Here is a 121,896-nt window from a genome sequence, read left to right as displayed (position 1 = left end):
TCATGTAAAGCACTTTGAAATGGTATACTGTACTGTACAAATAAAATATAATTTGAACTGATTTCAATACTGATTTCAATATGTAGAATTAACAAATTCACAACATAATTTCAGTTATCTTTTTTTTTTTTTTTTTTTAAAGCTAACCTGGCTGAGTTGACAGGTTTATGAGTGCCAGTCGTCCCACCCAGGGTTAGATAATCCAGTCTGGGACCAAACTGTGACCTCAGGATGACGTGCCGCTCCGGCCCAGCCCATCCTGCGATGCGCCGCCGCTGTCGCCCTGCAGTCTCACAGACAACAATATTCCCACACGTCAAGGACTAGCTGCCCACCAGCCTGGTTTATCTACAGCTTCTCATGCTTTGTATCGAAAATAGACCTACTGCCGACCATCTGCGGCAAGGTGAGTGTGTTTCATTTTGATTTTAGTCGGGTTATTTGGTCAGAGTTGGATGAGAACAAACGAAATAAAAAGGAGTGGGTTCTTGGCCAGCATCGCGTCGGTGGCTGAAAAAATGATGCCTCGTTCGGCCAAAACCATAACGGGAAAGACGCAACCTCTCCTTTCATATTTTCCCCTCCGAATTGCCATATCGTCTTTAAACAGGCTGACGTTAAATGTTTTAAAGGGAAAAATGTGTTAGCTTGTTGTGGCGTTAGCCTATATATTTTTAACGCAGTGGCACAAAGGCAGCGACATGTAGCTACGGTAACGTTAACGGTTTGGGTTTAACACATCAACGGTGTTTCATCGTTTAAATGCGGGATACATGCCGTGAACGCTGGATGAAAAATTTATAATTAGTTAATAACAAACAGTCAGTATTCGTTTATGATAAACTGGGCTGGTTTAACGTTGCCACACCAGCGGCCTGCACCCCAATGTACGTATCACCATATTGACCCGATATCACTGGAAACAGAAGCAGTACACAACCAGCGTTAAGTTTGACAGAATAAAGCAATATGATTTCCGCTTAGATTTAGTAAAATAAAAGCATGGTGGCTTTGGGTGGGGTTTAATCATAGTTGAGGGTTGAAAAAGACTTATTGGACAACAATATACAAAAAATATGTGCCACTCAACTCAAAATCACTTGGATCAAAACTGAATATTCAAGTAAAGTGTATCATTTATAAATATAAATCTCTAGCAAAACATAGTGTGTATCAAAAACATTAAAAAAGTGAGATGCAAAGTAAAAAATAAAAAAGAACAGGATACAAACAGTCAAAACAATGACATCATACAAATAACGGTCTTTTTTTTCACAGAAAATAAAACAATGTGTATTTACAAAGCGTAAGATGCTAAGAAAATAAGGCATTCCAAAAATAATTAAAATCAACGATAAAGTCATAGGTCTACTATATAAATCAAAGGCAATTACATATCTATTAGTTAATAAGTACATAAATACACATGAATAAGAAATAGAACAAGAGTAACAATAGTATGGTATGTACACTATAAACACCTCTATTACATACAGACAGGTAAAAATAAATACAGACATAGATGAGATAAGGTGATTAATAAGAAATGGTATATTGCACAGTAGGAGGTGACACAGTAAAAATATAGATCAAATGCATAGTGCAGAATATTGTAAAGTGATGGCTCATATTGCAGAAACAGCTAGCAGTGCTACATTATGATGTTGCATTAAAGAGTCTGACTGCTGGAATGAAGGACCTGGGGTAGCGCTCCTTCTTGCACTGAGGGTGCAACAGTCTGCTGCTGAAGGAACTGCTGAGGGAACTCACAGTCTCGTGCAGAGACAATACAGTTCATAACATCTATCTGTAGCCATAGATTCACTTTGTATAGTTACGGATATGAGATAATTTGAACATTTTGAAGTGATTGTTGTTGGCCATACATGTACGAAGCTTGAGAGCCTTTTTTGTTTCATAGTGCACTCTCTGTGCTTTTATTTTGAAGGCAGACCGACTGTACTTCCTGATGTATTCTGGTTGGTGTGTGCAGGTTGGTGTTGTGAGGTGCATTACTGTACATGCAATATGGTGGGGATGCAGAAAAGTCTACTGGCATAAACACACAGTAATAAGATTGTTGTGTCATGTCTACAGCATTACCTGAACGTCTTGCTGCTTAGATGACATGTCATCATGTAGGCTAATGTTTGTTTTGGGACTTGAATTTTTCAGTGGTGATCTCTCAGTGACATATTTTGTGATGTGCTTATAGGGACTTGGTTGTTTCCTTTGATTTCTACTGTATCTTACACATCATTATTACACGACTGCATCAGTTATTGATTTCGGTTTTGCCTAATTGGTATTGTATTTAACATTAGATACAAATAATAATAATAATAATAATAATAATAATAATAATAATAATCATAATAATAATAATAATAATAATAATAATAATAATAATAATAATCATCCATGCTGGTGAAACATGCATTTAGTAGGTGGTGTTTTTACTTAACAACCTGATAGATCATCTCAGGAAACGGTGCATGGTTATGTCTCTCTGGTCTCCAAAACTTGAGTCAGATTTGCTTACAGACTGAATTAGCTAGGCAACAATTTAGCAACCTGCGTAGGTCTGCAGTAAATTCATCATCCAGGTCTTACTTTTTTGCGAATCACTGCCTGCAGATAGATAGGTAGCTGTTGTTATGGGGACATCATGATAAAGAAGCTTTTTGTTATTATCTTTACTATTAATGCACTAACAGTTGCAAGTAAAAGTTGTTGGTATATGTCGCAGCAGCAGTAGTTGTACCAATAGTAGTAGCAGTAGTAGTATGCATAGTCATTTATTTGAGAAAGCACTGTGCCTATGAAGTTCAGAGATTTAAAGGTGCTCTAAGCGATGTTGGGTGACGTCACTTCTTGTTGATGTTCGAAGTATTTTCAAACAAAACAAGGCTAGCTCGCTCCTCCTCATCCCGTCCCCTCCCCCTCCCTTCCGTGCTTCCGCGCACTAACCCTCCCAACCCCAAATCCTTTTTGTCAGTTATTGGATGGAACGCTGAAAAGACTGTTTGTTATGTTTGGTGGTGCAGGTTGGCGTAGTTTGTTTTTGTTGACGTTTGTGGAGCCTGGGCTGTCTACAGAGACCGCGTTTTTTTACAGTGTGTTCAGGGGACAGGCAGCTAGCGGATAGTGAGGAGATGTTTGCTGTATGTGACAAAAAATTGTGTAGCCTAAAAAATGCGTGACATCGCTTAGAGCAGTGGTTCCCATCCTTTTTTCCTTGGCGCCCACCCTACTTATGTCTAAGAAAAGCTGAGCCCCCCCTCCCGAAACTGAAGTGGAGGTAACTCTCGAGATAGAGCCTTACTTTCTTTTTTGATAGAGAGCAGTTATCAGCACTTTTACGTTTCTCCACCATGTTTCATTCATGAAACAGTGATGCTGTGGCGGGATGATAGCAGCTAGCAGATAGCAGCTAGCAGCTAGCAGCTGACCTGATGACAGCAAGGTCCCAGGTTAAGAGGTCCCGGAGGTTTGGCCTACTAAGTAGCCTGCCTACAATTTTAAGCGAGAACAAAAATATATAGTTTTTATACCGACTTTTGTATACATTATATATTCTAGTGTATTATCATAATTTGTTAAACGTGCACATATTTTTTTTTTACCTCAACCTCAAACCAGATAAAGACTTGCGCCCCCCCTGTGATCTTTGCCGCCCCCCTGAGGGGTCCCTGGACCCCAGCTTGGGAACCACTGGCTTAGAGCACCAGAATCATTTTGAAAATGTGCTCTTTTTTTCTGATTTTCCCCCTGTATCGGTTCAGCTAAGTAGTTGGTTGAAAGACAGTACAAATATACTGATATGATTCTACTGCAAAACATTATGATGAAGATTTCCTGCAGGAAGAATGCCTGATAAATGTACGGTAGAGGAATGTTATAATGGCTGGATGCCACTGTTTTATGTAAGTGAAAACCTTAGTTTGTGCAAAATCATTCCTACATTCAATCAAGCAGAAATTAATTAAACTTGCAGATGAATGACTAAAAGAGATCAAAGAAGAGATTTGAAGATCAGCAGGCTTAGAGTGACATTTAAGATCCAATATTACCCTTAACTCAACACCAGCCACCAAAACGGTGTCACTGCGTGTAAGAGTAAACGGTCACACAGATTTAAATCTATAATTTAATGACAAGGATGTGTCAACAGAACTGCAGTTCAGATCAGATGATCAGTATACCTTTTTCTTGTTTGGATTCCTAATGGTTACTAACACCTATGTCACTAAATCTTAAAGGTCAATCTCACCGCAGCATTAGTCTGGTTTACTGGATCCAATGGTGGAAGAAGTATTCAGGTCCTTTACTTAAGTAAAAGTACAAATACCACACTGTAAAAATACTCTTTTAAAAGTAAAAGTCCTGCATTGACAATTTTACTTAGGTAAAAGTATGTAAGTATCATCAGGCAAATGTACTTAAAGTATTAAAAGTACTCAATGCAGAAACATCCTCACATTTTAGAAACTGGAAACAAACAGTTCTGTCAATCAACTCAGTGTTTAATGATCTAATCATTTCAGCTGTACTTGTAGGCCTGTATATTGTTGAGTAGTTTAATTTATAATAAAACATCATATTTTATAAACTACATGTGTTTTGTGTGCAGAAATCTTAATTTGTAATGTAACTAGTAACTAAAGCTGTCAGATGAATGTAGTGGAGTAAAAAGTACAATATTTCTCTCTGAGATGTAGTTTTTTTGGAGTAGAAATAGAAAGTGGCATGAAAAGAAAAGACCAGTACCTCAAATTTGTACTTAAGTGCAGTACTTGAGTAAATGCGCTTAGCCTACATTCCACGACTGACTGGATCTCACACACCAGATGTACCTCCCTTCCGATGACGATAGAGAAGCGACGGCAAGCAGCTTCTTGTTTACGTTCAACGTGGCGGCCACCGAAGCGCAGCAACCTGTTGATGCCGCTGTCGCTGCTGTTTTAAAATATTTCAAAGTAGGGGTGTAAGAAAAAATCTATACACTTGAGTATCGCGATATTTTATTTTGCAATACTGTATTGATTTTCAAAAAAGGCAATATCGATTTTATTTTTTTAACGTTTAAAAATATTCATGTAAGACAGTGGTTCACGTTTATGTTGTGTTTAAACCCCCTACCGCTAGATGGCTATGCTGAGACGCCACTGGTGTCCTCGCCTAACAGTGCCTAGCAGTGCCTGACTTTTTTCTAGAAGCTAACAATGTAGCTATGGCTGAACTTTGGCCTACTTTAGCATATAAAAATGTGCTCACTAAGAACCTGTGAACCACAATCCCAAACCGGCAGTTTGATTTTCTGTGTACTGAATTGTTTACCTAAAGTAAACTTCTTTGACTTTTATACACATCATGTCTTTTTTTTAAATATTAGTTTTTCTAAAATTATACTTTAAAAAAATCCCAATATATCGCCTTACGCACAGTATCGAAATATATTGCAATATATCGAATCGTGACCCATGTATCGTGATACGTATCGTATCGCCAGATTCTTGCCAATACACAGCCCTATTTCAAAGGCAAGTTTTCTCTGAAAACGGAACAGAAACTTGCCCTGGAACACTTTTGTAGGACAAAAGAAGGATGTGTTTGCCATACTACCGACCAGCTTTGGTAAAAGCCTAATTTACCAGCTACCCCCGCTGGTGGCTAAAAGAATCAAGCTCAGCTCAAACCCCGTTGTTGTGGTCTGATTGATTGAAGGACTATCCAATTGCGTACAGAGTCATTAAACTATGCCCGTTGACCACGCCTCTTGTGCAGTAGAAAATACAGAGCAGACTCCCCAGACTAATGTTCAATCATAAAAGATTGAGCTTGGTCTGGTGATAGCCAGACTACCATGGCTTAGCACTGCCCAGGACAATTGTGATTGGTTTAAAGAAATAATAAACAAGCCAGAACCTTTTTTCCCCTATCCCAGAATGTAACTTGTGCAGCCTGACCATTATCCAGCACTCACACAGCACTGTGGAGATAGATCTGGCTATGCGTTACTAGTTGCAGCTCTACTGTCTACAACTAACCATTATTTTTGTTATCATTCAATATCTTAATTTTTATTTGAATTGTCTAGATCAGTTAGTGTAAAATAATGTAATGTAAATGTAGGCGATTCATAAATTCCCAGAGCTCAAGTTGTCATCTTCAAATTACTTGTTTAGTCCAACTGTTCAAAATCCAGTGTAGCAAATCCTCACAGCTGAGGATTTAGGAACCAGTGAGTAGCTGTCGATGACAAAAAGTAGCTCTATTTACTCGCAGTGAATGTCATTTACAACAGCAGTATCTTATCACAGTTTGAAGCACTTCCATGTTTTCACTTTGTCATGCTTTCTCCAATGCTGGATCTATCTGCGTTGAGAAAGGACCTGTGGGCATTGAGCTAATAATCATGGCACTACAAGTTTAAAGCCTCAACATCGTGGTCATGCACATGTTTTTAAACCACAACAGATAGCGTCATGCCTGTTCTCAGTGTTCAGCTGCTCTTCCCGATCTTGGAATGCATGTCTGTGAATGTGTTATGTAACCAAGGGCCTGCGGAGGCCGGATGTGCATAGTTTCTCTCTGTGTTTGCATGTGTGTTTGATATGTGTGTGCCCTGATTTCATCTATGGTGTGAGTATATCTTATTTGTAAAAGCACCACATTCAGATAACATGCAGTTCCTATTGTGTGTTATCTAGTTTCCCTAAATAGACTTTTTCAACACTCTTGTTATCTGCAGCTGCACTCAGTGAAAAAGTGTTTACTTTTTCCAAGCTTTGCTTGGCTTGTTTTAAAGGTTATCCAATGTTGAAGGATTTTCTTTCATAATTATTTTGTTTTCAAGGCGTGCCAACTTCCCAAAAGCCTTTTTTGTCTAAACTTTATAATTGAGGTCCTTCAAACAGAAACTTGTGCTTGTGTAACTGGGAGTTTAGACCATCCTGTTCCCACTGATGCCATTAATGCAATAAATATCTGTAACCATTGCATTTAATAAAAGTGTTTTACTAAATTGTGTTCACCAAACAACTTGATTAGAACATTACCACTGTACTGCTAATTTTGATATTTAAATACATTCTGCTGTTGATACATTTACTTAATAAATATAGATAACAAATATTTTACTTTGTGGTATCTCAACTTGTACTTGTGTACTATTTGTGACTATTTCTTCCTCTGTTTGCTTTGTGATTCCGAGTCAAAGTACAAGGAATGACCATAATTTGTGTATCTAAATATGTGCATGGTGGATGTGCACCTGCCCTTTTTGAGTCACAAACATTGTCACACACACACACACACACACACACACACACACACACACACACACACACACACACACACACACACACACACACACACACACACAGAGCGTTTGCCCTCTAGCTTGTTATGGTCATTCTGTTCCTTTCATTGCTCTCAGCCTGCAATGCTTCACTGATTTAAAGGCACTCAGAGAGAGAGAGAGAGAGAGAGAGAGAGAGAGGTGACTGGCGCGTAGAAATACGCATCCGGTTTGAATGGCCAGGCGCACGATCAGGCACACGGAGAGAGAGACCGACGAACGGACAGAGAGAGAAAGACACACACAGCCACATATAGGCTACAATTACCACAGTTTTCCCCACTCATCCTGTCTCGTTCTGAGAGAGAGAGAGAGAGAGAGAGAGAGAGAGAGAGAGAGAGAGAGAGAGAGAGAGAGAGAGAGAGAGAGAGGGAGGTGACCGGCGCGTAGAAATACGCGTCCGGTTTGAATGGCCAGGCGCACGATCAGGTGCGTATCTTCGCTACGCGACACTTAACGCGTGCGATGTGTTCCAGCTGTAAGGTGTTCGCAAGCAGCAGCGTTAACATGAACCTGGAGTTGTGTTTCTGTCCAACGGATGAGTGGAAGTCAAACATTTACTATCCTTTTAGCTCAATCAATCAAAATTTTTTATTTGTCACATGTATTCCTAGGTATAATATAGGGTATAATTGCAGTGAAAAGTAATCCCATCAGCTCCTTGAACTTGTGCATGATTCATCATAAAGCAGAATGTGGCTTTTGAATATAGCTCACCAACTCCTGAGGAGGAAAGAAAAGAAAAGAAAAAAAAGCTTCTTAGAGCTACAGAGTGGGATGATGATGACTCACTGTGGGGTCGACACCTTTCAGATTTGTCTGACTGTGAAAGAGAAATTTTAATTGTGCTTTTGGCTGGAATTAAACAACAGTCTTGTAATTATATGATGAGTAGTGGTATTTCAGCTGTTAAATCAGTGTAGAAATATGGAGGGAGAGGCAATACATTTTTTTAAGCAAGTGCAACAAATTCATTAAATGTTCAGAACAAATTTCAATATTCAGGCCTCAAGTTGAACTGAATACATTGCTGGTTTGTCATTATTTGGCTCCACAGACTCTGCTTCTCTGCTGCCTTTGCAGTTAGTCCAGAGTTACTGGCAGAAACATTTAGCGTGATGAAGGTTAATGAGGTTAATATCCTGCTTTAGACAAGTAAACGCAACACTCGCCCAATGATTTGCTTTTTCTACGACAGACACTCAAACCTGGAGTTGAATAATTAATGTGATTACTGCTGCTTTTATTTATTTCACATAATGGTTTTGACAGATTTGAAGATGTAATCTTGTTTGAAGGCATTTTGTCGCTTAAATTACTTATCTGTTGATTTAGAAAAAAAGTCAGCAGATTTACAAATAATGAAAATCACCATTAGTTTTTATTTGTTGTTACACATACAGTATAAAGAGTTTGGGCTCATGCATCAGTGAACCACAGTTTATTTCCTTGAACATCAGTTTGATTAATTTAGCTATCAGTATATATTGATTCCCTTTATTATACACCTTCACTATTTCATATACTTTAAAATAAATTTTACTCGTTTAAAATTCACTCACTCTTAAAAGTATCCCACAAAAATGTTCACCAAATGGCATAAACATTACACATAAGACAGGCAGAATATATTTTACTATAAGTTGGTAAATATCAATAATGCCCACCTGAAATCATTTGTGGGTCAAACTAAGCCTGTGAACAGAAGGTTGGGTTAAAACTCTCCTCCACTTCCTGTGAAAATGTATTTCACCTCAAATTGCTTTTTTGGTTGTAGTAGGATGTCTCCTGCTGTTGGAGTACTTTAAAATTCTCTGTTGGAAGTAACATTAGTTGGCACAATAGTGGCTGTGCTAGTAGGGTATTTGCTACAAACAAACTCTCAAAGGGTTACACTAAAAGTCCTATGAGATTGTGAGGCGATTTGGCTGTTACCATCTGCAGTCCGTCTTTGTTCGATATTTGTGTGTGCACGGGAGGAGAGAGAGGTGAGGGATGGAAGAGGAAGACGATGAGAGAGGCAGAAGTTGGCTAAGGGAAGACGTATTACACTGCAGTGCACACAGTGGATGGAAGAAAAGCAGAAGAGAGTAGGGGAGCAGGGATTTAGTGAAGCTAAGGGGGGGGTGGGAGAAAAGAAGGAAAACCATGATGGATCGAAAGAGGGCTGAAAAGAGAGTGAGATGTGCTTGAGAGAGAGAGAGAGAGAGAGAGAGAGAGAGAGAGAATATTTGCCTCATGATGTTTTGTATTAACGTAGCTTGTGTAAAAAAAAACAAAAAAACTAGCATGCTTTCCCAACACTTGGAAAATGTATAACACATTAGGGGTGTGCAAAAAAATCAATTCACATTCGTATCAGGATTCAAGCTCTACCGATTCAAAATCGATTCATAGAATTCCAAAAATCGATTCATATTTTTTTTTTTTTTTTTTGTTCGTTTTGTAATGGCGTGTATACTATTGTCCTGTAATGAGTTTAGCTCGCCATTCACATAGATGGCACTGCGTCGAATTCACACTGACGCCTGGGCACTCTTGTCATAATCAAAAGAAGAACGAGTGCAGCAGAAGTAGTTTAGTCGGTGCAAACGATGGCAGACCTCACAGAAAGAATTATTCAACCTACTCCATCCTCATTGAAGGCGAGAGTTTGGGCACATTTCGGCTTTTATAACTTCGAGGGGAATACGGAACTTGATAGGAATCATGCTATATGCAGGCTTTGCAAAGCGAAAGTTAAGTATTTTGGAAACGCCACAAACTTGACAACTTACATGGTACGCCATCACCCAGAGATTAACATTGAAGACGTGGACGAACAACAACCTAAAGTATCTTACATGCCAGTCAACCAACGCACTCTCTTTCAATGCTCTAAACTCCCACCGAACTCTGAACGAAAAGCTCTTTTTACTTAACAGTTTTATTTTATACTTGAATTAAATGTATTTGAAAGCTGGCCAAAGCTTGACACTTTGCAGTTTTTAGTTGCAAAAGTTTTTATTTTTGTATGAAGACATATAAAGTAATATCAAACTACATTTAATTTGTTGTGTTTCTTTTCTTTTAAATTGTGTGTCTACTGCAATCACATGGGAAAAGTAGCTACATTTACATACTGTGAATCGTTTTTTTTAATCAAGAATCGTTTTTGAATTGAGCCTAAAAATCGATATTGAATCGATTCTTGAGCCTAAAAATCGATATTGAATTGTGACATCTTCTGAATCGTGCACCCCTATAACACATGCACATAAACCCATACACTGAATGAAGATGAAATACTGTAGCTTGCAAATCTAATACAACTCAGAATCTTTTAACGGAATTCATTTGAAATGGAGGGAAACCAGATTAAGCTTTTAAACTAAAATTCAAACATTTTCGGTTCATAGTATGACATTTGGTTTGTAGCAGGGTTTACAGAAAAACATCATATGTGTACCATGTAGACCAATATTAATAATCATGTTGCTCGCGTGAAATACAAAAGCTTACATGCATAGAATTCTCTTTTGCAAAATTAAGCTAATCTGCTGTAAATGTTCTTATTTGTATTTTAAGTCAACAGCTACTGCCTGCCACATTCCGTCTGCTGTGGCTGGATGTCATCTGACACTAATACTGAAGGGTGACAGCAAGCCGGGAAGCTATTACGCAAGCATATAAGCTTTCAAGTGAGAAAGGGGTGAGGAGGGAAACGTGTCACTAAGCCTTTGAGGAAGCTGGGAATAGGGCCATGCGTTCATCTTTAGCTCGAACACACAGGTAGTTCAAGGGATTGATTTGAGGGTTCACTGTTGTGACTTTGCAAGAAAAGAAACTGAGCTTGTGCCATCGTCTTGTTTTGTACCTTTAGGCAATCAGCACACTTCCCACCAAAGCAAACCCGGAATCTCATGATGTGAAATGCACCAAAGAGGTCAGTGCAAGATAGCGACGGATGGTGCAACTCCACTAATGACTCAACTGTAGTGTGGTCATTTAACGATGTTGATAAAGCACTTTTAAAGAAACCGTTTAAATAAACCGAATCCCTTCCAGCTTCAGCATGATGTTTTGTAGATGGTCCAGACTTTTGACATGCATAAAGGAGGCCAAGGGAGCGTTTTCCTAAAAGGATCAACAAGGCTTCTAATTTCACTGTATCAGCAATCAGTTCACACCAGCATATTCAATGCCACATGTGTTGCTTCAAGGCTTTTAGTTGAACACAAAACTATCACATAAAAATAAAGAAGTAGTATAGAGAGTAGGGTTGCACGATATTGACAAAATGTGACATTGCGATATTGATTATGAATATTGCGATATGATGTTAATTTTGATATTTTTAAACGTGTAAAATTACAAAAGTTACGGGAAAACGCATCAAAATAGATTCATAACAAATTAAACAATTTTTTTTTTTTTTTTTTACAACACAAGGTTTATTTCAACTGACATTGGACTGGTCCAACATGAATAAATAAATAAGGACCATGTCTACAGAACAGGACAAGTTTTACTGGTTGGACAGTATAAAATAAATAAATAAAGAGAACAGGACACAACTTTTCTTTCGCTTTTCTGATTTGTTCCGTTTTGTTGTCTCTATCAATTTCTTCACTTACACTGTCACTCTGTCGAAATATGCACACACGTGGTACGCTCCATAGGGTTTGTCACGTAGTGGACCCGTGCGCTGACGTGTACTAACATGTGCAAGTGGCACGGTAACTGGCCAATGAAATGATGATCATTATAGTGTTTCAAGCGGGCTCTAAATCAAACACAACTAAGCCACACAGCCAACGGATGGGACGCTGCGCTCCACAAAATAAACAAAATATTGAATACTTTGCAACACTTTTGATATAATATTGCGCAACGTGATATCGCGATAACGATATTGAGTCGATATATCATGCACCCCTAATAGAGAGCCATATATAAAACACTTCTGATGCTACTAATCTCTTTTTAGGCATGCTAGCAGCATAGCTTTAAGGGTGGCAATGTTGGTCTGTCTGTAGTTCAGTCCAGAGTGAAATAAAAACTCATGAGAGCCCTGAGTGATGGATTGTCATGCAATTTGGTTCAGACATTCATGGTCCCCAGACAATTCATCATAATGACTTTGGTGATCCTGTGACTCTCCTTTACTGTAATGCTTTGTCCAAGACTTAGTTTGTGAATAGAATACCTCTAAAAATGAGCTGCACTTTAAATGAATGCAAACATAACATGCTGATATGCTAATATGCATGTTAACATCCGCATGTTGCCATTCAGCATAAAGCAAGTATACAGTAGCTGAGGCTGACAGATAGAATGATGAATTCTTAACTAAGTCTGACAATGTTGAGCTGAGCCTGACAAGCAGAGGAGAGGGTCTGAGATGTGCTAAAATGGCTGCCAAAGAAAGGGCAAGCCCTCTTGATTTACTTAAACATCATGACCTTTTCCTCCAGTGCCATCCTTAGTCCAAACATAGCTAAGTTCTGTTCATTATTTTTCATCCATGAACGTTTCTTTCCTACAGGGCTTAAACCCCTAGTTTTGTTATCTATCTACAGCATGACACAAAAACAATATTGTGTTGTTTTACACTTCTATTACAGTAAGAAAAAATGTAATGTGCTAGAAATATGCTAATAAAGAGTTATAAGAGGTTGGATTTCTTAATAGATCAATATCTTTAACAACCTACAGTTGTGTCTAGTTTGACAAACGTGGCTGTTGGTGGGAAATTTGCACCGTGAATACATGGCTCAGTGTACCGTGACATTGGGTCATTTCCAGGATGTTTCCTATTTTTCTCCTCTTACTTATCTGTCTAGATTTTTTGACATACTGTGTCTTCCTTGTTAGATAAAGAATACCTGCTTAACCCGTTGTGATTGGTTGAGCTGTAGGCAGTAATGAGACAAGCCTTTAGGTCCCAAGAAACCTTCAACGTTGTTCAACCAGTTTCAGCGTCCCTCCTGTTTAGCTCTCCCACTCGACTTGCCAGGCTTCATTTGACACTGCTGTGAGATGCTGAATGTGTGCTACAAACAAAAGCTCTTTTCATTCAGTTAGCAGCAACACACACACACACACACACACACACTGAGCCTGTAATTCAACAACCAGACAGCTACAGACAGTACCACTGGTGCAGGAGACGACAAAGAAAAAGAGACTTTCTGAACAGAGGATGCATGAAAAATTAGTTCACAGTGACACTGGCTGTTTGTTTAGGATAGGTAACCACCTATACACAACGATACACAAATTATTTTTCACTTCATTCGTTAACTCGTTGGCCTTGGTGGAGGACTGTGCTCGCCAACTGCCCTTCTAGTTTTAGACGTGTTTGGGTTACAGTAACTGTTTTAACAGCATTTAAAATGTAATTGCAGTGTGTCCTAACAGATAACAGAAAACATCCACTTTTCAGCCAAATTTTAGCTTAGTTTTAACCTGGATTCCAAGAAGCCTTTTGACCTAAAAATGTTTTACTGGGCATGTCAGGTCACATCTGCACTGTATTTTAAAGATGGTAGAAAGTTGATCTCGCTTGTTAAAATGTTGTGCTGCATCCATAGCAGCGCCAAGGTTTTCAGCTTACTTTTTTTTTGCTTTTAAGAGATAGGAAATGAGGATGCAAAGATGATTTTTTGTTCATTTTACTCTTTTACTTCAGGGTTATCTCCAGCATATGGACATTGTACACTTTTTAAGAACATACATTAGGTAATGTATGACCTACTACAGTGACACAGTCACATTAAACATGACTGTTCACTCACTGAATTAGGATGAGGGAGCAATCAAGATAAGATCTAACAGACACGTCAAATAGACGGGTTATACTGTATCATTATGTAAAATATTGGTACGATTTGATTAGTCAAAATGTTTGTGCTTCATTTCGGATTAATGGGGTATGATGATAAGAGAATATGAGTTTGTGAGTGTGAGTTATGATGGTAGAAATCTCAGGACAAACATTTGTTTAGTCAACAACCTTATCCACCCTCCGCAGATGAATCGCATTAATTTCCTGCTATAGGGCAATAAAAATGGACTTACTGCTCCTAGTGTGTTTTGGAATGTATTAACTATTGTGGCTTCTACACAAAAAGGTTGTCTTCTTTCCTATTGTATTATACAAATAGTCACAAGACCCACTGTGAGTGTGATTTATCCATCGTCGTAATTTCCATCTCCTTGGCGGTGTCGTCTGTCTCTCCCCAGCTAGGGTGTGCCTCCACTCGGATACCCTCCTCCCTCCCAGGCTCAGTCTTATTCCTGGAAGTGCAGCCCTGATGATATAAGCAGGAGGATGTCCTTTGTTACAGCTTTGCTTTCCTTTTCTTGTGTGTAGGTGTGTGTGTGTGTGTGTGTGTGTGTGTGTGTGTGTGTGTGTGTGTGTGTGTGTGTGTGTGTTAGTTTCATAAATAGGTCAATTTCTCTAGCCTGGATGCCAGCCGAACTTAGCCCCGCCCACAACATTTGAGGTTGGGAAGTTCGGCCTGGACTTGATCCGTTGTGGAGCAACTATGCTCGAACCGAGCTGTTTGGACCAATCAAATTGTCAGGGCGGGCTTTATACGATGATGGACAGATGATCAACAGTAACGTAATTAACCACGTCACCAAAGAGCGCTTGGGTTTAATTCGTTTACAACAAAGATGGCTGCCGCTGGAGAATTGAGATGTGTAGATTCCGCCATCGTGTCTGTTATAGAAGATATCGACAGTGCATTAATTTTAAAAGAGGAACAGAACCATGATCACTTAGGTATACACATTGCTACACCCGTCCGCACGACACGGAAACTGCCGCCTCTGCCTTTGCTCTGTCAAAGCCTGCCTTTGACTTGGAGCTTCTGTGACGTTTGTCTACGTTGCTCTGATTGGTTGTAGGTTTATCCATTTGAGTGCAGAGGCATTTTCTTTCCTGGTTTGGTTGAAACACGCCCCATAATCACAGCCCAATGGAGCAGTATCAGACTCATATTCTGACTAGAATCTGAGTATGATGACGTCAGGCTACAATTTCCCACCCTTCTCTCCAAAATGATCATACAATCAGGTGGGATTTCCAAATAACTCATTAAGGACGAGTTAGTGGAGAAAAATCAAAGCTAATTGGCTCTTAAAATAATCCTTAATGAATTCCTCGTAATTAAGAGTATTGACATGGACAGAAAACCCTGTTGGTATTTCTCTCTATGTAGAGGAATTTGTCGTGGCGGCATTGATGAGATGTGGTGTCAAGTGCAAGTCGTATTTTTGTCTGTCTTATGTTCAGATATTTTTGATAAATTCCTACACGTTTATGTGCGTGTTTAGCATGAAAAAGCCCCATTATTGAGTTGTGTCCTTGGAAGATGAATGGTTTCTCTGGCTGTGGTGTTCAAAACAAGTGAGCATAATGGCCGAGTCTATTCAATGGTCCCATTCACAAGTTTCTCTGTTTCAGTTTCTGTGTGTGTCTTGAATACTTGAACAGTCTGGTAGCCCATATGCATCTGTCCTCTTGTAAGGGACAGCATTGAGGCCAGCATCACACCACAGCAGCTGTGATTTAATGAATTACATAATGTATCAGGATAATGTTTCCTGTAGGAAAGTGACACATTTCTGAGATCATATTTTTGCTCAAATTTACCATTACTTGTTTTTTAGGAATGCCTTACAATATAATACAACTTGGTCCCTAACTAGAACAAAAAAAAAAAATCCGATTGAATTAACACATGAAAGAGTGCACCGTGCTGATCATAAAATGAAATGGCGGAGAACACAGTTTGATTCCCTCTTTAACATAGTGATCTGCCAAATGTTTAAACTGCTATCTGAAAATGATTTTCTTAAAAACAGGCCCAAAAAGAACAGTTTTATCGAAATTGTTTTTGTTTGCCAACTAAGGTCTTTAGATTATTGTAGTCCAACCCAGTTACTGAGAACAGTGTCGTGTGAGGACTTGTGGTACCAAGGTAACAGGAGAAGACTCCATTGTGTTGTCAAGTTTAAGTAAAGTAAAAAATCTAAATCTTTACAAATATTTTTTCCCTTATGATAATATATTGAAGAAAAAGCAAGGTGCCTTTTGCACTCATATCAGTTTAAAATGAATGTCTGATGTGCAGTCAGAGCTTTTGTAGAAGTCCCACTCGGCACTGAATTAACTAAACTTACCTTCATTAAATATAGGATTTTTTTGGGATGAAATCAAGTTTTCCTCTGTCAGTAAATACAAGATATGGTGAAGTAACATACTGCTGTGAAGATCTAGTATTGATAATGTTGTCTTCCCGGTAACGTTCTTGAAAGCATCCCTCGGCACACTGTACATAAACAAATAAAATGATGGAGGCATACTACACAGTATTGTGTTAAAGTGAAATTTCCTTGTGGCTGAACTCGGTTGCTCGTGTCACTGACCCGGAAACTCTTTGGAGAGTCAGACTGGTTTGGGCTGCCTCTTCATAAAACCATGGCAGATTAGATGGGACTGCTATTTTGTACAGACAGAGAATGAAAGGTGTGTGTGTGTGTGTGTGTGTGTGTGTGTGTGTGTGTGTGTGTGTCTGTGTGTGTGTGTGTGTGTGTGTGTGTGTGCGGACTGTGTTTCCCTACGTATTTTGTCTGCAGCAGTCTTGCTTGCAAAGCTCTCTGCTAGCAAATAATAGAGCAAATAGTTTCATCCTCTGTGGAAAACACACATACATTCACTTTAAAATCCTTTTGATTAAAACCAAAATACTTAAGCCAATGTCCATGACATTTGCTTTAATGTAGTCCTATACCGTATTAATGTGTCAAAACTCATTGAAGTCATGTACTAACATTACGTTCTCCCTACAAGGATATCCACAAGAACAGTTAATAAAAAATGAATAAAGCCAAAGAAAGTGAGACAAAAGAAACCTCAGACAGTTGTGATAGCTGCCTATGTTAAAGGAGAACTCCGGACAATTTTTACGTTAATCTTGATCGCTATAAGTATGTGAGTACTGTCGATAGCAAAAAAAAGGAGCCGAATCGGTGCTAGCTAACTGGAGCTGCTGCAGCTAATGCCGAGAGCGCCCACTTAGCTAAAACGGTTTTGGGGGCATATCATAAAGAGTGCCTTTGTGCCTCTTAACAGACACAAAATGCAATTAAGATGTCTGTGCAACATGAACAGGGCCCTTACATGACAACAAGATGCGTTTTCAACTCAGACATTGTTTAAATTCACATACCCTGTTAGCTGATAGCTGCCGTCTGGGATGAGTGAGTGTTCAGCCAGGCTTCGGTAATAATCATCAAGCAGCAGTTCCCTGTGTATTTGTAGCATATATATCCATTTTGTGTGCGATCCATCTGGCGTTGGTGAATAGTAGTCTCTGCAGTGGCGACCTGTGTGTTAGTTCCCTTAGCCAGGCTAGCAGGCCCGACCGGCATCTTTCTAATTCCTCCCTGCCTTCCTCACCTGCCGCGGCCGACAACAATCCACGGGCGCCCGCTGGTCTGGTAACGCTATTACTGTACAAGAAACAGGCATCATTTGGCCCGTTTCCATGTAGTTACATAGTCACTAATATGATCATAACCATTACAGTGCTCAATTACCTATTCTTGAGGGGGAAATAAACTTTTTGCCGCAAAAATTTCGCCGCGAAAGCATGAACTGTCCTCTGGAGGACATCTACTAGACCAGCGGGCGCCCGTGGATTGTTGTCGGCCGCGGCAGGTGAGGAAGGCGGGGAGGAATTAGAAGGATGCCGGTCGGTCCTGCTAGCCTGGCTAAGGCAACTAACACACAGGTCGCCACTGCAGAGACTACTATTCACCAACGCCAGATGGATCGCACACAAAATGGATATATATGCTACAAATACACAGGGAACTGCTGCTTGATGATTATTACCGAAGCCTGGCTGAACACTCACTCATCCCAGACGGCAGCTCGCAGCTAACAGGGTAGGTGAATTTAAACAATGTCTGAGTTGAAAACGCATCTTGTTGTCATGTAAGGGCCCTGTTCATGTTGCACAGACATTTTAATTGCATTTTGTGTCTGTTAAGAGGCACAAAGGCACTCTTTATGATATGCCCCCAAAACTGCCGTTTTAGCTAAGTGGGAGCTCTCGGCATTAGCTGCAGCAGCTCCAGTTAGCTAGCACCGATTCGGCTCCTTTTTTTTTGCTATCGACAGTACTCACATACGTATAGCGATCAAGATTAAGGTAAAAATTGCCCGGAGTTCTCCTTTAATGTCCTCCCAACACCAACTGTCTAGTCTGAACTCACATTACACAACCGAGCCTGCCTGACCGTGCAGCTAATACCTTAAACCAATTTTAGTCCCCCTTGTTCTAGTCTCTGGTGTTAACATTACCTGCACTCTTCATCAGAACCATTAAGCTAATCTTAATAATGTCACTTTCCCTTGACAGGAGCCATCAGACTTCAGATTTTTTTGGGATGTGATTTAAGGGAATACATGTCTGAAAATATATCTACTACTGGCTTTCGGCTGTTAATTGCAGTCGTGTACTTTGTTGTTATGTAACAAAAAGATCTCTTACTCCCTCCGTGATGTCAGCTCACTAGAGCAGTAATAGTAGAATATCAGGCTTTTTCTGGCTGTTACTACATAATCAATACAAAATGGACCTGTTTATAGTAACTTCATAGAGTAATAATAATAATAATAATTGTATTTGTACAGCACCTTTTTAAAACAAAGTTACAAAGTGCTTTACATGATTAACACAGTTTTACACAGCATTTCAAGACTACAGATTATAACAAAGTGAATATGTGTAGTTTCAGCAATATTTTAATTACTCCTACGGTCTGTGTGTCAGAGAAGGAAAGTTGTTTAGCAATGTCATTTGTGATTCAGATCATAATATTCTTGACACCTAAAATAGTTGTCGATCCCCAAAGTCATTCTGGTCTTATCAATGATATGCGTTCTGTGATTTTCATGCAAAGCGTAGGAGTGATACTGTATCTGAGCAGCAGGAGATAAGGACTATCTCAGAGTAAAAAAAATCTGCATGTTGAATATGAATTTAAAAATGCTATCCCAGTCCTCAACAGCTATCATGAGGTGCCACTGAACAAGGCAGCTGCTCCAGTGAAGCATGAAATATACATTTTATTAGAAGTTCTTTCATATCATGACGAATGAAAATAATAGCTGTTTTGTTTCTATAATTTATCAATCCAAAATACTAAAAAAAAGTAAATATCTGTGAAAGTTCATACATGTCTGCCTGCAGCAGGGGGTTGCGGGCAGCTGTGAGATAAAAAGGTTGAGCTCCACCTCTGTGTAGGTGAAGCTGAAGCCTCCCAGTCAGCAAAAGCACTTCCAGTCCCCCATTTAAAAAGGTCATTTGTCAAGAGTGGCATCTCAGTTATTACCCTGCTCCTAAGCAAACCTGTCCTACCCTGCTAACATTTAGACCGGCAGTCTGCAGCCTTAGCTAGCCTTACTCTTCTCTTTATTTAGCAATAAAAATGATGAAGCAGGGCTCACTGTGCACCTTGTTATTGTGCTCGTAAAGGTCTCATCAGCATTTGCACTCGCACATTATTATCCATGTGAATCTGTATTTGTACATTATTATAATGTATTGTAATGTCACTTTTTGGCTCGGCTCATGCCTTCTACTGATTTTTTCTTTCTTTTTTTAACTCTCCTCCCAAAATTTAATTTCAAATTTGCTTTTAATCGATCTACTGTATCTGGGTTTCTGGTATCTGTTTTACTAAGCAGATATAATAGAGGGATTACTCTAAGTCTTAGTTAGCACTAGTCTGGTCCAGGTCATCATCCGATTGAGAGCTAATTTTTATTCCTAATCCGACTCATAATCTACTTTATAATATATTACTGGAGAAAAGACAGTAAAGAAGTATGAAATAACTTTGCAACAGAGATATCCATCCATCTAAGAACAGTTGCACTGACAACGGATATTTATTTCCACATTCATTTTAGAAACCACCATTAACACATGGTGAAGAAGATTGTCAGTGTGTCCCAGCTGTTAAAATGCATGTCATACTGCATGTAACATTGTGTGACACCTAACATTGTCTACTGCAAAACAAAGCTTTAAGAGTTCTGTGTCATTTTAGATAAGGGAGCGAGGGAAAGGCTGATGGAAAAAATGACTTTCAACATAGTCATTAGTCAACATCTGCATCTTGTAACAATGCAGAAAGCATTTTGGAAAAGCATGAGATAGAAGCTATTATTTTCCTGGCCTAATGGCTGTAATTGCACCAAAGTACTACACCTAATCTTTATATTGACATTTAAAACCACTACATGTCACACCTCAACAGCAGCCAGCGTATCATTATCTGTGTTATTTTTATTTTCGTTTAAGGTGCAACAGATGATTGTGAGGGAAACCGTTGCTGTGCCCTGTGTGTATCGGTATGTGTGTATCATTTAGGGTATAATATGCCAATGGGGATGAGTTCATAGCCCTGTTTAAGAGTCAGCTGCTTGGTGTGTGTATGTGGATCTCACTGTTTCCACTTCACGTGGTGCTGACTCACCCTGCTCAGTGCACAGATGAGACTAGAAGGATATAGTTCTGTACTGTTACTTTAGCTATTTTAGATCATCTTATTTTGGTGAACTTCACTTAACATTTTTTTTATTCGCTCATGGAAACAGACAAATATTATTATCGAGCCATGAATGATTTTCTATATCACATTACATATCCATGATCGGAAAAGGTGGATGGATGAAGAGAAAAATCTTATTTTACCAGCCCCTTTCTCAAACATAATATCTTGTGTCTCATTATTTATTTTTTCTTCTGTGTTTAATGTCTTTTGACACAAGTAATTAATGAGATGACAAGAAGGGACTCATTTGCCATTAAAAACACAATGAGGAATGTAATAGAAACAAAAGTCTTGGCTGTGTTTATTTGTCTCAACTGAGGTTAAAACGTAAAAATTATATTTGTGAGCATATGTCGTCTTATTGATCATTCTCTCACTCTATTTTCCGCACTGTCTCTACGTGATTTTATAAGACCGTGTTGCCTCGAACCTGTGTGTGTGCTTTGGTGCCTGTATTGGCCTACTCCTATAACGTCTCTCCTCTCTCTGTTTCTTCGTATTTTCCAGATGTACCACTCTGACCACGGTGTTGACTTCCCCAACCTCTCCTTTCAAATCCCTGGCAGCCCTGCAGAGCTGGGCCCAGCAAACACAGAGTGAACCCAACCTTCAACAAATCACACATCTACCTTCCCCTTCACCCACACAGGGCCTCCCTCTGCTCCAGTCCCACCCCCCTCCTCCTTCTGGACCATGGACAGCCCTCCTAAGCTGTCAGGCGAGACCCTGATCGTGCATCACATCCCCCTGGTGCACTGCCAGGTGTCTGGCGGGCGGAAGGGTGACTGCGGGAGCTCGTTGAAGAGGAGCAACCCGTTTATCCCACCGGAGAACCTGGGCTTGAGTCGCACCACTTCCCTTCCCGAGAGAGATGTTCTTCAGAGAGAGGCACTCCTCTACAGCAGCCTGATCCAGACCTCAAGTGGCTCCTGGGACTCCCGCAAAGGGGGAAAAGAGAGGAAAGTTGGCGGGAGAGGAAGCAGCACAGCAAGTGATGATTCATCGTTTACCTCGAGCAATTCAGAGGACCAGCTGATCACGGCTCACACTTTACCCAGAGCCAAACCGAGGAACAGGAATCCGTTGCGTCATAATCCATTCCTGCTGAATACCGAAGACGAGGATGAAGAAGAAGAGGAGGAGGATGGTGATAACCTCAGTGGTTACTTTGAAGACTCCTCTTTTCACCTCCACAGTGACACTAACTCTGTCCACGATAACGGGATGACTCCTTTCCACTTACACGGCCTTGGCTTTGCTTCTGAGCCCTTTATGTTGCACAGGTCAGTGGGTGGAAGCAGTAGGGAGTCCCTAAGGGCAGTAGCCTCGGATTTCTCCACCCACCTGGAGGACCTGGACATTCTGGGACTGGACAGCCAGCTGCGCCACGGCAGCAGCGGTTCCAACATGTCCATGGATTGTGGAGAGCAAGACTGGGGCGATTACGATGGAGAAGATAAGGATGATCCTATGAAGTGTGGGCGAAGCTCCTCCAGCTCCTCCACACAGCACTGCTCCTGCTGTGCACTCTCCCAGAACTACCCTCAGCAGTTTCCTGAAGCCTTCACGGAGCCTTTCTCAGAATGCCAGCAAGGCTACGGCAGCGACTCCTCTTGCAACAGCTCAGACGGCGTGCTCGTGAACTTCAGCGCCATTTACAACAAGTTGAACAACAGTATTCCGGAGAAGCCACCGGTCTCTGGGCACACCAATCTCAACAGCTCTACTGACCACTCCCGCACCTCGTCTGTTTCTGATCCACCAGGAAACAAGCGAGACTCAACTGGAGGGGCTTTCTATTTGGACCTTCACACATCCCCAACTGAACCTCCCTTATCACAACAGCAACCCTCCTGCCTGGGCAGCACCTTCCCTCTCATCCGTGAATCGCACCTGTCCACCTCCTCCACCTGTTCCTGCGCCGTGGAGCACCAGGGGGCTCTTGACCTCGACGCCAACTGCAACTCCTACCACCCTCCACATTCTGGATCGTCCGGAGACCTTGCTTCCTGTGTGCAGAGTCAGGCACGCCTGGTTGTCGCCACCCAGAACTACTACAAATTGGTCACCTGCGACCTGTCGTCCCAGTCGTCCCCAAGTCCCGCAGGCTCCTCGGTCAACAGCTGCTCCGATGAGCACAGCAAAGGCAGCCCCACTCCGACCCAGCCCAACGAGTACTTTCTGTTCAGGCAGAGAGCTGATGAGCTGGGCGTGGAAGAAGAACAAGATGAAGACGATGAAGAGTCATCTAGGGTGAGTGGAGAATCCTACCACACTACTAGTTTTAACAATTTGTATTCCATCTGACAGGATGCTTTATTGGCTCCACAGCGGAACGTTCATGAAAATGGCTAATACCATATGCACAGGTCCACACTTAGTTAATTTACCATACATATTTATTTTAATTAAAATGTTGTATTTCATGCATTTGATTGATCAAATATCACCCCTAAATTACGCAGGTTGGAGTGGACAGCGGAGGAAAGACGCCCGATACATTGCATGATAAAGATAAAATAAAATTAAAAGCAAAATAAGTGATGTTGTTGTTGTATGCAACTGTACTTGTATTGTTTTGCTTTTTCAAATAAAGAAAGAATTAAAAAAAAATAAATAAATAAAAAATAAATAAAATTACCGACACCAAAATTCAGGTATCATATTGGCATTGTAAAACATTTCAAACAATATCTAGCGCTAATAATGACATAATATATCATGAAATCATATATGTCTATTTATGTGTTTATAAGATTACACAAAAAATACTCAAATTGATGTTCACCTTTGATCACAACAAACCCATCACAATTTTTATTCAAGACTTTAACTCTCCTGTTGTCCTCGGGTCAAATTTGACCCATTTTCAAAAAGTTTCTATATCAGAAATTTGGATTTCTTTCAACCAAATTGTCGAAGAAAATAACGTGGATGGTTTCCATACAACTATTACTCTTCACAAGTAAAATAAATGATCAGTTCACTACTTTCATTGAATTTGGGTGTTTTATTCAATTCTATAGCATTTGAAAAAAAAATGAAAAAAAGAGCATTGAAAAAAGTGACAAAAATGTCGGAAAAAGCATCAAAAACGCCCGAAGAAAATCGACAACAACGTCGGGAAAAGTGAGTGCGTCGAAAAAAGAACAACAAAATGTTGAAAAGTTTGAATTTAAAATGTTGACCCAGAAAAACAAAAAGTTGCATGGGTGACGGGAAGACAACACAAGGGTTAATTACAATTTGCTTGGCAATTTGAAAAATGTTAACGTTTCATATCATCATAATACATAAAATCATAATACAATTCAACTTAAAGTCCACTTAAAGTCAATGTACAACAAAATTGAATTAATGGCCCCTCCTAGCTGCACACAGCCTTGCTTTATTATATTTGCCTGATCAAATAGTTGTAGAGGTAAAAAAGTTTTCCACTTTATCTCTAACACGCTCTAGTTGTCAATGTGCTTAATGTTAATGATCAGAAACTCACAGAAAACTTGGCCTTCCTTTGGTGCAGTTAAACTGTGTGCAAAATAGTGCCAGCTAATTGTCTGTAAAACAGGACACAGAAAAACATAGAGCACAATAATCCTTGGAAATTAACAGATTTTGCTTGTTAAGTGCAGCATTTGTTGCAAGGTAGAACTGAATAGTTTTCATTTAAAGAAGTCAGATGATTATATAATGTCATGAAAATCAAAATAATAATACATTTTCTCTCTCACTCAATTTCTACTTCAGTTATTTTGTATCTTAAAAAGCACAGCTTGCTGCGGGCGGTATGCATAATTAATCAAGTTAAGGCAGTACATCAAGTTAATTTACACCATCAAGTAATTGTTTCTTAGTTAAGTAATACAAATACAGTCTGAGTAGGGAAGGCAAGTAAAACAACAAAATAGCAAGCATAGATAAAGCATACTGTAGCTAAAAGTTATTTGGTCAAATTACATCAGACTCAACAAAGAAGGGAGTAATCATAGAATATATCTATGATCATAGGAAATAAAATAATGCACAAACAACATGTAGCATAAATAGAAACTAAATGGAATAAATTATTTATTTAGCTGGCGCTAAATAATAATAGGAGAAAGAGTTACAGAGTTTTTTTAATTTAATGTTTATATTTTATGGGCCAAGGTGCAGTATGAACAGATGAGTTTTCAGTCTGTGACGGAAGATGTGCTATATGAGTTTCTGCTGTCCTGATGTCAATGGGGAGTTCGTTCCACCATTGTGGAGCCAGGACAGCAAACAGTCAAGACTTTGTTGAGCGGTAGCCAAGCACCCTTTGTATTGAGGGAGTAGCAAGCTGATTGTTAGTAGCAGAGCGTAATGGACAGGCTGGGATGTATGGTTTAACCGTTTCCTGGATGTAGGATGGGCCCGAGCCCTTTACATCACGATAGGCAAGCACCAGTTAAACTGCCAACTAAACTGCAGGCTCTGTGACAATGACAATTACCCTGAGCCTAAAATAGCCATGGCACTGGTATTAGTCTGGCACTGGCTCACTTTAGAACACAGCCACTGTCTGGGGTTATCTGATATCATGTCGGAGGATTATTTTAGTTATATGCAGAGCTGAAGGATATTAGTCAGTAACAGTGGCACTGTGTCAAAGCAAAACTGCCATAAAGGCAGTTCAGGACATTGGTTTGCTGTGGATTTGTTGTCCTAAAGATTATTTAAGAACCTAAAGAACGTAAAGAATTTCACCTCTAAACCATGGTTTGGTAATGTGATTTATCTGATAAACTATTTTTGACTGTTGTGTTCTTTCTTTCCTTATTTCTCCTCATTCAGCGAGATGATGATGATGATGAGGATGAAGAGGACGAGGAGGAGAAGAAGAAGAATCAGCAGGCAGCTGGTGGAGCTGAAGCTGCTCCTGCCGTGATTGAAGGCCAGGTGTACGTCAACATCTCCCCCCCTCTGGTTGGCCAGGGTGTTATTGGAGCCTCCTCAGGAAGCCGTCCCCGTTCTCGCAGCTACGACCGCAACCTGGACAAGTCTCCATCTCCTCGGCTCGGATCTCTGGAGCGTATGTTGAGCTGCCCAGTCCGGCTCAGCGAGGGCGCCGCCCCGACCCCGACCGCGCCTCCTCCTCCACGAGTCACCTCCTTCGCAGAGATCGCGAGAAGCAAACGGAAAAATGGAGGTTCGCCGTCGCTGAAGGCAGCTGCAGACCCTTTCTCCTCCACTTACTCCACCCACTCCCACTCCTCTGTGGATTTCTCTCCGATCCTAGAGCAGCATGTGGAGGTTGACAGTCACAGACTGTCACCTGTACCCTTTACCAGATGTTACAGTCAAGGCAGCATTGAGCGACACCTGGAGGGGACAAGGGAGACCAGGGCCAAGGCTGAAGGTACGTCACCTCTTACTAGATGTATTTATTTATTGGTTTATTTAACAGGGAGAGTGCATTGCTGTAAGTGCACCAGAGGTAGCTAAGAGGCTATTTTTTAATCCCTGGACAGATGATATGAAGTCACCCTTTATACAAAATGGAGTGAAGGTAGCGCCACAGATACACCCACAGGCCTAAAGCCCCACAAATGGGCAGGGGAACTCCAAAATAAGATGTCAGAGACACGGCCCTGACATATTTATAGCTTCAGACAATCGTTAAGTCTAACAGCTGGAACACACCGCACGCGTAAGCGTCTCGTATAGCAGCTATTTTTATTTCGGCGCCCATGTCAACGACTCTGTCCTGCCACAACAGGCGCGTAGGCCCGCACGCTGCAGCGATAGTTTTGGCGTCTCCTCTATTTCTTGCGCGATACGCGAGGGTATGTGTCAAGCCAGGCAGGTAATCACATTACACAGAACACAGTGCAGAACACAGATATTTCACCAAAATAAACACATTTCAAAATAAAACAGCCAGGTTTATGGTGATTTGGGCTGTCTTGACTTCTCACAGTGAGACACCCGATCAGGCACACGGAGAGAGAGACCGAAGAACAGACAGAGAGAGAGACACACACAGCCGCATATAGGCTACAATTACAACAGTTTTCCCCACTCATCCTGTCTCGTTCCTAGAGAGAGAGAGAGAGAGAGAGAGAGAGAGAGAGGTGACCGGCGCGTAGAAATACGCTTCCGGTTTGAATGGCCAGGCGCACGATCAGGTGCGTATCTTCGCTACGCGACACTTAACGCGTGTGATGTGTTCCAGCTGTAAGGTGTTCGCAAGCAGCAGCGTTAACATGAACCTGGAGTTGTGTTTCTGTCCAACGGATGAGTGGAAGTCAAACATTTACTATCCTTTTAGCTCAATCAATCCATTTTTTATTTGTCACATGTATTCCTAGGTATAATATAGGGTATAATTGCAGTGAAAAGTAATCCCATCAGCTCCTTGAACTTGTGCATGATTCATCATAAAGCAGAATGTGGCTTTTGATTATAGCTCACCAACTCCTGAGGAGGAAAGAAAAGAAAAGAAAAAAAAGCTTCTTAGAGCTACAGAGTGGGATGATGATGACTCACTGTCAATTACAAACTGTACAGTCTGTTAGAGACCATTAATATTTGTCGATCAGTGCATTCACCACAGTCTGCTTTGCTTGCTTCATCTATTTCTGCTTCAATTACAAATTAGTAATTGACTTTAATTGGCCTTATTTGAAAATATGACCTGCCATGTGGCTGCACTGATGATTGTTCATGGAAAAATAAGTCACTCACCTATTCGCTGAATTTATCTACGTACAATACAGTATTGTTGTTTAATATTGTTGTTTTGGTGTTGGTTGAATAAAAGAATATTGATTCTCAAGAACATACTGCAGAGTGTAGGGCCACAGGAATTGTATAGGTGATTAATGCATCAAAATAGATATAGAAAGGCAATGTGTTATTCATTTAACAAAGTTTAACAAAAACGTCTATTATTACTGTAACATTCTGCATTGCCTTACTTTGTACATGCAACAGATCATAGAGTAATACACAAAAAGAAAAGAACACCCAGTATGTCAAATTAAATTCTTCATTGCATCATTCAGACTTACACAAACATCTCCATAATAAATGTATTTGTGGGAGCGTTACTTCACTTTTTGGACATTTTGTATGCTGTGTCTATGGTTGTATGATATGTGTATGGGTTTTTTTTTCTGTATGTTAAGAAACGCTTTATCTGTGTGAGAAAATACCTTTGTGGTAGCATGTATGGATGTGTAGAGCAGAGTGATGCAGAGTGTGTATCCTCAGCTTTAGAGGGAATGAACGGTTAAAGTGGGCCAAACGTGCTCTGAATAACAATCTGGTGAGAGAGGAGATAAAGGTGCAGAGAAACCCCCCGCTGAGCTCTCCATCAGCATACTGAGCTGCGTGTGCATCTGCTGTGTGTGAATGTATGTGTGTGTGGCTCTGTTTTATTTTTATCTAGAGAACCTGTACGCATAAAAACAAGGGAGGGTCGAAGATGCTAATGGTGTCTTCTCTCTTTGCTGTTGTGTCATTGACAGGTGCTTTGACTTTTATCATGTTTATGGTTTATGGTGACGAGAGGTGATTAACTTTTACAAGATTGGTAAACAAACAATCCTGCATGACATCATGTTTTTGTTTCCCAAAATGTGACTCAGCAGCCCCGACTGCCAATTGCAGCATGGACACCAGTAGCAGCTGCCATTGTTTGTACATGAGGAAGTAATTAATTTGTGTTAAAATTCTACAAATAACACCTTTTGAAATATCCAGTGGAGTCAGTTAGTGGCAGCAGAACAGCACTCAATAATAACAAAACAAGATGTTATTATGTTTCTGCCACATCCTGACTTCTCTGCAGAGGGAGACAGATGAAAGACTACTTTTCCTAAAACAATATATCTTTATTGTAGTAATCATAGAGTCAAACAAGCTTGAAACAATACCCCTTCATTTATATGCATCCTGTACAATATGCTTTTAATTATTTAAAACACTGAGCACATTTTATTTTTTGACTCAATTTGTGTCTATTTTGTGACTCAGTGTTGTGGCTTTTCGATTAATGAATGCAATGGGCTTTTCTGGAATAAAATAATATGATGAGTGATGCAATTTAGTTTATTTGGAATGAATAGAAGAAGTACTCTGTTGGGTAGTTTGGTGAAATAATAAATCAAAGTACAGAGAAGTAAAATATGTACATCATGAAAAAAAAGTACTGAGTAATTAAACTCCTTGAGTTAATATATAAAGTAGATAAATATATACAGGACTGTGTGCTGTAAACTGCCACGTACAAAACCTTTAGGGAAATCATAAGCCATAATGAAGATCAAGATCACAATCAATGGAAAAAGATGTCACAATGCTGCCTACAAAGGGATCTCTGGGAAGTGCATTGCTGAAACACCACAAATGATTTAGTATCAAAGATGTCACCAACATGAAAATAAAGAACATGTATCCCGAGGAAAAACATTGTAGTTCTTAGGAATAGAATCATGTCCAGGCGAGTGCACGAGGTTTGGGAATACATGAGGAAGACTGTCGGATTGTAACAACAGCGCAAAAAGAAGCAGGGTCATGGTGACTAACACAATATCTGTTAAACCCTAATTCAATTAGATGACAACGTTTTCAGCCCATATGTCGCGCTCTCACCCTTCATCAAGGTTCCAGACACTGATGAAGTCTGGAGGACCTGGAGGGCCCTCAAACTGTCCGTCATATAATTTGATTAAACAGTGGAATGGTTTTCTCTGTAGAGTGCAGAATCATTTTATTGGAAAAGACTTTTTGCACGGAAGCACTACTGTGATCGGTTTGGAACACCACCATCACCTTATGAAGCTCAATCTCAGCTGCCTGCTGTGTGTGTCTGGGTTAGATAAACACACACATATGCAAACAGTGAGTGCTTGGAATTCCATTGGAATAAGACCAGGGACAGTTAAGAGTGAGTGCACCATGAGAGGAATGTCCTTTTATTAGTGTCTTATTACTGTCAGTTAAACGCGTTATTAACAGCGTTAACGCAAACCCATTTTAACGGCATCAATTTTTTGAGATTAACGTTCTTTTTGGCCTAGCAAACTTTGTAGTTTTTTTCACATGCGGTTGCAACAACTAGTAACGTTAGAAAAACTACAACACCACACCGGATCTAGCTAGACTGGAAACAAATCAACGGGCACGCCGCACACACTTGTTTGGGCTTGCGAGCCGGCCAAAGAGTAGTAGGCTAACGTTACGTTTTGAGTGGATGGCGAGCGCGAGACGGCGAAATGGATGCCAATAAGATTCTGAATGGAAGGTTTACTTTTAAAAAGTTGCCAAATGGTTCCATTGACAAGACCAAAGTGATCTGTGTGTTTTTGTCGTTGTGAACTGAGCTATCATCGCAGCACGTCCAGTCTGAAATACCACTTGATGGCCAAGCACACAGCTGATGCCAATTCTCCGCCCCCTCGTCAAAGCCAGGCGACAATGGATGACTTCAGACCATAGACTGTATATTAATATTAACAGTCGATGCTTCAGACAGAAGCACATGGATATCACAACTAAGAACAAACTTAAAAAAAACATTTGCACAAAGCAAGCCGATCCACTTTTTCATGTTGATAAGAGCATTAAAATGAGAAAAAATAATGGGCCAAAAAGAAATCAAGGATTTAGAATAGATAAAAATGTGTGATTAATTGTGATTAAGTGCAAGTTAACTATGACATTAATCGCGATTAAATATTTTGATCGTTTGACAGCACTACCTTTTATACAAATTCAGCATGCTGTTATGGTGAGGTTTATTTAACAAACTATTCCTCCTTGGCTCCTTCAACTGATTGTTTAGACAAATCAGCTTAGAAAAAGAAGAGTTGGTGTCAGCTTTACCTTTTTGTGGGAGGGAACCGGTGTTTGTGAACAGATCCAGACAGAAGTCATAAGTTCTTTGTAAAAAAAACGAGAGAGAGAGAGAGAGAGAGAGAGAGAGAGAGAGAGAGAGAGAGAGAGAGAGAGAGAATAGAATAGATGAGATGAGATGAATACATATTTAAGCACATACTAGAATCTTTGGGTTTTTAAAGAAAATTTTCTAGGAAATTGTGATGGCATTTTCTTTTTTTCTAACATTTTATACCAAGACTTAACGATTAATCTATTAATAATTAACTAATTTACAGAGCTACAAAATAATTGTTGGTCGAGGCCCTAATTATCGTATTCTCTCTCTAGATTTTCAAGAAAAGAAAAACGTAAAGTAGTAAAGTAAAATAGATGCATAACACATATGTAACAGTTGCCTACTGCTGGATGTATAGCTTTTTCTTTTAACAGTGCACCAGTTCAGGCCCTAAAACAAAAGAGCATTTCCCCACTTGCTTTATGTCGTTCAATAGTGGTTTGTTAGTTGACTGGAGCAGTGAGACAGAGGAAACAATGACAATATGGAAGGCAGGGGAAAGATTGATAGAGACATTTGAGGATATAGGTCATCCCTAAGAACAAGGTCTTACACATACCTCAAACATCCTCTTCAGTTCCTAACACTGTATTCATATAGACTGTGATGATTTAAGATTACAATGGGATGCTGTTCAGCATCTCGGTACATATATTATTCATCAGACTTCACTTGAGTCAGCTGCGTTGTTTCACCGCAGCGTGCAGGCCTCTTTAAAAGCCTTTGGGAAGCAGCTCGCTCGCTAATGATGCTAACATGGAGCGCGGCATTGCAAAGGAAAAGCCTCGGCTGTCTAATGGATTCAAATGTGAAAGAGGAGATGAAGAGAAGAGAGGAGGCAGGGAAGAAGCTGATGGAAAAGGGAGAGCGAAGAGGTGGGTGTAGAAAGAAAAAGAGATGAGGAAAAAGGAAAGAAATGGCAATTAGAGGGATGACGGAGCAGATACAAGAAAGACAGAGAAGGTGTGTTTCTATCCTCCATCCCCAGTGGGAGCTCAGGCCTGCTGGGTGGGTAGTGTTCCTCCCTCCTTCCTCCTTCATCATGTTTATACAGCAGCTCAATGTTGCCCTCTGTAGCCGTGAGAAGTCACTGCACCCAGCTCAGGTGGCATCAGTGGGCTGGCCTTACAGTGACAAACAGCTTGCGCAACACCGTCAACGTCACACACGCTTCTGTCTGTCCTACACTGCACTGGATCTAGGAAGACACACACACAGTAAAACCATAGACTGTATATAAAACACACAGTGCTACTGTGTCAGAGAAGAAGTGCAGAAAAAGGTTTCTCTTCGCTGGTGTCTCTCCTGACGCAGTGCCTTCAGGTTTAGTCTTTGTGTGTTTCTCTGAATGTGTGTGTGTGCGTGTGTGTGTCCACATTGGTCTGTCAGAGCAGTGTTGTCTGTGATAAGGGCTGTTGAGCTTTGTGGCTCATGACTGGGCGGTTTTCTGTTTGTCTGTGTTTTTGGTTTCAATTCTAACCATGTTTATACAGTTAAGTGCTGAAAGGACAAAGAACTAATCATAATTATTTGTTTATATCACCGGTTCCAGTTTCTGAAATGTGAGGGTTTGCGTTGTTTCATATTATTGTAAATTGAAAATATCTTTCGGTTTTGGACTCGGTAGATTTAAAAAATGAAAATACTTAGGCCTATCCGTTGTACCTCTAAATTAAAGGTTCAGTTGGCAACATTTTTGAAAATAGCCTTTTGTCATATTTGCTAAAACTGTCACTATATCCTGACAGTAGCACATGAGACAGATCATTTGTGAAAAATGAATGTTCCTCTGCCTACCCCTAGTGTTAATAATGGCATCTGCATGAGATGTTTGTGACCCGGCCGCCATGTTGACAAAAAAAGTCGAACCAAAAGCACCGGCTGACTGGCCGGATTAAACTTTCTAATTTTACAGTCAAACAGTACTCTAAAACATGGAAACATTTGAGATGAGAAATAGGCAATGCAGTAACAGAATCTTGATCCATTTTGATCAGTTTGACCGCAGTTCATGAGCAGTGATTGACACTGTGTTAGAGACTCCTCGGCTCCGGTTGGTTGTTTTCCTTATGCCATTAGCAGCACCAGGAGGAGGCAGAGGAGCGTGCTTTTTTTTTTTTCACAGATTATCTGATTCGTGTAGTATTGTCAGGATATAGTGACAGTTAGTTATATGACAAAATGATTTCGTATAAAAGTTAACAACTGTAGCTTTAACGCCTGAACTGAAATAATATATTACTTATAATCATCTACTGTGGAAAATGTCTGCCAGTTTATTAGGTACATCTACATAAAACTAATGCATTCTGATACAACGGTTGATCCTGCAATAAATCCTACTGTCATGAAGGTTATAATGTTTGGTTTATGGTTAGAGAGGTGATTGTGGCCTTGATTGCCTCTACTCTACATATTACTCTGTTAATTGTTGCTGTCAGAGACACTTTTTTTTTATTTATTTTTTTTTAAAATGCTATTGTACATACAAAAACTAACCAGTTCTTTTCTCCGTGCCTGTGCTAATCCAGGTGGCCTCTCAAGTTCCTCAGACAGCCGCCCCGTGGTGGTCCGCTACAGTAAAGACCAGCGGCCCACCACCCTCCCCATCCAGCCCTTCACCTTCCACCACCAGTTTGCCACCAAACCCTCACAGCCCAAGCCTCTGCTGCCCCTACTCACAGGCTACGTCTCTGGGATGCAGGCCCGCTCCAGCTCTGGTTCTGGCTCTGGTTCTGGCTCTGGCTCTGGAGGTCCGGTGGGGGAGGACAGTGAAGATGCAGCTGAAAATGTGTACAGGTACCAGGGGACTGCAGCAGCCCCTCCACCTGGATCAGTTCGACCCTCACCTCTCGGGAGCTACTCCCCCGTGCGGCTCCAGGGGGCGCCCAGCTCTGGGACCTGCTCCACCTGCACCCCAAGCCCTCAGCCGCAACACAGTCTCTCCTGCCCGCTTTCGGCTGGCCCCGGCCCCCTGCACACCCCGCCGACAGGAAAGCAGGGAGGGGGTTCAGTGGCGTTACCGTCTACCCCTCCACCTCCATCCCTGGGGGTGAAGAGAGGGATGGTGCCGCCAATGCTGCCAGCTGTGCAGGGACACTGTTTCCATCATGGAGCTCTGCCTAGTTTACCAACACTCAACAGTGACATGCTGAGCCCGCTGGGCTGTCTGGATCCTGGAAAGCATGTGGAGGGAAGCCAAGGACCCGGAGCCAGGACACATAATGGTATGTTCCAAAAGAATTCTAGTATGTGCTTAAATATGTACTCAGAGGATGTTCTCACCAGAAAAAATATTTTTGCTCTGAAAGCAAACTACTTTTTCTTTTAACTTTATGATTTTGGTTTTTCTTTCCTGTTTTGTTCATCTTTATCACTGTACTGCTTTCTTGCAACTATTGGTCTCTTGATGATAGAATCAGCAACATGTTTACATTAAGTCATTTGCAACTACTAGTCTAAGATCAGTGAATTCTTACAGCACAAGTATTTGTACATGGACAATTAATTAAAAACACCTGCTTTGAAATCACTTGTTGTGGTGCACATGAAGGAAAGTTTCAGCCCTCACTCATTCACACCAGTCCAGCCACAAGAATCAAACGCCTCATCTTCACAGTGTCTTGCTGCTTTGATAAGACAACAGATGGCTGCTTGGGATTTCAGTTATATAAAAAGTTATTAAGTTCTGTGTAATTCAGTGTTAATGTAAGAAGCTACGCTCTTGTACATTCTTACTATTGTCTGTTTCTGTTTCTTCTCTCCCTTCATGCATGGACTTAAATCTTCTCCTTCACCTAAACCTTCAACTTTTCCACTTGCCCCTTCTTCATTCTTCTTATCTTCTCATCCTTCTTCACTTATCCTTTCTTTAACCCGACCACCAACCCCTTGATCATAACCCTAACACCTCCCCTCAGCACACCACCTCTCTCCACAGGCTCTCAAATGGAGGGAGTACCGTCGTCGAAACCCTCTGGGATTGGAGAGGGTCTCAGGGGGCCACTCTTCTGCAGGATCAGGCCCCCTCTCTGGTAACCTGGAACCCAGAAAAGGCGGGGGATCTCGACCTGTCAGACGGAATGTGTTCGATTTCCCTTCAGTCTCCTCTGGCCCCACGTTGGGACGGCTCAATGGTGCTCATGATTTTACTGACAGTGTTGGAACGAATGCAGGATTATGAAGATGTTTGAAAAGTAGACTTGGATACTTAGTATCGTAGTATTTTTTTTAAAGAGTTCAAGGTGCAAAGAAAGCATTATCTGAGGGTAAAGTCACAAAAAAAATATTGCTGCAGGGTTCATCCTTGGAGAACAATTAGTAGAGGTTTATAAAAGTGTTGCTACAGTTGGATTCTTAAGGATCCCTAAGGGCTTCTTATGCTTTTAAAATGGTCATGTTTGTTTATATGTGTGTCTGATCATCACACACTTGTTTGTGTGCCTCAGCAGGGGGCCAATCAACTAAGCTGCAGCAGATCTACAGTGACTTCCTGCCGGACTACTTCTCTCTGACCGAGAAGCCTCCGGAGGAGTTTTGCCTCTCCCCAGACGCATCAACTTCCTCCTCCACCTGCTCTTCCTCACAGTCCCACATCTCAGTGGACCTGACGCAGAAGAGAGGTGGGGCTCTGTCTGTCTGTGTGTGTGTGTGTGTGTGTGTGTGTGTGTGTGTGTGTGTGTGTGTGTGTTTCTTAGCACTCATTGCACTGGTTCCCTGCTGTCTGTGACTGTTGATGCAGTGTATTGGTCTCTTTTTTACCACATTAACTTTTCCAGGAACCTTATTAGGAACTCAGAAACTTAATTACTTTATTATATGCATTCAAGTGCAGAAAACTAGTTCCAATTATAGTCCCTGCATTAAAAAACGTTCTGCTTTGTCATCCGTGGTAGTACGTTCTTATGTCCAGGATGGGTTTTACAGAACTGAACTTCACTGGCTGGTCAAACACACGGCGCTAGATTGGTACAACGTGAATACAGCGTTCCTTCAGACTGTAAGCAAGAACTGGTTGTAGAATAATTGGATTTTTTTGAGAATATTTGTAATGTAGTTGATATTAAAACAACAGCATGTAGCTGAGCTCCGTAGTATCAAAAAACAGATACAAAATAAATAGAGATTTAACAAAAACATCTCATCACATCACCTTACATGGTGTTTCTGAGGCATTCAGCCACATCTCGTGGCCTTACTCAGTGGCAGGAGTTGCTCAGTTGTCATGGAGATGATAACAGATGATCGCATGATAACAGGTTATAAAAAGAGATGGTTCCAATGCAGCTACTATATATAGTAAGTTATAATTATAATGGCCAGAAAACCCTCAGCAGATTGGGTAGCCTTTCTGGTGTTTTCACCTCTGTCCAATGTCCATTTCAGACCTTTTCATTTAAGCATCACAGAACCTTTTGCAACAATAAATTATAAACAAGATCACAATGACTTTGAGTTGCTGTCCTGTCCCCTGCAGGACAAGGTTGCATCTCAGGAAAACAAATCAATTAGAGGGAGTTGTTAGTCATGATTTAGTTCCAGACTTCCTGTCTGTCTCTGTTACTGTCTCCATCTCTCTGCATCTTTTTGGGGGGTTTGAATCCAAACTTTAATTCCTTTCTAATATGCTGTTGCATATACCGTATGTCTTATTACATTTGTGTTTAAAAACATAAGTTTTTTTTCGAATACTGCTGCACCGCAGACAGAATCCGATAAAAATCACAGATGGAAAATCACATTTCTGTTGACAAGCAGAAACGGGGGGTAAAATGATGTTGTTGACAGGTGCTTAAATCAAGTGCCTCTCACTGCAGAAAGGCTACTTGACAGTGAGGAGTGTAATTCAAGGTCTCTTGAGGCAGCAGGTTGTCATATAATGAGCAGGTAGATCCTTCAGCTGGATCATCCAGGTTTACCTTCCTGCACGGAACCAACATATCCACACTGCTAAAGTGTACTTGAGCAGGGCCCAGAGGGACAGATTTACACAGCCTTTTTTTACCTTTGCTTCAGATACACTGTGTTATTTATCTAACAGATGCACTAGCCAAGAAGCACAGTTTGGTTGTCATGTATATTAAAAGCTAGCAATTAATTCATGCAGATTGCAAGCACAAAGACAGTGAAGGATACTGATAATGTGTGCTAAATTTGGACCTTAATGCCTCTCATGTCCCTGCAGGGGAGGTTAAAACAGAGAAACCAAATAGTAGAATATTACAAGAAGAAAGGACACTTGCATAAAGTGACATTCATTGCAAAGACACTGTTACTTGTAGCCGAAAATGATAATTCACAAACTCTTTATTCTTTCCTCAGGTTTGGTGAAAGCCGTGAACACAGCAGTGGATCTGATCGTGGCACACTTCGGCACCAGTCGAGACCCAGATGTAAAGGTAAAAGTTTTTGGTGGATCAGATTGATGACTACTAATGACTGATTGACTGCTAATACACCATTTTTCTCAAGATAACATGAGGGGTGATTCTACTGGCTGATTAAAGCTCACACAGCAAGATTTAGAGGCTATACTAGCCTTTGCACAACAATATATGAATACCACTTCAGTGTTGTAAAGTACAAAAGAACATAAAACCTTTCAGATGGTAAGTTACATCAGATGGCGCCGTCCATTTTCTCGCATCACCATTTGTCTTTGTCTTGTCTGGTTCAATTCATGAAACAGCAGCGATTAAGTTAGTGTATAAAATGTTCATTCAGCCTTCTTTAAAAGTATTTCGCCTTTTCCTAGGTGTGTAGTGCATATGCATTCAAACTTAGTGTCAGTCACATCATGTTTAGGACTCATATGTCCTTAAGATTATTTGAGGTATTTGACTTTACAGTTATTTTATTAATTAGACAGCACATAAGCCATGGACCCACCACCACAAACATTTTCAGAAATGTATTTGGCTTCAATCAGGAAACTGAATTACTGGCACATAATGTGTTAATGTACACAGAGCTGATAATTAATTAACTGGGCTGCAGATCAGTCTAATCCAGAGAACTAAAGGGCAGGCAAATGCAGACTTATCACCAGTCATTGATATAAAACTTGTGCACGCATACTATATTTACTTTTCTTTATTATGACTATATGCTCGAAGGCAGGAAAAAAAGACCCACAAGACCCCACATTTTGCCTCACAATTCCCTGATTTGTTTCACTTTCATTTCCTTTATCCCCTAATGTTTCTCTGCAACCCTGCCAGGCTAAGCTGGGGAACAGCTGGGTGAGTCCCAACGTGGGTCACCTCATCCTGAAGTACCTTTGCCCGGCTCTGCATGAGGTGCTGCAGGACGGCCTGAAGGCCTACGTACTGGACCTGATCATCGGACAGCGGCGTTGTCAGCCCTGGAGCCTGGTGGACGCCTCCACACAGCTGGGTGAGAACATCACACTGAGGGCCAGTTAAAATGGCTGCACATCAAAACGTTAGAGAGGCAGTGAGGAGTGCCAGTATCATGCTTAATACATGTTTAAATAACATCACAACCTGCAAAATCCACAGTAGACTCTGCATGTTTTCCATAACACACTGTCTTTAAAAATAAGCCACAACATGGTGTTTGGTTGTTATTTATATGTAGTAATGTTTCCCATCATTGTATTCAGCCTGGTCTCACAGAATTCCGTGAAATGATCACAAACTGTTAACACCGCATTACGTGGTGGTGACACGGAATGTGTGAATATTCTGTGTGGCCACCACGGAAAACAATGCCAATGTAGAGTCAATGAGAAGATGACGTAGCATTAGGAGCGACTACGGTAGCAAGTAGTATGAAAGCCTGAAAATCCGCTTAAGGAGGTTGGTTGGGGTGGTGGATGGGTCAAACAACACAGGACTTTCACCTAGGAGACCGGAGATTGTGTCCCGCGTGTCACGTTTCCTAAACCCAACCGTCCCGTTGTTGTCCCGCGTCCCGTTATTGTTTTCCTAAACCCAACCGTCCCATTGTTGTAAGCCCACTCACGACCTTTTCCTTAACTTAAGGGGCCTTTTTCATTTCATGGAATTTTTCCGTGGGCCCATCACAGAATTTTTTGTGAGATCAGGTTGTTGTATTACATTTAAAAGAGTTTCCTGGTCAGGAAAGGTAACATATTTTCAAAAATGATAGCTGTATCATATTGGAGAAAAACAGTTCAAATGAAGTTACTGCAGATGGATATCTGGTCAAATTTCACTTGTTCAGTAATAGTAACCATATGAGGTAATAGGCTAGAGAACAATTAGCTGCTTATAGGTAACATATAACATAGTGAAGATGTGTTGTATGCTTGTCTCTGTCAGGCCCATCCACACGTGTTCTTCACAGCCTGTTCTCAAAGGTGAGCCAGTACTCTGAGCTCACAAGCCACAGCATGAGACTCAACGCCTTCATCTTCGGCCTACTCAAGTGAGTTATTTCTCTTTGTCCCTGTTTTTACTGTCATTGTCATCCACATATTCTTTCCAGTGATGGTTCTCATCCTAGGGTCAGGATCTTTAAAGCAGCTATAATCAATAGTTTTAAACCAAAAACTAAGCTAAAAGAGAGTAAATATTAGACTTGCAGATTTACTCCCAGTGGAAAATATAATGTGATGTAATGTGATAATATGATTTGCAACGTCACATTCTTCTAGTAACTCGTTGCAAAATGAAAAATAAAACCTGCATGTAGGTGTAAGTGTCTGCTAAGGTTTCCTGTTAAACTGAATGCTTTGTTACATACTATAACTGACTCATATTGTGTGTTTAAAAGGCATCTTGGTTCAGTCATGTTAGCTTATTATATTTTGAGAGACTTTATTCTACCAGATCAATTTCAAACCATGTCATTGCTGAATGATAGACTCAGTTGTGAGTGTAATAATGCCTAATATTCTCCTGTAGGAGAGTGATAGTGCATTTATGCTGCTGCAATTAAAATAATAATAATTTGCTTCTCCTTAAATTTCAGCCTAAAATCTTTGGAATTCTGGTTCAATCACCTCTACACACATGAAGGTAAGACTCAGTTGTTAACTTTTGTACCATTTATCCCGCTTTAGATACCCAGAGAGTTATTTGATGTCCACAGTCTTGCATCTTCTAAATCTTGTTCCTGTTTTGTTTCACTTTCCTCAGATATTATAGCAGCCCACTACAACCCGTGGGGTTTCCTTCCCCTGTCACAGGGGCCGTGCCAGCCGCTCTTTGAGGAGCTCCTCCTCCTGCTGCAGCCACTGTCGCTCCTCCCGTTTGACCTGGACCTGCTGTTTGAACCACATCTTCTCCAAAAGGGCCAGGAGCATCTCCGTCGCAAGGAGCAGCTGTGCTCTGCAGGCCAGAATGTCGACCAATCAACTCGTTCCACCTTCCAGCTCATGAGAGGATGGAGCACCACTGTAAGCGAGATGGTCAGAGACTCAAGTGCAGAGGTGAAGAAAGAGAGGGCGGGGCTGAGACGAGAGGGAACATGGCCGAGGATTGAAGGGGTCGGACCGAGACGAGAGGGAGCAGGAGTGAAACCAAGGTTAAGGAGTGAGGGGGCAACAACTGACAGCATGACAGCCAGGTCTGTTAGCAGACCAGACCAGATGGAAGTAGGGTTTGCCAATCTCTGGAAGGAGAGGGGGATGAGTGGACAGAGAATGAAAGGCGTAGGACAAGAGAGCCAAGGAGAAGGTAAGGACGGACGGGAAAAAGACAGGAGTAGAGAAAAAGAGAAGGATATGGCAGAGGAGGGGCGTCAACGGCAAGAGAGACAGGCGGGCTGGTGGTACCAGCTCATGCAGTCCTCCCAGGTTTACATCGACCAATCCACAGAGGGGTCAAAGTTTGTTAAGACTGAGAAAAGGAAGAAGTCGTCAGAAAGAAGACAGAACCAGCTACCGCCCACCAGAGAAGGAGTGGTGGAGGGGGCTGAGTCAAGCCAAGAAGGGGAGGGGTATAGAAGCAGGAAAAGCAGCAATAGCTCTAGCGGGGAGTCAGCTGGATCCAGGGGAAGGCCTTCATGGATGGGCAGCCCGCCAGACTCCGTTCTCAACCAGGAGAAAGAGACAAAACCTATGGAGGCTACAAGGACTGGAGCTCAAGCTGCAGCCCAAGAGGAGAGCCCCACACATGGACAGAGTCTGCGATGGGGCAGGCTCTTTGGATCTAGTGTTGGTTCTCCTTCGAGGGTGGAGGCAGCTGATCAGAAAGCAAAAGCTCAAAAGACCAGGTAAGTTTTAAGGATAAGTACCATGATATTCAATATTTTTCTTATTGTCAACAAAACCAACAAGTATTGTGTGTGACTCAAAGCCTGTTATATCTTATTCCACTGTGCCATAAAGCTCCACTGTTGTCCAAAAACTATTAAAAATACACTGTTGCACTGAGAGACATGTTCCTTTATTACCATGAACACATAGTCTGGCTATCACCAGACCAAGCTCAATCTTTTAAGATTGAACATTAGTCCGGGGAGTCTGCTCTGTATTTTCTACTGCAAAAGAGGCGTGATCAACGGGCATAGTTCAAATGACTCTGTACACAATTAGATAGTCCTTCAACCAATCAGACCAGCGATCTGGGCGACGTAGCAGCGACAGCGACATCAACGGGTTGCTACGCTTCGGTGGCCGCCATGTTGAATGTAAACAAGAAGCTGCTTGGTCAGTTCTCTATTGTCATCGTGTTAAACCCGCCAATAGGTGGTTAAGCCAGTTTGTGATTGGTCCCCGCAAAATTGTAACGGAAGCAGGATAGATAAACGTACAGGTTTCCAGCCTGATCTGCAGGACGAAATCAATTTGCCGGCAGATCAGGCTGAGTTTACCCAGTCTAATGAACACACACACTTTTGATTTTATCTTACTGCCGTTGTTTTGGTTCTGTAAATAGTTACTAGCGCAATTTAATCTACAATTGAAAATAGTCCTCAATAAATGCACTATTTTCACTTGTAAGAGTAATGTTTGCTAAAACCTACAGTGCCCAGCTGTGTAGGAACTGAGCCTTATTTTAAATGAAACTACCGGTATACATGTGTGAGCTGTTTTACGTCTTCAATTGGAACTATTGGGCTTGGGTTTGCGTCTTTTCGTGGGATTTGTTGCCAATAAGAAAAATATGATAACATCAGCGTCATCTTATAAATTTACAAAATCTACAAAATCTACTTTAGCTATCAGTGCAGTTAATTTCAAATTTTTCCACACTGTGTTTTTCTTTCTCAGGCCACCATCAGGTTGGCTTTCTCTGGATAGCTCTGTTCTTGACTTTGTTGCTCTGACTATTGGAGCGGGGAGTGGGAAGAAGGCAGAGCCTCCAGCCACACCCACTCACACCCACACCACACCTCCACCAACTTCAAGTCAACCAACTGAAGCCAGACAACAGTCTCCATGGTAAGCAGATACTAAAACTCTAGCAAAATTATTCTCAACATCAATTAATCCAATGTTTATACTTCAATAGAGAGCTATAACAATTGTAAACAAAACTACTTTTCAAGAACCAACTAACTCACCGTCCGTTTATTTAATAAAAGGCTCCTAAAATTCAGAGACTTTGTAAATTTTAAAAGAGCACAAATCATGTATAAGGTCAAACACAAAACACTACCTAAAAGTATCCACTATGATTCGATAGAAATATACATCTCAAAAATGTCAAAAATCATTGTATTTCTGTTAAGAGGGTGACTTTCTGGAACCGTGTGTAGCACACTTTGTAATTGAATAGGCAATTGTAAAAATATATGATCAGAATGGCATGTTGACTTTAGTATAAAAAAGAGATTATAAAGTAAGAGAGTATAAAATGGTGTTACTTTTGACGTCAAATTGATTATTTTTGGATTAATGGATGAATCATTTGGTCTTCAAAACGTCAGAAAATAGTGAAAAATATCCACCACAATTTTCGAAATCCCCAGGTGATGTCTTCAGACGTTTTATCAGACCAACAGTCCAAAAAACTAAAGATATTCAGATTTCTATGACATAAGACAAAGAAAAAGCAGGAAATCCTCAGAATAGAGAAGCTGCATCAAGGGAATGTTTGCTTCAAAAAATTACTAAAGCCATCAAATTAGTTGCCTGGAACTGTCTGTCCAATTACTAATCCAGTTTTTTTTCCATGTCCTCTGTCATTCTACAGTGAAGTCCGAGCATTGTGCCACCACATAGCCACCGAACCAGGCCAGCTGAGCTTCAACAAGGGTGATATCCTGCTGGTCCTGAGCAAGGCTGATCCAGACTGGCTGCTGTGCTCCCTGGGCTCCACCCAGGGCTTGGTTCCCATCATCTATGTTACCCTCAATAGAATGGAGGACAGCCAGGATGCCACTGGACTATGAGCTAATGCTGCCCCAAGAGGAATTAATGCAAGATGAAGGGCAATCCGCTTTGGAGACGGAGGGTATCCCTGCCACATACCTACTGAAACAAAAACCTGTTTTTGAGATAACTGTACATTGGGGATGAAAAAAAACATTGTAAATTTGAAGATAATGAAGATGATGTACAGACACATGCAAAGGGAAGCATGCAGGCTCAAACACAAACTAACATCTACTTCAACTGTACATCCAGACAAGTATGCATGCATACATTCAAAAACCAAAAGACCAGACAGGAAACCCAAAGACACTCCAACACACGCATCTCTCTCTGCGTGAAGCTCTGCTTCTAGCTTAACTATGTGATTGTCCAGTCTCTATATCATCTCTACTTGCGACAAAAAAGGAGGGGCTACTTAAAGTTGGTAAACTTCATAATATGATAATAATATAACATGCCAAGCTGCACTTTGCTGTGCTGTCTATACCTTCACCTAGCTGTTTCACACTCTAGACACAGTGCTCAGACGAACGCCAGGGGGCTGTTTGACGTCCTGTTGCTTACTTGGTGCCGATTGATCTTTTTGTGTAGAAACCAGTGAATCCTTGCTTTGTTGGTTAGATTTAATGTGGTTGATGTAAAAGCAAAAACAAAAAAATGTTTTGATCCACGTCGGCTCCAGTTTTTCAGGATTCAGCATATAAATATTAAGACAGTAGAAAACCACACAGGAGTTTGTTTAGATGGCTGTTCAACCCAAGAGAAAAGAAGGCAAAAGGACGAGTTTAAATCTGTTTCCATTCTCCATATATCTTATTTGATCACTTCTTGTCAAAGCCTACTTATATGGAGACAAAGGGATGGATCGACTGACAAGCAAGTTGCCTTTTTTTTCCTTCTATTTTTTCTCACATCACCCGCCACAGCTGGCATGAATCAATGGCTGACATTGTTTAAGTGCATGTAACCTTACAAAAATGTGGTCCTTTTCCCTACAATTCTGTTTCACCTGCGTTTTCAGCTGCTTCCTGACATCTCAGCCCCCCCCCACCCCCCCAATCTCTCATCAAAGGACACTTCACGGATTTTGAAGAGGACACATTCAAGCGAGTGGCTGCAGTCTGAGCTGTACACGTGCATTTTATCTAATGCTACATTCTGTAAATGCATAATATGACTTACACATGTGGTGAGTTCTATTTATTTATGTATTTAGTTCAATAAGCAGAGGGAAGCATCTAAATGGACCGTTGCCGAAAAACAAGGAAGGATGTCCAATGAAAGCATAGCTGAGGAGAGGTATGGAGGCCTTTTTTTGAATGTGTTGGGGATCCAGCCTGGAACATGCTAATTAGTTATATGCATTTAGAGAGTAAATTATTTTATTTATGCCTTAAAGCGCTTGAGGAAACGAAGGGAGAATTGCCCTGTTGGACACTTCAAGGCTAGTGATCTAATATTTTCCCGACATTATATTTTGTATATATGCTATGACGTGTCAAACTTGACATTTCCCCAGATTTATGTCTACAGAGATTCTTGTTGACTTCAAAGAAAAGTATAGAGATGTTACAGAGGTGATATTTTTTTGATGTTTAAAGGGAAACCCCAACACATTTTGTGACGGGGGCTCTGTGGGCATTTCTGTGTTAGTATGTACAGTACATGCTACCTTTCAATGCCCAGATGTAATGTGGCCTTAGGATCAAAATGATTTGACGAAGAACTAAAATTACGGCTAAATACAGAATACCTGGATAGATGTTGAGTGTATACAGATGCACAATCCAAATAATTCACATTATAAAATGGTTAAATCACTGTACATTTATTAAATAAATGAATGCTTGTGTAGTTTTTGAAAAACGTACATAGGATATCATTTTACCATTTCAATTTTCTTTTTCTTTGCATTGTTGTACAGTTTTTACAGCATTTAATTTCAGCATTCACTGAACTGTAAATATATTTAAATCCTTGAATTATTAATTTCCACCATAGAGCTACATGTACGAATGTTATTACTGATTTAATAATGCATTTCATGATAAATACAGGAAGCAAGTATAAGCTTTAGTTTAAGTGCTAACAACCATAATGAAAGTTGGCCTCGGTAGTGACAGGTGGGATGAGTGGTATCATTTTGGGTCCTCCAGGCAGGCAGTTTGCTGTTCATTGACATCCTGTTCAGAGTTCACATGGGGCAGACAAAAACAAACATAGTAGTGATAAAACCAGAGAGACATGGAGGGAGGCGCAGAGACAAGAGGCAAAGACCGATTCTCTTTTCATTTGGGATTTCATTAGCTGAAATGTGTTTTCAAATGCTACACAGAGAGAAAGAAAGAAGCCGTGAGGCCTTCTTTCCTACTCTCTTGTCAGTTTGTATCTGCTTTCTCTCTCCCTGGCTGCCTCCTCGGCCTGTAAATACCTTCAGCATCAGTGACACTGCTCTTCTCTCTGTGTCCAGGCTATATGACGTGTACGTATGAAATTATCAAACTACTATGGATGTTAAATAACAAAGTGCTCATGTGATCACAGACTTAAATGGCTCCTGTGTCTTTTTCTCCTGTTCACTGTTAAAATGTTTCTCCACCCAAAATGAAACAAATTACCTGTGTAAATGAAAGAAAACATCATACTGCATTATGTCTACTGGTGAGGATGCACTTCAGCCACCAGATGGTGCTGATGTTTTAAAGAAATGAGCTGGATCAGATGTGAGTTCACTGAATTTAAAATCTTCAGGCTCTCTTTTGCTCTGTGCCAACTTACAACAGTGCAGGCACACAATGTTAGAAGTACTGTATATTATTTGTCCTTCGTGTAGCCCAGTCATTCCCAAACTGTGGTCCGCGGACCACTAGTTGTCCGTGAGGGGACTGCAGGTGGTCTGTGGAAAAGCAAAATAAAATATAAAATAATAGTTTTTTAACCTTCATTTTACCAGGAAATTCCCATAAACAACTTTTTTATTTTTAACCAGGAGTAGGCCTACTGTGTTTTTATTAAATGTGTATAGGGCCAGAGGCAAAAAATTTTGTCATGATCACATCACACGCATAGCATACGGCCTATATTAAAATGATGTACACATTAATGCTTCCACTAATTATAATCCAATAATATAAATAGACATTGTTCTAAAATGGGACATTCTGCATAATGAGTACTTTTACTTTTTGTACTTTAAGTATATTGTTGTGCCGTCTTCGGTATTGCTCTATACACTGACAGCCAGCTAAACTCTCTCCTAACGTCAAGACTCTGAAGACAGTCGTTCCCACGTCAATGACGTTGCAAGGAAAGTGTGAAATTGTAACATAAAAAGACAGACTAATCAATTCTATGCTAGCTTTTAACATACAATATAGCCTAGTGTTCAGAATGTAATTTCATCAATTCAAATATTTCCTTTCTACCGTTACACCATATAATTCATGACTATTAAACTGATAGTGAGTGTGATTATGCTGTACAAAGACATTTTTACATGTAAACAATATTACATTCATTCATACGAGTGTAGCCTGTCCTATGACTTATAGTTGCCTAGCAACCATGCAACGTTAGGCACAGCACCAACGCCAGCGATCACGGACATTTCTAATATAAACTTAACACAAAATAACACTGACATCAAACTAATGATCTATGAACCTATGTAATTATTTAAATATGAATACATACTAACGATGCTACTCTAGGCATAAATATAGGCAAATGTAACTGTAGTTGGCTTGCTACACTACAACCATAAATCACTGAACCGTTTGTTTGTAGACATAGCGGTTACCAGCTGAGAGTCTTAAAGTGACAGCATCATAAATAGAGAACTCATTAAGACTAGAGGCAAATTAACTTCTTACTTTTAACAGCTTATTTATAACAATTGTATTGCTAATACTTTTGTATTTTTTCTTGAGTAATATTTTGAATGCATGCCTTTTACTTGTAACAGAGTATTTTTACACTGTGATACTGCTACTTTTACTTAAATGAAATATCTCAGTACTTCTTCCACCACTGCTTACGTTTATCTTAAGTACACATTTATGTTGTGTATTTAAGCTGTACCATACACTATGATATACATTATTTATTTTTTGTTTTTCATAAGTAAGTCCACAGTGTAATGTTGGGCTGTTGCTGAGTTATGTTTTATCATTGTTATCACTCATGTAGTTATTATTTCATCAAGATAATTAAGTTTGACAATTATTCCAAAAGTGGAGAACAAAACACATTAATAATCCCAGGCTACATCAATGTCTGAAATACGATGGGATCATCGCTCTCACCTCAATGGCTGGGTGAAGTCCCAGCCGCCTATTTGAGGTGATGGCCAACACTCGCGTTTTACAAGTCCAACCCACTGAGCTTTGTGGTGTGGGCCCAAGGTGCTTTCTTCGGGTCATCAGGTGAGTACCCTCCTTCAAAAGTGTTTCGTCAATTAACCCACAACACCTCCAGAGGGCTTGACATCCCAGACCCTCGGTCCCTTGGGCTCCACAGCCAATGCTCTTTTATGTTCCCTCCCTGTTTGTTTTTTTTAACCTTTATTTATCCAGGTAAGTCAATTGAGAACAATTTCTCGTTTGCAACGACGACCTGTCGACATTCACACAGTCACACATTCATACCTGGAAGCTGCCCGGTACAACCACAGTCTGATCTACTGGCCACTGAGCAGCTCCACTGGAGCGGTTGGGGTTAAGGGCCTTGCTCAAGCGCAACTCAGTGGTGGTAATGAGGGAGGGACAAGCGCTGCTCTTTCACTTTCCCCACCCAGATTTTATCCTGCCGGTCTGGGGATTGAACCGGCGACCTTCTGGTCCCACGCTCGCTTCTGGTCCCACGCTTGCTTCTCTAACCTTTAGGCCACCACTACCCAACCAGTGCCAACCTTGCCTCTGCGTCTGCCACAGCCCTACTTGCTGACCATTTCCGTCCTGTGCAGATGGTGATATCTGCTTGGTGGACCAATTCACTACTGTCACGAAGCATTATCATCTGCCGGGCTTTGGCCACCTTAAACTCTTCAACAACAGATGTTAATGGCAGCTGTAGCTTGCTTTCTGTACAGGCCGATACAGCTCAGGAAGCAAGCTACAGCTGCCATTAACATCATCAATATAAATACTCATTATATTTCTGCATTAAAAATGAACTAAATTAAAAATACAAAACTTTTATCAGCAAAATGTACTTATCAAAAGTACTAATTATGCAGAAGGGCCATTTTCAATAGTGTTATATCATTATATATAATTTAACCTGTAACTGATGCAATAACATTTAAGCAATATTTCAGTGCCATATCAGGCCATGGTTCATCTAATTTATAAACTTTTTAAAACATTTCATTGACTTTGGGGTAGAACTCTATGACAGTGTATCATATTTCATAATCTAAAGATATATTTTCTATGTAAAACAATCTGTAGTAATAATGATCAAATATATGGTTGTAGAGAATAAAGTTTATATCATCCTCTGATGTGGAGTGGAAGTATTAAGTGGCATGAAATGGTACAAGTAGCCTATCCCTCAAAATTGTGCTTAAGTATATAATACAATACTTAAGTAAATGTACTTAGCTACTTTTCATCAATAGAAATCAATATTAGGATCCTACTATTTTTTATAGGCTATTAATACCATACGGCTAGTGTATGCATAAAACAAGTCACAATTTTAAACAGAAATGCATCTAATCAAACTGCATGTGAAATAAGTGCTAATTATTAAATTGCTGCATTATAATAATATAGATAACATGACATGTGGAAGGTAATAGTAATTACTGCTGTATGTCTGTTCATCTCTTACCTCCTACAGTTTTACTTGCATTTAAATTAAATAAAAAAGCTGTGGTAGATAAAAATCGTGCATGAGTCAAACACAAAAAAGGTCAAATGTATCAGATTGAGAAATACAAGTTGGCTAAATTCCATTGAAATGTATCTCACTTACTGTAATAACTAGTTGAGTCAGAATTATGACTTATAATGATTATTAGTGCAGGGGAACAGTGTCATGCAGTTTAAAAATGGCTCACCCAACAACACTTGGGGTTCAACTTCCACTCACAAAGTTTCAAGATTATCTTGAACACAACTGCATCTGGTTTTTGTAACAATACAAACAACTTCTAGTCCGTCTAAGCACCTGTTTGGAGGGAGTTCACATGAAGCTCCAATGTATTTATTTTATTGCAGATATTTTGACCACACTTGGTTCTTTTTCGAGGCAAGAACATCTTTACATACATACACCACCTTGCAGTAATCTATACAGTGGTACAGCACAACATTCAAGAGTCTGATGCTGACAGAGCATCTGCCCGGATGGGTAAAAACAATCCATCACATCAAACTGTGGTTTGGGCCATGCAAAGAGTTCAAAAAAGGTTATTGAGAAGTGGTCTGTATAGAACAGAGGAACACTAGCCAAGCCAACATAGACTTCATAATGTTACCAACATTTTCTCCTCAGACCCAGGCTCTTGGTGGGCAGCCATCTGCTGCTGCCAGGTGGGACACAGAGACGGATACAGATATACAGATAAAGAGAATTAAGATTCATAATAATTATACCAGTTGGTATGATGATGGTGGCAATTATAGTAACAACAAAGATAATGGAACTATGACTAGAAATAATAGTTGTAGCAGTTCAGGGCGTAGCAGGGTGTTGCAGGGCATAGTAGGGCATAGCAGTGTGTTTACATATGGGGGGTTCCCATGTACCGTCTTCCCCTGCCACCCTGCCAAGATCTCTCGCTACCCCTTGCCACCTCATGTAAAATTTTCTAGATCCGCCACTGGCGCTCGGGCCCTAATGAATAAGGCCTATTATTATTTTAATTTCCAGTTAGTTTCTTGATCTCGCGTTTCTGAAATGTTTTGCGGATGTGCTGTTAAGTGGACAATTTCACATAGCCTACTTTTTGAGGACTTGTAAAACTCTGAAGATTAATAATCCCCTAAAATCGCCAAAGGTTTTGAAATTTTGACTATATCCAAGTGTTCTTATTACTGTATAGATTTAATACTTCATTGCTATGGAAATAAGCCTGTTGTTCAAATGAACCTGATTATGCCCGCTCGGGCGCTTGAGTAAATAAATAAATTAAATATGTGGCAGCCGTTGCGTGCAGTAAACTTTCTTTTCTTTAAACTTTTCTTTTAACAAGCCTGTACTGCAATGCAATGACCAGTTATAGTTTTAGTGCTAGTAGGCCTATTAAGAGGTGTGGATTAATTCAGGTAGGACTGTGTGTAGACATATTTTATTATGTGTATTATAAGGTGGTCCGAAAATTTTTGATTACAAATAGTGGTCCACACACACAAAAAGTTTGAAAACCCCTGGTGTAGCCTACTGCCTTTCCACTCGATAGTGTTTAACAGTCTGTATCCACTCCTGTGAAACTCAGGTCTGAATTGCACAGGATCATTCACTCAACATTATGGGTTATGGTAACCAAAAGGTTAACCTCTTGAGCCCTGAGTTCCTTTAGAATGTGTCTTTTAAATTAGAAAGAACCATTTTCCCACAATAAATTAACTATTATATATGCCGTATTGCATTTTATATAACTGGTGATCCTGCTAATGCAGGCAACATGATGATAACTTTCAGTGAACTATTCAAGCCCAAAATACCTCAATTTGCTTGTGGCCACAGCATAACACCAGTTGCACATATTCTCCATGTTTGTGCATAATTTTATACATATTTAATCAAAACTCAGCAGACTGCTTTGTATCTTTGAGAAGTTTGAAACTATTATTAGAGCTAATGGGTTTAAACATTGCTTCAAACACACAATGCAACATGCATTTTATTACGTTAAAGGTATCACCTGTGTATCTGAAAATGTTCAGGTTTTACCACAAATGTTTACTTTGCAAAAACATGCATCATATTGCTGATAATATTTCTAGGAATCCCTCCTGCAGAAACACGTCCAGAGGTAGGCTACACAATCTGCCTTATCTTACACACTGTTCTGCGAATTTCGTTTGCGTCACAGATCATAATTTTTCATGCATTCAAAGGAACAAGGAACTACATGGATTCTTCTGAACAGTGAAGACATATTTTTCCTGGAAATCCATAAGGCAGGTTGCATCATTCATAATCTCGTTTTGCCAGACCTTCCTCCCCCATCGCTGCAGAGGAGGGTCTGACTAGTCCACACAGCGTTCCGAGATGAAAGAAAATCGTGCTCTGGTTTATTGACATTTCTAAGCACCGGGAAAGCCAAGGTACTGCTGCTGAGTTTTGATTAAATATGTATAAAATTATGCACAAACATGGAGAATTGGTGTTATGCTGTGGCCACAAGCAAATTGAGGTATTTTGGGCTTGAATAGTTCACTTAACGTTAGCATCATGTTGCCTGCATTAGCAGGATCACCAGTTATATAAAATGCAATACGGCATATATAATAGTTAATTTATTGTGGGAAAATGGTTCTTTCTAATTTAAAAGATACATTCTAAAGGAACTCAGGGCTGAAGAGGTTACGTATAAGGTATCACCTGTTCATTGACAAAAGGCTCTTACAAAAGCCAAGATGGTAATTTAATGCTAGCTCAGTCTAAGTTTTCATCATTTGGCTGCTGTCAGGTAAGTCTACCTGCTGTTTGGGCAGGTAACCAACTATCATTTCCCCTCCTTAACTTTTAAAGGTGCAGTAGGTAAGCCTTATAAAACTAACTTTCTGTCATATTTGCTGAAACTGACCCTATGTTCAAGTAGAACTACATGAAGCAGGTCATTTAAAAAAAAATCTGGCTCCTCTGGCACCACCTACAGCCTGTAGTGCTATTTGCAAAAATCCACCGCTCCCTGTTCAGATGCACCAATCAGGGCCAGGGGGGGTGTCTAACTGCGTGTCAATCACTGCTCATGCGCACGCATTTCATAGTGTCCTCCCCTCCCCCTTTCCCGTGCACGAGCTACAGATAGGTTTCCTCCCCTTCCCCCCTCTTCACATGCGCTCTATCGTGCACAGCTCTCCCTTGTGGGGGGGGAGGGGCTTAGGAGACCGTTTGGGGCTTTAGCGGAAAGGGGGGAGGGACTGAGAAGTTGTCGATTGTTCAAATTTTTGGTTCAAAGTCCTGGATCTTCATAATCCTACCTGCAGCACCTTTAAGGAACTGCAAAAACACACATTTTAAACTAGATAGAAATGCATTGTGTTTATATTATCCAGTTGGTTGTGTACAAATGTTATTGGTCTAAGATGTAGAACTTTCACAATAGTAGATAATATAATCCTTCAATATACATTATATAGCCAATAATATATGGACACTACTGTCCATATACAGTTTGGGTAAGAACCTTTCCTGATTAAACATGATAATTCCACTGTGCAAAAAGCCAGGTCCATAAAGAAATGGTTTTCTCAGTTTGGTGTGGAAGAACTTGACTTGACCTCAACCCCATCCAACACCTTTGGGATGAACTGAAAAACCGACTGTGAGCCAGACCTTATCAGCAGACCCAAATGGAATCTGCTGATTTGAAAAAAGAATGTTTAATAGTTTTCAGAAGTGATCCAGAATGAAAATCTGCAGAATTTAGTGGACTGTTTTTCTGCCAACGATGCGTCATTAAAATCTACAGAAAATTCTGCGAAATTCTGCGTCCATAGATTCCGTGTGGCCCTGCTTATCAGCCAATATCCGTGTTGGACCTCACGAACGCTTTTGAATGGGAGAAAATCCCTGCAGAAGCCAGAAGAGGGGAGGATGTTGTAGCAGCTTATGGTTTTGGAAAAACATGTTCAACTATCACTTATGGTTCTAACATCTTCATGTGTCCACATACCTTTGGCCATGTAGTGTATCTGAAAATGTTCAGGTTTTACCACAAATGTTTACTTTGCAAAAACATGCATCATATTGCTGATAATATTTCTAGGAATCCCTCCTGCAGAAGCACGTCCAGAGGTAGGCTACACAATCTGCCTTATCTTACACACTGTTCTGCGAATTTTGTTTGAGTCACAGATCATAATTTTTCATGCATTCAAAGGAACAAGGAACTACATGGATTCTTCTGAACAGTGAAGACATATTTTTCCTGGAAATCCATAAGGCAGGTTGCATCTTTCATAATCTCGTTTTGCCAGACCTTCCTCCCCCATCGCTTCCTCCCCCACCGGTCCCTACTCAGTCTGTCTTTCAGCTTAGGGGTCCCTGGCCTAAAAGATGTTGAAGACCGCTGGTCTAGCTGTCTGGATTTACCCTGCAGAGATCTGAGGAGCAGTTAACCATAGTCCTCATAAATCCACCAGAGTTCAAAATTCCAACACAAACCAAACGGAAGGTACCGGACATCCGGCTGAAATGAGTGAAATCCGGTGGAATTTCCGACGGCAGCGGAGCAATCCCAGAAGTGGAACGTTGTGGATATAGACTACATCATTCGTAGGGGTCTGCTACATCAGTTTGTATTATAAGTAAGCCAAGGGGGATTTTGCAATGTGCGGATATTACTGTACTAAGGCAATGTTTACAATAGTGCTGCTATCATCTTGCCATCAAAGAGGTGATAAACAGACAGTCCTTTATTCCTTTACCTTCATATGAACCCCCTCAACATAGTTTCCTGGCGATTTCCATTCGACAGCTTCCTCTAATTTCCTGGCACTTCTTTTTTGGATTTATCTTGTGCACTTCAAATTTGAATAAACAAAGACATTAGACATTCATTTAGGCACATAAACTGTAGACAAGTGACTCTGCCAAACACCCCAAAATGTGAAATGTAATACTTTAAAAGCATTAAAAGGTGAATGAGTGACTGCCTTTTACCTTCTCAGATTAAAGATTTGGTATTAGGTCTGTTGTAACGGTGGGAACCTCGAGGTCATGGAAATCAATCATCGAGAAAAAAACATTATTTTCTTTAACAAACACTGTTGACTTGAACAAGGCATTCAACCCACATTTGCCTTCCTGATGGCACTTCCTCCAAATATAATGTGCATTCTCTAAATTAATCTTACAATCCGAGTATTATTGTCCTTTTCTGTATGTTATGTATACAAAACCTCAACAGAGACACCCACTTAACGTCTCATGCACTTAAGTTTGTAAAGGTTTTCAGTTACTATGAAGAGAGAGTTGTGCAAGCTCACAAAAGATCAACTCAGCAGCTTTTCAAAAGCTCAGACAAACTGGATCTGGCGGATCTTTTATAACAATTTTCATTCATTTATTTAGGCCTATTCATTTATTTGTGATAGAAAATAGCAAGGATCCAAAGTCAAAACACTGCATAAAATTGTAGCTAGGGGTGCCTGGATAGCTCACCTGATAGAGCGCGCACCCACAAGTTAGAGGCTTGCTCCTCGACGCAGCGGCCGCTGGTTCGGCTCCGACCTGCGGCCCTTTGCTGCATGTCATTACCCCTCTCTCTCCCCTTTCATGTCCTCAGCTGTCCTATAAAAATAAAGGCCTAAAATGCCCAAAAAAGAATCTTAAAAAAAAAAAATTGTAGCTAGAACAAGTGTGAGTAAACTGTAGATTATTTCAAAAGTCAGACATTACTGTAAAACAAAAAACTCTAACGGTTATTGGGAGTTCCTCAAAGATTCCAGACAAGGGGGCCAATTTGTATGGAAGCCCATTTCTGCCAGTAAAAGAAAGGAATAAGATAAAAACTTAGCCTTGTGATGAAAAGCGTGATTTATACTCCTGCGTAAAATCTACGCCGTGGCTACGTAGGTAGGTACGTGGGGACACGGACCTACGCCGGACCTTACACCGTAGCCTGACATGCACCTCTCGAAAAATGTAACAACACGTCGCGGCGACGCACGTCGTGTCTTGGCAGCGTTGCATTTCCCCCTACTCATTTCCTGGTTCTCCCTCTCCACACCCCACCTCTGGCTCCTCATGCCACTGTACCTACTCTGCTGTAGCGTCCCTTTTCACTACTGTTTAACTTATTTTACTATTTATTTAAATTTATTTTATCGTTATTAATACGTACTGTGTGTATATGTTTATACTTATATTGTTTATATCTTTTTATCCTTCTTATATTTGTATGTGTGACATGCTCCAACAACACCATGACAAATTCCTCGTATGTGCAACGTACTTGGCAATAAAGCCCTTTCTGATTCTGATTCTGATTCCATAAACAACATGAAATCAAGGAGAATGTTAACTTTTCCTGCTACAGATTTCCCACTGTGGTCACTAAGCACAGGGGAGACACTTTGTTTCTCTCACTATGACTCTAGTCGCTACTCGCTCTGAAGCTAATCACCGTCACTCTCTCACTTCTCCCTCGCTCTACCACACACTCCCCACACACACACACATGCCGGCTCAACGCACACACCAACGCACAAGTATAAACTTCAGGCCACTTACGTAGGCTATGGCAAAAGCTCTGCGTGGAGCCTCCGCATAACCATAAATCAGCTAAAGTCATTATAATGAGAAATCGTTTTGAAATAATGACTTAGTATCGCAAAAATAATAAGGAACTTTCTCAAAATATAATAAATCATTAATTTGAAATGTTAAGTCATTTCAAGAAATGTTCTCATCTTTTTTTCATCACAATAGTGGAAATGGGCTTCCATAAATATCCACCTTGGGCTCCCCTAATAAAACCAGAGTATACAGCCATGTTAGCGAGTCCTATGCTGACATCTGCATGCTTACATGCTCATAATAAAGCTCAGCGCAAATTCTTTCAGGAAGACGTCAATAACCCAATCACTACTCTTTCTTCTTAAATCAAATCAGCTGTTTAGAGGCGCTACTTTTGGTTAAACCAATCAGACTTGGCAATGAAATTCAAGGACCAATCACAGCATTACAACTCTGCTTTAAATCTGTTCTCTCCCTGTGCTGTCAGCTGTCGTTTCAGGTAAAACACTCAACACTCCACCTCCCCTGCCGCCTCCGGTCATCGTTTTTCTTCCGGCTGACCACTCCGTTGCCTCTTCGGTCTGGTCTCCGGACTCCTTCTCTGCCGCCACCAGTGTCTAGACTCCATTGGGGGTTATGTCCTGTTGTCTACCCGTTTTAAAACAGCATTAGTACGATGGAGTCTAATCTCCAAAGACACTGTACATTTTATTATGCAGTTGTACAATAAATCTTTTTTGCATATCTGCAAACAAAGTCTGTCCTGATTGAAATGCACACTTAATGCTGATGCAGGTAATGTTTACCATCCCTATGTTAGTTTAGTGTGTTAGCATGCTTACATCTGCTAATTAGCACTGAACATAAGGGTTTGGTTATAAACCGAAGTATTGGACAAAACATTTCCATCCTTCAAGCCATGCCACATCAGCTCACTCCCACATCCAGCCGCACCCTCCTGCCATGCAATAACCCCTTTCCCTCCAGGCCTTCTCCTGCCCACCTGCTCACCTGTTTCCACTTTCCTAATCAGCCCTGCTGATATTTAGCCGGCCCTTTTCCACTCACTCTTTGCTAGATTGTCAAAGTTGCCATGTGCTTTGTACCTTTGCTTCCAAGCCACCAAAAACCTGAACTTTACCCTGAGTCCGACCCTGTACCTGTACCTACCTGTATATACTGTACCTTCATTGTCACAATAAATCATTGAATGACATGATTGCATTGTCTGCATTTGGGTCCTATCCCTGTTGCCTCTCACTCACCCACCTTTTTTAACAATGTTTTTATTAATTGTTCAATGCAGTTACAAAACTTCCTTCTACTTCTCTCCCTAGTAGCGCGAAACCAAAACATGACGAAGCGAACAACAAAAGCTGACAATTTTGTCTGGACAGACGAGGAGGTGGAGTTATTGCTCCAAACAACCTTAGATTACAAAGCCACAAAGGCACAACATGGCGTGGACTGGGAGTCCTGCCAGTCAAAATATATAGACATATGGACCGAATTTCTTCAGCAGTATCCTGTACTTGGAGGGACGTCATATCCACACGAGAAAGACACTATCTGTAAAAGTCAGATATCATCAAAGCTGAAAGCCAATTGGACCAAGTATAGGCAGGCTGTGGATACCCAACGGCAGAGTGGCCATGATCGAGTAATCACTCTATATTTCGATTTATGTAACGAAATATGGGGTGCCACTGTGAGCAGATCGGAGCAGACTTTTGCGTTTTTACCCTTTAGACGGGAAAGCGACGGTGGAGCGTTTTTAAGATTTCCACTCTGGAGGGTGGTTTCACTTTTTTGCGTTTTTAAGCCCCAAAAACGCCGTCGCCGTCTAAACGAATGGCACATATGATAAAATATTTTGTAAAATATATTTTGTTTCGCGAGCGTTGTTGTGTAAACAGGGCCTCAATTATATATAAAAGCAATAAGGACAGCACTCCAGTTTCATGCTCATTCATGCAAGATGCCCGAAACATCTGTGCGGCATTTAGAAGAATTAATTGGAGTGCTGTCCTAATTGCCTTTACATATTATGGCTCATGTACACAAAACACATGCATGATAATACCCCGCAAAAATCTATAGTTTATGTCATTCAACCTTCAATCCATACATATGTATGTTTGTACTCTATCATGGCACCAGGCAAATTACTGAAACTTTGTCCAATAAACATCATGCTATAGTTTCAGTGTAAACCTAAACAAACCAAACCTAAAATTGAAACCAAAAATGTGCACTGCTGTGGTGGGATTCATAAGAAAACAAAAAGAAAAACATGAATGATAGACATAGACAGATATGCGCAGGATTTGAAAAATCATGGCTTTATTTTGAAAAAGGACAACAATCAAATAAATTCATACAACTAACCAAATGGCCTGAGTATTTGAGTTGTTCAGAGTTAGTTTAGTTAGCTACACACTCTTACAACTTTCACATTTTATACTCTTATATTTCTTCCAGAAATCCCGGGTCTTCTAAAACAGAAATATCATTAAAAAAATATATATAAAAATCCTTCAAAATGTTTTATATTCATTGTGACTCGAACATAATTTTATAAAATATAATGGTACAAAACAGAAAGCGCTCTGTAGTCCTAGGAATCACCATGACTATTTGTTTATTTATTGGTTTGATCCACCCCTTCTCCCCGCTGACTTGCAGTTGTTCACTCCGGCTCTGCTGTTGTTGTTGCTGAAGGGGTCACGTGTTGCTCTCCCTTTACTCTTGTTTCACTCCAGTGCAGAGTTTGCCCTGCAAACACACAAATATTTAGAAACAAATTTTGCCTGAATTTTATTTATTGTTTATTTTATTGATATGTACTGTCATATACCCCCTCTTGGTCACGGGTGGGGATGGGGGGTTATGTTCTGGTTGTTGAAATAGCTCTGCTGCGACCCGGGCCCTGCTACTGCTACATTTTTTATGTTACTCATGTCTTATTTGTTTAATCTGATTGTATCCATTCATGATATTCAGCATCATTGTGCCCAAAATGAATTTCCCCCCGGGGACACTAAAGTGTATCGTATTGTATCGTATTTTGTATACTCTGTGATGTCACTGATTTGAGTATTAAAAAATACAAATTTCAACTCAATAAAAAGAAAAGAAACGTAAGCCAATAATGTCATCAGTACTTTAAACTGAAGTGCCAGCACCAAAGTGATGATGAGTGATACAAGACACAGGCTACTGAGGGTGTCTGTACAACCTGATGACTCAAAGCCAGTGGCAGCATTTGCGGTTTCACTGTTCAATGGCCTGTTACACACTTAATGAGGCTTGAAACAGACTGAAGTTTTGGTAAATTGATTTGTGATATCATATTAGATTTAGATTTCAGTTTGTGACTTTATGGTGAGGTGAAGGTGTGCAGGTTTGGGAGTTGTTTAAAGGCTGAAAGCAATGTAACAAGTAATATAACAGTTAAGGTTTGCAGCTTACTAATTGATAAAGTAATGCACGGAGCCTACGTGGGGGCGCACACTCTACCAGGTGAGCTATAGGCCATAGCAAATCTGTTTTTTAAGTGGAAATTTAGAGTGAGAGCTAGATTTTAGCATTGAGTTTGATACAACAATTATATAAAGACCATGTCCTTTAGGTTGCAGAGCAGCATAACATCTAGAGACAAAGTAGGCTACCTTGTAGTGGTGTTTCTTGCAAATTTTCTTCAAGGTGTCCACATGCTTCACCACCTCTTGGATCCACTGTTTGTCAGCAGGCACACAGAGTTTCTTGCTGCGTCTGGTCACAAAACTGCAAGAACACCAAATCCCCAAGGTCAGAAAGAGAATGTGATAACTTGCAGCGTATCCCATCTACTGATTAAAAAACATCATCCACTTTGCACAACCTAAACTTACATCATGGCATCAATAGAGCAGCCATGTCCGCTGATCTGTCGACGATAGTCTACAACTCTAGCTTTTTCAAATGGTCTGTCGCTGACACTCAAGCAGCAGTCCATGGGTATCTGCGCCAATGTCACTGAAAGACAGAGAAGATCAGATTAGTTAACAACCACCTTTTGATGCCCAGAGAGAGTTTCATACTCAAACGGTGCAATCACTGAGATTATACATTTCAGTTGCAGTTCAACTGAAGCCATAACTTGATTCACTTACATGATTTTACTTTAAAAAAAAAAACATAAAATTAAACACAGGGAATAAAGTGCAAAATAAGTCACCAACAAACACTTAAGTGCAAATCTGCTGCAAAACTTACATGCACAAGTTCTTTTGTTTATAAGGTTATTATGCTGTTCTGGATGTGTCTGGGTGAATGATGGGGTGTGGCAGGATTGCACTTTGAACTGTGAGATTTTATACCAGGAACACAATACTGGCTAAAACTTTAAAATATGTCTCAGGTGACATAGGATTTATATGGAGTGGCTCGCGTGAAACAGGAGGCCGAGATCTCCCAAGATCTACAGAGAGTTTTCTTCATGTGTTCCTTTTGAAAATACCTTATTTTTTTTTGTATTTCAAAATAGTTTGATAAATCATTTTAAAGCAACTGGAAATGTAACTTGTGCACTCTTGCAATGAAGTATAACAAAGATTTCTAGCTCTTTGAATGTTGACATGATAAAAGTGAAAAAAACCGTAGCAGCTATAGTACAATACAATAAAAGTACAATAAAATAAAATAAACATGAGCTAAACTCTTGAAAGTGGAGTCGACTCCCGGGAGGAAAATCATGGAGGAAATCGGATGTAACTACTACTACTACAGGATGTAGTCATGTCCTCTCTGAGTGACAAAATGCAGGACACACACACACACACACACACACACACACACACACACACACACACATCACACCTAAACACTCCCCACACAATGCTGTGTCATCTTTGTTGCAACAAAAGTTGCCTCATTGACTTCACCTGACTGGGATTTCCAGCAGTTAATCGTTAACTTTCACCTATTAATATAAAAGTAGGAGCGGGGAAAACCAGCAGCACGCCCTCACCACAGCCTTACATGTTTACTTTGCTACTTCACACTGATAACTCATATTCAGACATAACAAATGATTTAAAAGACATTTTTAATTTCCCTGTTGTTAAGTGCTGCGCAGATTTCGGTATTAAAGAGGTTAATTTACTTTACTCGACAGTTATTGTACCTAATATTTAATTTATATCATATCTTATACATTATACTTTATCTTTATTTACTCTATAATGCCATTCTGTTTTTTCATATTGTAATTCCACTACTGCTACGGCTACTTTTATGTCATCTGAAAGTTTTTTTTCATGGTATTTCCATATCTGGTTTAAGACTCTAATGATATAGGGTGTCATATGCTGTACAGACAACAAACTATTAACCTCTCTCAGACACAATTGTTATATTTTATACTGGAGAAATAAGAAGAACTCAAAGAAATTGATGAGAGTAAGTTTTAAGGTGAGGTGAATTTCACATACTTTACAAACAACTAAACTCTAAATGCAAACTCAGAAAGATGAATTTTCAAGTCAAGTGAAGGACCGCAGATGTGTATTTAAACCTCAAGTGTAGCCTCATTGAGGAATTTCCTCTTTTTTTCTGCTCACTTTGTAAACCACTGCTTCCTTTTGGAGCTGTTCCATGTGGATTTTAAGAGACAAATGACATCCTTTTGTCTTTTTCAGTTAAAAAAAGATTGGTTCGGAAATGACTTATTTCACAAGATGAAAGATAAAGGCATTACTGTTGCAGTTTAATGATGATCCAGGGAGGATCCCTGGAAAGGAAACTCACCTGTGCAGCAGCAGCAGGTGATGAAGAGGATGCAGAAGAAGAGCTTGGCGTCACCCCACGGAGCCATGTCTGGTTGCTGAGCTGGTGATGTCGTCTCTTTGTCTCTCTGGAGGCTGATTGGCTGAGCCTGTTCTTCCTTTCAGCACCTGCAGTGGCAACTTAGGTGAGGTGACTGACTTGGTCTGGTTTGGCTGCTCTTTTATGCTGTGAGCAGTGTCCACTCAGTTTCACTTTTCATTTTGCCAGCCCCACCTCCTCCTCCTCTGTCCCCCCGGTCATTCCACTCAGAAGTCATCATGAACTGAGAAGCTCAAAGATTTTAAAACTTACTTCCTAACCCCCCTCCCAACAGGAATACAGAAAAAAACCTCTTCTTGTATATATTTAGCAGATCAAATTTTAATTCCCAGCACTTCTTTGACCTTCTTATTCTAAGGTAACAGGAACAGTTTGTCAAGCCACCTCACGGACAAAAGAACACTTCTCTAATTTCTGAACAAATACCAGCAGTTAGGGATTTAACCCTGACACCACTGATCAACTGATCTACACTGATGTTTACTTTATTTTAAGCTGCGAAACGAAAAGATTATCATCATTTTGGCATATGGCTCAGACTCTGTTACTCAAATGTATACTTTGTATTGCAGAAAAGCCTTAAAAATGAATAAAACCATGCATTTTGTTTTTATGTGCTTTTTGGCACATATTTGGCTTCTACTGTAAATATTTGTGAAGACAAAACTGTCAATGTGAGTTTAAATCTTGCATTATATGATAAACAAGTGTTCAATGCTGTTTTATGGAAGTCATATGGAAAAGATTTTACAATCCATGTTCACACTGAAAAAAGCAGAGATATTAAAACAACCACAAATAAGATACTGTATAGTGGACTTTAACTAATTTCAGTAGGAAATAGAAAAATAAAGAATTCCATAGACTTGCAATGTCATTGTGGAATGGATTTCTATTGTTTCATGTAGTCTGTACTGGAAAACCATGAAAAAAAGAAAAAAAGAAGAAGAAAGAATTCCATTTGTTTTACTGCATACTGAACTAAACAATACTGTTCTTTGACTCAGTTGTCAAGAAAATCTGCTTCTTCTTTCAGCTGCAAATGCAATTGACCTCCCTATAGTTTAATGTTGGTATTCTATTAGATATTACACACAGTAAGCTAAATGATTAGACAAAATGGAATGTGGCAATGCTTAATGCTTAAACTCAAGTGTGGTTCCCTTTAAACACCATAGTAAACATTGCACAAAACAAACATCCCCTGAGAAGTAAGTAGTCTACACACTTGTGTCTCCAAATGTCCATGTTTACTATAAAGTCAGACATTTGCAGATAGGGGTTTCCAAAAACCACGCACAATGGAGTCAAGTCTCTTACTGATAACATGAAGACAAAACAGCTCAGAAGACAGGAAATTCAAGACATACTGCTCCACCATTAGCTTTTCGCTGTCACATGATAAACTCACAGGTACTGATAATGCTGCTAATGGGTATCGTAGCTTCCCGGCCCCGGCAAGTTTGAAGAAGGAAACATGGAGGACCACACGTATTCAAAATCCAAATTTCAGGAACAGGAGTCTTCTTCTTCGCCCAGAAAAAGAAAAAGGATATTGAAAAGAGCAAGAGAAAGGCTTTTTGAAGCGTGAAGGCTACCATAGCTGTAATACGTACTTTGAACTGCGTGGCGCGAGAGAGTTGATTGCGATATATGATCTCAACGCTAGATGGGAGAAATTCCCACACATTGGACCTTTAAGTAGTAATGTTTTCTGTGTACAAAGTATGATATTTTTATACTGCATGGAAGTCAAGGGAAGGCCGTTGGTGGACATTGGGTTTACAAAGCGCAGGACCTTGACAGCGAAGACAGCTTTATGCATCCTGAGTCCTGTGTATGGTGAATTTATTTAATTGAATTCATACTTTTTACTGATCCCCAGTGGGGAAATTACAATTTACAATTTAGGTTTAGACAAGAAAAGCAATTGATTAAGGTTCGGGAAAGTTTGTGGTTAAGATTAAATGTAAAAAAAGTAAAGCATTTTGTCTTTTGCTTCAAGTGGCTTCAAGATTTCTTCAGCAGCATTTTGCTGCTACCATAAAGAAAAGTAATCTCAGTTCTTATATAATTAAATTAAAAATTAATTAAATTAAAAAGAACTTTTTTCTTGTATTAACAACATACTTTATGTTCATGCTATATATATATATATTGTAATATATATATATATATATATTACAATTTATATATATATATTACAATTTATATATATATATATTACAATTTACCAGCAATTTTCATTTCCTCAAAAAAGTTTCTCATAATTACAAGATAAGTTGGTTTGTCACTTTCATGTTGTTATAAAGATAAGACACTGCACCCTTAGCAGAAAACGTCACTGAAACTTAATAAGAAAAAGATTATCACACAAATGCCAGTATAATCAAATTACATTAGATTAGATTACATGTTAATCTGTAATCCTATACCCTCTGTTAACAAAAACAGCAAACACATCCAAACCCAAAGTAAGAACAAACACTTGTGTTATTACACAATTTTCCTTTGTTACGTTATTCACATGTGAAAGATGAGTGAAACCATTCTGATAAAACATTGCTTCCAGTGAAGCTAATACCACCACATTTGTCTGTAAAGAGCAACTTTCTCTTCCCACTTACTGAAGAAGTTGACAACTGTGGTATTTTTGTGTTGACATAAAAGTAACCATTGTTTCATGTATGCTGTCAGATTAACTTCTATGACTGACCTTATTGCACCATCAGGCACACACGTTTGTTTGTTCAGTCACACTTTGTCAGTCCCAATGGAGCGTTTACAGAGAAACTTTCATTTTCTTGTAAATCACTAGTTGGATGTTTGCCATATATGTCTGTTGAGTTTACTTTCAGGGATTTTCCCTGCTGAACCAGTTACGGGAAAATGAAAAGAGTTGATGGCCGTAAATTGTTGGCTACAGATGAAAATCCAGACAGCAGTTGTCAAGTGTTTCAGGAGTGAGCCTGTACCCACATACTAGTCTGACAAGAAAAGACATGTTTTACCTTCCCTAAGGTGTCTTTGAATACTGTAATGCAATCTTTTTGTCTATAATAATTGCTGTGCTAACATACCAAATGTGCAGTCTTGTGAACATCGAGGTCAGAGAAGTTCAATGGTCATGCAGCTTAATTAAAGAAATCTATTTTTTTTTTAATGTTTTTTTGATTGAAATACACGTGAAATTAAAGCAATAGTGCGTAGTTTCAGTCACCCCCATGAGGAATTCTAAGTAATGACAACAACACTGTCGGCTCGTTCGTAACGGACGTTCATTAATATCAAAAAGTTACGTACTAAAGCTTTAAATTTAAATAAATTAGTAAACAAGTAGTAAACACAACATTGAGACATCATCTCCTCATACAGTGGATATGGTTGACAAGATAGCAAAGAGTTGCTTAATTACACATCCAGCATCAAAAACAACAACATTGTGTTTCTGGCCAGCTGGCAAATGTAAGCTCCTTCCAACCAGCTGCAACATTCAAATGTTGCTTAATGACATGAAATAAATATATTATACAATAATACTGAAAGGAATCATACACAATGAGTAATTTTACTTTTCATTTTGCTGTGTTGTGCTTAAAAGGGACATCTGCAGCAAATCTGTTCCAGGTAAATAAAGTAATGTAAATAGATACTCAGGGAGTTGTGTCTTATTGCTGGTCTGTGGTGACCTAACGTAGCCCCATGTGCATTGAGAGAAACTCCACAGGATGCTCTTATCCATTGGGAGCCTTGTTCTTTGGCCTTGGCGACAGTTTGTGGCTCTGTGCTCTCTCCTGTCATGAAAAGGTCAATGTCAAATGAAGTTAGAAGGACTTCCTGTTCCTAGCTTTCAATAACAGCTTATTCTCATAATTTTGAATACTAACGGTTACTCATCACTCACAATATTCAGAAATAAGTAAACAACCCCAAATTGTCACGAATCATGTGAGTGTTTGTTTTGTTTGTCTTTATCTGTAGTATGCTTGTTGTTTTCTGTCTAGTCTGTGTGTGTGTGTGTGTGTGTGTGTGTGTGTGTGCGTCTCCCTCTTTCTCTCCCTCCCTACCTCATCTGCTTGTCGAAAGCAGGGGTTCGGGTGGTTCGAAAGACTCCCCTCCCCCCTCACTGCCAAAGGTCCATAGTTTAAATTCGTTCTTTTTATTGTTGTAATAAACAAGTGTCTTTTAAATACATACCTGCAAACTCAGAAGGGCTGAAAAAGGTGACTGTTAAACGACAAAAACAACAACTGGATGGGAAAAGGGTATTTTACAATAACTTTGAATGCACCACGAGGCTGGCGAGGCAATCGGCTGAGTCTGTGTTGTTTTTTAGACAACGGCAGCTACAGACTGTTGTTGGAATCCTCTACAGTGAAATACAGACAAACTTGTACACCGTTTAGCTGTCAGTATTTTAACGATAGGCTAACGTTACCTGCTGCAAAGTGTAATGTTGACTAGCGTGACATGCGGCAATGTTTCAGTTGCCACTAACGTCCATTTTGGAGCATCAGAGAGAAGTGCAGGCATTTAAGTGGCACCAAAATCCGCGTTGCTATTCGGTCCGGTAGATACCGGTCGTTAAGGCACTGGTGCCGTATTAGCATTCACATTGAACTAACATTGTAGGCTAACAACACAATTCGCTGAGTTTAGCTGACAAGCCGACAAGCTTGCTTTTCATTATAACGTTAACATTAAACATGTTAACAACAACATTAGCGAAAACACTTATATTGTTGGCAGATAACAGCACTTACCTCAAAACTAATGTCAGTGATTGTGATTGGCCAAATGACTCGCGTGACGTATTACCAAAGATGTTTTATTGTGAAGAAGACCGCAGTAGGTTTTTGAAATTGTACATACAATTGTACACCTCCACCCCCCCCCCACCCAAATAATTGGGTGACATTGTCACGTGGATGACATTTTCCCATTCTAAATGGCAATTTTCGCCAAAAAGCAAGTAGTTTGCAGGTATGTAAATAACTGCAAACTAAATGGTTAATAATTCAAATCCCCCCCCAAATAAAAATGATCTAAACCAAACCGAAACCCCTATCATGCACCCCTTCTGTGAATGTGTTAACTGGCATGCGACATGTAGCAATCTAACGTCTAATGTATCAACAATCCACGCAACTAACTTTATGCACTCATAGCAAAATCTGTGAGGCCAAGGACATCAAAATGAAGTACCTCATAATTAAATACAAAATGAGGGAAAACTGCAAAAAGGTCCACTTTTTGAAAAGACAAAGAAATGAAGTATAAATACATTCATGTATACCTATATTCCCACACCAGGAGTTGAACCCCGGGACACCTGGGTGAAAACTAGGAATCCTAACCGCTAGACAATATGAGACCATGAACATGCTCCCAGTCAGTCTCTCTGTTTGTCCTCTTCAGCCACGCTCTCTAATCTCCAGACCCTTTCATTGCCATTGTCCATCCATTCACCAGTGCTCTCGGAATTTCCCTCCATACACCTGACTATGCCCCGCCCACCTGTTTACTTGCATCTCATTCCCTTATCACCAGCCTCTCAGTTCCTATTTGTCATGCTGCTTTCTTGCCATTTGATTTTGCTCAGGAGCTTCTGTTACTGTGCCTTTTACCTGGACTTGTGCCTGCCTGTCTGCCTATCTGTACCTGCCAGTAAGCCTACAGTATATTCCTTCAATAAATCACAGAACTGATCCTATCAGCCTGCCTTCATCTGCATTTGGGTCCTATCCCTGTTACTTATTCACAGTATTGTGACAAAGATTAAATATGTATAACTGTATATACTATTTTGGATATTAGAACTAAGAACATGAGTAACATAGTGCTGCTGAAAAAGTGCATGCATCTATTTAAAGGGTCGTAAAATCTGAAAGATTTAACGTTTGTTTTATATTTTCATATAGAAACTGCAGTGGATGCAGTCATGTGTTTCAGTTTAAATGACAGGCGGCAACTAGAGATTACAAAAAATAACACTTTATTTTAGAATCACTCAACATAACATAGATTTGATAAACAAATTATCTCAACATTTTGTACAAATATCACAAAAACAGCAAACTGTAAATGGACTGAAATTTTAGAACATGATCATAAAAAGATAACACAGATTGTCAAACATTTAGTGAAGAATTTCACAAGCACCTTACAGTCTTACGATAACAATAAAAAAGGATGTCACTATTAGTTCACAGCTTTACCCTTCAGGCAAGTCAAGGCAAATCTATTTCTATAGCATATTTTACTCACAGGATAATAAAAGGGAACGCAAAGAGCCACAAATTACAAGAAACACATAGCGGCTAGATTTTCTCAAACAGTTTTTTCTACAGCACAGTGTGACCATTCTGAGACTCTGAACAGGAATGGAAGTGATTCTGACGTCTGTAGCTCTCAGTTTAGTCGGTGCCCCAATCTTTTCCCAGAGTCCTCTCCTCTTTATATCTGCAGAAAGAAAGTGCAGAGATAAGCCAGTGCAATGTTGAACCATTAAAGTGAAGCTTTTTGTGCAATGATTTCCACAGTAAACTGTAAGAAAAATGATAAAGGTGCAAAAAACCTTTTAGGTGTGCAGGTGCACAATCTCTGTTTTTCAACCTCAGCAAAAAAAACATAATTTACCTGATTTTACTGAGATCTTTTCTGATCCAGATGTTTAATGTGACTTCTCACCCACGGTTTATCACGGGGGTGGGAGACGCACAGTATCCTTCCAACCTTTGTAATGAACCTGTAAAAGCAGACGAGAGACAAGAGAAGTGAGACCAGACTGCAGACTACAGAATTGGAAAATAAAACTGTTTTTTTTCCCAATAGGGTCACGGTTGTAACGGAAATAAGAGAAACCAGCTACTGTGACCATTCAGCAAAGGATCTGTAAAAAGAACTTTTCTTTGCCTAGATATATGTCAATATTTTACAGCTTTTACTTACGCAGTAGCACTGATTTCACATCCTTTTCCAGCTTCCTGAATGGTGTAGCTTTGAAGGATTGTGAGCGGCAATGGCTTCTCAGCAACCTTCAGACAACAGTCCATCACAATCTCGGCTGCAGGAAGATGAAGAAACAAATTCATCAGAGAGAGTAGATGAGTCAGAAAATGTAGAACTAAAACACCCCATGCACCTGCACTGAAAGCATTCAGAAATATGAATGTTTCACTTCTAATGCAAATCTTACCTGATGCAAACCCAACACAGATGACACCCAGCAAGAGGAGAACTGCAATTCGAGAAGCCATGTCTCTGTTTCTTCGTAGCTCTTAGTTAAGGTTGGCTGCTTCAGTCACTTCAGGAGTGTGAAGGTGTTGCTGTGAGGAGGAGAGCTGCAGGTGTATTTATACAGCCTTGTAGAGAAAGTGAAAGTGTGATCGGTGCTCATTGACTGGAAATGGGGAAAAAGTTGGCACGAGACTTATGCGTGCCTGGTCAACTGTCTCTTCACTCCTCCTCTCTGTTTTATTTTGTGCCAAAATGTTACTGCTTGTCTTTTCAGATACTTCCCAGAGGTGGATCTTTATCAGGGCATTCATGTTTCGTGAGAAATACCTTTCACACTTCATACAATCCATACATGCATTACAATGAGATCAGTCCATTCATACGCACAAACATAAATCAGTAAATTCTGTTTCTTATGTTCTATCGAGCAAATTGCTTGCTTGCATTCTGGGTTTCTTTCAAACATTTCCACTTTCAGTGAAAATAAATATAATATAATACATAGCCTACAGGGCACAATAAGTATATAGTATGGAATTGGGACACAACACTTGATAAAGTTAGAAAAACCTTGCAGCTGTTAATAACTGTACAATGTCTCAAAAGGTAAAATTGTCCTCATGAAATGCTAGCCTGGTTGACACCAGACCCTTCTCAGTTGTAACTGACTTGCAGAGCAAATCTCAAATTTGCCAGAAGTCTGTCAGGGTTTACCCAGGCTAGTGAAATGCTGCAGGAGAATTACATTTGAAGTTGAAGCACTTACTGAGTCTTGTTTGCTTGTAATACATTTCTGTGCATTGAACTCTTCTGGCAACAGCAGGAAAAAGAGCATAGTTCAAGCAGAGCTTGATTCGCTGCATCCTCTGTGCTCCACCATCAGTGGTTCATATCAGCTGCTTGGTGATGAGTAACATCCAGTCATATTCATACAGATGTAGAGTGCTGCCATTATTATGGTGTTTGGTGTTTTAAGCCCCCAACTTTAAGCCCCCAACTCTGCATGGAAGGCACTAGGGTTAGGGTTAAGGTTAGGGTTAGGTGCCTTGAAGTCGGTGGTCGCAGCGCTGCCCAGTGTTAGGCAAGGGTTAGGGTTAGGGTTAGGTGCCTTGAAGTCGACGGTCGCAGCGCTGCCTTGAAGTCGATGGTAGGGGCTTAAAACATCATCGAGCCATTATTACATGACACTTTTGACTGTTACTCTGTTGATGTTCTCATGTCCAGTTTTTGGTTTGGACTTACTTTATTGTCATTGCACAAAGTACAGCTACTGGGACAAAATCGGTATAAATAAACAGATGTATAACTATGTTCCCATACAGCGAGTTGAATCCAGGCCACCCAGGAGTAAACTTGAAATCCTAATCACTAGACTAGACCATATGGGACCCCTTGTGTAATGCATTTTAAAAGATTCTCAGTCTGTCTCTCCATCCAACCCGCTCTAGCTACATCCCTATTCCCAGAAGCCTTCATTGCCATTTTTTCATCCATCAACCAGGTGCCCTTTGACTTTTCCTCTTTTCACCTGTCTGCCCCACCCATCTACACATCTGCTCCCACTTTCCTCATCAACCCTGCAGTTCAACCCAGTTCCATTCATTTCTTTCCGGCCTAGTTGTTATGCTGCTTTCTTGCCATGTGCTTTTTTTCTTTGGGGCTTCTGTTACTCTGCCCCTTTACCTGGATCAGTACCTGCCTGCTTACCTGGACCTTCCTTCCTATCCACCAGTAAGCCTATAATCTTTCAATAAACTATTTCCAATATTAGAATTAAGAACATGAATAACATAGTGCTGCTGAAAAAGTGTATGCATCTATTTTTAAAAGTTTGAACATTTAGAGAGATTCATGTGTTTTATATTTTCATATTTGCTACAGAAACTCTGTGGATGCAGTCATGTGTTTCAGTTTATATGAAAGGTGGCAACTAGAGGTTACAAAACAAACATTTTGTACAAGTATACGAGAAAATGGCAAACTGTAAACACTCTGAAATGTGTGAACATGATCATAAAAGATAAACACAGATTGCCAAACATTTAGTGAAGTATTTCACAAGCACATTAGTCTTTTGCTTAAAAAACAGAAGGATGTCACTGTAAGTTCCAGGCTTTACCCTTTAGTCAAGTCAAGGCAAATTTTTCTATTTCTATAGTACATTTTACTCCCATGATAATAAAAGGGAAAGGGTTAGTGTTAATGTACATTTAGCTTCTGTTTCATCATCATAAATAAGAAACACTGATTCCCCAATGAGCTTACAGAGCTAGATTTTCTCAAACAGTTTTTTTTCTAAAGCACAGTGTGACCATTCTGAGACTGAATAGGAATGGAAGTGAAGTCGGGCCCCCTTGTTCTTCAGCCATCTTTTCCCAGAGTCCTCTCCTCTTTATACCTGCAAAAAGACAGTGCCATGTTGAAGCATTGAAGTTAAACTCTTTGTGCAATGATTTTCACAGTATACTATAATGAAAATGGAAAGGTGCACAAAGCCATTTAGCTGTACAGGCGTGCAATCTTTGTTTTTAAAGCTCAGCAAAAGAAAACAATTTACCTGATTTTACTGAGATCTTTTCTGATCCAGATGTTTAATGTGACTTCTCACCCACGCTTTATCACGGGGGTGGGAGACGCACAGTATCCTTCCAACCTTTGTAATGAACCTGTAAAAGCAGACGAGAGACAAGAGAAGTGAGATCAGACTGCAGACTACAGAACTGGAAAATAAGTTTAGTTTTGTTTTCAACAGGCTCACTGTTGTAACGAAAATAAGAGATTTTACTTACGCAGTAGCGCTGATTTCACATCCTTTTCCAGCTTCCTGAATGGTGTAGCTTTGAAGGATTGTGAGCGGCAATGGCTTCTCAGCAACCTTCAGACAACAGTCCATCACAATCTCGGCTGCAGGAAGATGGAGAAACAAATTCATCAGAGAGAGTAGATGAGTCAGAAAATGTAGAACTAAAACACCCCATGCACCTGCGCTAAAAGAAATACAGAAAAACATTCAGAAATATGAATGTTTCACTTCTAATGCAAATCTTACCTGATGCAAACCCAACACAGATGACACCCAGCAAGAGGAGAACTGCAATTCGAGAAGCCATGTCTCTGTTTCTTCGTAGCTCTTAGTTAAGGTTGGCTGCTTCAGTCTCTTCAGGAGTGTGAAGGTGTTGCTGTGAGGCGGAGAGCTGCAGGTGTATTTATACAGCTTTGTAGAGAAAGTGAAAGTGTGATCGGTGCTCATTGACTGGAAATGGGGAAAAAAGTTGGCACGAGACTCACGCGTGCCTCGCCAATTACCTCTTTACTCCTCCTCTTTCTTTTGTTTTGTGCTAAAATGTTCCTGCGTGTTCTTTAGATGCTTGCCAGGGCAATTGTGTTTCATGAGAAAGTCCATTTATTCGCACAAGCATAAATCAGCAAATACTGTAATTCTTTTTTTACGTTGTGCTATGCATTAGTTACCACTATTTTGTGCCAGCATTCAAAATCTTTACACCTCATTATTTTAAAATCCAGTGAATTGCTTGCTTGGTTTCTGTGTTTCCCTCAAACATTTCCACTTGTCAGTAAAAATTTATCTTACAGTTGCAGTGACATGTATATAATACATGGCTTACATGGCACAATTAGTATGTAGTATGGAATTGGGACTTGATAAAGTTAGAAGAACTTTGCGGCAGTTTAACTATGTCTCAAATGTTAAATTTAACTTGTGAAATGCTGTATGAGAGTTACTTGAAGTTATTTTGAAGTTGAAGCACCTAATGAGCCAAAGTGGGTAATGAGCCGTTTGTGAGTTTAAGCGAAATCATTGAGAGCAAATTAAGTCTCAATTGAACAGTAAGAGATACAAATAATAAAACTGAAAAAAGTTTTATTTAGAAAAAAGTGGTAGCCCTGGTGTTAATCTGCACTTTAGGCTGTGTAGTGTCAGCTGTAAGAGCTGAAAGCTGTTAGTCGCAGGTTTGAAAAGTACATCTGTGGCTGCTCATCATTTCTATTATTTGAAAATAAAGGCAAATGTTCATTCAGTATATCAATATTAATGCTTTAGTGCGTAACTTTTTGATATTAATGAACGTCCGTTACATTCAAGCCATTGCCAAATGAGTTGCTACAAAGCTAATCAAGATTATCAGCTCCAACAACTCTCTCTGTATTTCTCAGTATGGCTATGTTCAGAAGATTGTGTCGTCCGGTGACTTTCCCGCGCAGAAGCTCGAGTGAAGATAATTACTTCTTCTGAAGAGTCCATCATGTTTTTTTTAATCCTCCGTGTCCTCCTTGGCTACTAGTAACTGCATGGAGGAGGGGTGGGGGCTATGCACGATCACAGAAGGCTTATATTATGTGGACGTGCCGACAGTTTTGTTTTCATTACTTAGAATTCCTCATGGGGGCGACAGAAACTACGCACTATAGCTTTAAACTTATCTGAAGCCTGTTAGTGTAGTTTTGGTCTTTAGTGTCTGAAGACTGTACTATAATCTAGAGAGAGGAACATTTAAAGGGATAGTTCAGATATTTTAAAGCGGGGTATGTTGTACGAGGTACTTATCCATAATCAGTGTGTTACCTACAGTAGATGGTGGTCAGCACTCCCCCAGTTTGGAGAAGCAGACAGGAGTCCCGACACGGAAGCTCAGCAATGTACTGCTGTGGACGGGAGGGCAGCAGCTAAACGTATTTTAGCCACCTAAAAAAAAGGCCCACTTAAAAAAATCTATATGTTTAGGTGGACACTATATTTAGAATAGCCCTTTCCAATGGGAAACTGAAGCTGTTGTTTACATCTATGCTCTCTTCAAAGCCACCAGACTCCTTTTTAACTTGCAGAACACGGAAGTTTCTGGTATTCCGCTGCCTCAGTCAGTTAGTTTGTTTGTGTTATTGTGCAACTTCAGTGTTTTTAAGGGGGTTAGGAACTAACAAACGTAACAAACCGATCGGGGCGGCAGTAGACCAACAACTTCTGTTATTCTGGGGGGTAAAATGACTTGTTTTGTCAATACTCGGGTGGCTTTTGAAGAGAACGATATAACTGCTTCATTTCTCCGTCATAAAGGACTGTTTGACAGCAAGGTAAAGCGGTGAAAATAATGTGAACATAAAGTACGTGTGTGTGTGTGTGTGTGTGTGTGTTTGTGTGTGTGTGTGTGTGTGTGTGTGTGTGTGTATTTTTTAGGTGGTTAAAATAGGTTTAGCTGCTGCCCCCGTCCACAGCAGAACATTGATTTGCTTCTGTGTCGTAACTTCTCCAAACTGCCATCTACTGAAGGTAATACACAGACTGTGGAGAGGTACCTCATACAACAAAAACTATGCCTTTGGCGTGGGAAGTGGAACGTTGTACTGTAAACAATATCTGATCTGGATCTTCTTTCTCCAACGTGGTGCCAGAGTGGTTTGGGGATTTTTCATGGAATGCGAATGAACAACACCACTTACAATAGGTTTATCTGAAGGATGCATGTCTGTGAGAGTTTATTCAGGTGTGTGCATGTATCCAAGTACTAGATTACAATCTACAAGTGTGGGAGCTGTTAAGCAACAGGAAACCGCAAGGGGTTTTGCCAAAGTGATGCAACCGTGAACAACGCTGTGAGGGAGCGGGGCACGTGAGGATCAACTTATTGCACAGGAAATTTGTCTCCTAATTTGGGTTGGGTTGATTTCCTATCAGTATTACAGTTATGGTCTGTTTCCACTGTCTACACAGACAATGTGCAGTGGTCCAAGATGAATTTACATCCTTTTCTTAAAGGAATAGTTTTGGAAATTATACGTATTTGCTTTGAGAAAAGCACATTAGAAGATGCATATGATACATTACAATAGCTACAATCACCATTTAAAAACACCAATGCATCAAAATGACTGTAATATGTAACGGGTTGCACGTAGTGATCAACACACAAAGAATCGCCAACTCTGCAATTCCCTTCATTCAGTTTGGTCTTTCAGTTCATTATTTTTGTTTTCCGGCCCACAACTTCACTGTTTCTCTCTCACTGCTTTATAAGCATTCTTCTTATCAAAGATTATTCAAAAAAGTGAAATTATAGTTCCAATGCGTTTCATTCATTCTGGCCAGCACAATGTTCTCATTAGCAGAAATTTAGCAGCTAAGAACCAGATATTTTCTTAAGGAGTTGGGGGAAACCAAAAATTAAGCTATGTTTGTCATTATATCGAACTATTCCTTTGGCGAACAAAGTGGTGATCCTTTACCACTAATAATAGTCATTTTGTCATGCTGATTAAAAAAAAAAAAAACTTTTACTTCTTGGAATTCTCATGACTGTAATGCTGACCTTCTCTACGGCACTTTCACATATGCTGTACATATCCACATTTACAGTATATACCAGTATGGGTTTATATATCCATTCTGTTCAGGAGGAAGCCACAGTTAAAAGCAAAGTAGAAATGGCAATACAGAGTAATTACTCACGAAAAAGTCAGTTTCATGGCTTCTTTCATGCGTGACTTGAACAATAGAGTTGTTTCATAGTTGAGGAGCCCCCCCCTCACCACCACTGGAAGTTTCATGTTGTAAAAACAACATGAAATGTTGGGACCATCACTACCCATGTCCTTAGGCATTTAGAGATATTACATTACAAAACTAAATCATTACCAGATATGAAGAAGATCTTTTCAGTTTATTTTATGAAAGGGGACAGTGCAAATTAATAAAACACATGATTTCCCATGGGTCAAAAAAGCCAGAATTAGCCAAAAGGCTATTTTTCATCTGTAGTCCCCTTGCCCTCGATGTTAAAAAAAAACTTTGAAACATTACTTCTAAAATACATGTCTGCATGACAGCGATGAGTGCTTATTTAAACATCCATTTATAATTCTGTCATCTAGATACTCAGACAAATTAAAATAAAGACATAGCGGCAGGGTTTGAGGCCTGCCATGCATCCAGCAGCCAGATGCTACCCTGAACAGACAGTTATGTCAACAAACCACATGAGGCGGTGTGATTGTAGATGAAGTGTAACGATGTGAAACTGGATGTTTCAGAGCGAAACTAAGTGAACACTTGGGTTGGTGTACATTAACTTCCTTTACTTTGATGTGCAAAAAGTTCCTTTTTACTGGTCAGCTGTTTTGTTTTTTGACTCTATTACTGATAAAACAGTTCATTCTTTTGTAGAATGAAGGAAATAATTTGCAATTATCCTCATTCCCTCAGAAATCTAGAAACAGGTGGATTTGTTGTGTTTCCACCAAATATGCATGAACCGATATCCACACAACAAATCCTGAATGAATTCGGGTCAGGTTTTGCATTGTCTTTATTCCCTACACCTCTCCATTTGTATATGATATCACACCACCATCTAGCCTTTCCTGTGGCCCTAGCAGCAATAATGAGTACATCTCTGACCTGTAAACTGAGATATTGAATCTGAGATCAAAATCTAAATCTGTGTGAGGAATAAAAGAAAAGATTGTCAAATATCTGCACAAGTCACCCAAAATAGCCTTCCGTGTTCCACCCAGTTTCTAAACTGCACTTCAGAGATCACTCCTCAATTAAAATTCTAGCAGCAACACAGCATTCTTTATCCTGGATTTTAGTTTCAATTGGAGGCGGTGCTGTTTGTCTGTCCAGTCAGTGGTGAAATTCTTTCCATGGGAACTGAACACACTTTATGTGCACTAAAGAATTTCTCCCAAGAATAGGAGAATCCTGTGTTCATTCACCACATGCGCATTACCCATAGTGATTTGATTCATGTTAATATGGAAAATATAGGGAGATTTTAACATATTCAACAATAGTGACCTCTGTCTAAACACAAACATGTATTCACACTATTACCATCCATGCTACCTCATTGTTTTATGTATGCACTGGAGATTGTGGGTATGTGGGGAATGTGGGGGGAGGGAGGGGTGAGGGGGTTGAGAATGGCTGGACACTATATTGCTTTTACATTCTTATTTATTTTATTTTTTTATGTTTTTAAATTCTGTTTTATTTATTTGCAAAGCACCAAGAGGAATGCTATTCAATTTCATTGTATCCTGTACAATGACAATAAAGAATTATAATCTTCTTCATGGCCTTACCCATGAATTCATTTACTATTCACAACCCAAGGACAACCACCCCCGCTGCTGGCACTCCATGAATAATATTCTCATTACATTACATTACATTACATGTCATTTAGCTGACGCTTTTATCCAAAGCGACTTACAATTAAGTGCTTTCAAATGTGAAGGTTCAAACTCCAGACAACAAGTAGTAAGTGCAAATACAGTAGCTTTAAATAGGCAAAGCTACAAAGAGACATATGAAAGTGCAGGTTCGAAAGTGCAAGTTCAAGATTTTTTTTTTTTTTTTATCCGAGGTGTAGTCGGAAGAGATGCGTTTTTAGTCTTCGGCGGAAGGTGTGTAGGCTTTCGGCCATCCTGATATCGATGGGGAGCTCGTTCCACAATTTGGGAGCCAGGACAGTGAACAGTCGGGATTTCGTTGAGTGATTAGTTCTCCCTCGCTGTGAGGGAGCAGCCAGCAGTTTGGCTGATGCAGAACGAAGTGAGCGGGTTGGGGTATATGGTTTGACCATGTTCTGGATGTAAGCGGGTGCTGATCCGTTCGTGGCCCTGTACGTAAGTACTAGTGTCTTGAAGCGGATGCGGGCCGCAATTGGTAGCCAGTGAAGAGAGCGGAGGAGAGGTGTAGTGTGAGAGAACTTGGGGAGGTTGAAGACAAGTCGAGCCGCTGCATTCTGAATGAGCTGCAGGGGTTGGATGGCACATGCAGGCAGGCCAATCAGGAGGGAGTTGCAGTAGTCTAGACGTGAGATGACTAGAGCCTGAACCAGAATTCTCACATTAAGGGAAAGGCAGGAATGGGGAGTGTAAACAAGTCTGGGGAACCACGTGATTTTAAGGAAACGAGAACAGCATTCATATCAGGAGTAAGATTCACTTTTAATTTTTTCGATGAGGGAACAAAAATATATAAATAAAATAAATACCCGCCCAACCATTTCATAAGAAATCAAAACTCAGCTGAGAGGATTACAATCAGTCCTGTTGCAGGGCTGATATGGAAACCAATAAGGGAAATTCATATTTTTAACTTGTGAAATGTTGTTCACAAATAGTTTCACAGCTTTCAGTTGTATTTCACCTTTTGTGTGCATGTGAAAAGAAACATTGCTTGCACGTATTTAAATGTGAAAATATGTGCAAGTGTGAAAGTTTTGTGCACACAGACAATTTGCACGTGTAAAAACTTTTCGTAGCTGTAGAAATGTCTGTAATTAAAATGTGCAGGAATATTTTCAACAGTGAAGTTTTACAAAGTCTAAGAGACAGACACACACACATTTTCTATCTGTGTATGCGATACTAAAGTTACAAGCTGCAAGTTACGAGCATTAAATTGGACCGTTTTTATGCCTGAGCTGACTAGCTAGATTTCAATGCTTGTAGAGAGGCTTTGCCCCTCCCCCTCCGGTGGACCACTGTGACACCTTATTTCATAAGATTTTATGTACGATAGTTAATGACGAGATACAAATGATTTTTATATCCTGTTTGAATTTTGCCATGAATTACAGGTTTGTCAATTGAAATGCTAATTTTGCAAGTCAAGAAAGTCAGTTTGTCATAATACTGTTAAAGTATACTCAGCAAAAAATATTTATATTAAATATTATATAAATATGTATATTTTAAGCAAACTTAACATATGCAAATAGTTGTATGAACGTTAAAAGATTTAACAACTAAGACATAAACTGAACAATTTTCACAGACCTGTGACTAACAGAAATGGAATAATGTGTCCCTGAACAGCATCAAGTACTGCAGTGCATCTCCTCCTCATGTACTGCACCAGACTGGCCAGTTCTTACAGTTGTTTTTGCCATCCTGTACCTGTCCCGCAGGTGTGATATTCGGATGTACCGATCCTATGCAGGTTTTGTTACACGTGGTCTGCCACTGCGAGGACGATCAGCTGTGCTTCCTGTCTCCCTGTAGCGGTCTTAGGCGTCTCACAGTAGGGACATTGCAATGTATTGCCCTGGCCACATCTGCTGTCCTCATGCCTACTTGCACCATGCCTAAGGCACGTTCACACAAATTAGCAGGGACCCCGGGCGTCTTTCTTTTGATGTTTTTCAGAGTCAGTAGCAAGGTCTCTTTACTTTCCTAATTTTCTTATAACTGTGACCTTAATTGCCTACCGCCCTTAAGCTGTTATTGTCTTTTCGACCGTTCAACAGATGCATGTTAATTCATTGTTTATGGTTCATTGAACAAGCATAGAAAACATTGTTTAAACCCTTTACAATGAAGATCTCTAAAGTTATTTTGATTTTTACAAAAGTATCTTTAAAATACAGTGTCCTGAAAAAGGGGCGTTTCTTTTTTTGCTGAGTTTATATGACTGTAAAAATACATAATTAAAAAGGCGACACACCCAAAGGTTGCGTGACATCATAACTTCTTTATTTTAGACTGTCGACATACAGATTATCAAAAAAAGACCATCAGAATCAATCAATGCAGATAAACCATTGAGAAAACAAAACAAAAAGCAGTGCCAAACAGAAAAAAGCCTAACGTAAACTGAAGTGAAAATAAATATGCGAGTGTGTGACAATAGTCATTTATCCTCTGGATTCAGATCTCGGTTAGCAGCACACTGATATGGGGTTTAGTACCAGGATAGACTGATATAAAAGAATTCTTCAGCCTGTTCCGTTTAAATGGAGGGACTCTAAATCGCCTATTGGAGGGCAGAAGTTGGTATTCTCTGTACAAACAGGCAAGAGGTGCTTCTCATGTCGCTTAAATTGCCTCCTCGACTCCTCCACTTGCCTCCCTTCCCAGTCCCTCCCACCAAGGAGGCACGGGAGAGACGCGAGGAAATCATGGGAGGAGAGAGGAACTGAGGAAATATGTTTTAGAGGCATGAGACGTCCTTTCCACTGAAGCGTCGCACAAATACGTCAGCTGATTGGGCTGAGTTAGCAAATCCTTCAGCTGCATGGCTTCCGGGAAGGCTGCTCTCGTGTATCCTCGCTCATGGCTCCTCGATGCTTGCTCCTCGGGGCAGAAATGAGAGCTTTGAGATGGCCTTCACCGAGGAGGAACAGAACAACTTCCGATTCAGCCGAGGACCGAGGAGTCGAGGAGCTATCCAATATGCGACATGAGAAGCACCTAAGGAGTCAGCTGAGATGCTGTTAGCAAGTGTGAGCATGCTTGTGTTGTGAGTTGGTTAAAAAGAGTATGCAACTACGGAGCCCCAGACATGACCTCCAAAAAGAAATTGTGGCCACAAAATACTAATTTGTGCCCACTAAAAATTACATTATGTGCTACATTAAGATGTTGCATTAAAGAGTCTGACTGCTGCTGGAATGAAGGATCTGCGGTAACGCTCCTTCTTGCTACAGATGAACATTTAAAAACCTCATTTATTAACAGTGCATAGAAAATGTTCTAAATTCTTAGTATGTGCTTGAGTACAAAAACAATCTGTATTTAATAAACGTGCGCAAGCCAATCGTACGCACATCAGTAAGTATTGAATCAACCAACAAATATAGTTTGGTTCAATCAGTGCAGGAGGAATTACAAACAAAAGAAAAAATGCTGCATGGGTGAAGGTCACAAATATCACATCACAAATCCAGCAGTACATTTTTGGGGAAGCAGTACCTACTTAGACTCTGTGCCCAAGCAGATCAGAGCGATCTTTGAGCACATTGTTTGCCAAGTCTTCCCATAAGCCATTGCACTATATTTCAAACATTTGTCATAGCACAGTCTTTTATAGGATTTGACACCAATTGGGCAACTTGTCTGTTTAAAACTAGACGAATGATTGAGTGTTTTCTAATAAAAGGAAACACAGGCCATATGTGGATGTTGATTACGTAATGCATACTGTGACACTTAAATGTTTTAATTTGTAGTATCGCTATTCTACCACTAGATTCTGTTCCTAAGCATGGCCAGAGCTGTTCTTATATTTACACACATCCCTAAGTGTAAGTACAAGCTGGTAAATTCCACACTTTGCGCGGCAATGTTGTTATGCATTACATACGCATACATCTGTGCATACGGACGGTTGATAAATGAGGCCCCACAATGTGGCATCATGACTTCGTGTAAACATACACGCCACTTTCCTAAAGCCATGTGGCGTGTTATCTGTACGCATTTTGAGCTATCCGCGTGTATGTCTACGCTGTATACAGCGGACGGCAGTCTGCTGTATCGCAGCGTAAACATACACGCCACTTTCTAAAGCCACGTGGCGTGTTATCGCGAGGCTACGTGTTATCGCGAGGCTACGGTTGGTTTTAACGTCACACGCGGAGGAAAAGAAAAACCGGTTGGGATTAGGAAAAGAAGAACTGGGTTGGGTTTAGGAAAAGAAAAACAAGGAAGGAAGGAAACAACACGCGCGGAAAATGAAGGAAACATCACACGCAGGACGCGATTGCCGATCTCCTGTGTGAAAATCCTGTGTTTTACACATCAACCACCCTACTACTCGCTACAGCGTCAATTCACACGCAAACGCAAGGTAATGTAAGTCAATGGAGGACAAACGGCGTTGATAAACATGCTGAAAAGCGAGTGTGCGTCTTCATAACACGCCAATAACAGCATACAAATTGGCGTGTCATATATACGCCACTTCATGAGATCAGACTGGGCCCCAATAATTCCTCTTAGACACCGTCATTTACTATCCCTGTAACAATTTAACCACAATTAAGCACCATATACTAGGTTTCAACCTAGGAATGTCATTTGAGAAAATCCTTCTCCACGTTATGTGACAGCTCAGTCGTGTGAGTTCAAACAGAAAACTACGTGTCTGCATGCCCTCTTATGTGCCTTTGCAATAGTGCGGGTTCTCACCTGTGTGGGTTCTTCTAATGTGCACATTCAATTTATCGCTACGTCTGAAATTTTCCCCGCATGTTTTACAAGAATACGGCTTCTCACCTGTGTGGATTCTCATGTGTTTTGTCAAGACACTATTACATGTGAAACCTTTCCCACACGTTACACAAATATGCGGCTTCTCGCCTGTGTGGGTTCTTGTATGATACTTCAATGATGACGGCCGATTGAAATCCTTCCCACATGTTTTGCAAGTATAAGGCCTCTCACCCGTGTGGATTCTCGTATGCCGTATCAACGCTGAATTGTCACTGAATCTTTTCCCGCAGGTCTTGCAAAGGTACGGCTTCTCACCTGTGTGGGTTCTCGTGTGGACTTTCAATTCACCATTACATTTGAAACTTTTCCCGCACGTTTTACAAGTATACGGCTTCTCGCCTGTGTGGATTCTCACGTGGACGTTCAAGACACTATTCAATTTGAAACTTTTCCCGCATGTTTTGCAAGTAAACGGCCTCTCACCCGTGTGGATTCTCATATGCCTAATCAATACTGAATTGTCACGGAATATTTTCCCGCAGGTATTGCAAAGGTAAGGCTTCTCCCCTGTGTGGGTTCTCGTGTGGACTTTAAAGTCACTATTATGTTTGAAACATTTCCCGCATGTTTTACAAGTATACGGCTTCTCACCTGTGTGGATTCTCTTGTGGAGTTTCAAGTGACTACTACACGTGAAACCTTTCCCGCATGTTTTGCAAGTATACGGCTTCTCACCAGTGTGGGTTCTCATGTGGATTGTCAAGTGACCAACATTTCTGAAAGCTCTCCCGCATGTTTTGCAAGTATACGACTTCTCCCCTGTGTGGGTTCTCATGTGGACTTTCACTGCTGAAGTGGCTCTGAATCTTTTCCCGCAGGTCTTGCAAAGGTACGGCTTCTCACCTGTGTGGGTTCTCACGTGGACATTCAATTCATAGCTAGTTCCGAAATCTTTCCCACATGTTTTACAAGTATAAGGCTTCTCACCTGTGTGGGTTCTCATGTGTCTTTGCAATCGTGAATGATACTTAAACTCTTTTCCACATACATCACATTTAGAAGATGTTTTACTTGCGTGAGCATCACGGTGAATCTCTGAGAGGTTAGGGTTGTTCACATTGTTACCGTGACCTATGCTTCTGTGATGTCTCTTGTTTGGTTCTGGCTCTGCATTTCTAGTTGATCCTGAGTCTTCTCCTCCTTTCTGATCTTGGCTCTCAGCTTCATGAGAGTTGTGAGAGAGGAGCTGGTGGTCACTGTTTGCTTCTGATACCACAGAGCTTTTAACCCAAATGTAGTTTAGAGGATTTTCCTCCACTGCAATCTGAGTCTCGTCCATACTGAAGTTCAGAGTCTGACCTTCACTGTGGTCACTTTCCTTATAAGTAGGAGTCAACGTAAAGGCATCGGTCTCCTGCTTCAGTACAAGCTGCTCTCCCTCCTGACTGACGCAGAGTTCCTCCTGTTCCTCTTTAATCTGTGGAGGCTCTGGCTCCTCTTGGTCCAGACTGGAGTTCCTCTCCTGAATACAGAGCTGCTGCTGGTCAGCGAGAACCTCCTCCTCCTTACAGACACGTGGCTGTGGGAGCTCTGGAGGGACAGAGAACAAAAGGAATAGGATACTACTGTGATGATAGAAAAAATTGCAGCAGAAAAAAAACCACATATGTCTTTAGACCAGGGGTTTTCATTGTTTTTTAAACCAAGGACCCCTTAACTGAAAGAGAGACAGATCAAGGACCCCCTACTACATATATTGTCTAAAATGAAGTTGCATATTAAACTGGGCCTACAATAACACGTAGGGCGGCCTAAAGCCTTTATACATACCTTTTTTGCTATTCAAATAGCCTAATAATTGTTGGCATGATTTTATAAATCATGTTTTAATGTTACACATACATGTGGCACAGTGAATCCGTACGATGAACTGTATCTGTGGATGGCTACATTAGTGACTACCTTACCTATAGGCCAGTAAGCAGTGGGGATTTATTTTTGCTTATAATATGTTGGATTCATGTTAAGACTTTTTAATTTTTGAAAAAATTAAAAAGTGCATTGACTCTGAGGACCCCCTAGGGGTCCTGGACCCCCTGTTGAAGATCCCTGCTTTAAACCATTTGGATCATATATATTCATGGAAAGGAGCCAGCTGAGGTGGTTCGGACATCTTGTAAGGATGCCCCCTGGGCGCCTCCCTTGGGAGTGTTCCAGGCACGTCCAGCTGGGAGGAGGCCTCGGGGAAGACCCAGTACTAGGTGGAGATACTATATCTGCACCCTGGCCTGGGAACGCCTCGGGATCCCCCAGTCAGAGCTGGTAACAGTTTTCGCCGATTGATTACACCCTGAAAGTGAGCGCTTAGACAAAAGCATCAAAACCTTAACTTTTGTATCCAAGTCTTAAACAAAGAGGCCAAAAGTAAAAACACATTTTCTGTTTTGCACTTTGTTTGTACTTCTGCAACACACTTCTTGCATAACACTACACACCGTTTCTTACATTGGACACTTTGTTTAAGAATGAAAACTCTAGCAATCATTGGGAAAACACTTCTATTAAAAATGCAAAACACTATCTGAAATTGGGGAAATGTCACCTTGTGTGCCGCCATTAGTCTGCAAAGAGTGCTCCATCACCATGCCACTCTAGGTCCCTACTTGACCCCTTACTCCCCATTTCTCAATCCAATTGATGAATTTGGCTTGGCATTGGAAAGTGTACGACCACATGCCTGCATGCCTGTTCTACAAGCAATGGAAGAGGCATGCAGAGACATCGAGGTGGGGTCAGTCAGGGTCAGTCCAGGGTTGGATACAGCATGCAAGGCCATATTTCCCCCGTTGCCTGGCCAGGGATGATATTGCTTGTGATGTGAATGAGGTGATGTGGCCAGACCCAACAGAACGTGGGATCCATAAACCATCCATCCCATGATTTACAAAACATTTTTTGATTACCATTGCACTGTAATTGTACTGCAATTATTTTTTATTGTGTATTGTTTGTTTACAGTAACATATTGTATTGATTACTGTACTGTTATTCTACTTTTCTTAGTTTTTTGTTGTAAAAACCTGCAATGGGAAAAAAATAACTGTGTATATATATATATATATATATATATATATATATATATATAAACATATATAGATATATAGACAATTCACTTCTCTTTTTTTATTGCACTATAATCATCTCAACATAGACAATAATTTTCTCTTTTTATTGCACTATTTGCACATTAACATTAACACTGTACATTTCATATTTTATTTATTACTACTGTATATTTGTTTTTATTATATATGTTAAAAGTCTGGATAATATATGTTGTTTGTATACCTGGAGTGGTAACAAAAATAATTTCCCCCTGGGATTATTAAAGTATTTCTGATTCTGATTCTGATATATATTATTTATTTGTTTTTTCTGATGCCTTTCTATTTGTGCGTTCATTGAAATGTAATTAGATGTTCTGTACTGGAACAATCTTTCACAGAAGCCTGTATGAGAAAATAAGTATACAAAGTGGTAAAGGGAGCAGTGTTTTGTATACATTACATCAGAGTGTTGTCGCTGCTTTGAAAGAGAGTAATTTGTGGGTTGCAAAAATGCCAAAAAAGGATTGTTACGTTTTGATTGCAGTTCTTGAGTGTTGCCTCTTATTTGACTTGTGTGAACTCTTTGACACAACCATCCACATTCCGCAACAAGTGTGTAAGCAATCGGCAAAAACTGTAATGTGGCTGGGGAAAGGGAAGTTTGGGGTCCCCAGCTGGAGCTGTTGCCCCCTTTTTAATGAAAAGACCATGTTTTACACACCTATTCTGAGTACATTCATTTCGGGTTTCCAAACGATATCCAACAGTCTGCGCTGACGACCGATCTCTTCCTCGTACTCGACGATAGTTTTTTCAAAAACTCCGAATATTTCTTCAGCAGCAGCAGTTAGTCGCTCGTTGACAAACCGTCTTAAATGCTGATATGCCGACATTGTTGCTTAATTACAAATGGAATATGTATATTTATAAAATGATACAACTAAAATATCGTTAGCTAAATCAATACGTGCATGCAGCTGAAGGTGCACTTGTATTGTTTACTTCCGCCAAGTGTCACACTGTTAAGTTCCGACAGTGGAATTTCGGCAGCTTTTCGTTCCGCTTCTAACTGATGGCATTTAATCATTTATAATTAAATAATTTATAATTTAATCATAGCCTATATTATTTATCTGCCAAGTACACTTTTGCATATACATGGAATGTAATGCTTCTTTCCACCAGGGAATTGTGTACTATTTAATAAAGTACTGATCTTACTTCACAGATTATGATTACTTAGAAGTATTCAGGTTATTTCACCACCTCTAAATATCGCTAATTAGCCTACATTATAGACATTACATCTCGTTTGTATAATTCGTGCAACACCGAAGTGTAAAAACAACTTGTATGGCAGGTTATGCTACCCCCGGGCCAAAACAAAAGGAGTGGTGTCAATTTTCTCCTCTACCTCTTGTCAAGCATTCACATTTTTCTAAATTTTGACGGTTAGTTAGTATCAGTTTTTAGCTCATGCAGTCTCTTTAGCTGGACTATGACAATTATATGGTTTATGAACCAGTTAAAATGGTAACCAGAATGGTATAAAGGTGCATCTCTCCGATCCTGCTGAAATGTAGCCTTCAGGAATTTTTCAAGGACAGTGGAAGACCCAACAAGTTATGTCATGAAAACTGAACAGCATGCAAGATGTACTTCTGGGATGAAGCAGGCCTGCTGGGCACACACAGAGTGAAAGTACAGTAGATGATATCTAGTTATGCATCTGTGAAGCTCTCACACTATTTTGGGCATTTGATCAGAGGACATGCAAGAATTTAATCTGTGATGGATAATCATCCAACATCAAGGAAGCCGCAATACATATCTCCCTTTGAAAACAAATAGGTTTTATTCTAAAATGCAATATTTCCATTTTAAATGTTCTATACCTTTTTAATCATTTTTTCAAAAACATTTTATACACAGAGGTCTCCATACTCCAGATGACGATGATGGTGAATGTTGTATGTGGAAATGAAACTCTACATGTCTTTTTCGTTGGAAGTGTGATGGACTTTCTCTGATGGGTTTTGTTATTTGTTCAAACTCTGAGTCATTACTGTAGAGGAACTACATTTCTCATAGCGGTTAACCTACACAATTGTTGTCTGCTGCTGAGAAATCCACTGATTACAGACATTCTGCAATTAAACACAGGCCCAACAATTTTTATTATTATTATTATTATTGGCATTGTCACGTGATTGATAAAAGTGCCATGCAAACGTCTAAAGTTTCGTTTTCTGTCATTGTTTATCAATGTTGCACACTTAGAGTAAGCTTCGTGTTTAGACCTGTTTTAGAGGTTGAAGTGCAGCCAGTGGTGCCTGGTGTCATTTACTGGAGTTGTTTTGTGTTTACTCAATCATCTCCAGGGTGGGACATTTCTACCAACCACCAGCTAAATATTGGTCAGTTGTAGCTGTAGCTAGCAGTGCTGAGGCACATTCAGTCCTGACTTGATTTTGTGTCCTTTCTTGAGAACGTGTTGTACTTGTTACATACTGTAAACTTGCCTTGGTCTTGGTCACGACTAAATAATCAAGGCTGCTGCATGCTTTTATCTAACTGTTAAATATAGACCTTTTTCACAGCAGACACGTTGACATGTCATAGTAGGGAAAGCACAGGTGTATTCAAAACCATTAATGATGGCTGCATTCCACTTAGGAGACGCCCTGGTATTGTGCATGCTGACTCACTGAAATAGCTTACTGGGACACTTGATGGAATTGAGCCATCATTAAGGTTATCAATTTCAGCTGTGGTTTTCCTACTATGACAAGTCAAAATATCTGCTGTGAAAAAGGTCCATTGAGGCATTTCCTACTCAACACTCAAAGAATTTGATAAGGGGTAAAATAATAACAGTAATTTTGAAGCGAAAGGAGGTCGGTCTACAGCACTTGTTGATGGTGAAACTACTATCAACAACTCTGGAAGCCCCTGTTCCAGTTTAACAATGCACAAATGTCAACAATCCTGGTGGAAATTGATAGCCTAGAAATCTAGACGCACCCTAATGTAATTTGCAGCCAGGGTCAGTCTAGCAACTCTCCGTTGGCTTGCGAGCTGGAAAAACCAAATTCTGGTCAGGCCAATCGCATCGTGTATAGAGTCGGTGGGCAGGCTTAACATAAGGACGGCAGAGTTGCGACGGTTTTGCTACTTGAAAACAAAGAAGATGGTTGCTGCTGTTGGCGAACAGCGGTCTTTCGAATCGGCTTTAGCCGCGACTCTGGCAGACTTGGAGTTAAGCACTGAAGTCATTCTTAAAAAAGGAAGATGTTTTCGGAGTTTTGCCGACTGGATACGGCAAAAGTTTAATCTATCAACTAGCGTGCTCTGGTTGGCTATTGCGTGCAGAGGGAATTTGAAAGACAACCGTTTATCCCGCCCCTCGGATTGAGCCCTGCCAATGGTGAGTTCCTAGACCCAACATCTTGATGTGGGTCTGGATTGTCAGGCTAGGAAATTGATGCATTCTGTGTCCCTGGGTTAGAGGCATGCATTTCTGTCTGCCAGATGGTCTTTTTTGATACTGCCACTGGATGGAGCCTGTGGCTGCCAGATCCATACTGGAAACCCGCTTTGTTCTATGCATGTGTGTAAACAGTTGACGTTAGGCATTGGCCTTGAATGGTTAGGATCAGGATAGCCCATTGGTCAGGGGATAGGACCAGTCTATGGAGTGGACCTGCACGGATGGGTTTCCGGTAGCCTACGGATCAGGAAGTGACAGGGCCAAAGTCAGACATTTTAAATGCTACGTTAACCTTTAAATTATTATATTTCGATGTAATGCAGACCAGAATCAGAATCATTAAGCAGTTTATTTTTTACAGTAGTGGAACTATGGAATTTGCCTTGGTGATACAAGCATACATGCAAACTGAAAATACTGTTGAATCATTTGTCACCTAAATGTGTAAATACATTTTCACATTTCAATTAAATGTAGCCCACTTTTAACACGTCTAGATGTCTTTTGACATGCAAATATTGAAAACTATGTAAACTGGGATGAGACGTTAAAATGAAATATTGTTAAAATATGAACGTGAATTCTTGTAGCCACTGTGGCTGTTTAATAGGTTTTTCTGTGGTTTAGTTGCCCACTATGTGTGTCTATTTATTGCTATATATAAATATGCTTTATCCAAACCATATTTTGATATTATATTCTTCATGCATAGGAAGTAAGAAATCGAAAGTTAAGAGACTGCATTTCTTTGCTTTTCATTCAGTGAGAAACCTGGACTGTGCAACCATCAATAAACTCTATCCCCATCTGCCAATATAAGGTAGATTTTCAGGTCATGACATGCACTGACATAATTTGATTATTGAGCAATAATAGTATTTCCCACTATGGAAACTTCCCCGGGCCGAACCTTAAAACAACACAATAGATTCATTGTGTAGGCTGGGGTGCACAGAAGATGACAAAAGGTCCAACTGACAAGAGTCACTGCATTTCCACTGGGATGGGTAGAAAATGTAACCACAATGTGTCACTCCTCTTGCTTATTTCAAGACAATAAACCAGTTACAACAAACTTAGAAACTGTTAACTTTTTTGTGATTTACAGTTTTTATTTTTTTATTATTTAAATGAAACACAAAACATACAGCTCACAACTTTACACATCCCCTCCCCGTGAAACCCCCCCCCCACGCGCACACACACACACACACACACACACACACACACACACACACACACACACACTCATCATCACCCCACATGCAGCAGGCCTTGGTCGTCAACTTAGGTAACCATCAAGAGAATACAATAAAATAACGCATAGTAGTAATACAACGTATTTGGCAGACCCAGGCCTCCTCTATTAACAGGTCTTTATCTTTATGTAGCCAGGGTTTTTTACCATTCCAAATAAATGTCTTTGTTATTATAGTGAACCATTTAAAATATAACAGGGGAACCTCCAGAGGAAGAGATTGGATGAGGTAGAAACTGTCTGCTTTTAAAGAAAGATAATCATAAAACTACTAGGGTATGACAACAAAGTATCAGTATCACTGGCTAAGTGCAATGTGGTTTATATTGCTCAAACCAAACCACTGACAAAGGGGCTTTGATTGATGTATGTACTGCTGTCACCTAGTGTCTCATTCTTGATATCACAATGTTATTGAGTCAAATTATTAAGCTCTCTGGTGGAGGTAAATTGCAGGTTATGCTACCCCCGGGCCAAAACAAAAGGAGTGGTGTCAATTTTCTCCTCTATCTCTTGTCAAGCATTCACATTTTTCCAAATTTTGACAGTTAGTTAGTATCAGCTTTCAGCTCATGCAGTCTCAGTTAAAATGGTAACCAGAATGGTATAAAGGTGCATCTCTCCGATCCTGCTGAAATGTAGCCTTCAGGAATTTTTCAAGGACAGTGGAAGACCCAACAAGTTATGTCATGAAAACTGAACCGCATGCAAGATGTACTTCTGGGATGAAGCAGGCCTGCTGGGCACACACAGAGTGAAAGTACAGTAGATGATATCTAGTTATGCATCTGTGAAGCTCTCACACTATTTTGGGCATTTGATCAGAGGACATGCAAGAATTTAATCTGTGATGGATAATCATCCAACATCAAGGAGGCCGCAATACATATCTCCCTTTGAAAACAAATAGGTTTTATTCTAAAATGCAATATTTCCATTTTAAATGTTCTATACCTTTTTAATCATTTTTTCAAAAACATTTTATACACAGAGGTCTCCATACTCCAGATGACGATGATGGTGAATGTTGTATGTGGAAATGAAACTCTACATGTCTTTTTCGTTGGAAGTGTGATGGACTTTCTCTGATGGGTTTTGTTATTTGTTCAAACTCTGAGTCATTACTGTAGAGGAACTACATTTCTCATAGCGGTTAACCTACACGATTGTTGTCTGCTGCTGAGAAATCCACTGATTACAGACATTCTGCAATTAAACACAGGCCCAACATTTTTTATTATTATTATTATTATTATTGGCATTGTCACGTGATTGATAAAAGTGCCATGCAAACGTCTAAAGTTTCGTTTTCTGTCATTGTTTATCAATGTTGCACACTTAGAGTAAGCTTCGTGTTTAGACCTGTTTTAGAGGTTGAAGTGCAGCCAGTGGTGCCTGGTGTCATTTACTGGAGTTGTTTTGTGTTTACTCAATCATCTCCAGGGTGGGACATTTCTACCAACCACCAGCTAAATATTGGTCAGTTGTAGCTGTAGCTAGCAGTGCTGAGGCACATTCAGTCCTGACTTGATTTTATGTCCTTTCTTGAGAACGTGTTGTACTTGTTACATACTGTAAACTTGCTGTAAACATGCACTGACATAATTTGATTATTGAGCATAATAGTATTTCCCACTATGGAAACTTCCCCGGGCCGAACCTTAAAATAACACAATAGATTAATTGTGTAGGCTGGGGTGCACAGAAGATGACAAAAGGTCCAACTGACAAGAGTCACTACATTTCCACTGGGATGGGTAGAAAATGTAACCACAATGTGTCACTCCTCTTGCTTATTTCAAGACAATAAACCAGTTACGACATGCTTAGAAACTTTTTTTTGTGATTTACATTTTTTATTTTTTTATCATTTAAACGAAACACAAAACGTACAGCTCACAACTTTACACATCCCCCCCACACACACACTCATCATCACCCCACATGCAGCAGGCCTTGGTCGTCAACTTAGGTAACCATCAAGAGAATACAATAAAATAATGCATAGTAGTAATACACCGTCTTTGGCAGACCCAGGCCTCCTCTATTAACAGGTCTTTATCTTTATGTAGCCAGGGTTTTTTACCATTCCAAATAAATGTCTTTGTTATTCTATTGAACCATTTAAAATATAACAGGGGAACCTCCAGAGGTTCCAAAAGAGATTGGATGAGGTAGAAACTGTCTGCTTTTAAAGAAAGATAATCATAAAACTACTAGGGTATGACAACAAAGTATCAGTATCACTGGCTAAGTGCAATGTGGTTTATATTGCTCAAACCAAACCACTGACAAAGGGGCTTTGATTGAATGTGTCTTCATGTGAAAAAGGAGTACTGCTGTCACCTAGTGTCTCATTCTTGATATCACAATGTTATTGAGTCAAATTATTAAGATCTCTGGTGGAGGTAAATTTAGCAAGTGCCCCCTTGCTAGGAAACTCCCAGAAACACAATGAAACCTTGTCAAAAATACATTTAAGGTTCAGGTTGAAATGTTATTGTGCAATAAATAAAATGAAAGGTATCTCTGTCATAAGTGTAATCTGGATTAATTAACATATTGAAAATAAACCCAGCAAAATGGAGATAATATATATAGGCTATATAGTAAATTCTAATGGCTTTTATGACTGATCGATGGGTATACTGTAAACTGCCAGAAAAATAGGTGGGTAGCCTATACAACCTCAGCCAATTTAAATATAATTTGCTTAATCTAACGTTTCTGGATTCATGACACTAAGATTTAGCAAATCGGCCGTGGGGTCAAATCCGACCCACAGCCCTTTGCTGCAGGTCGTCACCCCACTCTCCTTCCCCTTTCCTGTCAATAAAGGCTATGAAAGCCCAAAAAAAGACTTTGCAGTATTTCACTATGTATATGTTTATTTCACTGTGTATGTATGTATATATATATATATATATATATATATATATATATATATATATATATATATATATATATATATACACACACACACACACACACACACACACACAGTGTGGGTTCTCGTGTGGACTTTAAAGACACTATTATATATGAAACCTTTCCCACATGTACAAGTATACAGCTTCTCGCCTGTATGGGTTGATATACACATGGTACTTCAGTGATGATATCTGATGGAAATCATTCCCACATGTTCTACAAATATACGGCTTCTCACCTGTGTGGATTCTCATATGGACATTCAAATCAAAGCTACGTTTGAAACTTTCCCGTACGGCTTCTCACTTGTGTGGATTTCTTTTCTTTTTTTCAAATATGTTTATTGATCAAACCTGTGTGGATTTTCATGTGCTTTTTCAATGTTGTACATTATAATTTGATCAACATGACAAAGAAATTGATAATGTAGGAAACAGCAGACATAATCATTTGCATGTTTGTGTAAAAGCATTTGCAATTGGTTCAAAAGAATGACAAATTGCTTTTATGTTGTGCACAAGTGACGAGATCATGTGGTGGTTGAACAAGTAGTTTTGACAATTTTAATTCTGATCTGAGTAGTATACCAAAGCGACTCAGAAAATGTCTTAACAGCCACCTCTGGGCACTCACTGTGGAACTAACATTTTTCATTGATTTGTGAGATTACGATTGTTTCAAAGAAATACTGTTTGCTAACAAAAATACCCGTAATAGTGATATAAAGGGAAACTACTCATCAGTATGCATTCTTGTATGCCTTAGCAAAGTAACGGTTTCTCACCACTGTGGGTTCTCATGTGGGCTTTTAAAACACTATTAGATTTAAATCCTTTTCCACGTTTTACAAATATAATGCTTCTCACCTGTATGGATTCTCATGTGGACATTCAATTCATCACTACGTCTGAAATCTTTCCCACGTTTTACAAGTATGTGGTTTCTCACCTGTATGGATTCTCATATGCCTTATCAATGCTGTAGCATTACATAATTTTTTTCCAAAGGTACGGCTTCTCCCCTGTGTGGACGCTCATGTGGCCTTTCAAGTCACCATTACATTTGAAACCTTCCCCACATGTTTTACAAATATAAGGCTTCTCACCTGTGTGGATTCTCACGTGGACATTCAAATCTGATGTACGTCGGAAATCTTTCCCGCATGTTTTACAAATATACAGCTTCTCATTTGTGTGGATTCTTATATGATCCTTCAATGTTGACATCTGATTGAAATCTTTCCCACGTTTTGCAAGTATAGGGCCTCTCATCTGTGTGGGTTCTCATGTGTCTTTGCAATCGTGAATGATACTTAAACTCTTTTCCACATACATCACATTTAGAAGTCTTTTTAATCATGTGAGTAATACTGTGACTCTCTGACAAGTTAGAGTTGTTCACATTGTTACCGTGACCTATGCTTCTGTGATGTCTCTTGTTTGGTTCTGGCTCTGCATTTCTAGTTGATCCTGAGTCTTCTCCTCCTTTCTGATCTTGGCTCTCAGCTTCATGAGAGTTGTGAGAGAGGAGCTGGTGGTCACTGTTTGCTTCTGATACCACAGAGCTTTTAACCCAAATGTAGTTTAGAGTTTAGAGGTTCCGATGTAAACGGTAGTAACGAGACCAAATAAGAACGAAAATTTCAGTTCTTCATTTCGGTGCCTGACTTTTTTTTTTTTTCAGAAGCATCGCTGCACGGGACTTTACATTGCCGTTAGCTAGGAGCTGGATTAAACACAATGGTTAAAATGCTGACAGCTAACATTAAACGGTGTAAAGTGTGAGTGTATTTCCCTGTAGAGGATTCCAACACCGGGACCTAACAGTCTGACTGCAGCTGCCGCTGTCCGAAAAACAACACAAAGGCGGTGCGTTCACTTTCAACTCGCCAGCCTTGTGGTGCATTTTAAGTTATTGTAAAATACCCTTTACCATCTGGTGCTTGTTTTGTCGTTTACCAGCAATTTACTGGTAAAATAAGTCAGTTATAAGTTATTGTTATTACATTATTAATCAGTCATTTAATTTTGACCATATGGCCTTAGCAATAAACAAGCCGTTCTTTAATGTCACCAACTGCCATTTTGTGCTCCTTTTTTATATTTTATATTATATGCATTATAAATATGTTATAGATATTTCAGTTCAGGCATCATTTAGGCACTGGCACCATTTTAAAAGTAGCGATTTAGCACCGGTATCAGAAAAAAACCAAACGATACCCAACCCTACTTATATGGTAATATAAAACTGTGATGTCAGTCACTCTCAAATGTAAAATCTGACTTCTCGAAAAGATGTCTAGGAGGCTTCATATAAAACTACTCGAGGTACTTAGATATGAAGCCCTTGTTAAACTTTTGAAGTGATTTTAACATACTTAGAAAATGTACATCTACACAAAAAACACCATCAAGCTCACACAATTACTTTAAATCACATATTATTTATGTTCTGGTGCAAGTTATGGCAACAAAATGTGATGACAAAGATTGAAAATGCACAAGACTGCACTTTTTCTGTATGGCATCTATCAATTTCAACAGTACTAAGTTGCACGTTACTGTATGTGGGACAATGATTGCAAAAGATTGGACAACATTCACAATTACAACTTTCCTTTTGTATTTTAATTTGTTGACAGACCACGTCATTGTGATACATAAAAAAAAGACAAGACTGATTTACAGCACTTCCATTGTCAGAATTAGTGTTGTGCTCAGTGTGTGTGTGTCTATATATGCTTGCCAATTGAAGTCTCATGAGATGTACCTTTGAGCCATTTAGGTGAACTTCACAATCCCCTTTTATTAGTGAAAGTCAAGAGAGCAATTCGTCAATTCAGGACACATTTACACAAAAGTGTATAAATGTATATAAAATACGATTGACAGATTATGGCAACTGGTTCAATAATTTTGCATGTAATTACTCAGGCATTACAATAACTCTGAGATGTTGTGTGTGTGTGTGTGTGTGTGTGTGTGTGTGTGTGTGTGTGGTGGGTGGGGGGCTGGGTACCCTATTTGATACTTTTTAGGCACCGAGTGAATTGCCTCCTTAGTATCGAGTATCATAAAATGTCTTGTTATTCAATACCAAATTTCAGTACCTACGGAGTAAATTTCATCAGCGTCGGTGAGCCAATAAGCGTGCCGCATGCTTCTACCAATATCTGATAATGCTGCTGATTGGCTGTCTCACATTACATGTTGTAGAGACACGCAGGAAAAACTATGTTACGCACAGAGACAGGGCTTGTCTAGTAGGAGCTGAAAAATGATAATGAAAAAGATTTGTGCAAAAATGGTTAATGTTGAAATTTCTTTTAATTAAAAAAGTACCGTTCAGGAACCGGTATCAAAGTCACAGTATTGGTATCGGTACAGGTATCGAAGATTCTGAAATCTTTCCCATGTTTGACAAGAATACATACAGCTTCTCACCATGTGTGGGTTCTCAGGTGAGTTTTTAAAGCGCTATTCAGTTTAAATCCTATTCCACAAAATCTACAAGTATACGGCGTCTCACCAGTGTGGATTTTCATGTGGATATTCAAATCACCAATACGTCTGTAATGTTTCCCACAAGTTTCACAAGTATACGGCTTCTCACCTGTGTGGGTTCTCATGTGGATATTTAAATCAGCGCTTTGTCTGAAATCTTTCCCACAAGTTTCACAAGTATACGGCTTCTCACCTGTGTGGATTCTCATGTGGAGTTTTAATTGCTCGCTACGTATGAAATCTTTCCCACATGTTTTACAAATATACGGCTTCTCACCTGTGTGGATTCTCATGTGGCCTTTCAAGGAACTTTTACCTATATATCCTTTCCCACATGTTTTACAAATATACGGCTTCTCACCTGTGTGGGTTTTCATGTGGACATTTAAATAATCGCTATGTAAGAAATCTTTCCCACATGTTTTACAAATATACAGCTTCTCATTTGTGTGGATTATTATATGATCCTTCAATGTTGACATCTGAGTGAAATCTTTCCCACATGTTTTACAAGTATAGGGCCTCTCACCTGTGTGGGTTCTCATGTGTCTCTGCAACATTGAATGATACTTAAACTCTTTTCCACATACATCACATTTAGAAGATGTTTTACTTGCGTGAGCATCACGGTGAATCTCTGAGAAGTTAGGGTTGTTCACATTGTTACTGTGACCTATGCTTCTGTGATGTCTCTTGTTTGGATTTTCCTCCACTGCAATCTGAGTCTCGTCCATACTGAAGTTCAGAGTCTGACCTTCACTGTGGTCGCTTTCCTCATAAGTAGGAGTCAACATAAAGGCATCGGTCTCCTGCTTCAGTAGAAGCTGCTCTCCCTCCTGACTGACGCAGAGTTCCTCCTGTTCCTCTTTAATCTGTGGAGGCTCTGGCTCCTCTTGGTCCAGACTGGAGTTCCTCTCCTGAATACAGAGCTGCTGCTGGTCAGCGAGAACCTCCTCCTCCTTACAGACACGTGGCTGTGGGAGCTCTGGAGGGACAGAGAACAAAAGGAATAGGATACTACTAGAAAAACGGACAACTGGGTAGAAAAATACAACGTCTTTAAACCGTTAGGATCCTATATGCAGCATACTCCTCTGTTTTAAAGACCATTAAGGTTTTACACACCTATTCTGAATACATTTATTTCAGGTTTACAAACGATATCCAACAGTCTGCGCTGACAACCGATCTCTTCCTCGTACTCGACAATAGTTTTTTCAAAAACTCCGAATATTTCTTCAGCAGCAGCAGTTAGTCGCTCGTTGACAAACTGTCTTAAATACTGAACTGAAGACATTGTTGTTTTATTTCAACTGAAATAATTATCTGCGCTACGACTAGGCTTGCACGATTTGGGGAAAAATATGAATCACGATTTTTTAGCTTAGAATTGATATCACGATTCTCTGCCACGATTGTTTTCTCATGAAGTGTGTTTATTGCACACATTAACCATGACAAGACTAAACAAATTGGCAGTACCAACTTATATATGTCACTTAACAAATAATGACATATAACACATTGAACTAAAGATGGCCATGATACAGGTTCTATCTGAACTCCTTGAACATGTCTTAATATAATTAAAACATGTCAATGTCAATTGCTTTCAATAAATTAATTGAAGGAGAAAAAAAAAATCGGTCATTTAAAAATTAAATGAGTAATTTTTTATTTTTATATCCATAAAGTGTAACATAGGGATGGTTACACTTAGAATTGTTGGCATTGGATTATCTAAATAGTCATTAATCGGAAACTAATTTAATAATTAATTAATCATTTATTAAGAAAAAATGCCATACATTTGGCCAGAAAAAAAGAGAAATTTTGACATAAAATAGGATTTCTTATATCTAGGGTTGGGTACCGAAACGCGGTGCCAATAGGGCACCGGGTCCGATGTAAACGGTAGTAACGAGACCGAATAAGAATGAAAATTACGGTTCTTCATTCCGGTGCCTGACTTTTTTTTTTTTTTATTCAGAAGCATCGCTGCACGGGACTTTACGTTACCATTAGCTAGTAGCTGGATTAAACACAATGGTTAAAATGCTGACAGTTTATGTTAAACGGTGTAAAGTGTGACTGTATTTCCCTGTAGAGGATTCCAACACCGGGACCTAACAGTCTGACTGCAGCTGTCGTTGTCGGAAAAACAACACACAGACACTTGTTCACTTTCAACTTGCCAGCCTTGTGGTACATTTTAAGTTATTGTAAAATACCCTTTACCATCTGGTGCTTGTTTTGTCGTTTACCAGCAATTTACTGGTGAAATAAGTCAGTTATAAGTTAGTTATTACATTATTATGTCATTTAATTTTGACCATATGGCCTTAGCAATAAACAAGCCATTCTTTAATGTCACCAACTGTCATTTTGTGCTCCTTTTTTATATTTTATATTATATACATTATAAATATATATATTTCAGTTCAGGCACCATTTTAAAAGTATTGATTAAGCACCGGTATTGGAAAAAAAAAACGGTACCCAACCCTACTTATATGGTAATATAAAACTGTGATGTCAGTCACTCTCAAATGTAAAATCTGACTTCTCGAAAAGATGTCTAGGAGGCTTCATATAAAACTACTCGAGGTACTTAGATTTGAAGCCCTTGTTAAACTTTTAAAGTGATTTTGACTAGGGCTGCAACAACGAATCGATAAAATCGATAAAATTCGATTATTAAAAAAGTTGGCAACGAATTTCATTATCGATTCGTTGTGTCGTGCGACACGCCACTCAGTCGCGGAGATAAAAGCAATTGAGTTGAGTGCCGTGCGGAGCGAAAGAAAAGAAAAAAAGAGTAGAGCGGAGTAGAGGAAATACGGAGAGAGACCGGAGACCCGTAACGTTCTGAAACACATGGCGGAGGCAGAGAAATCAGTACGACATGTCATCCAACGTGTGGGAGCATTTCACACTAAATAAATTGAAAACGTGTTCATTGCAAAATAAGCAAAAGCGACACGGCATGGCACGGGCGCACCACGGTGATGATTCACCACCTAAAACGTAAACATGTTGGAGTCCTTGATGAGGAGGAAGGGAGTTCAACAGCAGGGTAAAGTCACTACAGAGTCCTACTTTTGTTCCGTTTTGAAGTGAGGAACGTAACGTCCCTCTTCTGGTGCTGGTGTGGTGTTTACTCGTTATCCAGCTGACTAGCATGACAAGCTAACGTTAGCTCGTTAATAACAGTATAAAGCAGGACTAAAGACACGTTTTTATTCACTCGCCTTTTTTGGCCCATTCATTTTTCAATCTATTGTCATGTATATATTCTGTGCTTTGTCCCATATCAGTTATTGTTGACAAATATATTTGTGTGTGTTGTACTTTTTAATTTCATTTTAAAGTTCTTTTATATAGCACTTGGTCATCTTAAGCTGTGTTTAAATGCGGTGTACAAATGAACTTAACTTGCAATTACTACAATGATGGTAATAATTTAATGAATAGCTTCAAGTGAACGTGTGTGTGTGTGTGCGCGCGGTCTGTATCTGCTCTTTGGGTTACTTACCTTTACACAACTATTAACTAAAACAACATGTATGTAAGTATGTATTGAATTGATGTAAATGTTTTTTATCCGATTCAACGATTAATCGAAAAAATAATCGGCAGATTAATCGATTATTAAAATAATCGTTAGTTGCAGCCCTAATTTTGACATACTTAGAAAATGTACATTTACACAAAAAAACACCATCAAGCTCACACAATTACTTTAAATCACATAGTATTTATGTTCTGATGCAAGTTATGGCAACAACATGTGATGACAAAGATTGAAAATGCACAAGACTGCACTACTTTCTGTATGGCATCTATCAATTTCAACAGTACTAAGTTGCACGTTACTGTATGTGGGACAATGATTGCAAGAGATTGGACAACATTCACAATTACAACTTTCCTTTTGTATTTTAATTTGTTGACAGACCATGTCATTGTGATACATAAAAAAGAAAAAGACAAGACCGATTTACAGGACTTCCATCGTCAGAATTGGTGTTGTGTGTGTGTGTGTATATATATATATATATATATATATATATATATATATATATAAATGTGTGTGTGTGTATATATACACAAACATACAATAATTGCATGTAATTACTCATGCAATACAATAACTCTGAGATGTTTGTGTGTGTGTGTGTGTGTGTGTGTGTGTGGTGTGGGGGGGGGCTGGGTACCCTATTCGATACTTTTTAGGCACCGAGTGAATTGCCTCCTTAGTATCGAGTATCATAAAATGTCTTGTTATTCAATACCAAATTTCAATACCTACGGAGTAGATTTCATCAGCGTCGGTGAGCCAATAAGCGTGCCGCATGCTTCTACCAATATCTGATAATGCTGCTGATTGGCTGTCTCACATTACATGTTGTAGAGACACGCAGGAAAAACTATGTTACGCACAGAGACAGGGCTTGTCTAGTAGGAGCTGAAAAAATAATGAAAAAGATTTGTGCAAAAATGGTTAATGTTGTAATTTCTTTTCATTAAAAAAAGTACCGTTCAGGAACCGGTATCAAAGTCACAGTATTGGTATCGGTACAGGTATCGAAGATTCTGAAATCTTTCCCATGTTTGACAAGCATACAGCTTCTCACCATGTGTGGGTTCTCAGGTGGGTTTTTAAAGCGCTATTCAGTTTAAATCCTATTCCACAAAATCTACAAGTATACGGCGTCTCACCAGTGTGGATTTTCATGTGGATATTCAAATCACCAATACGTCTGTAATGTTTCCCACAAGTTTCACAAGTATACGGCTTCTCACCTGTGTGGATGTTCATGTGGAGTTTTAATTGCTCGCTACGTATGAAATCTTTCCCACATGTTTTACAAATATACGGCTTCTCACCTGTGTGGATTCTCATGTGGCCTTTCAAGGAACTGTTACTTATAAATCCTTTCCCACATGTTTTACAAATATACGGCTTCTCACCTGTGTGGGTTTTCATGTGGACATTTAAATAATCGCTACGTAAGAAATCTTTCCCACATGTTTTACAAATATACAGCTTCTCATTTGTGTGGATTATTATATGATCCTTCAATGTTGACATCTGAGTGAAATCTTTCCCACATGTTTTACAAGTATAGGGCCTCTCACCTGTGTGGGTTCTCATGTGTCTCTGCAACATTGAATGATACTTAAACTCTTTTCCACATACATCACATTTAGAAGATGTTTTACTTGCGTGAGCATCACGGTGAATCTCTGAGAGGTTAGGGTTGTTCACATTGTTACCGTGACCTATGCTTCTGTGATGTCTCTTGTTTGGTTCTGGCTCTGCATTTCTAGTTGATCCTGAGTCTTCTCCTCCTTTCTGATCTTGGCTCTCAGCTTCATGAGAGTTGTGAGAGAGGAGCTGGTGGTCACTGTTTGCTTCTGATACCACAGAGCTTTTAACCCAAATGTAGTTTAGAGGATTTTCCTCCACTGCAATCTGAGTCTTGTCCATACTGAAGTTCAGAGTCTGACCTTCACTGTGGTCACTTTTCTTATAAGTAGGAGTCAACGTAAAGGCATCGGTCTCCTGCTTCAGTACAAGCTGCTCTCCCTCCTGACTGACGCAGAGTTCCTCCTGTTCCTCTTTAATCTGTGGAGGCTCTGGCTCCTCTTGGTCCAGACTGGAGTTCCTCTCCTGAATACAGAGCTGCTGCTGGTCAGCGAGAACCTCCTCCTCCTTACAGACACGTGGCTGTGGGAGCTCTGGAGGGACAGAGAACAAAAGGAATAGGATACTAACGTTACTGTGTGATGATAGATAAACAGGACAGAAAAACACATCAAATAGGCCTATATGTCTTTAAACCATAAGGGTCCTATATGAGTCAAAACACCATATGTTAGTTTTTAAAGACCGTTGAGGTTTTACACACCTATCCTGAGTAATGTTATTTCAGGTTTACAAACGATATCCAACAGTCTGCGCTGACGACCGATCTCTTCCTCGTACTCAACGATAGTTTTTTCAAAAACTCCGAATATTTCTTCAGCAGCAGCAGTTAGTCGCTCGTTGACGAACTGTTTTAAATGCTGAACGGAAGACATTGTTGGTGTACTACACGCATGGGACTACACCTGAAATAATTTTCAGCGCTACGACTTCAATATCGTCTATGAGCTGATTTACTCTTACTACGTGCATGCAGCTAAAGCGGCTACATACATCCATGGGCTACATGTGCTTGTTTTGTTTACTTCCGCCGGATGTCACACTGGCAGTTGCGACAGTGGAAGTGCGGGAGCTTTTCGTTCCGCTTTCAACTGATTGAAATTTGATTTGGAAATTCTCATCAGACTTATTCAAGACTCATTTGAAAGTATTAGCAAGGACGTGCATCTATTTTGCTTAATTTCACAAGGACATTTGGTACTATTTATTAAACTACTAATCTTAACTAAAAGCCATCTTTTTTGTTGATTCGCAGATAATGGTTTTGTGTAAAAAAAAAAAAAAATAAATAATAATAAACTATATATATCAAAAGACATACCAGTGTATTCACAATGTTCGTCAAGTGAGAGTAAGAGTAAGCAAGTAAGCAAAAATATATATATGCCATAAAATTATGTATTATATATTTAATGTTGGGACAGATTAACAATGCATCTTCCTTTATAAGTTCATTCTATTTTCTTTATTTGTATCTTAACCTGCAAAGTAATTATTGTAACTAACACTTCTCATTCCTCTTTATCTGTGAAAGTCAATTAGAGCAATTCATCAATTCAGGACACGTTTACAAAAAAGTGTAATAGAAATTTTAATAAAATACCGTTGACAGATTATGACAACTGGTTCAATAATTTTGCATGTAATGACTCATGCAATGCAATAATGCAGAGATGTTTTGGGCGGTTAGATTGTACAAAAGACAGAGAACCAGTATAATACATTTTGATCAACATGACAAAGAAATTGATGATGTAGGAAACAGTAGACAATTGTACATAATCATTTGCATGTATGTACCAAAGCATTTGTTCTAAAGAATGAGACATTAATTGCTTTTATTGTGTGTGCAAGTCCCTAGATGATGTGGAAGTTAAACAAGTTGTTTACATTTTTTAATTCTGATCTAAGAAATGTGCCAAAGCGACTGAGGAAAAACTCTTTACAGTCGTTTCTGTGCACTCTCTGTGGAAGTAAAATGTTCCTTGATTTGGGAGATTATGATTGTTTCAAAGAAATACTGATTGCTAAACGAAATATCAGTAATAATGATATAAAGGGTAACTTTACACTGAGATGATGACTTCTCATCTTTGTGAAAAGTATTTTACATTCAGTTAAAGAGATGTAGCTACAGCAAAAGTGCATTTCATTCAGTTAGTGAACACGTCTCCACAAGAATTTGAGCTCGTTGGTTTTTCCTGTGACTATTGATCCTCAGGTGCTTTTTTCAAGTATGTGATTTGATAAAAAACATTTTTTTCACAAGTGCTGCCATTTTGTGCCTCCTCACTGTGTTAGTCATCATTGAAAACGGTTATCTGTATGCACTCTTATAGGCATTTTCAAAGGTACAGCTTCTCACAAGTGTGGGTTCTTCTCATGTGAGCATTCAATTCATTGTTGCATCTGAAATCTTTCCCACGTTTTACAAGTATACGGCTTCTCACCTGTGTGGATTCTCATGTGCCTCATCAATGCTGAGGGGTCAGAGAATCTTCTCTCACAGGTCATGCAAAGGTACGGCTTCTCGCCTGTGTGGGTTCTCATGTGGAATTTCAAGACACTTATCATGTAGGAAACCTTTTCCACATGTTTTGCAAGAATATGGCTTCTCGCCTGTATGGATTTTCATGTGGGCTTTCAAGACACAATCATATACAAAACCTTTTCCATGTTTGGCAAGAATATAACTTCTCGCCTGTATGGGTTGATGTATGGTAGGCCTACTTCAATGATGATTTCTGATTGAACTCTTTCCAACATGTTTTGCAAGAATACGGCTTCTCACCCGTGTGGATTCTCATGTGGATATTCAAAATATCCCTACGTTTGCAATCTTTCCCACGTTTTACAAATATTATTCTTTCTCATTTCTGTGAGATTCAATTTCCGTTTAGTCTTTTCTTTTGTCTTTATAGTCATTTAACAATGTATACATTCACATGACATCCCTGCAGAATACATAACCTGATCCCATGATTGTCCTGAAAAAAAGATGTCTATAACTTGATTGTGTATAACAGGGCTGAGGTTATACAGGCATTATTACACAAGTAGACCAGGTGACCCAAAGATTGGAAAAAATGGCTTAGACCGGACATTATTTCTTGTTTGTATAATCCATACCACACAGAAGTGTAAAAATAACAAATAGGCGTATGGCAGGTGATGTATGTGCCAAACTATGTCTGGGAGCAAAACTACACCGGCTAAAACATCAGCTAATCTGTTATTTTGTACAGATTAAACAAACTATGGAAAACTTTCCATGCCTGAACCTTAAAACAAAAAGCTTGATGATGACAAAGGTCAAGTTAAAGACAATAAATCAGTTGCACAGTTTACTTTTGAAGAAAAACTTTCATAAAAACTACTCAGGTATGACACCAAAGTGTCACTATCACTTGCTGAGGTAGCTGTGGTTTGTGGTTTCTATTGCTCAAACCAAACCACCCACACAGCAGCTTTGATTGAATATGCTTTCATGTGTGAATGAGAACTGCTGTCACCTAGTGTCGCATACTTGAAATCACAATGTTAATGAGTCAAATTATTAAGATCTAAGCTGGAGGTAAATTTAGGAAGTCAAGTGTCCCCTTGCTAGGGAACTTTAGGAACTCACAAAAACACACTTAATACTTGACAAAAAAATGCATTTCAGGTTGAGGTTGAAATAACATTGTGCAATGAATTAAAGATAGCCTACTTCAGTCACTAGAATAAGTATAATCTTCACCATCCAACATATTGAAGAAAAAAAAAATTGAGAGAAGTTGTTAAACAAGTGATTCTTTGAAAAATGCATGTAACTCACACTCAAGCAAATGAAAGATGGGTTCCTACAATGCCATAAGCTTATTGCTGCATATTTATTTAAAATCGAATATGGTACACATGTTTTGGCCATCTTTGGGCCCCAATCACTGCAAATGCAATGCAAACATTTTTTTTTACTCTATTCATTAGCTGGTCACTGACTCACATGCAAGTTCATTCAAATGTTGTGCACCCAACACATAAGAAAGTGCAGCAAGTTTCAAATAATTTATACAGTAAGTGTTTACTGGGTACTGTGTTTCAAAGCTGCCAACAGGAGTTCAGGACATCTACCCTTTAACTAAAAGTCAATTGATAAAATACCCTGTGTTGTTTACTGTAAATAAATGAGATCAATGTGTAATAACGTGTTATTGGACTGTTTTTATTGCTCTCCTGTTACTTTGTATCTATTTCAATACTATTTTTGTCACTCTTTTTTTTTGCAATCAATGCAACAATTTTCAAGGAGAATTAAATAATAATAACATTTCTTTCGCACCCTTTGGATATATATATGTAAAAAAAAAATGTATGTCTTTGTTTTGCAAAAATCAAGTCATATTTACTGTTCATGTTAAGTTTTTCATCCCTTTCTGTAATCAACAACTAGCCTACACAAACAAATGAGGGAGAAACAAGAAACCCAATATCTCTAAGGGTGATGGCAACATGTGCACTACTATTGAACAACAATCAACATTACTAGTACAGAACTACATTTTATGGTGTACAGCAAAACATAGTTATTCCAGGATATTCATACAACTTTAAACAATACATAATTGTATGAGCTTAGGGGGTAAAAATGCTACAAAAAAGGGAAAGCCAAAATAAACAGAATACAAAGGATGTCATAACTTATAATTGTGATTTATCCTGTTAGTTCTAATATAAGAGAGAATGTTAATTCAATTAGCATGCCCCTTAAACCCATTTAATCAGCATCAGGTGTATTGCCAAGTTACACATACAAGCGTTCTCTTAATACATCCATGCATACAAGGAACTTGCCTTGGTGTTTTGGTGCCTAACAATATAAGAAACAAAATCATAGAATAGAAAAATCGACAATAAAAAATGAAGAAATAGCGTATATGTTCAATATATCTGTTTTAGTGTCTTCTTCCATTTATCCAACAGATGTCAGGTTTGTCTTTCAGATGTGGCCTCAGTTGGGGCTGAGAAGAGGATGCTGTTTGGAGGAAAAATCAGCGCTGGGACGAGCTTGGTTTATTTGGATGTGGAAAGATGGCTACCAGAAGGGACGAAAGGAAGCAGTGACCACTTTCGGAGTAAAGCATCGTCTGTGACATATGGATATGCACGGAGTGTTACACTTAACTGAGATATTGGGGGGTTATCAACGACTTTCTAGCCTTTTGCTGCTTACTGGTAAGTGGATTACGGATATACGAAAGACAGTGGTCTCTGGAGTGGCTAGCTAGCACTGCGCTGCTAGCATGCGAGTTAGCTAACAGACGGGAATGTGCATTTCGGCTCGCGTTAACGGTTAGTTTTCAACTATAGCAGCGTTAAAGCTAGTGTTAGCATGTCAGCAGTAACGTCCAGAAATACAGTGCGTATGCAGAACTAATATTGAAACACAAACTAGCTTTTTTATTTGCAATGTATTTATTAAAGGCCAACGTCACCGTTTAGCTTGACAGTGTTGTCGTTCAGATGCTGCGATGCTAGTCCGATCAGCTGGTCGTTAGCTTACTGACGGTGGTGTTGTAAGCTACATTACAGGTTTGCTGCTGTGTTGTGTTTTCATTTGTGGTGCTTGAATAAATCTGAATATAACAGCCACTGGAAAAAACATGAGACGCAGACCGGTCTAAGTTAAGGACATAGCTACAGTTTGTGGCGTTGGCTAGATTTATTAACGTTACTCAACATTATATTGTGGGCTAAGCAGGGTTCCTGTAACGTTACGACTGGCCAGTAATAGCCAATGTCTGCTGATATCAAAGTCGCCATGACTGGCATATTTAGTGCGATTACACCGGGCCATGGATTCTACTGTACGCCTGATGTGCAATTTAAATCACCTGTGTGTGGCCGGTGCATTCTTGATTACATGGCTGTCTGTCTGTACAGTCACCTAACCACCCAACAGCAGCTCAGTCTGGCTTGCAGACTGGGGCTAAATGTGTACTATGGTGGAACTGATGTGATCACAAACTTGTGTCATGTCTTGCAGTGTTTACTGTGTCCAATGGCAGTGTGTGTGTTGAGCTACCAGATAATCACAGCTTACACAAGATAGAGATGGTTTTACTGCTGCAGAATTTGTTCTTTGCTAGTAATTTTAGAAGCTGCCCCTTTTTTTAGACGCTATTAGTGTCAAAGTAACTGATATAATGCAAAAAGATAACAAACTTAGTTGATATAGTACAGATCAATCGAGAAGCATACAGTCCAAAGCATCAAAGGGTCTGTTTTGTGTTGCATACTTAAATTCATTTGGGGGAATACCTTACATAAATACAAAATAACTTTTAGTGAAATATTGTGTAGCACGTCTTCATTCGTCATTTTTGCAATCCAGCCTATCCAGGCATTAATGATGCCTTTCCCCATGGTGTAATAACTGCTATGAACCCAGTGCCTGATGGAACAGAGTCCATATGATTATCTACCCAGAAGACTGTGGACAGACCTATCCAGCCACAGCCAACATTAACCTGCTTTTCACCTTGGTAGACCATATCATGAGTGAGATGTGTTTTTTATGTCCAGGATCAGGTTGTTTAATTGTGTCTGAGATGCTCTACTGCCGCAACGGCTGTGGGTAACATCTTAATCTTTTTTTTAATGACATACCTGTTTCCCCTTAATAATTCACACTGGCATCTTATTTGACAAACTATTCAGTCACACTTGGTAGCAATGTCATAGATGTTACACGCAACTCAATTGTTTGTCATGGTTGTCTCGTCCTTTTTTAAGGTTTCCCCTGCAATAAAAACATCATGCCCACAATTAACTCTAACTTTTTAACCACACAGACACAATCATTATAACAATAATTATTTGTATAGTAATTTCCTTCCAAAAAGTTTAAAAACAAGGCCTTAAAAACACCCCTCAATACAGAAACTGAATATTATGAGCTTCATGAGCTTGACCAAACTGTTATTTACTGCAGGGCTACGGCATTGTAAGAACCTAATGCAGGTTTTGTCTGTCCCAAAGAATATAATGTAGAAGGCTTTAGCAGACAATTCAAGTAATTAAAACAGCACAATGACTACAGACAATCAGCATTATGTAAGAAAAAAATGCCCTTTTTAAAATATTTATGTCATGATGAAGTCTAGAATTTTTTTTTTTAACAAAATGGCTACTTTCATAAAGTTCAACATAGCTATTAAAAACTGTATTTCTAAATTACAAATTAATTTTCTTAAATCATTAGATGATCCATACATGTTTGTGGCTACCCATACATTTGTGTTCAGACTCCTGGCTTAGAAACCATTGGGTTGACCAACCTGAATTGTTGCTGAACATAATCAAGCTGTTGCATTGGATGGCTGAAAAAACCCAAGCCACTTTGATGTTTAGATTGTCAGGGATAATGAAGATGTTGTAGTTACTCCCTTTCAGTATATTTGTCCATATTAACTAATAATAATTAGTCATTCCAACTAGGGCTGCGCGATATGGAGAAAATCAAATATCACGATATTTTTGACCAAACACCTCGATGTCGATATTGCAACAATATTGTAAGGTTGACAATTGGTGCTTTCACAAAATATCTTCCACATTTAGCTTTTAGATAAATAACCATCATAATGTGGATATAATGACTAAGTGGTTAAAGGCAAATTATATAACAGCTAGAACAGTAAATGACACCACTTTACTGTAATGCAGCCTTTGAAACCAGGAAAAGACTAAACTTACCATGTAACGATATATATATATAATATAATATATAATATATATAATATTGAAATATTGCCCAGCCCTAATTCCAACGCTACCACTTCAAAGAGAAACAGTACCTACGTAGACTGAGAAATAAATGGCAGCAACCACCAAAATGGATGTAGCTACAGACTGTTTACCCTATCAACCCCCTTTGTCCTAATCTAATATAAAAACCTGATTAGTTAAAGTAGCTGTTGACGCGTGGGCTACATAAATTGTTTCTTTCTGCACACAGGGCCCTGTGTGTTTGTGTTTTGTGCAGGATGCTCTGACTGTATGTACTTTCTGTTCAATGCAGCCCTAACAAAAAATAAGATTACTCCATGTCACTCACCACCCTTCATGCTTTCAAATAAGCAAAACCGTGACTAGGCCTAATTAATGAATAACCAATGAACTAAATCACATTTAACACCAGAGGCCTCATGATACGATATCATCACAATACTTTGTATTGTCACTATACGATATTATAGCAATTTTAAACATATTGCAATGTTCTGTGATGTATTGCAATTTATTACCTTTTTTCCAACTTCGAATTTTTGTCATCATCATCTGTTTTATCTAAAAAGATACATTTCTCTGTTTGTTCATCTCACTTCAATTTCATTGCTGCAAAATGTCAAGCAGACAAACTGACCAACACATATATAATAATAGATCGATACTACGTCTGTGTATCGATACGGTATTGCCACGGAAGATATGGTCATACTATGCTGTAGCAATAATGTCACATGAACATACTCATGAACTATTGGACAAAATGACGACATCTAGATAGTTTGTGAAAGCCAAATACTCAATCCATAAACATCCAAATCATTACGATATTATTTTTCAAATTTCTACAATATTTTAAGCTAAAAATGGAGTACCCATTGGGCATTTTTTCCCACTACAACAATCAATGGTTGAGTTCTCATTTTGCTGTGATTTACTGAGATTACTCAATACTTGCTGGTAGTTTGTGAGACGAAGTGAAGTCATTACTGTAGCCTCAGGGCCTTTCTTTCTTCTGCTTTTCTCCCACTGTGCTTTCAGTGCTAACAGGCATCGAAACTATGAAACTCACGGTTGCGATGTGACTTAATAAATACACATACAACATTAATTGTCTCTACTACAGCTGTAGTTTTCTTTGTCATTTGCATTTATTTTTATTTCTTCTATTTTTCTTTTGCAATTTGTTGCCAGGTGCGATACAGTAGTCCAGTGAGTGAGTGAGTTGACAGAAATGCATGGTGCATAGTATACAAAAACCAATGAAAAGGAAATAAACAATAAAGCAAAGTACTGCAACAGACAAGAACGTAAATATAGAATATACATTTTTACATTTACAATAACTAATGTGTAAAAGACACTAAGTAACAATATAAGATAAGGTTTTACTGTTCGGTGCAGGATGCGCAAAAAGTTAAAGGTGCTCTAAGCGATGTTGGGTGACATTACTTCTTGTTGACGTTCAAAGTATTTTCAAACAAAACGAAGACTAGCTCGCTCCTCCCTCCGTTCCCTCCCTTCTGTGCTTCAGCGCACTACTACCCCCCCCCCCAAAATCCTTCTTGTCCGTTATTGGCTGAACACCGGAACACGGTTTGGACCACTTTGTTTTTGTTGGCGTGTGTGGACCCTAGGCTGTCTACAGAGACCGCGTTTTTTTACAGTGTATTTAGGGGACCGGCAGCTCGCGGATAGTGAGGAGATGTTTGCTGTATGTGACAAAACATGTTGTAGCCTAAAAAACGCCTGACATCGTTTAGAGTACCTTTAAGCAATATAATATTCCCCATTTATTAACGCTGATAAATAGGTTTGTGTTTTGTAGCAGAAATGACTTGAATGAGATCCTACCCAGTTCTTATAAACTATTTGGGTAATGTACCAGTGCCTGTTGAATATTGGGGAATTTATCAGGTAAACAAAAACAAAAATTCAACGCTGATGACCTTTCATAGCCTCAGAGTTTGACAAGGGACTTCACATTTTTAAAATGATGCTCTAAAATGTCATGTCTCGAGTATGTCAGATAACCAACAGGTCATGTATAGGGCTGCAACTAATGGTTTCTTAATTATCCAATAAGATATCTGTTTTTTTGACAAGTTGATTGTATGTGCATTATCGTGATGACCCACTTGCTTGAAGAGGTTCTATCTGAGAAGTTGCAGTAAATGTTGTGGATGATTAGGAACAAAAGTAAACAACTGTTTGTTGTAGGTGCTACGACAACATTGTGAGTGTTTCACCTGAGGGGCAAATTGGAATTATAAACAACTTGTGGATTGCAAATAAACACAGCGCTTCTCACAAACTGGATGAATTAGTAGAGACTAATGTACACAGCCAAACCAAGATTTCCTGCCGAGATTATAGTTTTATTTATGCATTTCCATCTCTGTGGAGCAGCAATGTGTATTCTGTGCTTTGTGAGGTGCTTGTTATTAAGTACAGCCACATAGCTATATCAACATTGTGTGGATAATGCAGCACAAGGCCAATGCTAATTTCCCCTTCAAAGTAAGCTTTCTCAGGCGATGTAAAATGCGCCACATAGAAAGACACTGCATGATGTTGTGTGTGTGGTGTTTATCACTAAAGATTCCATGTCAGACACCAGACTTCAGTTGCAGTTTACCAGTTGTAGTCTTCCTTGAGAAGATCAGCGTGCAGCCATAAACCAGGAGAGAATAATTCTTAATTAGCCTCCAGGGAAATGGCCTGCACGTCATGAAAGCCAGCAGAGCGCTGAAATCGGTGTCAAGTACACACACACTCACAAATATTGCATATGTACTTTGTGTATATGTACTGAATGTTTGTAATAAACACAAACATACACATACATACAGTATTTCTGTGCTAATCTGCTGCACAAGTTAGATATCGGAGTTAATTCACTCATCCTGGTAAATGTCAACACATCTAATAAAAAGACTAAAACCAACAACGAATTGGTCTGAAAATTGTTGCCTGTGTAGCCAAAGGCTGATATGTTATTCCTCTGCGCCACATTACACTACATTGTTGTCCTACTAAACTTTCAACAACACATCAATGAGCCACACCATTGCACTGAATGTTATATTCCTTAAAATGGTATAAATTAAAAGTTTGAACTGGATATGTCAGAGGATAGGTCATATTTGCAACCGGAGTAATGATTTATTTACTGTATGTTGTAATGGTAGTGGTGTTTCACTGGATAGATTGAAGGAGAGATATTTTCCCAGCTCTGTTTATTGCTGTAGTTTAATTGGCTGTGATTTTCACAGACTTTGCTCCACCCGGCACAAGATGGTAATAACTGTTGGGACTCCAATGCTTGAGATCACATGTGTGGTTTATGGTTATTAGTGTTAATCAACAAATCTATTTCACTGAGTTATTCATGAACATTTTGAATTGTATTGTCAAGTTCCCACATACTGAATGGAACAATTGTAATGCATGATTCGTAGCTGTCAAGTTGGCATAATGAGTGCAGTTTTAGGCAGAGAAGAGCTCAAATCACATCCTAACTGTAGAGTGATTTCAAGTTTCTGAGAACCCCCTCAGGCTCTTATAACCCTGGGTGCAGTTAAGCTTCTGGTACTGCAGATTGGTTCACTTTCCAGTGTATATTCAACCTTGCCGCTGGTGGTATGTTGAGTAGGAGATTGTATAGCAGGCTTCATTCAGTGATGTGGAGGATGTGCTTCCCCCACTGGCTTGATTTCCATATTGCCCCCACTGGAAACCACACTTCAATGTCTTCGTGAAACAGAAGACTCCGTGGTTCTCAGGATGTTCCACTAGGGTCTTTAGGAGGCGGTTTCTTAACCTTGTTTATGGTTTTTAGTATGGCTGAATAATAAATCCAAATGTTATCAGAATCACAAAATGGCTTACTGCAAATTTCAAAATGCAGGATATCATATTCTACTAACGTTAAACATATATATTGGTGTTTGGTACAGATCTCCGCAAAAATCACACCACAATAATTTGTGTTTCAATGAAAATGAGAATAATGCTGTAATTGAGATGTGTCTTGCAATTAAGATATCATTTGCAATATTAGAGGGAATGATCATTTGATCAACACAATCACAATTAGATATTGTTCACTCTAGTTTTTAATTCAAGATGGAGAAACAAAAGAACTGGAGAATCCTCCTGCTGGTATGGCAACATTTTGCGTTCCCCGTGTGTGGTGTAAACAAACGGCGCGGTAAAGCTTGTGGGCTCCGACGGGACTTCATGGTGCATTCAGGTGCACCTCGTTAAACTTTAATAAGCACAAACTGCAGAGAATGTTTAATTGATTAAGAGAAACAATAAATCCAAATAGTTTCAGATGAATTTTGCTGTCAGTCATGTAATCGATTAATTGTTTCAGCTATAATATTTTTTCCACGAACATGGGATGGAGCTCAAAATAGATCACATAGAAATGATAATACATTATCAAATGTTACATTTTTTAAAAGATACATCAGATATCAATATGTCTTTTCTTGCAAGCCCTTTTGTTCATAAAATGCACAAATGTAAGGTTGAGAGACTGCTCTAGTTAAAACTGTGTTTTTTTTTTACTTAATGTGAACTCACTGAGCCTGGATGTAAATAATGTCGCGTAAATCCCCATGAAATGATAATTAATGGTGCTTACTGCTGTGGATAATGCATGCCCCCCCCCCTTTTCTGGTATAAATGGTATGTTCCTCTTGCTGTGATGGCCATCCACTCCACCCTCCCCTCCTCTTCCTCTAAAGCCCTGTACACCCCACCCGGTGTCAGGGGGGGATCAGCTGTGCCAGTCCCGGCAGGCCACACACACACACACACACACACACACACACACACACACACACACACACACACACACACAGTACGCCGGCTGGCGAACAAAGCCCCTGGCACTGCCAATAAAGACAAACCATGCCTCCGTGCTTAGCCTCTCCTCTTTTCACGCCGCTGTGAAGGGAAGGCATGACACCATTCTCGTCGCTTTTCCTTCTCAGAAAGATGCCAGTTTTTAGAGGAAGAGGTGTCGTCTTGATATAGTGGAATTTTTTTGTCTCTTCTGCTGCTGATGAGTTGAGATGCTGGCAGAGCGCAGAGAGAACAGCAGGTAGGGAAAATCAAGAGTTGGGTGCTGAGCTTGTCTCCTCGGTGACCGGGAGTTTGTTTACTGTTACTGGCGAACCTGACCTTGGTGGATACAGTATAACATGTTCATTGTTATTATTGAGGTGTATGCGTTGCTTCTCAGCATCTGTGCCAGACTCACTTACATGTATACTTAACATTAAAGCAGGTTGGTAAATGTTTATATGCAGAGTGATGTAGCGCAGTCGTTTAATAAGCTTCGATTGTCATCATTACGCTGAGGGAGGCAACAGTCGGAGGTACTGTATGTAACAAAATACCCTGATGTCTCTAGTGCCATCGTGCTGGATAAAAAATGACTATGACTACATTTATCCTTACAACAAGTGTAAAGGTCAGAACAGTGTTGACGTGTTATTATTTTTTATACATTTGATAACTTTTGTGTAATGTTTAAGTCTTTTATCTCAATGTTGCTGCAGTGCCACAGCATAGAAAATCTTTAAATATATATATATATATATATATATATATATATATATATATATATATATATAGAGCACGGTATGTAGTGAAATACACATTTTCCTCAAGAGAGTCACTGATTTTTGGTAAAACATCTAGTAGCAAGTGTTAATTTATTAACACAATTATTAATTCATGATGTTTAAATTGAATTAAGCATTTAAGTCCTGGTATTTCTTGCTCCTGGATTACTTTTCTCACATTTTGGATTAATAAATGCCTCCGTTATAAACAAGAAGTGAATAGACTCGTGAGAAAAACAAAAGCTGAGGACTAGACGCCTCCGATGGAACAGAAAAAAAAGAAACATTACAAAGACCCTCTTTGGAAATAATAAAGAGAGCAAAATGTGAGAAACAACCTGGCCCACATAACACCACATTTTAACACCTTTGTCCAATTGGAAACAAATCATTGTTATTTGAAGGACAGACCTTCAGATTCTGTGAAAAGATTTCAGTGGGTTTTTATAGCTCTCCTTATGGTTGAACAATTATACATATGGACCACAAACATTGTTGCTGATATACATACATTTAGAAAGGCAATTATATGCAAATCTGTAATGTTCATGGTTAAGTCTATGTAAAATATCAATATAAATATTATAGTTGTGATTAAAACATGTGACTTAACAGGAGAATTCCTCCGACTGTTTCTAATATATTGTAATTCTAATATATTGTAATTCTATCATTTAGTTTTGTGACTATGATTGTTGACAGCTAGCAATTTTGAATGGGACCCACTTGTCATGGCGATCATTCAATGATATAACACGTTACTGAAAAAATATTGGCTAGGCAACATTGCTTTTGGTCTTTCAGTCACAATAGTTGCTGCACCACAACATTCCCCATTTATTGTGATAAACGTTTATCTGCCAAAACAGCTTGGAGGAGAGACACAGGTAGAATTCACCAGCATTTGGCTGGTGGCTGGTGGTAATAGCCCATACTGATCACACCCTAGGCATTGTTTACTGAAGGCATAAATAGATATCCAGTGAGGATGCTGTCAATTCTGGTCCTGTCTGGACTTGTTTGGCATGAGATAATATCCTGCTCCTCTGGTTCTTGTTACACTCGTATAGGTCATGCATCTGCTGTTGATCAAATACATGCTTCAGTAGTTAGAAGCTGCTCTATTGTAGATTTGTCACTCTAAATCTATGAGACTTCAAGTACCTTTTTTTTTTTTATTAGTGATGATTTTAAAATATCTTAAGGTGTCAGAAGATAATTTCTACTTCTTCTAGTGGCTTGTCAGTAAATAAAGAGAGGTATCTAATGGTAGGTGTCACAATGGCTTGCAGAGGAGACTGGAGGTTGGTGTGAATTCACCACCCTGCCTACATAGCCTTTTATTTTCTCTAAATTAGTTTGGTTTTATCTAACTCAAAGTCCTGTCAACCCATTTTCTTTCTTCTCTGGAGCTCCCCCAGCTTCCACCTCCCCCTGTAAACTGTCAGACAGGAGACATTTCTGTGATTACATCACTTTCTCCAGAGGAACAACCACACAAGCCTTTGAAGAGTTTGGCTTTTCCAGGGCACTGGCTGCCTTCATCTCCCAGGAGTTAGCGCTAACTCTGTGCGATGTTCATTGAAGCTGGCGTCCGCTTAAAGAGAATGCTTTGAAAAAGACTGGGGGGCCAAGAAAGCAAGCTCAGTTCCCACTGCATAGAGTTGACATTCCATTGATGCCATTGACTCATTTTCTTTGGTTCAGCCAAGACGAGATGTGGTTTGATGCAGTTTTTCCTTTAAACTGCCTTGGTTACGACTATAGCATAGCGGGATCAGGGATGAAGACAGTTTTTTTTCTGTCTAGTACTTGTTAAAGGATCATTAGGTTTTAATTGGTAATCACTTTGTATGATGACGGTGCTATGGGTTTGTTATCCTCATCAAAGCTACTATTTTAATGCTCTCCGTTAAGTCACTGCTCCCTGACGTTGGTCGGGTATGTAGTGAGCTGACTGCTTGTTAACTGCTGGACATTCAAATTCACATCAGGGCAGGGAGATGAGTAATGGGCCAGCAAGGTATACACTTGTTTGCTTATATCAGGATATTAAACATTTGGTGCCACAGACAAAGCTGTTTAAATGCAGCGTTGGAGATAATGTGGGCATCTTGTTTCTTCCTGGCGATGTTTCCAGATCTGAAATAAAAAAATGAATCATGTTAATTTAGAGCCACTTGATATTCAGAACACTTGAAATAAAGCACATCGTAAAATCTACGTATATGTTTTTATATCCAACACATGTTTATGCAGAACCCCATATAACATCAACCAGTAAATATCAGTTGACTAGTTTATTGTATAGCTCTATATGACATACAATGTTTCAAAACACTTTTAAGGAGACAAGTAAAACCTTAGCAACTCTGTTATTATCCAGTGGAGTCAAATGAGAACCGATAGTGATTTAATACTGTTTTTGGGTGCATTGTACTTATATTTTCCCATATAATCATTCCTGAATATACAGTTATACACATCTGAGGTACGAATGCAATTTTCAGTGTCAGAACCTTTGTTTTCACACCAGAACAGATATATGAAAGTTACCATCTTATCTGAGACAAGTTTCAAGAAGCAAATCAAAAACAAAATGTATCTTTCAGGTAAAGCTATACTCCTCCCTGAGAAACTAATCAAGTAAAGCTGCACCAAGACAGTATTTTTCTGCTCCCAAATTAAACTTCCATGTCCCTTAGTTTCAGTTTTGACTGCATCTACTATAACAGCCTAGTGTGAAAGGGAGATACACACACTCTAAATGATGTGTCCTAGGCCTAGGTTTTATGACACTCACTGCTTACCAAATAGGTGGAGTGAGTTGTAACTCTGCATTTGTCTGCAGATCACTGCCTTTTCTTTTGTTGATTTTCCAGCTCAGCCTTATGCTGAGTCGTATGACATGTGTTTGCCCCAGTGTGTGGTCCCAGCCCTGCTGTGCTCCGACTCTACCATTCTCCCAGCGCTCTTGTCTGCTTCAGTGACTCTCTGTTACCTAGGGCCCAGTACAGTAGGGTTAACAGTCAGCATTGTTCAGAAATAAATTCTGACATGATCTGAGGTAAGGCTACATTATAGTATAAAAGATAGGTAGGCTATCTCAGCTTGATTACAGCTGAAAGGATTTCCAGTTTATTACAGATTCTATTTTGAAGATAAAACGAAGGAAAATGTCCTTCGTAAATATCCATTACAGTTCATAGACTGAATTTGTGATTCAATTTCCACCTTCCATACTTACTGTAGTTGTGAATATACCGTTATCCTGTGAAATAATAGGTTTATTACTGAGATTTTAGGTGTGCTTACTTTGAGTTTATCTGGTAGCTAATTTAGCTGAACTGTGTTTACTACCTGTCTGTATTATTTGTGTGACCACAATGTTATCATCATCGGAAGAAAATATGTCATTAAAGTCTATTAAAATAGGATCCAAAGTTTTCTCCCTGGAAGAGGTATTCTTTTTTTCTGCAAAGAGAACAATCAATGGTCAATCACTAGCTGAGCTCAATGACAGATATCCTATTGTGTCTCTTCTCGTTAATAATGCACTTACTAATTGATAAAAACAGTTGCCTAATGGCAAAATTACCTTGCTGTGTGATGTAGCCCCACTGCTGGTAATTTCCCAGAAGCTTGATAAGCCTAATATTTAATTTAATAAAAAAGTTATGATTCCTTGTCACGCTAGTGGAGTCTAACTTGTGATTGTGGCTTTTCTGATTGTTTTTATTTCATGGATACAAGCCTAGAGGCAGCAAATGATTGTATTATTTAAAAAAAAATGTATGTGCGACAAAGACAATGCACTTTATTTTGCATATTAGAAATCAATTTGTCAGTTGTCGTGTATACTGTACCTCCCCTTACCCCAGAATTGTCCAGGTTAGAATCAGGATCTATTTTATTTTTTTTTATTTTTAGTGACACCCACTGATACTCAAATCTAGTGTTTCTAAAGTAGCTTCCACCGGTTTCCATCATTCCTGTCTGGTTTTTGTTGCATAGTGAAACTTACAGTTTTAAACAATGACTCAGGAACTGGGCCCACTGGGCTGGATATTTTTAAACCAACCACAGACCAGCCGCTTCTGCTTTTGGAATCTCAATTTCTGACATCCAGCAAGATTTTCTCCTTGACGCGCAGCTTTTCAACAGACTTCTCTGTGGCTCAGCCTGAGTTTCCATTTTAGCCAACAGCTCAAGACTGGCTTTTCTGCTGATGCTGCTGGAGCTACTACATCTTGATCTCTTCATAACCCAACTGCTGGTGCGTCAGCTCTGCCAAATGTGCAGTAGATCTGTGGCTTTTTCTGTGTCTCTCTGTTTTACTACTACCAATGGTCCATTCATCTGTTTTATTTATGATAAGGACTTTGTCCCTTGCCATGGATTATTATGTTATGAGCGAGAAGGTATGGGTAAACACGATATGCGTGTGGACACAGAAAGGGGAAGGATGTTAGCAGTGCAAAGAGCTGAATTGGCTGCTAAGAATAGCTCTTCTCATCAATGATGACATGCCAAAATAGTAATGAACCAGTACTTCCAGAAAATTATTCTTAATCTCAGGATAAATAATTGGTTCATATTAATGCGATGGTTACTTCTCACTGATGAGCTTCAATGAGCTTCCAAAGTGTTTGATAGAATCTATTGAATAGACAGTTTCTGGGAGAAACTCTCTAGGTCAGCTTTTCCTGTATGTGCTGTTAGCACTCTGATAACAGTTTTATGGTGGTGTTTGTTGATTATGAGCATTTTTAGTTGCCTTACATTAAAAGTCACAAAACAAAACCGAATAAATATTTATTTGCATGCCGACACATAAACAGCGGTAGCCATTCTAAGCATCTGCCCCGGATGCATCTGTTCCTGACCAGTCCCACAGGAATATTGCAGAAAAGTATTTTTTTAACAACTTTTTAGATTCTAACTAAACCATTTAGAGTAAATGTAGTTCAAAGATGTAATATGCAGTGCTTCCCTCAAAACAATGTACTAGGGCTGTCCTCGACTAAAGAAATTCTTAGTCGACTAACACTTATATGATTTTGTCGATTAATCAATTAGTTGATGTAATCGACAGAGCTGTGCTCTTTGAGAGGTGATTAAGACTAGAAAAGCACAATATAAATGTAGTTAATGAACCATCTGTAAAATTGAGTTTCTCCACAATTAATCCTGCAAAAGCACCACTTTAAATCTGACTCATCAACTAAAGAAATCTTAGTCGACTAAGACCAAAACGACCGATTAGTCGATTAGTCGACTAATCGACTAAGAGGTGGCAGCCCTACAATGTACAGACTAATGCAAAAGTAATCTCTCTCAATCTTCATTTTTGCCCTGTTTTTTTTAACCCTAAATACCTTAAATGTGCCTGTAGCATAATGAAGATTTACTGCTGTGTCTTTGAACTTTTTTAAATATATAATCTTTTTTGCTGCAGAGGTGGATTTTATCTCTTCAGAAATTAGTTCCATTTACCTTCAATCTTTAGTTTTAGTGAGCATGCAGTAAAATGAGACTGCTTCAGTTTACAATTGCTGCATCATCAGGCCTGTCACTGAAACAAAATTTGTCTGTGTGTGTCTGCAGCAGGCAGTGGTATAATTTTGTTGTTTTGGAAGGATATATATTGTAGGGCGTGCTCTAATGCCTTATCTCAGACAGGCAGACCCGGTGGTGAGTAAAAGCTGAATTGTGGAGTATATCGCTGCCAACACAGGCTGTTTTATAAATGTCAAACCCTGAGCCTTTCAGGTCTTGTCTCATTTGATGTCGTCATGTGCCTAAAATGTGTCAGAGATTAACCCAACATGTTTGAAAGAAAATTGCATAAGAAAATACAACAAATTGGTGAAAGAAACCTAAAACACTGACGTGACAGAACTAATAATGTAACTCAAAGCATGACTACGACAGTTACAAAGTAAAGCACTAACCAGGTAAAGGGGCTCAATCCCTTGAGAGAATGCATCCTACAAATTTGTGCACACACGCATGGACAGGCACCTTTGATAAAAGTGTACCAAATGGAATTGAGTGTTAGTTCACACAGAGGGCAGCCCTGCTGTGTGGGCAAAATGAGTTACTAAAGCCTTCAGTCTGGAGTAATTTTGTTAGTGCCACAGATGCCAAGTTCTTGTAAATCAGAATAACACTTGGAAGTGTCTTTGTAGTCGTCTGTCTCTGCCATCATGTTTCTTTACACAATCTTGCTGTCTTTTATGACAGTCCTTAAAGGAATGAGAGGGAAGAGTTGAATGTAGATGTGGGTTGTCAAGCTGCCAGTTGTGGCAAAGCAGACCTTGAACAAGAAGGCACTTAATAAAGGGCAGACCTCTGGGAACATCGAATAAACAATCAACATCGTACTTAGGGATGTAACGGTATGAAAATTTAACCTCACGGTTATAGCGACCAAATTTATCACGGTTTTCGGTATTATCGCGGTATTTTTAAAAGTGTGTTCAATATGTTCAGAAAGCACTGAAGGCCTACACAAGCTGAAATAGTTTCAAAACGTGTAACAGTGTTTGATGTCTGACTTTGAGATCCAGGAAGATTTATTTACAACTCCAACATGAAGTTAACTATGAAGTTGTATTTGACGTTACATGTGAAGTTGGATGTGGTTCTGAAATATAAACAAATAATAATGCACATTAATAAGCATCTGACTTACTATAAACATTATTTACCAAAACTAAATGTTATAGCCACCAGCATATAACAAGAAACAGTACTAAGAATTACATTAATTTCTCTGTAATAATTCCACATCGAAGCAGAACACTTATTGAAATATGAATAAACGTAGCTTTAATGTTTACACAGATAACAAGGCAGTAAAACCCATTACAGTTGAACAAGCTACAGAATAGTTTTAACTTATGTTCTGGGCTACACACATCACTTCAACAAGTCCGAAAACAGGAAAGGAATGATAAAGAAAAAAGTCAGTTTACAGCTGCTGTATCTGTCCCCTTCTCCTGCCTGAGCATGAGTGATTGGCAGGAGATCAAAGCGATGACCCTCGTTACATCATCTCAGGAGAGAGAGAGAGAGCAAGTGTTGCTATGGCCCTTTTTACAAGGCTGATAAATGTCCTGAGCGCTGTCATCTCCTCCTTCCGCCATGATTCCAACTTCAAGAAACGCACTGTAGGCTATGCAGTGCGCTCGCGCGGCAACTTCAGGTTTCCACACTGTGGTAATCCACCGTGATAATGATATTTTAAATGAAAACGGTAATTGTTAT

General features: G+C 39.5%; 6 protein-coding genes across 19 annotated transcripts in view; 2 read left to right on the top strand and 4 right to left on the bottom strand.

Annotated features, from left to right (window-relative positions):
* Nucleotides 1-201: 201 nt before the first annotated feature.
* rusc2 (RUN and SH3 domain containing 2) lies at nucleotides 202-45,772 on the top strand. 7 transcript variants are annotated; one of them, XM_031305213.2, is made up of 14 exons: nucleotides 256-406; nucleotides 11,226-11,288; nucleotides 21,497-23,242; nucleotides 25,805-26,369; nucleotides 33,443-34,138; nucleotides 34,832-35,047; nucleotides 35,360-35,533; nucleotides 37,233-37,309; nucleotides 38,132-38,306; nucleotides 39,218-39,323; nucleotides 39,870-39,916; nucleotides 40,037-41,114; nucleotides 42,115-42,285; nucleotides 43,040-45,772. In XM_031305213.2, exons 3-14 carry the CDS (start codon nucleotides 21,683-21,685, stop codon nucleotides 43,236-43,238), a joined length of 5,064 nt encoding a protein of 1,687 aa, XP_031161073.2. In that variant the 5' UTR covers nucleotides 256-406; nucleotides 11,226-11,288; nucleotides 21,497-21,682; the 3' UTR covers nucleotides 43,239-45,772. The 7 variants fall into 7 exon arrangements, with proteins under 7 accessions (XP_035853281.1, XP_035853274.1, XP_035853272.1 ...); XM_035997388.1 differs by lacking the exon at nucleotides 11,226-11,288 and having other exon boundaries at nucleotides 202-406; nucleotides 34,832-34,945; nucleotides 35,363-35,533; XM_035997381.1 differs by lacking the exon at nucleotides 11,226-11,288 and having other exon boundaries at nucleotides 202-406; nucleotides 34,832-34,945.
* Nucleotides 45,773-57,958: 12,186 nt separating this feature from the next.
* On the bottom strand, nucleotides 57,959-61,687 carry ccl19a.1 (chemokine (C-C motif) ligand 19a, tandem duplicate 1). The gene is made up of 4 exons (XM_031305925.2): nucleotides 61,432-61,687; nucleotides 59,535-59,658; nucleotides 59,313-59,427; nucleotides 57,959-58,416 (listed from the first exon to the last, which is right to left on the bottom strand). Exons 1-4 carry the CDS (start codon nucleotides 61,496-61,498, stop codon nucleotides 58,384-58,386), a joined length of 339 nt encoding a protein of 112 aa, XP_031161785.1. The 5' UTR covers nucleotides 61,499-61,687; the 3' UTR covers nucleotides 57,959-58,383.
* Nucleotides 61,688-67,487: 5,800 nt separating this feature from the next.
* LOC116054414 (C-C motif chemokine 19-like) lies at nucleotides 67,488-72,021 on the bottom strand. 2 transcript variants are annotated; one of them, XM_031305953.2, is made up of 4 exons: nucleotides 71,798-72,021; nucleotides 71,538-71,652; nucleotides 71,306-71,414; nucleotides 67,488-67,971 (listed from the first exon to the last, which is right to left on the bottom strand). In XM_031305953.2, exons 1-3 carry the CDS (start codon nucleotides 71,856-71,858, stop codon nucleotides 71,312-71,314), a joined length of 279 nt encoding a protein of 92 aa, XP_031161813.1. In that variant the 5' UTR covers nucleotides 71,859-72,021; the 3' UTR covers nucleotides 67,488-67,971; nucleotides 71,306-71,311. The 2 variants fall into 2 exon arrangements, with proteins under 2 accessions (XP_031161813.1, XP_031161814.1); XM_031305954.2 differs by lacking the exons at nucleotides 71,306-71,414; nucleotides 71,538-71,652; nucleotides 71,798-72,021 and adding exons at nucleotides 68,149-68,257; nucleotides 68,461-68,575; nucleotides 68,708-68,888.
* Nucleotides 72,022-81,650: 9,629 nt separating this feature from the next.
* On the bottom strand, nucleotides 81,651-85,825 carry LOC116054110 (gastrula zinc finger protein XlCGF57.1-like). Its single transcript, XM_031305453.2, has 2 exons — nucleotides 85,537-85,825; nucleotides 81,651-83,298 (listed from the first exon to the last, which is right to left on the bottom strand). Exons 1-2 carry the CDS (start codon nucleotides 85,706-85,708, stop codon nucleotides 81,653-81,655), a joined length of 1,818 nt encoding a protein of 605 aa, XP_031161313.1. The 5' UTR covers nucleotides 85,709-85,825; the 3' UTR covers nucleotides 81,651-81,652.
* Nucleotides 85,826-93,909: 8,084 nt separating this feature from the next.
* Nucleotides 93,910-102,227, bottom strand: LOC116054120. The gene is made up of 4 exons (XM_036008427.1): nucleotides 101,916-102,227; nucleotides 101,287-101,745; nucleotides 96,614-96,985; nucleotides 93,910-94,058 (listed from the first exon to the last, which is right to left on the bottom strand). The coding sequence occupies exons 1-4, from the start codon at nucleotides 102,085-102,087 to the stop codon at nucleotides 93,910-93,912; spliced, it is 1,152 nt and encodes a 383-aa protein (XP_035864320.1). The 5' UTR covers nucleotides 102,088-102,227.
* Nucleotides 102,228-106,193: 3,966 nt separating this feature from the next.
* wdfy3 (WD repeat and FYVE domain containing 3) overlaps nucleotides 106,194-121,896 on the top strand; it is a 110,972-nt gene continuing 95,269 nt past the window's right edge. For 5 of the 7 annotated variants that reach the window (XM_035997345.1, XM_035997333.1, XM_035997336.1 and 2 more), the window contains exon 1: nucleotides 113,853-114,098. In XM_035997345.1, coding sequence (XP_035853238.1) covers nucleotides 114,070-114,098 — 29 coding nt within the window. In that variant the 5' untranslated portion in view covers nucleotides 113,853-114,069. Of the gene's footprint in view, nucleotides 106,427-113,852; nucleotides 114,099-121,896 lie in introns of those variants that run through there. The other 2 variants (XM_035997339.1, XM_031305021.2) reach the window with 2 other exon arrangements.

The sequence above is a fragment of the Sander lucioperca genome, chromosome 2 (genome assembly GCF_008315115.2).
Source record: "Sander lucioperca isolate FBNREF2018 chromosome 2, SLUC_FBN_1.2, whole genome shotgun sequence".
Taxonomy (NCBI): domain Eukaryota; kingdom Metazoa; phylum Chordata; class Actinopteri; order Perciformes; family Percidae; genus Sander; species Sander lucioperca.
Note: the sequence above shows the minus strand (reverse complement) of the source record. Positions and strands in the feature narration are given on the sequence as shown.

Excerpts from the sequence above, each read along its gene's own strand:
- rusc2 (XM_035997377.1), top strand. The coding sequence starts at position 21,683 with ATGGACAGCCCTCCTAAGCTGTCAGGCGAGACCCTGATCGTGCATCAC. Across the intron at positions 23,243-25,804 it reads ACGATGAAGAGTCATCTAGG|CGAGATGATGATGATGATGA; the intron begins GTGAGTGGAGAA and ends CTCCTCATTCAG. Across the intron at positions 39,324-39,869 it reads TTCATCTTCGGCCTACTCAA|CCTAAAATCTTTGGAATTCT; the intron begins GTGAGTTATTTC and ends CTTAAATTTCAG.
- ccl19a.1 (XM_031305925.2), bottom strand. The coding sequence starts at position 61,498 with ATGGCTCCGTGGGGTGACGCCAAGCTCTTCTTCTGCATCCTCTTCATC. Across the intron at positions 59,659-61,431 it reads CACCTGCTGCTGCTGCACAG|TGACATTGGCGCAGATACCC; the intron begins GTGAGTTTCCTT and ends TCTGTCTTTCAG. Across the intron at positions 59,428-59,534 it reads TGCTCTATTGATGCCATGAT|TTTTGTGACCAGACGCAGCA; the intron begins GTAAGTTTAGGT and ends GTGTTCTTGCAG.
- LOC116054414 (XM_031305953.2), bottom strand. The coding sequence starts at position 71,858 with ATGGCTTCTCGAATTGCAGTTCTCCTCTTGCTGGGTGTCATCTGTGTT. Across the intron at positions 71,653-71,797 it reads CTGTGTTGGGTTTGCATCAG|CCGAGATTGTGATGGACTGT; the intron begins GTAAGATTTGCA and ends ATCTTCCTGCAG. Across the intron at positions 71,415-71,537 it reads TGTGAAATCAGCGCTACTGC|GTTCATTACAAAGGTTGGAA; the intron begins GTAAGTAAAATC and ends CTGCTTTTACAG.
- LOC116054110 (XM_031305453.2), bottom strand. The coding sequence starts at position 85,708 with ATGTCGGCATATCAGCATTTAAGACGGTTTGTCAACGAGCGACTAACT. Across the intron at positions 83,299-85,536 it reads AATGAATGTACTCAGAATAG|AGCTCCCACAGCCACGTGTC; the intron begins GTGTGTAAAACA and ends CTGTCCCTCCAG.
- LOC116054120 (XM_036008427.1), bottom strand. The coding sequence starts at position 102,087 with ATGTCTTCCGTTCAGCATTTAAAACAGTTCGTCAACGAGCGACTAACT. Across the intron at positions 101,746-101,915 it reads AATAACATTACTCAGGATAG|AGCTCCCACAGCCACGTGTC; the intron begins GTGTGTAAAACC and ends CTGTCCCTCCAG. Across the intron at positions 94,059-96,613 it reads TCACCGTGATGCTCACGCAA|CTCTGTGGTATCAGAAGCAA; the intron begins GTAAAACATCTT and ends TTGGGTTAAAAG.